A 144,179-nucleotide genomic window follows, 5' to 3' on the forward strand; every position below is an offset into this window, starting at 1 on the left:
GTTGCCCTTTGTTGTCTTCATATGTTTGTTTTTTTTTACCATAGCTTCTTATTATAAAAGCTCGCCTTTTGTTTTTCCACCTGCTTGCTTTGGTGTTTTTGCATTTGGGTCCTTTTTGCTCCAAAGCCCAACACATCTGACTACAACACAGCAAAATCAGTGTCTCCCACTTGGTGCAAGCAACTATGTAAATAGAGAAATAAGGCAGTGTTCTTCACCGGAAAAATACCTTCTGTGATTGTTGGTCAACCAGTAAGCAGAATAAGAAGTAATTTAAAGGTATATTATGAAATACGTCTACTAAAATCTATCAGGACATAAACAACAGGTCATTAAGCTCTTTCCAAAATATCTCTGTGTTGGAAAATGTTCTCTTCTTTTTGCTGTACTGTTTCAAAGTGATAATTGTATTTGCCAACCAGGAGCTGCCATGGAAACAGCCCTCACTGTGAGCTCTTACTGAAGACACTACAACAATGTGAATCATGTTTTATATTATATCAATGCCAAACCATGTCAGGTTTCGGGGGAATTATCATTTCAGCTCAGACGACTGCCTGAGCAGGCTTTCAAAATAATATGACGGCGTTAATGTGAGACTGTTTTTTAGCATCTAAAGCGTTTGTCGGTGGACTCAGAGTGCTGACATTTCATTTTGTGGCTGAGTTATCTCCCTAGTCTGGCCCCTGAAATACACCCAAGCTGTAGGCAAAAAAAAAAAATGCCTGCCTCTAAGCGAGGACGACCTTGAGAGGAAAGCCAAAACCCTCAGCCAGCCAGTGCCAAGCTCATTTTATCCCTGATGAAAAGAGGTTTCTGAATCTTTCAACCAGCAAAGGACTGATAGAGGATTTCTGCAGTTTCACAGAGTTTCAAACTTGGGTAATAAGAGGAAGTTAGGCTTCATTGTACGACACACACGCACTTTCAACACATTTCAATGATGCTGATAAACTGCTGCCAGCAGCTGGGACACTCTGGACGCTGTGTCTTGATGTCCTGATGTAGACAAGAGTTCTCTGTGTGTGTTACGCTTTATGTGAATGTGCTGACGGCTGGTCACTCTGAGTGAAATCTTTGTGTTGCACAGATATGACTGGTTTGTTTCCAGTCCCGCTGCTGAGAGATCCATTTAGGACACAGGAAGTTATATTGATCCAAATCCAGACACCAGTGCCAACTGACATAACTCCCTGCTGCCTGTTGGTATCTAAAAAATGCATTATAGTCACCACATCCACCGAACAAGGCCGAACACTGGTTCTACTTCACCACTGTTTTAAGAATCTTAAAACTGGGTCAATACTACAACTGTAATCCGAAAGGCTGTTAGCCTCAAGGATATCTGTGCTGATGTTATCCTCTAACTGATAGTGTGATGGCTGCGAAAGGAGGGAGATTTTCTGAGGTACTGATAAAAGACCCAACATCACAGCCCAGTTGCTGGGATATATTGTTAGTAGTAACTGTTTCTGCAAACCACAGACACGTCTCAGAGGCTACATGTTGACATTTGTACAAAATGTGTCATAGCACGTTCGCGCCACATGTTTATCACCTGACTTTCCTATTAGTAGATGAAAAGGGGATGGTGGTGGAGTTACAGGTGACTACTGGATATTCTGACAAGGGTTTGTTGCGACCAAAACCGCTATTTTACTCCCGACCATGGTGTTTTTCTAACCTTACCCAAGTGGTTTTCGTGTCTAAACCTAACCAGAGCTTAACCACAGTGTTGTGACAAGAGAGAAATAGACAATTGAACCATAAAGGACCTAAAGTTGTAACAAAACAAAACGTAAAGCTTTAAACTCATTTGTGATTTTGCAGAAATGCACTTCACCAACATTTACAGTATTCTGGCATATGGGTTGACCCTCAATGCCCACATGTAAGGATGTGAAAGTAAAATGTTAAATAAATTAAATTAAATATCTTAAATTCATAGCTCACAGTAAAATTAATCAAAAAACACACCTTCTTCCTGGGACATGTTTCATCCATTTTCAGTGGCAAACTGAGCACAGCAGAGGGTCTGCTGGAAAGAAATCAAGCATGTTTAGCAGATTCAATAGCAATTTGCATTACCCATTTTTAAAAACATGTATTAAAACAAGTTCCTTTACAATAAGTCTTGCTTGACTTTAGAAATGTTGATTTAGAGGTGACAAAGGTGGCAGAACAAAGGCAAAGATGGGATATACATATTTTCACTTTCACCGCAAATTATCCAATTAAATATCTGCAGTGTGTTTACTTTTCTTAGGTACAAAGTCACAGAGGACAATCTTTCTAAAGATTTCCCCTGAAGTTGCACTCAAAGTTATGCTTTCCATACAGTTCATGTCCTTGAGGGACTCGGTCTGTTGGTCCAGCGTAGGCAGGCGAGGGTTAAGAGTTTATTGTTTACTATGCATTAGAAATGCATTATGGATTTCATAAACTGTAGTGTATGCCCACCTGAGGCAAAAAAGGCTAAGATGTTGTGAGCATAGATGATTTTTATATTTGAATTCATATTTCAATAAATTGCAATCGTGTTGTCAGAACATCTCCTATTTCCTTTAACTCACCTCAGTCCTCGGTACATTTTACCCTGATGGTGGAACCAGAGCAAAGGTCAGAGAATTAGAGAATAAAGACCATAAATACAAAGTGGCTGTCTGGCCAGTCTTAAGTCTTAAGTGCTGGATAAAATGTACTAATTGACCAGTTGACATTTCCATCCTTGACACGGGTCTGTCACAAAGAGTACACACATTTTTAAAATGAAGGCAGAAGAGGACACATTAGGAAGAGCTGATCTGAAACAACAAAAAATAAAATAATCTGCTTCATACTTCAAGATGGCAAAGTGCCCTTTGTGTAAGACCGCAGCTTATATTACTGCAACATATGTATGCACAGTATATTTCACCACAAAGAAACATATTAAACAGATGACTCAAATTCGAGGCTATGGATTCATTCATTCATTCATTCATTCATTCATTAATTCATTCATACAGTAGCAGCATGTCCAGTTCTAGTAGATGTCCACAAGGTGGCAATACATACAAATCATATCCAGTGGTAAAAGGGAAGGTTTAAGTATTCAGTTACTTCAGAGAGAAAGATACTGTCTTTAAGATGATCCATGTTTTTCTCTGCTCTCATTCTTTTAAGAAACTCACTCTGAACATGAACTTCAGTGATGAGAAAATGTTCAGAGTTTCCTCCAGAGATGATCTCAGTTTAGACAAAACCCCGAGATCTACAAACTGCCATTCACTTGTTCTCAAAAGCAGCTGTCAAATCAAATGTTTAGCAAGACTGCATTAATGAAGAAACCCATTTCAATAAAATAGTCAAATGTTCTTTGATTCAACTCAATCTTGATTTCTTCAGCTCTACAGTCATGTGATGGACCAGTTGTGGCTGGATAGTAACTTTCATTTACTATTACGCAGTGGGTGCACAATGTTTTTATATATTCAGTATAAATACTTTATTTTCCTTATTGGTGGAGATGAGATGAGACTGTGGAGATGGACGTCATGAGACATTTAAAATATTTATTTGAAAGAACGTGTTAAATAATATGTGAGGTTCACACATCATGATATCAGATACTGACTTGAGATGGAGACCAGTCCTGCTGCAGGACTGTTTGTAAAAGAGTGCAGGTTTTCTATCGATCCACATGGTGATGCTACCAGTCTCTGTTTGAATGCCATTCATTCATTCAAAGAAATACATTTCAATACACTTTTTTGATAAAATTATAAATGTCAAAGGGCAGGAGTATATACATACAAATTAATTTAATCATTCTAATAAATCAGAGTTTTATTTTTTCATAGAAAACAAGCACAAAAAAACAGGCAAAAAGTGTATTACTTCCTCTAAAACTCCAAAACTCACAGGCAAGATAATTGTCAAAGGGAACAGACAAGACAAAACAAGAAAAACAAAAAGCTGCAATACATAAAAACATTTTGTCTTAGTTCCTGTCAACAATTGAGTCTGAAATAATTTGCCATTTAATGTTATAAATTGCTTGACAGAAGAAGGAATGAAGGACTTAGAGTGGTGGTTTGTTCTGCTAAGAGGCACATTAATATGTGACAAACATGGCTTTGAAAATCAAAATGTTTTTTCTTCCACGCTTTATTATTGCCAGTAACTGTTTATGTAACTATTTAATAAATCATGAATGCAAATTGACTTGATGATTTGTTGCCACAGCCTCGTTTGTCAGCGCTCTGTTTTATATTTGTTTGATATGATAGTAATCGTAAGCTCATATTTGATGTGTGTGTGACAGTTTGTATCTGTAATCCCAGTATCGTATTAAATCTTTGAAAAAAATCTAAAAAGATGGAAATTTATTAGATAATATAATTATTTGCAGGCCCTCACAGAGTGAGATCCCATTTTAAGCTGGTAGTTTGGTGCATAAATATTAATAATGAAACGAGCTTGTGGGCTACAGTCCATCTAGAAAAGCCACAGTGTGGACTTGATTTGCATTCACGGCCCTGCTTGACCCTGGGCTTTAGTGGCCCGGTAATCAGACTGAAGTGCAATTTCGTTTAACTTTGCTGAATAAATCTGAGATGTGGGTGGTGATCTCAAGTCTGGTTAGAAGTTATATTGAGCTCTTTAGAACCAAATTATGGTGACAGTATTTGTTAGAGGGCAGCAGCAGTTGCAGGTGGAATAACAACACCAAAAAATCAATTTGCCCACCAGGGTTTGATTAACAAAAACAAGCTGCTGGGTCCCCTTTTAACCTGCCGTTTCTCTTCCTCTCTTTGCAGTGTGTCTGCTGGAATAATACATATTTTTTTTAACACAAACAAATAAAATATAAATGCACATATCAGCTGAAATAATGAAGCTCTAAAAGCTGGAAAAGACCTCAGGTTCGGGTAATGAAGCGGCACCTCAAGGCCACTTGGTTGTCATGTAAATAAGATTGATTGATTAGGGTTACAGCAGAATATCATGCACACAGTTATGTGATTGTCATACTAATGGGATGTCATGCAATTTTAAATGGTAGCCTGCAGTTCCCAAAACCACATCCACAAATTTTGTCATTATGTAATCTCTGTTTCTGTTTTGTCCTACAGTTGAATGATGAATGATTCTCTAAAGATTGGAAAGTTATTATAAATGTATGAAGCTGCTATGAGTTGCAAATGAGTCATCATAGGCGACTGCCACCGGATAAGATATTGCAAGAACTCACATAACATCTTGATGGCATCTGAGCCATCGTAATTTCATTAAATAAACACCTGGGAAGCACATACATAAATGGGTTTGGGTAAATTTCCAACTATATACAGAAAATAAAAAATAGGTTGCCCTACATCAATTTTACATGGGTCAGTGCAGCAGCTATAAGCACAAAGGCAGAAAGGGAAAGATGCATGAAGACATAACCAATGTTATAGTATCCATTGGTTAGACTTGAGTAAAAGTGAAGATATTGTGTGTAAATAATACTCTGATAAATGTGAAAGTCACCCATTTATTATTATATAGAGTTGTTTTTTTGTTTTTTGTTTTTCAAATCTGATTGCCCATAAAATAAATAAATGTAAAATGTTCTACTTTGGCTCTGATGTAGCACGTAATCTGCAAATTAACTTGTAACTACCCACAGAGCAAAAACACATCCAAAAGACGTCAATTCAACGTCTTTGCCGACGATGAAAAGACTTCCACTGGAGAGCCAGAGTTAAAGTTTTTTTAACCTCTTTTTTAGACGTCTTTTCGATGTTCATTATTGATGTCCAAGTGTCATCAGCTCACCAGATGAAGTTCATTCTTCATGCAGGCTACTGAAGGCCACAGTTCAAATGTACCCTATGGTTTTTGCTGGATGGAGTAGCCATCATAAAAACTTTAATTTTGAACAACATTAAGTTCTTTAGACATCTGTTGCTGAAGTTGAAAATATGTCTAAAATTATATGGTGATATCTTTCATTTTGAAACCTGGATGTCACTTGGACATCAATAATGAACATTGAACAGACGTCTGCTACTGTGTCGTCCGGAGTTTTATTTTGACAGAACTAACCGGACGTTTTATTTTGTAGTCTGTCTGCTAACCGGAAATTGGACTAAATTGAGTCGTTAACTCGCTTTTTGTGAGTTTATAAACAAAGTTTCGGCACTCTGACAATATTCAGGTCGCAGTATGTCAGATAAAGCGGAGATTAATCTAACTGGAGTCAAACAAAGTCAAGGCGTGTGGCTTGTTAAGGTTTGTCCACGGAAAGAGTCTTAAATTATCAAATCACACATTTGTTTTACGTGCTAACAGCAGGTAAATCAACCCAGCGGCTGTCACAGGTGTCTTCCGGTCATGATACGTCACTAGAGATTGCACTTTTATTTCAATTTTAAAGTATGTTGCTTTTAAAAAACTGTTAAATGATGATTAATGAGCAAATAAGTATTTTTTTGTAACATTCAATGACACCGGAAGTAACTGGCTAATTAAGCTAGCGAGCTTTATCGGTTCAGCTAACGTTAGCTAGTAAAATGACTTATCAATGTGAAAATGTACTATCTGATCAAAGTTCATCCTTAAAGCTCTGGTGGAGTAACATGCTAAGTTAGTATGTGTGTGTATAAACTTTAGTGGCCCTCTTAATAATGTAAGTGCCATCTTTCGTCGCCAGGTTCCCAAGTATTTATCTCAGCAATGGGCCAAGGCCACAGAAAAAGGAGAAGTTGGAAAGATAAGCATTGCAAAGTATGTTATTAACATCTTCATTTATAAGGCTTTAAAATATGTGTGTGTGTGTGTATGTTTAAATCCTGTCCTGATTATCATTATTGTTCTCATCCACCTGACAGGAAGCAAGGCAAAACAGAGGTAAGACAGCTTGTACAGTAGGCAAAATTTCATGTCACGATTATCCCGTCCAACATTACTGCAATTAGCAGTATTATCCTTAAAAACTCAAATTAAAAACTCCAATTGCAGTAAAACATGCTGAAATCATTTTAAAGGGGCTCTATGTAACAAGTTGTAGGAATTTACATGTATTAATCAGTTTTTTTATTGGCTGTAATGTGAGCAGATTGTAACATGACTTGAAAAATGAGACCTTCCTCGTATGTGTCTCTTGCCTGTACGAGCCTGTGGACAATTTAAGTTGTTTTATGCTGCTGGACTGTGGATTTCCTTTGTGAAGGACCTGGGTTTACTTTACTTTACTTAAAATTCCCACAGAGCTCCTTTCAACCCGACGTTTTGTTAGGAAACAAATATTTTTATGACATCATAGATAGCACACATTTATTGTAAACAAAACAATCAATCAATCTTAAATAAGTCTTCACAAATCATAAGATCTTGCACAATTAAGGAATAAATAAATGATGGTCATGGTCATTCTTTCGTTAGGAATCTGTAGTATTTCTACACATTTTAATGTAATATAGGGATATAATGTGTAAGCTATGCCTTCAGCCACAGTGGCAAGCTTAGGAAATTCAAAATAGATCAGAAAACGAGTATAGGACTGTATGTCAGCGAGCTAGGCTTTTTCCAGTCATTCATATAAAGGATTAGGATATTCATGCTTATCTAGATTCACTGTTATCCCAATAATGAAAAGTCACCATGATCAACTTATTGTGAGTGTTTTTATTGCAATCTGCGATAAAATCTTTTATCGTCCCATCCCTATTGTACCCTAAACCTGTAGTACAACTTGTCTAGGCGTTACATGACAGACACGTTTGTTTTTAATTAGTGCTGCACAATTAATTGCAATGTAATCAAAATTGCAATATGGCAAAGTGCAATATCCAAATCAGAAGAAGCTGATAAAAGCAAAATGTGTGACAAACAGCATTATAATGAAGTACTTTAGTGCTGAAGAGATGTCCTGGCCTACAAATCTCCAGATGTAAGAAAACATGTTTGTTTAGGACAGACTCAAACAAATGTCACATCGTCAGGATTATTATTTTTTTACAATGAAAATTGTGATGCAGAAATGATCATTCTCATATTGCCTATTTTGCGGCTTATTTGCCATATTTTTCCTCTTCCTTTCTTCTCTTGTTTTCTTATTCCTTCTGGTATCCCATCACTATTTGCTGCTGTACTGACTCAACTTCCTCACTGCAATCGATACATTTTAACATATGTTTGACCCTGTCTGATGAATCAGACAATTGGCTGTTAATATGACTAGTCAGCAGGGCCTTGACTCAGCTGTGTTTCTCAGGTAAGTTTCAGCCTGAGTGAGGAGCTGACTGCCCTGGGTGCCGTGGGGGAGAAGGATGCATCACTGCAGGTCCCAAGGGATCATCCCTTCACTATGCACACAGTGGGTGGACAGACCATGGCTGTCTTCAGCCAGGGTGACACAGGTCAGTCTCCAACTCAGATGCTTGTCGCTCTGTTTCTTTATTATTTTCTGAGTAACTTCATCTGAAACACGTTTGATAGTGGCTAAAGGGTTCAAACTGAAATAGATCTGGCAGTGTATGTGAGTCATTTGACGGACCACGGGGAAGTGTGGTTTGTGAGCTAAACAAAAGTCTACATTCCAGACAGATACAATCTAAGACTCATGCTGTAGGGTTTAGAAGCTCAGCGGAAAATGAGGCTTTACACAAATGTCTGAAACTGGATTTTAAAGACTGAAAAGAGAGAAGTGAGAGAGAGAAAAGAGATGGGCCAAAATTTAAAAAAGGCATTTTAGATTCGAGACAGAGTTTAGAATTTGGGTATTTCTCTTCACATTTTAATATAACGTATTAGCTGTGCCTTAGAAAATACAGTGGTCTTGTGTTTTGCTTAAACCGACAAAAAGCTTTAAAATGTCTCATAAAGAATGTTTTGTTAACTGCTGACAAAATGTTTTGATTAAGCTTGATTAAGGAACAAATCCTGGAGCTGTTACGTTGACAACTAAAAGAGAAAACCAGCACTCACTCATGATAGTGTCGCATGACATTACAGACTTAATCGTCCCTAGTTCTTGTAGTTTTCTTGCTTTAATAAATGGCTGGTGTTGATGGATCCTACACTGATTGCACTGTAAAATTAATGAGGATATTCTTAGTGGGTTCTGGAGGACGACTGCTGCCAGGCATGATGTGTCATACATATACATAAGCCAGAGGGATTTGCAGGGATTTGCATCAGACCCAGAGATTAAAAATAGCTGTAACTGTATGGTCGGGTGTCTATGAACTGGTGTTCATAGTTTGACTGTAACTTTCTCGTATAGTACCTATAAATGCATGTCATAATGACGTACCTGATATTCTTTTGAGACAATAGAAAGAGTAATTAGAGAAAATTTTAAATCATTGTTAGCTGTCAGTGAAAATGTATTAATGAAACAAGATGAGAAAAAAAGTTCTTCTAATTCAGCCAAAACTTTAATTAAGTGCAACGGTAAAGGTGTGCACAATTTTTGAATCAGTAAAATGTCAAAAGCACTTCTGTTCCTCCCAGGGTGCCGGTGCTCAGTAACACTGAAATAACAGCTTCTCTTAGTATTTTCAGTCACTGCTAAGGGTGTGTGTAATTGGGTGTTTTTGGTATAAAAACATAAGCATGTCGGAGCAGACCCAAATCATGGCCAAATTAGTTTGATGCACAAATTTAAACTGGGTGGCAAGTTACCAAAACTCTATCCAAAGTGGAAAGTGAAAAACTAAATGGAGCAAGAGTGACAGGATGGTGTGTGTATATAGAGTAGAGCTTTATACAGCCGAGAGCTCAGAGTAATTCATAAAGATAAAATGTACATCTTGGATCTGAAACCAAAGTGGTTAAATAGACAAATCTAAACTGCTCAGTTCGTCTGAAATATGCTTTGAGTTCTGTGCTAGAAATGGTGCATGTGGATGACAGTGACAATAGATTTTTTTTTGCTCAGGATAATGAGCTGTTTTTCTGCCTCAAGTGTTTTAAATATCGATCTGGCTGATGTGGTTTACAAGGTTCAGATGCCAGTGCAGTCATTTGTTAAAATTAATTTATTTCAAAGTCTGAAGTCATGTCTGAAGTAAATGTTGATTGCAGGCATTTTGTTGTATTTAAGTGCATCTTCGGACAACTTTGGCGGTTCAGATCTTTAGCGAATCTAGAGTCCATTTCATACAATAATCATTGTGTTTTCACTTTTTATTCTCTATGATGCAAGCAGGGTCTTGTCTAGGATGCTCGTTGCCTGGTGTTGAAGAGGATCACAAAGTCAGCCCAGTGTGTGAATAGGTTTCAATCCAGTAGGGAATCCTTGATTGGTGTGGTGTGTGAACTTTGGCCTACTTCTACAAATGAGAGTATTGTACAAGGAGCAATGGGAAATCATTGTGAATCAGCTACCTCGTTGATTAGAATTATGAGAAACAGGAAATCATCAGAATAATTTCCCAATTAAGCAGCTGAGCAGAGGGTACAACAAGGTACAGGCAAACCTAGGACACATGAACTAGATTATCTCTGTTCGCAGCAGAGCACGTAGCAAGAGAAACATCACAATAATGACATTCGCTAAGGTTGAGTTTCTGAACTACTTTTACTGTGGATGTACTGAAATTAAAACAAATAGACAAAACTATTTAAAAGTGAACCTTCAACCTCTCTTTTCAGTTATTTTTTTCCCAGCCCACAGAAACAAATCAGTTCCCAGTTCGTGCACAGCTTTACTCGCCCATAATGGATAAAAATATCCTCCAGCATTTTGAATCAGAGAATATAATGCAGTCCTTTTTAAAAATGCTGAATGAACCTTGTGTTGAACTGTGTAGGAATGAAAATTGAATTGGAGTAAAGAAATAGTTGTGAAGTAGATTTACTAATGACACTTCAGGAGAGTAAAAAGAGTCATTTTAAATATATATGATTATAATAAATCTTCCCTTCTCCTCTCTCGCTGTCTGCCTTTGACAGTCTAGCATTAGATAAGATGCGCTTTCTCTACGTTTGCCGACCAATCAATGAGACGGTGACGACAATGTGACTGGAACAAAACTAACAAAATTTGTTTAGTTTTACATGTGTTGCCATTTTGATTATTTTGTATATGTTTGACAGGATATTCTGTCCATCCTTTTTATATTAATCAGGTTAGGCTAAATAACAGAACAGCTTAAACCCCTATCAAACTGAACAAAACATCCACTCGCATCTGTCTTTAATCTGAAAGGGTACAATCGACGTTCACTTCAACGTCAGTGACTCTGCAGTGGTCAATGGGGTTTATCGGCTCCATCTCTGATTGGCTGTGATGAAAACACTACACCTGGGTGTGCACGCTAATTTTCACCCCTTTTCAGGCTTGATGCAATGATATTTGTTGAAGTAAAGGACGCTGGCTGGTTAATACTTTTCCACACACATCTGTTCAGTCAGAGCTTGACATTCATTTAGTCATGCCCAATCCTTGCCAGCTGCCTGATCAGTGCTGTGCATGTGCAACTCACGACAGAGATGAGAAAGAAGCTAGATGTCTCACTCCTTAGCTACTTCCATCATCGGCTCCAGAAAAAACGATGTGTCTAATTTAACATTTTACTGATTAGGACTTTTTAAAAACAAGTGTTCGTGATGACAAAAAAACAAAACAAACAAAGCCAAAACTGTCTATGAGCAGTGGGAAAGGGGTTAATCGTCTACATTTAGCAGGTCATCCTGTGTTTAGTAAATTGCATTTACAGGCCATTTTTGATGTAAAAATTACATTTATGTCAGTTTAATGGAACATAGTCCAACAGCAACACAAACTACACCCTCCAAAATGGCCATACAGTCGAATCAGTACTGCTAGAAAACAGTTTAAACAAAAACTGAACACTATAACCTTCATTAATGTAGCATCCTTGCAGGACTGTTGTATTTAACGGAATTAATGTTAGCCAGGCTTACCTAAAAAAACTGGCAACTGAGTGTATAACTGCAGCCAAAACGAAAAGGAAATTCGAGTTTTGAATTTCTGTATGTCAGTGCCAGGACAACAGATGATTTCTCATCAGCTACATTTCGTGTCTTTGTCAGCAAACTGTGCCTCAGTAAGTAATGCAAATTGAAACGAAGCATTCTCTTCATCAAGGTGCATCTACAGCCACAAGTTTATTCTATCACCGCCCTCGTGCTCTTTAGCTTCACCCACACTTGCATGTGCATTAATACCTCCTACATGTGATAATGGATTTTTCTGCCTCTCTTTTTCAAGTTATTTTTTTCAATTACCCTCAGGTTTTTTTACCTGCAAAAAACAGCTACACTTCAAAAGCCACTGCACTGATAAATCGTGCCAAAATTATGTTTATAAAGGGTGAGAAATAAATTCTTACTGTCAGAGAGCATCACCTGTATAATATTCTTGTATTTGAGAACATGGAAACATGGCATTCAGGAGGCGTAAAAAAAAAAAAAACCTCCTGTTCTTTTTCTTAAAGCTGACAGTGCTCCAGATGGCCCGCTGGACTGTGAAAGTGCACTGGAAACAAGAAGTAGGATAATGTCCTCTGAGATGTGGTGGTGTAGTCTCTATTTACCTGACCGACGCTGAGCTCCACCCCCACTCGCCCACATGAAGGTGTATTGTATGACACCGGTCTCCCACTCACTTTCCCACAGTCTCGCTCTTTTATACAAACACACACGCACACACACAGAGCAGCCTCCCAACACCACTGTACGTGCACACACACACTTGCATCGGTTTGATCTGCACTTGCACTTTCACACTTTCGCCTCACACCTACTCAGATTTTCACTGGTTCTTGACACCTCGGACAGAGCAGAGCTTTTAAAAGAATTGGATTTATAAGTGAGAAATCTGTTGGAATAGATGATTATGTAATTGCTTTATCACCAAATATACTGAAAAGCGATGTTATCCCATATATATTTTAGATTTATTTTAATAATCAATGTAGGAATCAATGTTAACAGTTAAATGTTAAATATATAACCACTATTTGCTCCTTTTTTACATACAGAGTCTTACATATAAATACTACAGTGTTAGTAAAATAACACTGTGGTAGATATAAGTAATAAATAGTTCTGCTGTTATTACATTCTTATTGCTACTATTCTACTGCAGTACCACGACCACATAATGGGCAAATAAACACATTCTCTACTTCTCTGCTTTGGATTTTTGCAGAATAATGAAGAACTAAATGATTTTTGAAGATACACCCTGAATTTCCAGATGTCATTTTAGTTTTGAGTTGAGAAGATAACTTATGTAATGAAATCAAACCACCATAAGGCCAATTGGGATCTTTTTTTTCAAAACAAAACAAAAACCTGTCTTTGGAGACGTTTATGGTCCAAGGTGCTTTATGTAGAGCACATTCAGACATACAGTGAGGGACATATCTTCTCTAAAATTGCATTTTTTTGGGCCTTTATTACAACGTCACTATCTGTCCAGTTGGGCCCATGTTTCTTGGAAAGCACTTGCATATCTTTTATAGGGATATATATACCCTAAAAATATTGTTTCTCTGATGAAATGTTAACTGGTTTGTTGTATTGCTTTTGAGTTAACTACATTCATAATGGCAGTGAAAGTCTGTTAAAATAGCACACTATCAATATAAAAACAATTAAAAAAAAAAAACTTGGACTTGAATTGTTTTGTGACCAAACAAAGCAGAAGCATTTTTTCCCTACTGAACAGCCAAATTGGGCTGGACCAACTCCATCTATGTCCATTTGTTAGGAAATAAGTAATCCAGCCAGTCACACAGTGTCTAATCCTTATAATCCAAACATTTCAGACTCTGTATAATTCATTCCTCCACTGCTCTTATACAAATATTCAATGAGCCAACAATAGCAGAGGTTGCTAATGGTGACCATCAGTGATTGATACCTACACGAATGGTGTCTGACATGGCTTTTGTACTGTAAGGCTGCTAGCTAAATGTTCCTCCATTATTTCCTCTCTCGTTGTTCTGCTTTGTTCCGGCGAGGACCAGGTATTGATTAAGAGGTTGCTAAGCAACAGGCTTAGTTGCCACAGAAGCGTGCAGGCGAGAACAGACAGCCAGATGTAATGTACTACTCTGTTGCAGTATGACTTTTCCTTCAGCTGCCTCTGTAAAGCTTTTCACTTAAACTTTGCAGTCCTTCAGTCCTTTGAAATAACTCAAAAGCACAGTGTTTGCATTCATTTTGAATAGCTTTGAAAGGTTTTAACCTCTAACCCCTACATCTTTATAAAAATGTTCAACTTCATCTTTCTAAAGTCAAAGACTGACTATCAAGATATTATTCTGCCTGACATCAAATGTGATGTTCACTGTTGATGCTTTAGACATCTCAAACTTGTCAAACAATGACTTTTCTTTTAGATATTTTAGATTTTTAGACTAGACAAGATGCCAATACTAGAATTTTATTTGAAACCAATCTAGTCACTGAAATAAACCCCAACCTAAACCTGTAGTGGCCTCAGCTACTACAGTATACAGTAATTTTATAGTTATTTACCTTGTTAGTGTCTATGCCTTAGCGGCTGATCAAACCGAGACGCATCACTGGAGACGTGTCACCAGCAAAAAGTTTCGGTAGCAAAACCATTGTTTTCCTATGGTATGGCGCGCTTGGCGTGTGCTCCTTTGTTGCACCATGTGTCATGTTTCTCTAGAGATTTTTAGAGGTTAAAATACTTGAAATTTTTCAGTGCAAGGGCCACAGTAACACTGCTTTTTCCATTAATCACATTTGATTGCTTGGTCACACACTCAACCCCAAGAGGCTGTGCCTTTAGCGACAAGTCTTGGTGCGATCAGTGCCTTAGGTGTTAGAGCTTAACACTCAAAACCTTCCTAGTCTGCTTCACTAGGACTGTGTGGTCTGATCAAAGTGAAACAACACTGTACTGTAAGCAAACTACTCTTTTACTGCTCTACTTTGATTAGTGCATGAACAGATGTGACATTACATTTTCCCTGCTAATGACTTCATACCACTAAAACACAAGCTCTGGCTGGAAATTAAGTTTTTATGTAAGACTGAATTGCTCAAAGTATTGATTTTTTTTTATTCATTATTAATAGATAAAAAAAAGTTTTAAGCGCCTTTAAAAGATTACACAGGTGTCTGTCTGTAGCCTAAATACATGAACTTTCTGATTCTGGGTCAAATCTGGATAAATTTGGCAAATGGCACTGTTTTTTTTTTTTGTATTGCAGTGAAATTGCTAAGGCTCTGACTGGCATCTTCTCCATACAAATGGCAAACAAGGCTCTTGGGTATTGTATTATTTTAAATCCATCCATCCCGCAAAATTGACGAGAAAACTCAACTTCCTCAGAAAGTTGAGATAATTAAAAATCGATGGCCATAACAAGTAGCGTTGTTACATCATCCAGCAGACTCCTGTGTTTCAGTCTTGAGATGTTTGGGAATATCAGACCATTTTCAACAACCTATTTATATGCAAATGTTGCATATTTGCGTGTAACAAATACAGCGTATGAACACCAGACTCGTTAAAAAAGGCCAAATATCGCAGAAAGGTTTCTTTGTTTTGCAGAGGTGGAAACATTTCAGAATTGATAAAAATAAATAAACAGTGCAGTGAAAACAGATGATTGAAAAAAAAACAGCAGATCAAAACATAAAATTTTTGTGAACCTATTTGAAACTGACTGGCGCTCTTCTAACTAGGTCACCTCTTGCGCAGTTAACGCCACCAACTCTTCTTCTTGTTATAGCAACTCCTTATATTTACATCGCGAATGGACACTCACGATAATTAGCATTTTCCGTGGAAGATTTCCAAAAAATCCGATTTTTGGGTATGTAATTTGCAGTACATTTGGATGGAAACCAAACTTTGAATACCTGGAAAATATTTCAAGAACACAACTCTATGCTAGGGGTCGGCCGATATGGCTTTTTCAGGGCCAATACTGATTGTTAGAAATTAAGAAGACTGAAAACCAATATCTGGGACCAATATTTATTTGCAGTAAATATGAAACTCTTTCTGTCAAAATTTAGATTTACCAGTGTTGAATAAACCTAGGCACAATTTACGCAAGCACTGCTCTTGAGTACAGTTCTCAGGTACTTCACTTGAGTAAAGTTCCATTTTCAGCTACTTTATACCTCCTCTCTACTACATTTATATGATAACTTTAGTTACTAGCTGCATATTCAGATAATTCAGTGATTGGAGGCTATTAATTGTGAAGTGTTACTAATCAGATATTGTTGTGGGTGGTACAGTGTGTGTGAGAGGATGGAGAGCACATTTTTAAATTAGATCATTTTATCAGCAATCTGACAGAAAACTCACCAATAACAGTAAATGGAAAAATGCTGAATATCAGCCTCTACCCCTACTCTGTAATTAAGATGTGGCTCCATCACACAGCTTGATAGAGTCACCAACTGTTCAGGCCCGCTGACGAATACTCAGCTGTTGTTCAAACCAGGGACCAGCCCCTCACAAGAACTGCAATGTAGAGGTCTGGAATCAGGCTAAATACAAGAAGCAGATATTTAGTAATATTTGTACAGTTTGTTTGAAATGGAAAACTGCTGTTGTCCTGATGTGTTATCATTTCAAATCCCTGTTCTGTAGTAACATCATGTACAAAACCATTGGAACTGTGCTTCCTGTTGGATCCTGGGCAGACTGTCGTAGGTGTTTTATTGAAGGAGTGTGGCTGGCTTAGCTTTGTAGGTTCATTCCAAAAGTGTGGCTCATGAATTGCTGAGGGTTTAAAGAGGAATATCTCTTGACTGGGTACCTCTTGAAAAGCACGACTTTGTAGTCAGACGACACTAACAACACATGCTTTCAGGACTATATCCGACTTCATTCACAAAGACTCAGGCCTACAGTATGAATTGTTGGCGTTCATCTCCAGCTTTCAGCAGATCCTCTCGCTGTACCGGTAGCTGAGCACTCAAAGCTTTACGGTTGGACTGCTTCCACTGCAGACGTCAAGGAGAGCAGTTTTGGTGTTTTTTTTAGTGGAGTTAAGGCTGTGTTCTCCCTTCTTTAATCCAATGGGAGGCTTCAGAGTTCCTGCTGTCGGAGAGCTCAAGCCTCTCGGGCAAACTTGTTGTCAGAGCTGGTTGAAGCTGTCAGCTCTCTCCTGATGCTCTGCTCTCTTTCATGGAAAAAATAACATTCTCTCACACTATAAGTATCATAGGTACTGTTTCAATTTCTTGCCACCCTGACATTTGTTTTGCAGCGTGTGTTATCCATGGAAATTAGCTCTGCGCTCTTTTCCAACAACTCCTCTTCTCATGTTTATACAGTTCTTCACATTCACACTGGCAACAACACATCAAGAGTGTAAGAATGCATTGTTTCTTATTATTTCATCAATGCAAAAAGCCCTGATGTATTAATCCATTGTACAGATTATTAGCTGTATTATTCAACTCAATGAACTATGTTAGAAGGAAAATATTGAACATATAGTGCCTGTTTAAAAGATGATGAGAGAATGGCTTCATCTCCTCTTCCTGCCTTTAAGTTGCACCTAATGCACCCCAATGAAACAGTCTTGTGATCAATCTGGACACTTTAATTTGTGGTGCTCTTGAATTGTTATGCTGACAAGCAGTGATTGTGATAATGCTACATTGCGAACAACAAACCCGTATTGAAATAATTATAAAAGGAAGCTCGCCGCTGAGACACCATCTGTGCACTGTGTGCATATCTCAGTCATCATGACAAGATATTTTCTGGTGCAACAAAGACCAATCCTTGACACACAGATTCCAACAATCAAAGCTACAAACTGGGTATCTGGTGAAGGAACTAACTGTCAAGAATATTCAGCTGTGATCGACTTTGTGTTCTCTCGTGACGATGCTCTGTGGTTCAGGAGACTATATTTTGTAGACAAGTGTATCAGGATGATGTGATGGGGCTGTAGGCTTACCCTGCTCGTAGCTCGTAGTTTAGTTATAGAATCCCAACGCACCACGGAGCGTTTCTCCCGTCGGGCTCCTGACAGCGCTGGGGCTACACATTTTGGGGCCCTAGGCCAGATTAGGATTTGAAGCCCCCCAATTGCATCTTCTCTCATCAGTATATAAGTATATTCATGGTTCCCTTTCTATATAACTCCTCTTTGAGATGTTATCCCTGTACATTTTTGTAATGTTTTCCGATTTTTATTTGTTTTTTATTTGTTTAAGTTTCAGATACATTTTTACCATACATGAATATAAGCATGATTATAACCACATAACATCAAGCACGAGTTAAACTACAATTAGTCAGAAATCACAAATTTGACCCCTACATTTTCGAATACCTATCGAAAACCTAGCAACGTCACAGGTGTTTTTATTATTTAGGATTTAGTGCAGGTCTGTTGTATGAGACTGCATTAGTGTTAGGGCAGGTTGATCATTTTTGTTTTTTTAGGGCTTTTTATATCATTCTGTAGTCTCCCAGTACGGTTCATTATGTATCCAAAAATAAAAATTCAGAAGAAGTAAGTTGCCCCTAGCCCGTTGAATGTTCCTCTCCTCTTCATGACTAAGAGTTGCAGGTCTGTGTGCCTGTTTGTCCAGTTGTGGGGCTGAAGTAAGCGCACACACTAAGCGGAGAGCAAGCCACAGTGGACAGGATGAAGAGTCTGCTTTAGTTGAATCCACAGAAAAATAGGCACCTTCCCGCAGGGTTGTTTTTGTGCTGGAGAACGTTGCCGCCATGAAACAATCTGAAAATAAAGTTTTAATTATCGGCTTCACTGCTGTGTTCGAACAAATGCCATTTCCTCTCTTCATTATTCATCACGAGGTGCTACTTTGAATTACTTTTTTTTTTTCAGATGGTAACCAACAGATTCTGCATAGTGTGCTCTTAAATGAAACGTAGCATGATTTTCCAGCTCCAAGCTCGAATCTTCCAAGCTAACGTTTTCATCTCTCTTTTTGAGAACAGTTGAGTGGGAGTTTCCATTTTAAAAACCTGGAAAAGAACGCAAATGGAGTCAGCCTTTAACCAGGTGTACCCAATAAACTGAATGAATTTAGTATTGTATTTTATTGTGCAATAAAATAGAAACTGTACATAGTTTTGCTGGATATATTGATCATATTAACTTTAAATTACTAGGATAAAAATGTATTCAGCTGTGGTAAAGCTTTAGACTTACACCTCTACTTTCCATCAAAACAGCAGCCTTTTACTATCTGAAAAACTCTTATTTGTACATCTTGTTCAAAGGTGGCTCGATGAAGAGTTGAGGAAGGGAAGCTGTCACTTGTGTTTTCACCACATGGAGAAAACTGTCACCTGTCGCCTAGAAAAAGGATAAAGGAAATATGATTGTTGAGTTTTCCAGTACCCACCATGATTGAGCATGATTGTCCATCCAAATAGGGCAGGGAGATGGCTTGTTACTGCTCACTGGATATATAAACCCATCTCTCAGTGCATGTAAAATCTGCTTTTGCCTGATCACATAAGTCTAAAAATGTGGATTCAAAAATGCAAATGTCACATTTGTTTTTTCCATTTAGTCACGGTATAGCATGGCTGAATCACCATGACTCAAGGCCCTTCTATTCTTCTCAGAGATTCATGTTTGTTGTTTCGCAAGGTGAAAATAAGAGCGTGAGCCAGCAATTGTTTAGCTAGAGAGACATCATCTGCGTTCTCATTTCTGTTTTCCTTCTTGAAAATGAAGGTTTGTCTAACCCCTGCTGTGCTCCCACACAAGAGCCACGTGACACCCGGAGTAATGACGGAGAGCGAAAACGTGATGCTTTGTCGCCAGTAGACATAATGTCAGATCTGGCAGTAGGTTGTTGAAAGGCTGAAAGGTTATGGTAAAGCACAGTGTGAGAAAATGTGGGGGAAGTAACCTCTTTCAGTCGTGGTTTATTGCAGATGGAAAGTGTTGAGGTGTTTGTCTAACCCTTGCAGCTTTGTCTCCACAGACCATTATGTTAAACTACAATAGATTACACAAGTATTTGTCCCAGTTTAATGTATTTTTGTTGTTGTCAGGTGCATTTAAATCCCTTCCTCCCATTAGACTTAAAACAAGGCAACATTTAATCAAATTAGCTGTGGAAAGACAACTATAGATCTTAAAATTTCATCTGAATCTCTTCATTTGCAATTCCATAAGGGCAAAACTGTTCTTACCGCTGACATTTCAGCAATCTTTTTGGGTCAGACAGAGTTGTACGGCTTGTTCTCTGTTGTGTTTTCCTGCCATAACTGCTGCATTTCAAATGACGAATCCAATTTACTCTAACAGCCCATTTCTGTATTTAACACCCTGAAGCTCAGCTGACCTACACCAGTGGGTTTTTAGTGGTAGATTAGAGTCGGCTCTTGCCTCTGTGGGGAGTCATGGACGCTGACACATGAATAAAAAAGGATCACATTATTGTTAGACCAGCGCATGAGCTGGCTGGATGTTAGCTCTTTATTAAAAATGCAATAATAGCCAGTCAGTGTTGTCCACATCTGATATGATGGCGGTTCCTCCACACACAGGTCACACAGTCCATATGTTTGTATTACTTTTGTGTGAGATGTCTGAGCAAGAAAATCATTTTGTGTTGCGTGGGAGTATTTTACTCAACAGTAACAAAACTCGCCTTAGTCGGCAATAAAAAATTAAAGCAGAAACGTTGCTCACCCACCATTAGTCTGGCTTTCAGTCGATGGTTTTGCATTGTCAAAATCAAGCCTGAGCTGAGTATGTCATGCTCATATTCAGCTGTGTGCCCTGGAGGCAAGCCCCTAAATCCCCAAATGGAGCAGGAAAAAACTGACAGGCTGTATGATTTAATGTTACGTACTGTATGTCGAGTTGTGGGTAGGTGGGAGACTTACAGGAGCTTCCAGTGAGTTATTATCCAAGTTTGACGGGAGACATGATTTAAAGAAGAAAATGCAGAATTTATGTCATAACAGGGATAATGTCCTCTTGAGAAACAGTCACAGTGGTAAAGACTGTGCTGGTAATTACTTGAACTTACTAGAGATTGCCTGGCCGATTATCAGGGCCTATATTCAGCATTTTTTATTTCAATTATCGGTATTGGTGTTTTTTGTGATTGCTGATAAATTGCTGTAAATTCATTTTAAGATCCCTGACTTTGGCTCTGATGTACCAGTCCTCTCTCTGTCCGTCACTTCTTTGGGGTCTCACATACCCGACCAAAACACTATCTGATTTGTTACACATCATGAGTAATAGCCTAGCAACACTGAATATTCTGAATCTGCAAAGTAACTTTTAACTAATGTTATCAAATGAATGTAGTGGAGTGGAAGTATAAAGTGGCAGAAAATTGAAATACAGAAATAAAGTCCCTCAAAACTGTACTGAAATTGCTACTAAATTTTGATACTAAGATCTTTATTTTTGCTGCAAATGTATATCGGCTCCTTGATAACTAACAATTTATATCTTTATCGGCCCTGAACAAAACATATCAGTAGCTCTCTAGTACTTACTATATCTTGTCTTCCTTATAAAATACATAAAATTCAGCCACATACTCTTAAACATCCACTCACTACTTGGCAGGATCAGCCTCTTAGAGAGCTGTAGGGTAAATGTTTGCTATATATATTGACCTCCCACTTCCTCTCACACATCTTTGCCGTGTGTATGTAGCCTGTGGCCCATTAAGTACAGTGCACAGAAAGCACAGCTACACATGGCAGCTCCATTGTTCGCCCAGAGAAACAGAAATCAACCAGACCTCCTACATGATAACTCAGTGGCCTCAGGTTTTCTGTCAGCCAGGTTGTCATAATCTTGATGGAAATAAAAAATATTTCAGATTCCTACCGGCAGTGTGATAGCTTGCTATTCCTGAAACTTAGAAACTGAGACTACTAAAAAATAATTTACTTTTACATTTATAATAGTAGCAACATATTTTCAATTTTAGATATTTGATTTTTAGCATGAATTCAAAAGCTTAACTCCATCTAACTCGTCGCAAACTGGTCAGGAAATGATCTTGCGTATATATATCTGTGTAAGCACTGTGTATTTTATGTAAATCGTTTGGTAACCATGGTTACATGTATGCACATCACCACTTTAGAGACACTGATACATTTATTTCTTCATGAGCTCTCTGTGACTGACTCTGCTGTCAGATTTCCCCACTGCTGGTCCATGTAGTGCTGCTGCTGATGATACAGGGTGATATTTTGTTGAGGTACATACTCACATTATCCCAAATGTTTCCAACATTAACCCAGAGAAATCCACAAGTTTACTCAAAGTAATGGGGCATTACATTTTGTCGCCTGTTGCTATAACTTACGGGATAAAGTCAGAGAGCGCAGAAGGAAGTCGGCGAATGAGTGGAAACTTAACGTGAATAAAACTTTAAAACATTACGTGTTTGAACATTTATGCCTAAGTCACACAGATAGTTTTTCATCAGCAATGGTTGTCGTTTGATGGTGTTTTCATCAGCCAAACGAGTTTGATCGCAGGATCAGTTGTGTTTATTTACGTAACTCAAACAGCAAGATTATAACTGTACATTAAGCATTAAAATAGCAAGCAACAGCATGCCCCAAGGTTGTGTCTGTGTGTCTGAGTTCAACTCTCACTAAACTCACGATCGCCAGAGATTCTGGGTGTTTATTCCTCTAGAAGGTTTCTCTTTGCACCCGACTCTTGTCTTCAAAACGAGCTGGGACTGAGCAGCTGCAGCGGCAAAAAACAAACAATGTCATTTGTTTTGATAGAAAGACTCCCAGCAGCAGATATTGAATACAGTGCATTTGAAAATTATGATAATAGATTATACATTTTTAGTTTGACATAGGGGTCTCTTTTTTCCTTTCTCTGTTTGTATGGCCATTTGTTTGTTTATTGGATTTTTTCTAAGTTATTCACAGTACAAACAGGCCCCATGTTAGCACTAATAAACTAAAGAAAATGACACATACCCATCGTACAAGCAGGGCCTAGAGACTAAAGTAACCAAGAATCTGTCTTAGTTGATATTGTTTTCGCATCAAAATACCAAAAATCCACTGATACTTGGTGATCTTGGGACTTTTTGGGAGCTGTTGCCTGGTTGATTATTCATACCGGGGAATGAGTGTATGTGTGACAAAATGGCAGAACATGCTTGCACATATTAATGCTAAATAAATGCTGCAGATGCACAGTGTGCCCAGAGAATCTGTACTGCTGTCAGATCTAAAGAAATAAACCTGATCTGCTGTTGAACATTGCATTTTGAGTTATTTTACACCCTCCAAGACAGAAACTAAAAGATGAGAGCATTCAAATCACTTTCAAGGCTGTTGGTATTGGCATTGATTTTTATAAATAAATTCACTTCACTTTCACACCATCACATGTACACACATACACGTTGTGGTGGTGTGTCAAATGGTGCCGATTGTAATTCCACACATACTGTACAGTAGGAAGGTGGAGGGCAGGTTGTCTCTGATTTCCTCCTCCGCCTCATTCTGTGTCTCTGCCTCTGCTCTGCTGGAGATCCTCCTCACATCTTTGTCTTCTGATCAGCCTGCTTCTGTTGTTCCTGTTTCTTTCTGTTTTCAATGACTTTCTTGAAGAGCAAGATGTTTTAAGATGCTACAACAAGTGTAATTTTAGGGGGTATAAGTATAGCGAATAGCCTTTTTCTTTCCAATTTGAAAATGCCATAAGATTAGGTAATTGTTTCTAGAAAATGCCTGAAACACTTCACTGGGAACCAGTGGATCTATCTCAGTTCATTGGTAGAAGACTGTTTTGAATAAAAAGAAATGCTTGAATCTGAAACCAAGTGATTCCCAAGACACAAGATTGTTTTAAAGTGTAAATGCTATTTCAGAGGCTTTCACACCCTGAGGAAAAAAAGTACAGTTCTCATGGAAAACACTTTGATAATTTAATATGAAGAAGTTCAGATTTCAAGTTCAACAGCTTTTGGCAGCTTCAGTCTGAAAATAGCTAAATATATTATTGCATTTAAAAGAAAAATCTCTGTATTTCTTTGTGCCCTGCCAGCCTCTCTGCATCTGCTTCTCATCTCTTTTTTTGTGTTTGAATAATGGTTGCTGATGCATCTTTTGTCTGAGCTGAGAGTAGAAGTGGAAGGGGTCTGACCTTCCCCTCCTTCTCCTCTTCATCACCATGTCTCTCTCCCCTCCTCCTCCTCCTTCTCCTCCTCTTCCACTGCCTCTCTGTCTGAAGTTTAAAGATAAAAATCTGAGGTATGTTAGTCATTTTCTGGCCGAGCGGCACCACACGACCAGAAAGGGTGTGTGTCAGAGATAGAGAGCAGCTTGAGAGCATATGATGTAGGAGTTGAGTTTGCCTGGCAACAGGTGAAAAGACTAAGATGAGACGGTTGATGATAGTAGCATGATTTGAGCTTTTCTCTCTGCTGTAACCACCTCTGTCTTTCTCTACCTCCCTCATCAATCCGAAGCTGTCTTTTGATGAGGTGTGGATCACTTTGACAGCGCGACTAATAAGTAAAAGCAGTCATCGTCATAAAAAATGCATGGTGCTGCTCTGCAATTAAAAAAGGCCTCAGATTTGATGTTGTTGACAGATTCAAGGTGGCGAACTGCACCGGTTCACTGAGTTTCCTCTCGAAGGTGTTCACATTTAATGTATCGCACGTGGTGGTATGTGCGTCGCATGTTTGTTGTGTGTGTGAGAGAGGAGTGGGCTGTGGATGAGGTCCGCCTGATGTCAGAGGTTGGTGTTGATGTATGAGTCATGACGGGGGTGGTGGCGGCTGGTCCGACCATTTCACGACAGATGGTGTCAGTCACCACGGAGGGGGGGAGGTAAAATGAGAGATGCTGCTCATTCAAAGGTGGCTGATTGTCGGTGTTCACTGTAATGAAAAGGTGGTCAGGCAACTCTTCAGTAAGATGCAATTTAACTTGTTTTTCAAAGACGTGCCACTTTTCTACTCTAGCAAGAATGCACTCTGCAGGGATGAAAACTTCTCAGTGTTTGGAATGATTTAAATTTAAACATTTCCATAAATGGATCTTGACAAATCCCTACTTCACATTTGCTTTGGCACCGGCAGCATCATGTACTGCCAAAGCAGCTTATTTGTACTTGCGCAGCCATTGCACACTAGTGTTAGCCTTTTTTGTGACCCAGTATAATCAGTCTATTGACTTGTGGTAGGCTGAATATATTATTCAGTTTGCATTGCTCCAAAGAGCTTAATAGACCTGAACCTAAATGTTGTGAGTGTGTTGATATATCACAGGAGCACGCCTTTAATTATGTCATTATCTCCCTGATAATTTATTTTAGGGAGAGATTGAGATGCATTGATTAATTGGCCGACATAGGAATTGGCTTAGATTTGCCATGTTGATGCCATCCGCCTATTGGCAAATAAGATGACATTCACCGATAGCAGTGGCCGATGTCTATCTGTTGTGGCACATTCATGAGCTACTAGCTCGTAACATCCCTGCCATCAGTTTGTGAGGACATGGAAGCACTGAAAATGTTTTACTTTTCAGAAGCTTGTTGTGTAGCAAGCGTGAAAGCTTTGGAAGCTTTTTTAAAGGTTATATTAAAGGTTGTTTCTTCAATGTGTAGGATTGTATTTAATTTTTATAATGAAGATTTCTTTGTTTCCTGGCAAATTCACAGAGTAAAACTTTTGCACACCTGTGGATCGAGAGATGCGTAGAAGAAGACTAAGGGCCGACAAAATCAGGACAAAAATAACTTTATGAAGGTCTTCGTACCGAAACGCTATGAAAATGTATTCTTGATTGCAAGTGAGATGAACAGAGTGCGGGAGTTTTTGTCCTGATTTTGTTTCCTGGCAAAAAAAGGGGTCATAAATAGGAAGAAAAAAATTGTTATTTCAAACATCAGTATCCTCGCAGAATTCGTGCAGCCTTAGGAAAGAATTATACTGCAATTAAAATGAACACTATTTGCAGTATCAAATGATTTTCTCACATTTGGTCAACCATACTTATTTTTTACTCGTTAAAATCAAAGCAGCAGCAGCAGCAGCAGCAGCAGCATCTAAGTCATCTTGTCAATCATTTCACATCGCAGTGGGGGGAAAACACTTCCACCCACAGAAAGTCAACTTTGTTCTCATTTTCTTTCATCTGAACTAGTTCACTGAGGTTGTCATAAGCTCAGGGCATTCCTGCATCACCTTAACAAGGGAGACTAATTATGATAAAGTCAAATAAATTCAGAAAAATGTGTGAATGTTATACTCATGCATTAATGTAAAAGTTGTAATTGATTTGAGGTTGAGCTCATTTTTAGCTAATCATTTTCTTTATGGATAAATCTGCTGATTTCTTTTCTTTATTAAAAATTCTGAAACTAGTGAGAAATGCTGTCACCCTCAGTGTTTTTTTGTCAGACCGGGTGTACAGAGCTCAAAATTATTACAAATAAATTAAAGTAATTAAAAAGAAAAATATAACATTTTGGAACCATGAAATCTCAAATGAATGAACTGGAGAAATGTAGTAGAGCTGAAGTAGAAAGTGACACGACAAGAAAACACTTGAGAAGGTGTTCTTGATGATGACGCACATCAAAGTGCAATGCGGCAAGTTAAAAAGAGGTCCTCCTTGAGGGAAAAGTGCAGAATTTATCTCACAGGCTGGCCTACTTTTAACACACCAAATATCCTTGCTGGAACTTGGAGGTTTGAAGGGGGGCTCCCCAAAGGCTTCTGCAGGTGGAGTTGCTGCGCTGTGGTGGCAGCGAGCCAGTACAGCTTACTGTCATTATGTTACAGGTGAGAGGAGAGCTGAACAGAGCCGTTTTACTAAAATTGTTATGTTACAATAGAGATGCAGCCGTGGGAAAATATAAGATTTTTTTGCGGATCATGATAAAAAAAACACACCCAAGATCAGTAGATCGTGGTGAATTTCCACTGTTGGACTATAGTGAGTATCCTCACATGCGGGACTTGTAAAAGCTGTCTAGCTCCGTAATGTACAGTCCTATCTTAATTGTCTAACTTTATTTTGTATTGTCACAAGGGTGAACCCACATCTTCCAGTTATTCCAATATCCTTTCCCTTTCAGTACCATGGCTGAAGACTTGGCTTCCCCATTTATCCCCGCCCAAAAAAATTTAAATTATAAATACTGTGGATTCCAAACTAAAGATGTTTGTCCTATCTGTAATTCATTAAAAATATTTGTTTTTAAACAAAGTGATTTCAGTGTGCCATTTTAAGAGTTAGAAGCTTATTTTGATGATTATCAGGATAATTGGGACATTCATTTTTTTTATATCATCCAAATCCCATGTGCAACAGATTACAAAACTCACGGTTAAATGTATTCATTTAAAATGGCGCTACTTTTGCTCAAAAGTAGCTGTCTCTTTTTCTCTCTCCCCTTGTTATCTCAACCGCTATGTGCAATTATTATTAATATATGATGACATTTTGACAGTTTTGGATTTTGTTTATCAAATCAATAATGACTGTCATCAAATGCTGTCAATAAGCTGTGTACTGTCACCGAACACAGTCCAGTTCTGAGGCTGCTTGTAAAGCTGGTTACCTGTAAGGATCCCTATTACACCTGAACTTACCCAGACGTTACCCGTCAGAATGCAAATGCCCGAATCAGCTGGGCTGCATGTTAAACAGTCTTTCCCTGCTAACTCCCAGATTGAGGCCATATGTGAATAGCGCAGGTCTTTGTCCGGAGAATTCACAGCAAGCAAGTGGATGTGTTGATGATATTTTCTATCATAAGGCTTGCGTGAAACCAGAAGGATACAGACATCCAAAGGTGAAGAAGAACGATCACGAAAGTCACGAAAACGGCAATGAAAATGTGTGATTATTGGAGACGACAAGATTTGGGAATTTCTCTCAGTAGGGGTTGATGCTGAAACTGTCAGACAAATTTTCCACAGCGTACTTTTTGTCCGCTTTTTAATCTTGCTTTCTGCATGCTCCACCCTACAGGTCAAATAAATTGTTTTGGAGTGCACATACTGTATATTTTTTGCTCCTTTAATAAGAAGTGTACTACAGCCCTGTGTACTGTAACCTTACACATCAGTATTGGTATCTGTAGATATCTAAATTCAGGTATCGGAATCAGATCACAACACACCTGTTGTGTTTAATTTGTGTGAAAGGGCCAGCCTGATTTTCGGGACATTGTCTTGAGTTCATATGAAGAAACAGCTGAAGAATACCACACAGTGTCTTAGGGCACAGGATGTGAAAACCAAGTCCGTTGTAAGTGGACTGTATGCCACAGTTGTTTCAGGTTAGGAGTCTTTGCTCGAGATAAATTAAGAAAATCAGTGCCCTGTATCACAAATGTGAGCCGGATTAGAAGAATTTCAGTGTAGTTTAAAAACGAACTCAACACCAGGCGAAATATTGTTTCACCAAGTTTAAGTCTGAGTGCAGAACACAACCTGAGTACACTTCTGCATCACTGCAGCGAAGTAAGAACTTGCGGTGCTAGGGGTTGACAAAGAGAACATTTACAGCTGATGTTAAAGTGGTCTCTAACATTTGGAAAGGTTGATAACTATGTTTGTGCTTCTTCAAGTTGTAGTCACTGATGAGATAATAATTACTTTAGCACAGGATCAGTAACAGAAAAAGTCAAATGGACCATGCAAAACGGAAAGTAGTTTTCACTTTGGTGTCACCGCCTAGTTTGGTTCTACTTCAACCTATACATAAGCTTTTCCTTTCTATTGTTAACCCAAAATATAGCCAGGCATTATATTCAAAATAGACTTTTTGCCATTTAATCCCATTGGTAAGTCTCAAAAATTTAGGAGCTATACAGTATGTTGCATATACCAGTTTATTTTCTTAATTTATGTCCTCGATTGAAATGTTTATTCTTTTTAGAGGCCACCAGAAATATCACCTTTTGGGGACGCCCAAATGCGAATGTTTTAAAACCTTTTGTATAATGTTGCTAGTTAGCATCTTGTAAGCCCAGCAAAATAGAGACAGATAAATCGCACATCAAGATTTTTTGTGAAATGAGAATCATGAGGTTAAAATGATAAAATCAAACAGCCCGTAAGTGGTTCTTCCTTCAGTGGCATTGATGAATTAAGGCCAGTTTTAAAATTAGTCATCGAAAGTGGGTTTTGACGTGATGTCTTCATTCAGGGAGAGGAAACCCAGGAACATTACACCTTTATAATGTTCTGACACCTCATATGTGCAACGGCACAGAATATGCTGCACATAGTGTTAATTTTGTCTCTGTGATCCTTGTATTCTTTGCACACCTTCTAGATCGTTCCAGACATGAAATTAGCGTTTAACACATGCAGAGAAATGGAACAGTGGTAATTTTATGCAAGGAAAATGTTCTGGTTTGATAAAGCTGACAGTGAGAGACCGTTCAGTGTGTCTCTACCATTTATTTGTATCAGGATGTTCTGGAAACTTAACAGTAATAATGCTCCCGTCTGGCTCAGTGTGTACAGTTGCACACTGTACGTCCATGTGGGGGATGTTGATGTTGTCATTGGTGCATAATAACTTCTCAACACTAAATGTTACTACAAGCAGCAATGACTCAGGCATTTAACTGTACGACTTTTGCAGACACACTTCAAACCCTGCCAGTAGTTTCAGTGTCACTTTTATTTGTAAAATATTCACATTGAAAAGTAATAGGCATTGTTAGGGCACTGACTTCACAGAGGCTCACAGCACTAGCAAACACACAGTTTATTTAGTGCACATGCATCATGCTAGATTCAAAGCCCTTACAATAATCACGTTTCTTTGCACTTAAAACTCAACTTGTCATCTTGGCATGATCTGAGGAAGAGTTTATTTTTCTTCGGTCTAATTTGGATGTGGAGTTTGCTAATCCGTACGACACAACAATGAATGCGCTGTGGTTTTTCCTTCAGGCTCCAGAGAGGCTAATAAACTTAAACACAAGCTATTAAACCAACTTAGCACAACACACACAGTGTATAGCAACACACACACACGCGCACACACACACGCACAGATTGTAGTAAAAGCTGGATGGTGCATGTCACGGCTTGTTTTGAAGGCTATTGCAGCCGACAAAGCAGCAGAAGCAGTTCTTGTGCAGAGACAAATCCACTGATAAAGCTGTTGATGTTCAGAATCTCAGTTTGTTCCCTTCGTCTTCTCGATGGAAGGATTTACTGTTGGCTTGCCCTCCATGTTACAGAGTGGTGTGATAATTAATCAGATGCAGTTAAGACATCATAAATACTAAGTTGTTCTGGATCATTCTGAATTGTATAAATACTAGCTGACAAAGCAGTGTAAAGGTTGATGCCAAAATGCCTCTCTACTGATAATTGTAGGATAACCCAGTCTTACCCAATAATGATCAAATCCTGTGTTCGTAAGCCAGCATTGTGCAGTAAAGATATAAACACCGTGAGACAATCTAACCCACCCGTTCTCCTCCTCCTACCCACTGACACATTACAGCTCAGCACATGTTACAAGATCTCCAAACCAATACCTTACATTAGGTGGATATAGACTCAGGCACTACTCCTTTCCCTTTCTGCCTCCCCCTCTCCTCCTCATCTGTTACCCATACCATCCTACTTGACAAAGTGCAGGGCCTCAGCCACCACCACAGAGCCTTTGCTGCTGTCGAGGCTGGTGACCAGCTTGAAGCCGGATCTCAGTGCTAGCATCACTGTCTCTAGTTTCAGACAATCAAGTGTGCACAAGAATGTGCTGTCCTCCTTCAGTACGAGCCGCGAACCCGGCTCCGACTTGATGAAGTGTCGGAATTGGATCACGTTGGACGACACCACGAATTCTTCCGGAAAGCCGTCCAAGCGACTCTTGGAGATCTGCACCAGCCGCGCTTTGATCTTTTCGAGGAAGATGGAGTCGCTGCAGTACACCTTGAGGCCCTGCGACCTCTCGTGGCTATCCGTCACCTCTAAAAATGCGGCCTCCCGCAGGGCCGCCCTCTGGCTTTCAAACTCGACCACGGCCTCCACCAGTTCAGTCAGACGGTAAAAATCAGCCTCTCGTCGCAGGAGCCCTGCCTCCCGGAAGTCATCAGGCAGCTGGAGCTCTCCGGTTCGGAGGTAGTTGAGCACATGGCGAAAAACTGGACCATCTCTATCGATGAAGGGGTTGCCCATGGAATCGGTGTGCTGTACCGGCTTCTTACCGTTTGCCAGCTCTTCCAGAAAGGAACCCTGGTGCTTGGCAAGGGTTGTCCGGTGAGCAGTGTACAGGAACCCCCCTACGTTGATGGTGATGGTGCCTGAAGAGGGCTTCTTGAAGCTCTTGCTGGGCTGCAGCAGGTCCGGGTTGATGTGCCTCAGTTCACTTTCCATCCTTCTGAGGTTCCATTCCATTCTCCAGTCACCCTCTCCAGCCTCGACCCAGCTTCCTCAGAGCTGGTGTGTGTCTGCAGCACAAATCGGGTCTGTCTTTCTTTCTCTTCTCTTCTGATCTGGCTGTGTGAGTGTGTGGTGCTGCTGAAAAAATGAAAAGGTGTTGTCAGCTGTCGTATAGTGAGAGTGAATGTGTTTGAGAGTGTGTGATGGTGGATGGCTGAGTGCTGTCTGGCAGAGCAGTTATAGTGAACTGGGAGCTGAAAACAGACTGGCTCTCTGTGCTGCTCGCTGTCCCTCCTCTCTCTGTCTCTCCCTGTCTCTCTCTCTCTCTCTCTCTCTCTTTAGGGGAGTGGGTGGGTAGACAGCGTCACACTCAGGGAGGAGAGAGAGGGAATATCAGAGCAAACAACAGAAGAGTACGGACTCCAGGAGCTCGCTCTTTCTTTCTCTTGCTCTCTTTCCCTAATTATCTTTGATAAAAAAAGGTACAGAGCGGAGATCTAGCAATTAGCACTAGCTGAGCTCTAGCAATTAACACGCACACACAGATCCAGCCACACACATACACTCACACACACACACACACACACACACACACACACACACACACACCCTCCTCTCACCAGATGGAGGAGGGGGTTGCTTCTATAATTTCTGTGGTGTGAAACTGTCTCGGTTCGTGTAAGTCTGAATATGAAACTCCTTTTGCAGCCAAATCCATCTGTTTACCACACAGCACTAGATGTGAACTGGAATCTGTTTGAAAAGGAATCCAGTTTGACTCATGGGTTTACTGGCAAGCTTTCTCTGTCTTGTCTCTGGTTATGACAGTGAGAAGACGACTGCTAGTCTTATGTAAATGAATGCACCAGGGAACGCATTTATGGAAATATCTTGTTTTCTTTCTTACAAGATAGCAAGCAGTCCCCTGTCTTGGCGAATGTTGCTTTTGCATTGATCGTGTGTGTTTTGTCGCACTGGTGTGTGTTTGTGTGTGTGTCTTGAGTGTGCGCTGGCTTCGTGTCCTGTGGAGGAAATGGACCAATTACAGTGAATGGTGGTCTGGTCATGAAGGACAGGTTTTGAATTGGCTAATCCTTTGGCCTGCAGCCCCCCTCAAGAGAACTGCACGAGTCTTGTGTGTGTGTGTGTGTGTGTGTGTGTGGGTGTGGGTGTGTGTGGGTGTGTGTGCAATGTTTTTGGTTTCTGGCTGGTTACAGTGTGTGATTGACGCTTCGGTGCTCCATGCTAACACTTCAGCTACTGGACACTGTGCTAAGTGAATGTTATTCTAGGAAAGCAGTAACTAACTGCTTATCGTATTAACCCTCAAAGACCTAGACAGGCGCCGTTGGCTGAAAATGTCTGTTCTAAAATGTTTACTAACTTTTGAACAGCTAATCCTATTCATATACTTTGATATGCAGACTTTCTCAGCTTTTTAGCTACTTTTGTTGTTCATGTTCAATGGATAATATGCTTCTCTGAAGAAGTCACTTTTGCTTTACCTTCCTCTTTTCTGATTTAATTGCCTTTCAATTTACTCTCTGAACTTTTTTGGACACATCTACACGGTCAGTAGGTGAAATATAGGATTGCACCTGTTTTCACTGAATAAACGGCAGTGATAATATAATATATTGAGTGTAACTTGCGTAGGAAAGGTCAGATATAGACAAAAATTCAAGTACATTTAAATTAAAAATAAACCTTCTGAGGTTCTGTCTGAGTTAACAGTAAAACTCAAAAATTCTAGTTAATTCACCCATTCTCAGACAAACCAAATATAAAATTGGGACTTTAAATGAGCTTGACTGAAACTTAAGGTTCTCCTGAATCAAATTATGTATGGCACTTGGTGCTGACTACTAGAATAGCAAAATAAACAAACAACAAAATAAAAACAGGAGAATCGGGCGCCCCAAATATTGTTCTAGGTCTGTAAGGGGTTAAATTATAAGTGGCACAGTCTGTTAGTTTTGTGTTAGAGAAGTGTATTAACTTCTTGGGGAAACCTTTTATGTATCCAGGGGGAAGTGTGACTGCTGCTCATTAGAGACTTTACACTGAAAAATGAATGCGTACTGAACACATGGTCGAGTTACTACAGCTACCACATGGTGAGTTAATGATTTTTTAAAAATGTATCGATGTCTGCCTACCTTTGATCATATAAATCACCTATTAACCGCCAATTTTCTTGTGTTTCTTTAAGCATCATTTCATGGGAAAGTACAGAACGGTGTGGGAAATGAGTAGAAAATGGCTCAAACCAAATGCTATGTTTAACTCACTGTAGAAAACATACAGCCACTCAGGCAGACTGCCTGACAGCACATTAATTTATGTTTATGCTTAATTCTGACCCCGACAACGATTCTGTTGCAGAATTATTTCAGTCCAGATGGTTTGTAACCTACTTTAGATGTTTTTTTACACCGGAGAGGCAATGCCAGTCAATTTGCATAATTTATCAGCACTTGCACAGAAGTCTGGCATTGACAAAATACCTGGATTGTGGCAGTATTTGTCACTGCAGGGCAGCACACACAGTGGGCTGCCTTTGCAGGGATGTTTACATTTCAGTGGCAAAATATTGTTGTATATAGACGGATAATAACTTGGATGTGAGTCACAGGGTACTAGGATGATGGATGAGATTAGATTTCGGTCTGCAACTGATGATTATTTTCATTATTAATCTGCAGATTATTAGTTTAATTCATCATTAAATTATATGGTCTATAAAACATCAATGAAATCTGAAAAACGTCCATATTCAGTTTTCCACTGTCCAAGGTGTCATCTTCAAAGCTCTTGTTTTGTCCAACCATCTTTACAAAACCTGAAGCGTCCCGTTTATTACCACGAAAGACTTAATTAACCAGGAAATATTCCATTTGAGATGCTGCAATCAGTGACTTTTTGCTTAAAATGTAACTTATGCAACACTTCCACATTAAAATGTCTTGAAAAAACTAAATAAAAAGAGAACTTAAAAAAATAAAATGTCTTTATGTGCATCGTGAAAAGACAGTTCAAAGAGAATGGTTTTAAGAATAACCTCTTGAAAAAAAAGTGACCTTTGATCAGTGTGTTCACTCATAGTTCAGTTACTGTTTGATTACTTCTTATTGTGTGCTTCAAGCCACCAGTGTTTGATGTCGATCCAGCCTCTTGGCACCCACGTTCCAGCCTTTTTCAAAGTCTGTTGGATTACACTTGAGGACTCTTCTCAGCAGACCGCTCACATACTAAGTAGATGTAGAAATAAATGCACCTGTTTATTTAGCAACAACAAATGAAAACAGAAGGAAGATTTGTACTCAGCCAGTATTTATAAAAGTTACCAGAAATACACTTCAAAATGCTCCAAAGAGATTTGTAAGAAGTAGATGAAATGTGTGTTTGGAGGTTAAAAAGTAGCAGCTGTTGATAGTACAGCAGGATAACACTACCCTGTTATGAATTATTTATATATTCCTTTTTTTTCTTTAGTTTTTTCTGTGTTGCACCAATCCAGGAGACCTCCTGAGCTCTCATGAATGAGCATTTTAAAGTCAAAAGAAATGTGATGAATAACTTTTTCTCTTAAGTTGGTGAGTAGGATGAAGTGAAGGGTTTTTACTTTTATCTATCATTTGATAAAATTTTTACTTAAATCTGTTTGATTAACTGTGGTCCAAATCACTAAATGTGCATGTATCTATGCTTGTCTGTGCACTTGACCATGAAAACTGTAAATGTAAAATTTAATTTGCGATATGACACAATCATAATAATCGCCCCCGTACTTTCCCCCAGCAAACACAAAAAATGAATTAAGGACACATTGTAGATTTCTTGTTAAAAGCAACAGCAAGTAACAGGTGTTTTACATTTGTGCAACAGGTTGTTAACAACCAGTTGCACTCCGAGCTGGTGCTGTAAATGGAGGTGTGTAGCAAAGGCAATGACAGAAGATCCATTTGAACTGAAAACACTTGATTTGAACTGCAGCGATGAATGATGTGGAGTACTGAAATGCTGCTTTTCTTTCTGTGTATGTGTGTTTATCTGGGAGAAGATCCCAGAGTGACAGCTCTCTGTCTCTCTCTGTGGAGATTTTCTAATCATAACTGATTAGTGGTATCATCATCAACAACACTCAATTGGAATTGCAAACGAGGCCAAGATGCAGCGGAGAGGATTGTGGGAGGTTTGACCTGCTTTCTGCCTCCTGTTCATTAAAATTGGCTCATCGAGGACGATCATTATCTTCAAAGTCGGTGAGAATCTGTTTGTCACAGCTGTTGTGTCTCTCTATCAAACTAACAGCTTAGGACGTTTGAATATAAATTTCCCAAAAATGCTGGTAGCAGCTACTCTCCTTCCCTATCAAAGGGGATGAATTATTCATAGAGCTGCTCTAAGAGCTTATGGTGTAACATGGAGTCACTGACTGCTGTGAAGCTGGCATGGCAACCACTTAAAATAGGGTCTTGTACAAATCAGAGCTGTCAATCTCTTGCTTTATTCATTATGGAAGTCTGTCTACTATATGGAGTGTGTGGGGGGTAAAGTTAATCAAATTGGATCAAGCTAATCAGATATCATCATTTTATTTTTGACATTCAGACATTTCACCTTGGGTTTCAGTGGATCATCAATGTCACACAGTCTACATGATGTTTTATGAACTTTTTTAAAATGTTAAAACTGACATGAATCATTAATGTTGGTGCAAAATATGAGAGTTAGGAAGTTCAATACAAAACTTTTAAAGCACCTTAGATACAGTAGTAAAATCTAAAGTGGTCTACAATCAATCCAGTGTTTCCCACACATAGACTTTACTTGGGTGGGCCGCCCAGGTATTTTTGGTAACAAATTTTAGAATAGCATCGATAGCAAACTATTGCTTCTAAGTGAAGCTGCACTTAGTCAAACCAAAAAACAGCATATGCAATGTAGGCATTCTCTAGGAAACACGGCAATCAATACAAACCAAGGAAATTAAGCAACTTGACCAGTGACAAAGGATAAACACTCTTGTGATGCCTTTTTAAATTTAGCCTTTCTATAACCAGAAACATAAAAGCAGAGAAGAGATCTGTCTATTCTAACCTTAGCTAATTTTGTTAGCATGGCTAATCTGTTGGTTTAGTTTATTTGACATTATAAAACATAATTTTTCGACAGCAAATGTGTCTGCATCCAGGCAATATCAGAGACCAACGAACCAACTTAAAATATACCCCGTTTTCTGTTTACCTTTTTTAAACCCCATAAATCACCATTTTAAAAACCTGCAAACAGCCAGTCCAGCTCAGCCCACTAATAATTAAATTTCCCACCAGACTTCTCTGTGTTAGTAGCACTTTGAAGCTTGTTTGTTGCATATTGTTGGCGCTAGTCCATGTTAAAATAAAAAACGAGTGGGCTGAATGCAGTTACAGACATCGGAAAATCACTTCAAAGTTAATGAATGGAATCATTAAATTTCCTTAATGAAGCAGCCTCTGGGCCTGGTAGAGATGAGCTCTAATGGAAAATTATATTTGGAGATCCAATCAGTGACTTCTCCCCCTTCCTACCATTGCTTCCTTGTTGTCAACATGTATAGATAAGGGTCTGTCACTTCTGTGTGTGCGTGTGAAGGAGAAAAATGATGAAAGAGAGTATATTTGACCTTTTCTGTGTATTTTATACCTGATGGAGTAAGGTGCAGTCGCATGCATACAGTAGATGACACATTTTTAGGCAGATTGACATATTCAGACTGAGTTATGCTAATGTTGATGGGCCAAATGCATAAATCTGTGTGTAGGTTCCAAATATTGGTTATCAATGTCCTTGTTTTCTAATAATCGGTTTCAGTATTGGCCCTGAAAAAAAACATATCGGTCGACCCGTATTATCAAACTGGATACATGTGCACAACTGTTATGGTTAACCACAGATAGATGTAGGCACGCCCAGTTTGCATACCTGTCATTAGACCTGTCAGTGGTTCTCCAACAAGGCCAGAGCAGCTGTCATGTTTTTTATAGCACCTGTATCATTAACTCATCACGTGTACCTGTGAACCATCATCAGCAGGGATGTCAGAAAGGTAATGATGTACTTTGCTCATATTTAAAACTTTAGAAGGGATGATAAAAATCATCAAACAAGCAAAACCAAGTTGTGGTATTCATATCAGTGTCTCCAAACAGTATATTTGATTGCAGTCCAGTCGTCTTGTGTTGGAGAGATTTCCTGTAGCCACTTACGTGTGATGTTTTCTTGCTAGCAGCCAAAAATATTTTAAGGAGATATTCATTCTGTGTATGTCTGGATTTTGCCCAGGTATAATGTAACAAAACATCAATAAACGTCATTGCCAAATATTCTCAGTATCTCTTAGATAATCTCTTGCCAGTCTGACAAACAGGAAAAGAACAAGCCAAGAAAACCCTTTTTTGTATCATTTTCAATGTTGGCGTTAAAGTGGCCACTTCAAGTACTGCTGCAAAAAACTCCCCTGCAGCCCATTTTCCTCATATACCACCAGTACAAAAGGAAACTTGAACTACAAACAAGGTCAATTATGACTCTTTCTCTTATCAATCTTTGATCCATGGAGGTTTTATAATTGCAAAACTTTCCTTGAGCCGAGAAAAGTGTTTTAAAAACCTGGCTAGGCAATTTTCATTGGATGGAATGGGCACAGTCTTTGTGTTTGTTTTCTAGTACTTCTTATAAATCTATGCACACAACTATCTGCAACCCATTGCTCTTTTGTGGAGCAGTTTTTACTCGGACAGAAGACGATGAACATATTTGAATGGTGCCACACAGCTAATAAGCTATGATAGCTTCTTCGATTTTGGATTTTCTGGCTCTCCATCCCCTCAGATGACAGCACTATCTGAAATGTTGAGGGAATCCACTTAATTCAAATCGAAGTACATTTTTTCCCCTGATATATTAATCCAGTCATCCTTAGTCAAGTAGGAAGAGTTTTGTATTTACAGTATGCTTTTTTTATGGGCACTGTCTGCCAGTTTTATTGTTTGAGTTCATGGGCAAACAACCTAAACAATGTTATTTATTCGATTCCAACTATCACTTTATTTTTCCATTTCAACCTCATCATATCACATGCAGCTGACTCAAGAATACCATGTTTACATTTGGTCTGAAGTATGTGTGAGGTGTGCTTGAAAAAAGAAAACCTGTTTAAGTGAGGGAAATGGCTTAATGCGTGGTAAAGCACATGGCCCCATGTCTTTCTAAAGATTTTTTTGAACTGACTCCTGAGAGCTCAAACCACCTCAAACTCACAGAATCATATTTGGCATTGCAGTCAGGAGGTCACCAGGCTTCAATCAGATCTGAGTCAAGATCAGAGGCAAGAGGGTGTTGTTTTGGGAAAGCAATGAACCCTTCCAAAAAAGTCTTATTGGAGAGTGATCTCAGAGCAGAGAGAAGCAGGGTCACATGGGTAGCCTGAGGCACAGGAACAGAAGCTGCTTATACAATGGGTCGGACCATGTGTTTGTAAGAAATAAATTCTTTTTTCGGACACTCAATGACCCTTAAAGCTACTAAACCTTAAAAAGAAAAATCTGTTAAGCTGTAATGGTTTTACAATACAGAAGAGGAGCATTCATGTTGCATACTGATAAAGGTCTATGACTGATATATTTGTATTCATTGCTCTCACTTCAGTACAGTTTGTGTAGGCTTGCTGTATTTGTGGATGATGTATAAGGTGAAGCACAGATGAGAAGAGATAGTTCATCCAGAGACGGTGATGGTAGATGGAGGCCTGGTGGGTGGCGAGCTGTTTGTTGTGTTTAACATTAGGAAGGTCAGAGCTTCGAGGAAAGGGCCTCGGAGCAGATGGAGAGAAAGAAAAGAGCGTGGGGGGGTGGACGAGTGACCTCCTCACCCTCGCATCCGTCTCTCTCTTCATCTACCTTCGCCATTTTTCAAATTTAATTTCTTTAAATGTATTTACATGTCTTAAATACAGCTAAGACAAGTCTAACTATTTATGTTTTACTGATTTTCCTTCTGTTATACTGCCTATTAATAGATTCCAACAAAACTCAGGAATAAGATTAGCATATCTTGGATTAAATGTTGTAGTTTTATCTTGATCTCAATGTATAAATATTGCAAACTTTAATCAGCTGCTTGGTTTTGGTGTTAACATTGTAAATGTGCAGTCAATTTCCAGAGTTTGTAGAGAAAATTTGCGGCATTACCGTGAAATCACCGGGGTACCATCAAAAAAAATTTTGGGCTCACTGCAGCATCTTCTGTTCTGTTTTATACAGTCATTTCATAATGGTGTACAAACATAAGGAAATAGGCCTCCATGACGCAAAAGCATAATTTATGCTCATATCATTGTTGCCCAAAAGAAAACAAGCAGAGTTAACGTTTGGGATTGAAAAGTGGATTTATATTCACTCCTGTTTATCAACCTGACTGCAGCAGCAATCTGCGGAGGTGACCTCAGTTGTCGGGTGTTTATGTACTGTGATACTGACTGCTGCCTGAAACTGAGGGGAAAGGTACTGAACATCATGAATGTAACATAACAGAGAGGAGAGGGGTAAGGGAAGACAAAGAACCAGAGTCTCTGGTGAGTGCTGAGTTTATCTGATCGGTTGACCTGAATTCAAACACACAAACACACACCGTTGGTGCATGCTTTTGCTCGCTTGCTTATAGGAAATGGCTAACAGTAAAGTTGTTAAACACTTTACTTTTAAAGTAGTGGGTCTTTAAGGTGAAATAAAGCTTTTTTTAATTAATGTCCAATTAAAGTGCAAAAGAAAGAAAAACAAAAACACTAAAATGATGGCAAAATAATCAACACAGAAAACAGAGCATCTTGAATTGAGTAGACACTTTGTTGGAACAGAAGAAAACAAGGAAAAAAACACAGTGACACGAGATGATGAATACATCCACTCCACACTAAATGTCTTATGGTGCATTTTGGATAGATCCTCACGTTCTTGATGAACCTACTACTCTCAGAGGTAGAAATCCAGTGTTTGATGTAGTGCAGACATTGCTGAACAGTTGCCTTATTCTTACTGTGGATAATTACCCAGTAAACTCTAGAGTCAGTATATAGTTGCATGTGTCTGCACTGGTTTGCTGCTGTTTTGACATGATTTGTGTTAAATTCAGACCTCTATAATTTAGAGTTTGACATGATTGGCAGGCAGAGAGCAAGTGTGTGTGTGTGTGTCTGAGTGATTACAGTAAAACCAAGAGTGAACCGCATATAGGCTGTTACTTCTCTGCCACAGTGTTGGACATCATGCCACATACATCCAAACATCTTTTGGTGGGGAGCTTCGCAACTAGCAGCTGGTGCTCAACACCATCACGTCAAAATTTTCACATTTGCTCAAGAAATGTTTGAAAGGTGTTAATGAAGGATGTCAGTCTGGACCAGGACCTGCAGCTGTTAGTGTGAGACTTTTCCTCATAACTGGGCCTCCAAATTGTTTTACCTAAGCTATCATGTCGAAATACTTACAGCAGTTGATTTTAAAAAGAAGCTGTTCAACATTCCAGTAAATTGGAAAGCAATTGTGCATTTAGCACTGCTTTACTATTCTGAGAAACATGCTTATTCGCTTGTATGCACAATGTCTCAGCTGGTTGCCTGGCAACCTCATGGTGACAATAGGATTGTGGATTGGTGCATAACCCCCCATGTAACCATTTTTACTCTTATTCTTTTGTACAGATTAAACAAGCAAGATATGAATTGCTAATCAGTGAGGTGAAGAGCTGCTGTTCGGAGGATTATTTTTACACTTTGGACAAAACCAGACTAGCCGTTTCCCCTGTGTTCAGTCAAGTTAAAGGACAGACATGAGCATGGTATCAATCTTCTCAACTCAAGAATGTGAATAATTGTATTTCCCAAAATTGAAAACTATCCCTTTAATTCAAACAAGGAATTTCAGCCTGTGGAGTCGTACATTTGTTCATACTTCAAGAGAAAAATAGTGGATGTGAGACTCTCTTAAATCACTCAAGAATGAAAGAGTAGGATTGTTTTTTGCATGACGCCCATCGTGTCTGTAGCATCTCACATATCCATATATGAAAGCAAGAATAGCTGCTCAACTGGGTAGAAATCGGCCATGTGGCTTCATCGATAAAGTTTTTGCGATCTGATGTTACATTTCAGCCTCCGCTTTTCATCATCCGGTAGAGAAGTGATCGTCAACTGGCGACCCACGGGCCACAATCTGGTCCACCAAAGCTTCCCATCTGTCCTGCAGAATTATAATAAATTTAGAAGATGGGTGCATGTAGCACACCGACCTGAGAGTGATTGTGGATTAGCTTGCCACCCACAATGAGCCAAAGAGTCTATATTTCCTACTTCACATGTTCAACAGAATCAGATTATTCTCCAACTCCATCATCTCTACTCCGTGGACCCACTGTCAAACCGCTCCAAGGCATCATATTGACTGTTACATTCAGTCTTAACATGAGTATTATTGTTTGTTTCCTTGGATCCGAAAGAGGTTTTTTATGTTCAGATAAGGACTTGGTAATTAGTAGGTTTTGTAGTTAGCACTGACTGTCTCCTTGGCGGAGGTGTTCTGATAACGTGTACAGTTATAACCCTTTTTCTAGAAATCTGTTCACACTGATATGGGCTAATAAGAATAACATTGATGTTGTAAGAAAGTGAAAATATCCAGCCTAAATATTTTTTTTGACAGTCTGACCATCACAGTGTCTACTTGGATTCTGGCCCTTGGATAAATGTAGTTTCTGACCCCTGCAGTGGAGAGTAATAAGGTCTTCTACAGCTCAGAGTGATGGGCGCGTAGGAGAATTAGGATACTGAATGTCTGCTGAAGGTGTGGACCCAAACATTGATCTCGCATTTAGGAGTTTTTATAGTGAAGCCAACATGCAGGAGTCTACTATTTATCTCAAGTGTTCCTCCCACACACAGAAGCCTTGAGCTACACATGCCGTGGTCAATCAACATCCCATGCTGCTCCTCTCTTCTTCTATCATCTGTATGTGTCTTTCCATGTTCAGGGAGAGATTTTTTTTCGTCTGAATCCTGGAGAGAGCAGCTTATTTCTGTATGGCCTTGACCCCGTTTGACCATGACTTCTGCACAACAGGGATGTTGGTGTTGGATAGTCAGTAGTCTTGCGCATGCATGTACACATGTTTCTTGTGTGTGGGTGTGTTTTTAGACGTGTTGCTGGCAAGTGCTCCGGCACTCAACAGCCAATAATTGCACATAATTGCATCCATTTGTTGGAAAGGCAAAGATGAACATTAGTGAGATCTGTGACACGTACTGCAAGGCGTTTGTTGGCTCAAGATTAAAGACGGACTCTAGATGGGATGGTGCGTGACACGTGATGTCAGGTGGCATGTGATGGTTACTATGGTGACTGTGAAAGTTGCACCTGCATTTCTTCAGCTTTGGCTAACACTGCATACACCAAGGCTGTTGAAGATCTATTAAAGATGAAGCTGGTGACGTTTTATAGCTTTGTTTCCAACCAATTCCATTTTTCATAAAAAAACAACAACAACAATTAATTGATCCTACTGACTTGACTATTGCCTCTGTAGCTTATGCAACCCAACCAAAATGCAACCTAGGCTTTTTTTGTGAATGCACCTGAGTCAAACCTTCGTACATTCATAATTACGACGAAAAAGCCACTTTTAAGATATACCGTATTTTCGTTTTCGGGTCAAAATCATTTTCAATGGCGTGCTCGGGGCAACTTTACTGTAGCATCAAAATCGCTATTTTTAAAACACTAAGAAGACTCAACACAACATGAAACTTGCTCGCAGTATCACCAGGGTCCCTACACATGAACACGAGCATTGAGAACATCGTTTTTGTACACAGTTTACTAAAAAAAGGTTTTTGAACAACTCACATTAGCAGTGGCTTGTGCTGCTCGCCGCCGTCCTGCCAGTCGAGAAGCGTTTAATGTTTGATTTAAAAAAAATGCAGATTTAATGTATCATCCTTGCCTGCTATAAACATAATGTGGATTAATCTGCAGTTGGAAATAGTCCCAAACATGTAGCCAATTAACTTCAGTTGGAATAATGTTGAGTCTCGACTATTAGGGATGTCAACAGTTGACCGCCGCCAAAATACACCTGATTTAAAAAAAAAATCAAGATCCATGCATTGGATGCAAATGTCAAAATCTCACAATGTTAAAGAAAGTGAAAATAAATTACTCTATTCCTCCCTTTATCTGGATGGCACCAAAAATTAATGGGGTCTATTTTCTGGCTGAGACCCGTCCTCCGTTCAGTGGTGTTTGTGTAATCCTGCTGACAAACCAGCCAACATACAAATGAACCCACGTGAACACATAACCTCCTCGGTGGAGGTAAAAATGCTTTGCTCTTGAAAAGGGCTCATGTGCGTGCAGCATCTGATCAGTGAAACAGCTTTAACTTTATTTGTGGTTTAATCTGTTCACAGTCTGAACAACATGTTTGTGTACATGTACGGTTGCTTTTAAGGGACAAAATGTAGAGACAAATATTTTTTACTTTCTGAGTTGTCTCGTATAGAAGACTTTAAATAAAAGCATGAGCAGTGGGATTATGCACGTGTTATTATCTGGACAGCGCATCACATAATCTGTAGAGACAGATTAGGGAACTGAAGACACCACAGAGCAGCTGATGCCGACTGACAGGTGATCCTGCTGTGTCAGCGTCATCAGAAACTGACGTCGCTTCGGATGACGTGTGAGAGGGAGAGACGTGTTTTCTTGTATCCTTTCTTCACATTTCTCCCCCACAGTTGAAGTGGGAGAGACAAAAAGGGAAAGACGTTTGTGACGGAAGTGTGAGGACGAGGGAGAGAATTTGGCATCTGTACCGAGAGGATTTACTAACTCTGATTCTGCAGGATTTCACACCTGAGGATCCTCAACTGTTTATGGAAATTGTAAGAGAACGTAAAAATACGTTTGACAGCCTCTCTCCCTCCTCCACATGTCATCTGGGCCCGTCAGTCTGTTCAGTATCTATCCATCGCAGTCTGTTGACATCTCCAGCTCTCTGTAGACATTCTCTCTCTGTTTGCCCTTTGAGTGTCTCTCTCTGCTGCTTCTGGTAACCAATGGGTGGGAAATGTAGCGGCTTGTCAGACCTCTTCATGTGCCCAGATACAAACAATACCAAATCATACAACAATGCACAATAGACTGAGCTCCTGCCAAAATAACGCCAACGCTCACCAACTGGATGCCACCATTTCCTGTACCGTCGATTCAAGATTTGAAAAGAGAAAGCACACAATGAAAGCAGCTTCCAGTACTGATTGGAGAGCAGTAGAATAGGCATCAAATGGTTTTTGGAAAAAGGTTGTGTGTTGGACAGATGAATAATTGGCTGAAGCCCCTTGTGAGAGAACAGCTTGAAAAATAAATGCAACAATTAGAAATCAGAAATAGCTGAAAATGTCACGGTGAGAGGAGAGTTGTGAATGGTTTATGGAAGGCTGGCTGGCAGGGGTGGAGGAAGTATTCAGATCCGTTACTCAAAGAAAAATACCAGTACCACCGTATTAAAATATTTAGTTAATGGTCCTGTATATAAATATCATACTTGAGTACAATTTTAGATGTATTACAAGCTAAATGTGCTTAAAGTATCAGATTTAAAGCACTCAATCTGCAGAGAAATGACATGATTGTAACATAAACTGTTAATACTGCTGCATCAGTGTGCAAGTAGCATTTTACTATTGGCGCTAGTCAAGGCACTAACTTTATACACAGTAAGTTTAGTCCAGTTGTTCTCCACTGAGGGGTAGGGCCCCTCCCAAGGGTCTCAAGGTAATCTGAATTTCTGCCGCTTTTTTAAATATTGGATAAATTTACCTCTTTTAAGGACTAAAATTTAAAACATCTGAGAAGTTTAGAGGGGAAATGTTTTTATGGTTGAACAAATAACAACTCTAACAAGTGCAAGCAAGTTGATGAATGGTTAGATAAAGGTAATAGGTAACACCATCCAGCTTCTTCTATTCTTCCATGCAGTGTTTTTCATTGAGCGCTGAACGTCGCCCATCCTTGCTTTTGAATGACTGAGCCTTTCGATGATGCCTCTCTTATACCCAATCATGATACAGTCACCTGTTACCTGTGGAGCGTTCCCAACAGGTGTTTTTGGAGCAGTTTCCTGGTCTTTTGTTGCTGCTGTCCCAACTTGTTTGAAACATGTTGCTTGCATCAAATTCATCTGGATGTCCCTGGAAGAGCAGGGTGTCTGTTGGTGTTGATGGCAAAAGTTATTTAAATAAATATTCTTTCTATTCTAAATCTTTCTTTCTTTCTTTCTTTCTTTCTTTCTTTCTTTCTTTCTTGTTTTTCCGTGTGTTTTCCGTGCATGTGTCTGAATCATGATTGAGCGGCTGAGTCACTGTCTTTGTTGTAGATGAAATCAGTCTGGAGGGGATGGTGGTGCACAGAGCTGAATGCAGACCGGTCGTCAATGACAACTACATGAAGCTGAAGAAGTGAGTGAACTTTTGTTGAGCTCAGAAACCTTGAATATACAATGTCATTGTGTCTCATTGTTGGGTTGCTTAAGACGTGTCAAACAAAGATACAAACACTTGGACTTATTTAGAAAATACAGTGTATATAGCTTTATAGTATGTTATTTTATAGTAAATATAGTATAGAAAAAACTGTATTACATTCGAAAGCAAGAAGAGTTGAAGAGTTTACTTTGCCGTTTATAGATATCGGCTAGGTGTACAGGACGCTGCTGGGAAGTAGCAGGAACCACCGATTCCAGCATTTAGGCAGTCTTGGAGGCTAGGGGTCGACCGATATGGCTTTTCGGGGCCGATACCGATGATTAGAAATCGAGGAGACTGAAAACCGATATTCATTTGCAGTAAAATTAAACTCTTTGTGTCAATTTTGAGGAACTTCACTTGAGTATTTCCATTTTCTGTTACTTTATAGTTCCTCTCAACTACATTTGATACATTTAGTTCCTAGTTGCAGTTTCAGATTATTCGGTGTTTATAGGCTATTAAATGTGACGTGTTAACAATCGGATATTGTTGTGGGCAGGACAGTGTGTGAGAGGATGTTGCCGATGCCCTGATAATCGGCCAGGGCTGATAATCGGTCCAACCCTATCGGAGGCATTTCTATTACTGGTACTGGCACAACCCTAAAAAACAAACGAACAAAAAAAAAAAAACCCTGCAAACTGGATAACAACATAATAATCATAACATATCATCATAACTGCAATTTTCCATTCAACTTGCACCCCCTCAAAAAAATCTACACACAAATGCATCAAACACTCAATCTGCATTTGAATTAGTTTTTTTTTTAACCCTGGACAACACAAACTCTGTTCAAGTGTTGTGAATTAATTCACGAGCACCGCGTATTAAAACAGGAGCAGAGACGTTGCGACGTGTTGACAGGGCCATCGCTGCAACTGTTAATTTGCGTACACTAAACACTCGAGTCCACTCTGCCTTTTCAAATGGTTTCTGTCTCCTCTTCATTGTAATCCGTTATTCCAGCTAGTTAGTGGATGGTATTGCTATAGCAACTGCATCACTGTGGCAGATGCACTGCTACAATATAACCCAAGGCAAACATGCCACAACACACTTTGCTTTAGCGTGTGAGGCCGTTTCTGTGTCAGCCATCAAATCGGTGAAACACAAACAGGAACATCACCGTATCACCGTAACGACTGACATGAAGGACACTTTTCTGTCGCCGTCGTCATCATCATCTTTTTCAGATTTCTGGTTGATCGTCTTGGCTGAGATTCTCCGTGGACGTTACAGGGTGGTGCTGTGGAGTACATACTGAACTCAGTCCAATTGTATTAGAAAAGCTTCACTCTTCGCTCCAGTTTTATAATCGCCCATTTGGATGGCAGCTGACAAATGTCTCTCCATCATGGCAGGCTACAGGATGTGTAGGACATTATGTTGTCATGGAGGCGTGTGTCTGTGTGTGGACACAACTCAACAGTTTTGGTAGAAGCTTCACCACAGGGTCCTTTTGTGTGGATAAAGTGATTATATGTAGCACTCTGACACATGACAGATTTAAAAAAATCATCCACCCATCTTTAAATATAATTCAAATCATGTATTTTATTAAGAGCGAGTTATGTGTGTTTTGTTTCTTCATTAAGTCTCATTATTCATTCTGTTTTGTATTAATTTGTGACGCAATCAGTTGTGTTTTTGTGTTTATTAACATGGAGGATGAAATGTGACTCATCAACAAAGAAATGTAAAAAGAAAAGTATGCAGAGAGAAATAGCGTTGAATGCATCTGCAAGCTTTGCTCGTTTCATCATTAGAATACATCATGCTAATTATGGCAGCGCCTAATATCTGCTGTTTCTGTGGCCATCAGTCTGACTAAACGTGTCAAGAATGAATGATGAGCAACAAGAAATAAATGGAAAGCAGAATAAATATGTTGGGACGCGGCAGCTGCCATTACTTGTTTGGTTCGTTTAACTTTAGGTGCTGACAGTTGTCGCCACGCCAACAGGCACGTCTGTCAGCAGGCATCAAGTTAGATCAGAAAACACAAAGCAAACTTTCTCTCTTTGTGTGTGTGTGTGTGTGTGTGTGTGTGTGTGTGTGTGTGTGTGTGTGTGTGTGTGTGTGTGTGTGTGTGTGTGTGTGTGTGTGTGTGTGTGTGTGTGTGTGCGTGTGCGTGTGTGTCAGGCTGCAGATTAAAGAGTCCACCAAGTCTCCACGTTTGTCACAGCAGCTGGAGAGAGCCATCACCACCGTCTTCAAGCCTGTGGCCAACCACGATTTCAATGTGAGGACTTATAAAACAAAAAGGCTATGTGTGTGTGTGTGTGTGTGTGTGTGTGTGTGTGCGCGCGCATTTCATTTAAAAACACAGTGTGACCCGTCTTGTGACAGAAAGATTTCAAGCTGAGGTAAAGGCAGCGTTGACCTGCTGCAAATTTTGCCAATAGACAGCAGAGATGTGGACTTGAGTCCCTGTTTTTGTGACATTTGACTTGACAGAAAATAAATGGCTTGAGACTCGACTTGGACCTGGAAGTTAAAGACTCGTGACAGGACTTAAGACGTGATGACACAATGACTTTTTAGGCTCTGCACTGGCGACAGACGTAGCCGGAAAGCATTATGTTTTTGGGTTGTCCGTACGTCAGTCCCATTCCTGTGAAAGCGAAATCTCAAGAATGCATTGAGGGAATTTCTTCAAATTGGGTCCAAGTTTGCACCATAAATCAAGGATGAACGGATTAGATTTTGGTGGTTAGAGGTCACTGTGACTTCACAAAACACATTTTTGGCCATTACTCAGCAATTGATATGATAATTACAGCAACAGTTTACAAAGAGGTCTCACAGAATAAAATTAAGTGATGACATTTAATATCCATAAAATCATAATATTCTACTAGTTATTCAACAGCATAGCTCAGGAACAGCAACTTGACTGGTGCCTGGAGGCTCAGCAGAACCGGGAGGCAGTAATTCTAGTTTCACTGAATATCAATAATTATAATACAAATTCAATTCAGTGTGTTGTGATTTTTTAACTGACTTAAGACTTGACTTGCCTCCACTAAGGACTTGACTTGAAACAAACTGTGACTTGAACTTGAAATACCCAGAAAATTGACTTTGGACTTGCTTGAGACTTGAATCGAAATAAAGGTACACTAGATATGATAAGAAATGAGCAGGGGGGTCATTACTTTAGTAATTAGTATTAGTATTGATATTGGTAGTAGTAGTTGTATTAGTAGTACTTGAAGTAATATTCCATTTGATTCTCAGGTGCTGCATGAGAAGAAGAAGAAGTCCGAGGGGAAGATGGTGAGGGCCGAACGGCAGGTCGTGTTGGACATGCTCTTCTCTGCCTTTGAGAAGCACCAGTATTACAACATTAAAGACTTGGTGGACATTACCAAACAACCTGTGGTGAGCAGCATGCACACACAAACACACACACACACATGCACATGCACGTAAAACAAACACGTAACAATATAGCTGGAAAAACCAAAAAAAAAAACAATACACCTGCCCACCATCCACCTTTCTTTGTTAAATTTGAACAAATCGCCCACGGCATGACGTTCGTGCCTATTCACACTATCTTTTGTGGCGGAAATTTGGGGCCTGCACGCACACACACACACTCACACAGACACACACAAACATGGGATGAATCGATACAGTGCAGTGGATTCGTTCCAGCTCGCAGAGAACAGCAATGTGTAGGTGCTGATGAGACCTTGAGGTCCTTCTCTCCCTCTGATTGCAACTGATTGCATAACCATCGGCTGAGTAGGAGTCAAACGCCGCAATACACTCCACACCATCATTTCTCTCCTAAAGCACTTGGCTAACACTCAAATTAACTGAACTAAAGTAACCGAAATGCCCATTATGAAAAGTCTTGAAACACATCGCTGTTATTCATCTGGTGGAGTGGGCACGCCTGTACAAGCTCGACAGAGACACCCAGTGGTGGTTTAGCAGTACTGAGGGTCACAGCCCCTGCTCAGTGTTAGAAATCAGGTCCAACATACTATCTAACTTGCTGAATTAAATTTATTTGCGACATTTCAATACGAGACATTCATCAAGCAATAATAATTTTTTTTTATGCATCCCTCCCCTGTGCACCTGGCCTTTTCTGTTTAGATAATACTTATATAAAAAACATACACATCGGTCTAAATCCAGTCATTTGGCACAATCTGTTCATTCCAACCTGTTTCTTCAGACCTACCTGAAAGAAATCATGAAGGAAATTGGCACGTACAACAACAAGGGAACTCACAAAAGCACCTGGGAACTGAGGCCAGAGTACCGACACTACCAGTCTGCTGAGGAAGAGGAGGAGATGCAGACTGCGTAGCTCCAGCAGGTTCCTGTTCAGTGATGTTACGTCTTTCACACAGGAAGAGCAGAGCTACGATATTTATTGTCTTCCTGTGTATAAATGTCACAACGGAAATGCAGTTTGTCACACATGCAGGTAGTGTGTGATGTTTTTGAGTTCGTCATTTTTTGAGTTAATGTTGTCAGATGGTGGGAAAACTCTTTGTATTTGTTACCTTAATCACACCTTCACAGCTATTTCCTGGTTGGTGGAAGGAAGTCAGAGATATAAGAGCACATAGGTGAATGTTTTTGTGTGTGTGTCCTATTTGTGGCCAGACAGGCAGCTGTGTGTCTGTCAAGTCAATTGTTTGGCATAATTCATATTCATACATTTGTTTCTCTGTATGTTCTTTAACCAAACTTTACTTTCAACAAGTTTATGTTTCGACACACAAGACATGAAGCTCTCCTGCCTGATAATGAACTCGAGCAAGACAGTCTTCTTCATATTGATGCAGATGAATTAGTTTTCCTTGTGTTCTGTCAAGTTTGTCCATGTTGAACTTCCTCACTGAATAAATCTTGTGAACCTTGACGGCCACCCTGGCATCAGAGCCCTTTTGTTGCATCCTTCCCCAAACTGTAAAATTTCAGTCCGATAAATCTTTTCCACAGCAGATGTGTCCGTGTAAAGGTGAGAAAAGTTGATCGGTGTTTCCTAAAAAGCCCAAGATGACCTCAAATGTCTTGACCAGAACCAAAAGAAATACAGTTTACCCTCATAAAGGAGTAAAGAAACCAAAAAATATTAAAATTTTAGAAGCTGAAATCATAATTTTTTTACATGTTCCCCCTTTAAAAAATGAAGAATCAATCATTAAAATGGTCGGCAATTAATTTTATAGTTGACAACTCATTGAGTAATCGTTGCAGCTTTATGTACGTGCCAGTTTGGGATCCTCTGATTTACACAAGTCTTCAAAAATTGATTGTAGTCAGAAAGAGTATCTGCAGTTTAATCAGCCAAAAACTGCTTAATGTTGATATAGTGGTGTTACAGCAGCTGTAGCTAATAACTAAAACATGTCCAGTTTAATCCAGGCCCACTGAAATATGAATGAATGTCAATGTGGACCATGACATCATAAGTTAACACTATAGAGTGGTGTAGTGATGACGTATTTTTGTAGGCTAACCTGGAAGTTAGCATCTCTCCGGTTCCCTCGACCAAAAACAAAAGCAACTCCCGTTTTAAAGACACGTAAGCACATTATAATTAAACTGTCAGACATTTAATGATGTATAACAAAACCTGAATATCTCAAGCCTACAGTAACCACAGACCTTAATTCAGGCATTTAACCAAAAACCAATTAAAAAAACTCACTGACTTTAAGAAGAGTGACCTGGATGTGTAATAACGCTAACTGATTTCTGGCTTTCAGGACTAAAAACTACACCACTCTCAGGAACGATCAGACTTGAATTTCCTTAATGGATTTTTAAGTGCTGGACTCCTACCATGTTACATAACATTTTTAAATAGCCTGTATTTAGTAACTTGTAACCTAATGCCGACAAAATCCTGGTTTAAGCAACTGAAGATGAAAATATGGATCAGACAGATGAGATAGTTTAGTTTTGAACGTGTGATTGAAAGTCACAGTCCAACTCGGTGAAAGTGATTTTGGTTATTTGCAGTAAAAGACTATGTTCAAACTGACTTTACATTTTCAACCTGTTTTACGTTTAAAAATCAGCACTTAAAGGGCAATTCCACCACCTTTGCAAAAAAAGGAAGAATGTATGGACTAAAAAGGGTCCGTCTTGTTTTATATGTATTTTTGATCATTTGTCCACGATGAGTCCAAGAGTGCAATGCTTGACCATTAGACTGCTGCAAAGATTTCTTGCCTATATTTCCCACAATGCACCATCAGTAAAAGCAATCTATTTGATTAAATGCAGCTTCCTCTGGAGCCACAAAAGGCTTTATACTACTTTTTCCACGTGTAGTAGTACTCCCCAAAACCTGTGAACACGCCGTTATGGTGCGTTATTGGTGGAATTACCCTTTAAATACCAGATTTCAACACGTCAATGAAATGCAGCGACAAGTCTGCAACAGCGCATTAATGAAAGGGACTGTGCTTCATCCACTGAAGTCAGTTCACCTTCCTGTGTGGCAATATGCATGATGGCAGAGGCCGAACATAAAGTGACACGACAGTTTTAAGTGTGGACATGCTCAACATCCAATAAACAAACAGCACATGTGGTGGTACTAGATTTTATTCTGAAATCAAACCATAAGTCTTTTCATTGCAGATGGAATCTCACTGAACCATAAACACAAAGAGGTCTGAAGAGGTCAACGTGTATGGATCATTGCTAAAAACTGTTCGCGGACAGAAGAAAAACCATGTCTCAGTCAGAGCTTCACTCGCTGTCCTGCCTTTTAATTTGCAATCACAAAAACAAGGCCAATCCTGGGGGGGGGGGGGAACAATCAAACACTGCAAAAGCCAAAAAGAAAAAAAGTTAAAAACTGTATTCAGTGACCAATCATGTTTGATTCACCCAGCCTCGGGAGTGGTGCTGTGGGGCCGTAATGTGATAAGAAATTGTACAAGAATGTTTCCGTTCAGGCATGATGCAAAATAATGCTCCCTCAGTCTGCTCTTGGGGCCATTTGGGAAGCAGCAGCCAAATGAAAAGCAGATGTAGTTTCCAGGTTGTTACTGCAAGAGAGAATAATACACATTAAAATACATCTACTAACCATCTTTTCAGTTTCAACCTCCTGTGCACTCCACATTTCTCTCAAGAGCTTAGTTTTTAAGTGAGGAGTGTTCACATTTTATACACTCTTATCGTTAGCGGTCATTACATGAAAACTGCTGTATGGTTTGAGGCAGGACGGTCGAGGAAGGGGTCAGATGGTTAAGATTAAATTGACGCTTTCAGTCTCCTCTTCGGCTGCTGAGCCAACATTGAATTGCACAGACTGGACAAGCTGCTGCTCAGTCCTGCACGTCTTAAACTGGAGTTTATTAAGGTGATGTATGTAGTTTCCACATCACAACTATAAAGCACACCAACACACCAAAGTAGGAAGATACGCTTCCCAACTTGTGCACATCAACACAGTTCTTCACTAGCTAGGGGTGGGGGCGTAGGAAGGAAGACTACTGAATTGCATTCTGGGAAGTGTAGTATCCAGTGTTTTTGGTGATTTTTCTTCCGTTTATACTGCTTTAATTTTTACTTGTTTTTTGAAAGATTGTTGTTTTTAGGCATGAACGGCCATGACTGGATTCTGTGCTGGTCAGATAAATACACGTGACGTCATTGACGGGCTTTCCCACGCCTTTCTCTTCTCCGTTGTCCATTTTACCATGCGAGGCCAGACACGGAGCAGAGACGGGGACGTTTACTTGAGTTGACGAGACAAGGCGGGCTTGTAGATCAATCTGCTGCAAAATGTTAACTAAAGCTGCCCTTTTTCCTTTTAATATCAACACGTGTGCTTTCCCTACAGTGACATGTCAAAAAAGTCTACAGCTGCATCACACACACAAATATCTTCTCGCTTCATGGCACTGACTCAGCCGAGTACTTACACATTTCTCAACCGCCAGACCGTCTTTGTAGAAAAGCATGTATGGTGTGACGCCGTCCTCGCGGTAGTTAAGCAGTCCCACCATGCCGTCAGGGTTCATGCTCTCGCCTGTGTAAAACTGTCGGGAGACAAAGACGACATGTCAGATCACGTGTTTTTCCACAGAGGCTGGTCAAGATAACCGACCGTGAACTATTAGAGCCGTCATTGGCTGGTTTACATTACAGGTTTGTACACAGCTCAACTGCCGTCAATCAGTTTGTAGTATCACCATTTGCAAATGCGCAAAAGCCACTTAAAATCTCGAAGAGGTGCTCTGTGCAATTCTGTTTCATGAACCAGCTTCAACATGTTGGTTGACAGTCAAGGGACCAATCCATATGAAAGAACTGAAATGTTTATCAAGATAAGTAGAAGAGTGTGTGTGCGTTTTGAATACTTTATTACTCAAGAGCTTTTATATGAGGCGAGAAACTGTCCCCCAGCTTCTGTTTAGCTACCTGGAGATCCTTGATTTGACCGAGAACTGTCTTAAGAGCTCCTGGGGCGGCGGCCACGAATCCTGCCACTCTGTCTGGCTCGTGCTCCTCCAGGTATGCCTTAACACTGAACAAGCAAAGAGAGTGATATTGTTAAATACTCATTTCTGTGTTAGATCCGACACACCAGAGGTATTGTTTGGATATGTACCAGTCCAACTTTCTCTCCTGGTGCCCAAACTGTCAATACGCCAAGTACTAAATGAATACCTGTGATTTATCCTCCCTCGTTTTTAAAATCTGAACATACAGTGAACCTCCAGCACTGATACTCACGCCTTCATGTAGGTTTTCATGTAGGCCGTGTACCCCTTCTTGTCAAAGCTCGTCTCCTGCAGTTTGTGGTTGAGGATGATGTCAATACCAGAGACACAGTTGTCCTCGCAGCCCTCGGACGCTTCCTCTGCAGAGGCGTTGGCCCCGAGTAAAGAGTCATCGATCTTATCTGTTCTGGTCACCCTCTAGATGAATTCGAAAATGACAGCAGAGAGGACAGAACGTCAATTTATGGTGCATTACAGTGAGAATAGAAAACATGGTTGACAGGTGAGGATCATCATCTACCCATTGAACATAATCGCATAAAAAAAAAAACCACATAAAAGTGTAAATAATTGTGAGTAGTAAAGTGCAGTTAAATTTACCTTAAGCTGACCAACACACATAAAACATGGCTTAACAGTTAAGAGTAAGGACACAGAACAGTTGTTTTATGCTATTCACCATTCACCTATTGTTAGCTGGGCTAAAGTTTATAGCTGTGTAAGCTTAACAAAGTCACAAGCTTCATTCATACTTTTCTTGGTCACTGCTGGTCACTGATTTGACAATGTCAGGCTGAAAAGGCAGAGCAGCTTATTATATTGTCAAATAGATGTTGACCCATCTTCTATAGATGTAAGAGTGAAACATGCCCCTTTCAGTTCTGCTCACAGGTGAGAGTGATGGCTCGAGAATACAAAAGTTAATTTGATCATCTTACATTTTATTTCATGACTGGTGGGCTGTGTTCTGCGTGAGTAGACAGGATGCTCTAAAGAAAAGTGTTCTCGATTCCAGCAGCCCTAAAAGCAACTGGTTGGCATTTGATGCCATCTTTACACCTTTCTGGGGGAGATTCATTTACTACTTTAAAATGGGCAATTGTATCAAGCAAGTCTTTAAAGATTACAGATATGGACAGACAAGACGACAGAGGGAATTTCAGGCGCATCTTTAAAATCATATGGATTGATACGTTCCCTTTGCATTCATAATATTGGATCGTTGATCATCTGATCAATATATCTACCCGAATTGATGAACATTTAGTGATTAAGGAAGCTAAAGCAAGAACAAATCAAATATCTGTCCAATAATTACAGTCCAAAAAAATATGAATGAGGGATCTTTGACCGTCTTTACCATCAGATGTTTTAACGAGTTCGCACAGAAAAGATCAATATTCATATTTGTTATACTGAAAAACACAAAATATCTCAAGTAGGACTTCGTTTCATTGAATTTCCACTTGATCTCCAAAAACTCAGTCAACTTGTGCTTCTTTACCTTTGCGGTTTAATTTAGGTCAAATTACATATGAAATAAGCTGCCATCTGTGATCAATGATGAAATCAAACATCTAAAGCGACTGACGGGGCCGGATAAAAACACGTACAACATCGAACCAGACCTGGTAATTGCCAGTGCGTTGGTGAAAGTCAGGTTATGCGTTTACACATTTCACTAGTTTACATTCCTGTGTGTGTGTAGGACACATCTATCCTCTCTGACTGCTCTGAATGGCATGTAAAGACAACGCCTTTTACATCACGACAGGCAGAGTTGGTCATGAAAAGAGCACTGACCTCAGGACTCATCACACGTACGTTTGAAAAGTTTTGTGATAATGAACTGGGGTAAATGTAACTTTGCTGAGAGTCAGTGGACTCTTGTCTCAAGACAGAAGTTAGTTTGGTGGTCTTATGATCTCATCCCACACTTTTTTTGGGGGGAGATTTGTCATTTTATTGCTTCATGAGCAATTATATCATCAAGTGATTGCTTTTACTCGTGAGTAGCTTTGCTGTGTGTCAACATCTTCCTCTGGCACGTGTTAACTTCTACACCTTGTGGCTTTTTCACAATCACATACGCCTTTTTATTTAAGAGCAGAGGGTTGTGAACAAACAGCTGTTTGAACAGAGTCTTGAACCTTCAGTTGTGACTTCGCATTAATTAATCAGGCCGAACATGTGGAAAGAAAAACCCTCCCTAGTTGTGACCACACAATCCCACCAACTCACCCTTCCTTCAACTTCATAAAACATCCCATCTTCGGTCAATTTGACTTTGAATGTGTCCGAGAACATCTCATCTTCTGTTGGGAGGAAAAAAAAAAAAGGTATCAGTTATTGGACACAAAGCAAATCTGAGGCCTACCCTGTTGTTGCGCCATGAAGTACAACTTACAAAAACACACCGGGCTGAAGGCTTAGTTTCCTCCCTAGACGTGATTGAAAGGTTCCCATCTTGTCTGCACTGTTTGACTACACGACACGGTCGAAGCCGCGCCACATTTTCTACGTAGCGATGCTAAATGCTAATTCTAGAAAATTCACGCCAGTCAGACATCCGCTATAAATACAGCTAGCAGCTACATGATGCCGACAGGCCACGTATACCGCGTTACTTTATCACGACCAACGCTACAGTTTTTAAATCAACCACCGCCACCTATCGTGTACCTGAAGCTAACAGCGTCTCGTTATTCGGTTAAAAGGGGGACACGGGAGTCGCTCTTTCCTACTTTTAACAACTTACCGGCAGACGAGACCAAATACAGAAGCTAACCGGCCAATTAGCGCTCACTCCCGTGTCTTTTATCGCCAGGCTAGCGCTAGCTTCCGGAGTTAGCCATCACGAGTTAGCTAGCTAGCGTCAATGTAACGGTCCCGTTATCTCAACCACAACGGCTAAAATTACCGCCGCGGCGGTGACCACAATGGACACGAACGAGGACACGAAGCGGAGTCACTTACGGGTGATGATGCACTTGTAGATGATCATTTTGCCGGTTGGGTGTCAGATCTTCCAGAGACAGAGCAGAGGCCTACCGCCCTAACAGCACATGAGAGGAAAAAGAGCGATGCGGCCGCGAGGCACTGCATTTACGTCCTGCTGACGTCACTGTGGCTCTGATTATATTTGCTGCCACCACTGACGTAGTGGCCGGAAGTGGTACTACACCTCTCTCTCTCTCTCTCTCTCTATCTGTCTATCTATCTATCTATCTCTCTATCTATCTATCTATCTATCTCTCTCTCTCTCTCTCTATCTATCTATCTATCTACTCTTTTCAACAGTCAGTAGTTATGCCCATTGTTTTTAATTATCTTTCTATACACACAACCACCTTTTTTTTACCTAAACGTGTCTGTCTTTACTTATCTTTGTTTAGCTTTGTTGTTCCTGTTGTCCTTGTTTTTAGTTATATGTCTATTTTTTTTTATTTCTTTCCTGTAAATTGTTCTTGGAGCTGTGTGAAAGTGTAGAGAGCAACTTAAAACCAGAGTCACATACTTTATATTTGTACACATACTCTACCAATTCTGACTGCCTAATTTTTGATTTAATCACATTGAACTTTTCATCATATAACATGGGGTCTAAAAGTCTGAGACCACATTGGAAAGTAAATAAAAAGTGTCAAGAAGTCCAATTGTTCAAAGCAAAAAGGGGCTTTCTCAGCGTCAAATCGTGGCTATCGAGGTGTCTAATGCTCAAAACTGGATCTTCAGAAACTGGATCAGTAGCATCCAAAGCATGATCGGGCAGACCCAAAGTGACCACACCATCAGAAGATCAAAACATCAAGCTCAGTTCTCTGAGAGATAATAGTAAGAAATTCTGAAATTCAGGTACATTTTTCAAGATTCAGCTGAACCCTACTGTATCCATAATCTCCAACTCTAGGGTGCAACAACCTGGCTCCCAGTATTAGAAAGAAATACTGAAGTTATAACTTCACTTGAAAACTTGATAATATATAATGTTCAGTTATATTTTCTTTAAAATATATTCCCCAATATTTTCCCAACATGAAGGCACTAAATCCAAGTATTTATTTTACTTTAAAGTAATCAAGATTAAATATATTGAGCTAAAAACTGCTGCAATCATCTTAAAAAAATCAAATGTTAAACAAATTCTTCGAAATTAATCAGTTTATTAATAAACAATACTCTGGATGAACTGCATGTTTAAAGATTATAAGTAGACTTTAAGATTGTGACCAAAAACTGAAGTAAAATAAAGATGGCAGATGTTTCTACAATAGTCTGTAAGAACAAAATGAAATAATTAAAAGAAAACCTTTCAAACAAACAGTGCTTACTTGTAAAGCAACTTTATTTCTCTTTCATCAGCATTTAATTTGGTACAATAAGCACCATTTCAACTCGGTGATAATCTCAAACTATAATCGAACGTCTTTGTAAAATCCAAACCAGTTGTGTCGTCGTCATCGAGCCACCCTCTGTCCACGGTGAGATGACTCAATTTTTATGTGGTCGAGTAGGAAATCCAATTATCTGCACATTGTGAAATTCACCAACACAAAGAAAAATCCCTAGAGGAGCCCTGCAGTGAAAAGTACACAGAGGCGGCATTTGGAGAAAAGGCAGGGGCGCAGTTATAAACCAATAGGTGCAATTCAATTAATGACCTTTCAATTATAGTTAAGACTTCTTCAAAAAGAAAAAAAGAAAAGGGGGGAAAATACCCGAGTGGAGCTTATGAAGAGGGACAGCACATTCAAATTGAGCACATGCAAGACAAAAGAACAAACATTGACATTAAAAAAGTAGTCCATGTACAATTATACACACAAAATAAACAAATGAGGAGAATTTATTGACAGACGAGGATCAAGATCCAAGTGCAACCACGTGTGCCTCCTCCCACGTTCTACACCACGCTTCCCAGTTGTGACTGTGTTATAAAACAGCAAAGTAACTTCTAATCCCAGATTATTGGAGCCAGGTTTCTATGAGGAGTGGTATTGATCAATAGTCCTGTGATCAGAGTTTGACTCTCAGACGCCTAATGTGACTATGGATTCAGGGTTTACACTGCACAGGGAACGCATTATCCAAAGTCATTAAACTTTAGAAGCTAAACTAAGCTCTCAATCTCGATCTTAACATTTAAAAAGCTAGAGCTGTCCACAGTCTGTGATGACGAGCTTCTTTGTGGGCGGGCCTCCCTTTGTGCCCAGCTCTCCCATCTGTAACACCACATCCATGCCGTCCCGAACCCAGCCGAAAGCCACGTGTTTGAAGTCCAGGTGTTCGGCTTTCTTCAGCGTGATGAAGAACTGCGAGTTGTTGGTGTCGCGCCCGCGGTTGGCCATCGACAGGATGCCCGGTCCCGTGTGCCGAACATCAAAGTTCTCATCCTCAAATTTGCTGCCGTAGATCGACTTGCCTCCTGTGCCGTCACTCTTGGTGATGTCACCGCCCTAAAAGATGAATGGGGAGCTTGTTAGTATTGTACATGGAAATACATCCCTCCCCATGTGAGACACAGTCATTATTAGGGCTGTAACGATACACCAACTTGCTGTGATACTATCGTGGGACTGTGACAATATCTACCAACCTATGTGGATATATTGCTCGTAAAGTTCATGACTCTAACAAGGGAAATCAGTATGAACGCTTCTACGATCGCTCCTTGTCATTGTATTAGTCTGTTCGAACAGCAGAGGGCGCAATCATACTGCTCAAGAAGACAGACTAGTTCTCACAAGACCCGCCCTACTTCGCCTCTGATTGGTTGGCTTTGTTGGTTTTGTTCTCAAATGCTTGACTCAAACTGTTAGCTCACACAGATGCTCCGGTAATGTCGGTTTTCGGCGGCGTTTGAGCTGTAGTAACGCTCCGATCCTCTTTACTCATTCTCCGGAGCCACTTTTTCGTTGCCAGAGTGTCTCTCGGCTCATTAGTTTGCTCATTGCTTCTAGCTGTTTGTTTTTACAAAGCAACCGCAAGGAAAACGCAATGCCATTAACACTCGACAAACACTGAACATACAGTTAAGAAGTAATAAAGCTGACAGAGATGCTGACAGATTTTCATGGCTCTGGTCCTCCACTGGACAACCAGAAGCACCCCACGATATTTCCCTGTGGTATCGAATATCAACATTTTTCAAAGCACTGTATAGAAGTTAGAAGTTCCAGCTTTGTGACAACACTACCGCAACATTAGCATCAATCAAATTAGGGCTTTGGTGACTAATCACGGCACAGATTACGTAAACATGTTGATTTGCATGGTGTACGTCGTATTATTTGCCTTGGAGAACCAGCTGCAGCTAAAAATCTTCACCCACTAACATCTTAAGTGTGGAGTATTTTTGGACAGAGACTCAACAATGTGGTGCTCTGTTGTTTTGTGATTTGGAAATTGCTTATCACATCAGTACAACTGTGATGCAAAAACACTAGGAGCTTTTTAAAGCACCATCCTGTTTAGTTTCTGTCCACACCCAAGTGTGATAAATCACAATTATCCGCACAGAGAACATGTTTCTGGAAAAACTATTGAGCTGAACAGAACACATTTATAACAACAAACCAGCTGAGAAGTTATGTGAGGAAGCAGGAGTCAACAACATAGATGAAAAAAAATCATAGTGTGGCAGTGGAGATGCACCATGATGAAATGAGTGGTACAATGTGAAGTCTAGACTGTGTAGATCCTTCAAAATAAATGTGTTACCACCACCAATTCAAGTGTTACCACTTTGTTCAGAGTAGATTTTCTGTGAATGAGTGCAGAATGCTTGCGCAGTCAACAAAACCAGGGCAAACTCAGGGAGCAGTTTTCCATTGCCCTCCCACAATTTCACTTTTTTTTCCTTTTTAGTTATCGTAACCTTTTCCTGGCACTGTAAAGCATGCAGTCTGCTGTACTGTTGCGCCTCGTCCTCCTCATTGAGTGAGAGAAGGACAGAGAAATGGAGGAGCGAAAGAATAGTCAAACAAATTTCAGATGCCCTGGAGAGAAGAATTCCTGTTTAAAGTTTTTAAAAGGGGCTGTAAAATCTGCTATGTTGCAATCAGGAGGGTTGCACTGTGTCAGTCCCCATCGAAAGGCTGACAAACAGGGCCGTGGCATGCACAGAGTCTCTAAGGGGCAAAAAATGAATGAAGGAATGAAAAGTGATAAATATTACTTTATGCCACAGTGAGTGACTTATTCTGCGCTGTTTTCTGAGGATTAAAATGGGGTTAGGACTCCCAGAACCCCACTTTGGTTTCAAAATCCTCCCTATTTTTGAGGTCTCAAAGTTTTTATATGGCAGATGATGATCATGACAGATTTCAGGACACGACATGCAATATTCAAACTATCAGCCCAACCTTGCGAATAAGTCAGCGGTACCGAAACAGAAATATCTTATTTGTTTTGTTACATTTAGATCGAGCTTTGTTGTCACAAACGCATCAGTGCTTTAATAACAGCGTGTCACATCTTGATCTCCTCACCTGACACATGAATGATGGTATGACCCTGTGGAAGATGGAGTCCCGCAGTCCGAAGCCTTTCTCGCCGGTACAGAGAGCCCTGAAGTTTTCCGCGGTCTTGGGGACGATATGGGAGAAAAGCTCGATGGTGATGGTGCCTAGTGTTTCACCGTCGGCTGTCACTTTGAGGAACACCCGGGGGTTAGTGTCTCTTGAGTGCTCTTGAACTCTTGACATCTGTGGTGAGGACGCACACGATGATTCGCTATCACTTTGGCCCATGCGACTCTGACACCCGCAGAACGTCTTCTTGAAGGATTCGGCGATCTCTGCGGTTTTGAACTTAGCCGCCAGTTGCTCCACTACACCTTCGCCATCTGGAAAAAGAGAGGGAAAGACGAGGGAGTATCAGCAAGAGGACGGATAAAAAGTATCAGTATCAAGTATCAGCTTATCACAAAGTAATCCGTTTTAATGTAACTGGCTAATGTCTGCCCTCAAAAAATACTTCTGTGTACCTGAGTAGTCGGTGGCCGTCCAGATCAGCGCATTGGCCGAGACGTCCATGGGTTTGAGTTCCATCGCCTGTGAGATCGTGTGATTGGCACAAACTCTCAGCACCTGCTCTCTTCTCATCAGGATTCGGTAGAAATGTTTGGTTGGGTGGAACATGATCTTGATGTCACCGATGCCTCGCTCCTTCCACTGGCCCAGGTCCCGGTCCCATCGGTACAGCTTGGTGCGCTCCTTGAACAGGATTTCTTCATCCTCCTCTCCGGACTTCGTTTCCACCTGAGAGATGGAAAAATTACACAAAGATGAGGTTCTGTTCGCCAATTACCAAACTTCACTCTAATGTCTAAAAAGCATTTTAAATGTACCTCTGGTAGTGACACTATTGGCTCAAAGTGAATGTCCACATTATTAGCGGCATCCTCTTCATCACTGCCCTCCTCATCGCCATTGTTTTTTGGAGCTGGGGTCACCGCCGCCCCGAATACTGCCGCTCCAGCATTGGCCCACGAGAAGTTAGAGTCTTAATAACAGAGGAAAACAATAAATATGCAGTGAAATGTTATTTTGTTGTAGTAATGTGTTGCTAACGATGGTTGTCAAAAAGCCCATTTCAAAGAAAACGTCCAAACCATTTGTTCCAAATGCATATCCGTCTGTGGTTTTGGCCAAGTCAGCAAACGAGAAGCCTCCCAATGTGTTGAAGCCAAAGCCGGAGGAGTCTGTGGTGGGAGGAACAAAGTTATCATTAAATACTTGAAAGAATGTAGTGTTTCTTATTCCTCTCATTTCTATATGCAGGACTACAGCAGACAACAACATGAACACTGTATAAATTCATGTGAGGCAACAGAAAAAAGCGCTCTGATCCTTTACTTAAGTAAAAGTAGGTAAAAGTATATAAAACAATGAAACCGACAATTCATTAAAAACATTCAAAATCTTAAGTATAAATCAGCAAATATGTATTTAAAGCATAAAAAAAGCTGTCAGGAACATTTGAATAAAGAAGTCTTTTTCTCAAATGCAACATTTCACTGCTGACCCACACAACTGTAGCAACGAACAGGAAGTGGTGTATACCTTGACCAGCGGTTGTAGCAGTAGGAACAGCAGCTGCAGTCCAAGTGGTGGACTCTGGCTCTGGGGTCTTCTTAGTGGACAGATCAATGGGAGAGCTGCTGCCCTGAGCTTCAGTCTTAGTCTCTGTCGGCTGGTCTGAGGTCTGCTCCTCGGCTGCAGGTGGCACGCCTGCAGCTTCTACGATGCTGGATGACGGCTCCGACGACGGCTCCTCGAGGGCTACAGGAGGGCTGCTAGAGACCTCTTCAGCTTGGTTTAACTGGGCGTCCTGAAAGAAGTTAGGAATTAAACTTCAGTAAAACTGATGGACTCTTGATATAAATCTACATCTGGTTAAACTAACTCAGTTACGCCAAATATACTGCCTGCTTAAGCCAAAACAAGTCAAATTAAAAGAACAACATAATATGATAATGCACTCTGAGGTATGCCACCAGCAGGAATAAACAGACTGACAGTAACTTAAATGAGCGTGCCAGGAGACTATCTACAAACTGTGTCCATTACCAGGTCTTGCTGTGCCTTGCGGACTTCTGTCTCAAAGTCTTCGGGCTTGTCGTGGTCTGTGTCGCTGTCTGTGGTGCTCAGGCCGCAGAAGAAGGTGGGTGGAAGCTGGAGGCTTTTAGCCTTTTCCTCTTCCTCTGGTGTCGGCTTCTTTTCCCACACCACCTGGCAGTCTGGCTCTGAATACAATTACTGTTGATTAAGTCCGCGTACTTGTCATCACATGGTGGAGAAGATCATTATTTATCCCAACAGCCATAAAAATGTATGTGAAATAAAATAACATACCTTCACCACAGGCTGCAGCCTTCCTCTCAGGAGGATCCGCGTAGAGCTTTCCATTCAAGGCTCTTACTGCCGACTCAAAGTCCTCGTCTGGAAAATAAAAAAAAACTTTTTTAAAAAACCCTTAAAATCACATTTTGTCTTGTTCTTTTGCTATGAACAAGATGTTCATTCCAGTTCCCTTCACGTGGAACAGAGACAGTTGTTTATTTGTTCTACTTCAGCTTGTTGACTTCATCGTGTCATTCATCTGGATTTAATTTTTATTTTATACCCTAATATACTTTCAAACCATTGTTTTTAAACACTTTGTCATTTTTTGGGGAGTTACTTATTTTTTCATGCAGTCGCATTTCCCTGTTTTTTTCCTTTTTGTCTCATTTTTTTTTGTCTTCATCATATTTTGTTTTCATTGGTTTGGTTAAAAAGTGACTAAATAAAAAATAAATCAAAATAATCTTGATGTTTTGTTGCTTTCTCTAACCACTGTATTTGTTTGAATGAAACCTATTTTACGTACTTATTTTCCATACATTCAAATTCAGGATGGTTTTGTCAAATGTACATACAGCAATCATGCAGGCAGCAGGCAACGACCGCTTTAATAAAATGGTGCACTAAAAAAAGCACTTTAGAGCCTTTTCAGCCTTCTACGGGGATGCATTTGGTCATATTCTGGTTTTATTAAATGAGCTGATTGTGAATTAATAAAAAAACAAAACAAACTATCAATGAAAAAAAGAACATTTTCAAGATGAAACAGAAATGAATATGTACTGTGTTGTCCGAGTTACCATGTTTACTTAAAGCCCACAAACTTTTCCACCCTTGTTTCTGATCTTTTGGTCTCACCATCAGTTTGGTCGTCGCTGGCGTAGCCTGGTTCATTCTGGTAGCAGAAGAAGGTGAGAGGCAGCTGGAGTTTCCTGGCTAAAGCTGCCTGTTCAGCAGTGGGTTCCCTGACATACACAACCTCCACCTCCGAGTCCTCGTCCGACCCTGCGCTGCCTCCTTCTGCCTGAGGGGGCCCTGCGACAGACATGATGGGAGAACAATACAGTCAGGCTGGTGAGGAAGGGAAGCAGAAATTAAGCTGCTTTAATCCCTTTATAAACTCAGGTGTTAGTTCCACACACACAAACAAGTCATGCACAGCAGAATGAATAGCATGCATCTGATTTACAAACATGTGAGACATGTTGTATTAAGAGAGTATTTCTGTATGCAAACATCTGTGTTTCTCATTTTATTTGACCGACTCTGCACTTACTCTTTGTAACATGGTACTGTAGCATTAAACAGCATTAAATACCTGAGCTTTAACTCTAATTAGCCATTGCTGAGGTGCACATCGCTGGCAGATGCCAGAATAGCCGGGGAATTCCACTTCATGCTGTTGCTACACATCCTGCACTAAAAATGGCACGTGTGACGTTCGCACAGTTGAACGCTCTCTGTGGAATCTGCTCAGCTCACCTTCCAAAAGACATCAGGCTTTCACTGATGTGTCTCCTGTTGCAGTACAAAACTCTAGTTTGATATGTCCGTTGATTCAAAACGTGCTACTGTAACTGCTCACTACAACATTCACATATTCCAATTTTAACTTCCCGACATCGGTGAATGTGGAATCTCTCAAAAGATTCTGCAGAAATATAGCAAAAATGTTTAGCAACTATGGATTGTGAAAACAGCACGAGATCTTCTGATTGTCCTTCAGTCTAGAACAAACTGAAGGACATTTGCTCTTTATTAGGGTGGAGAAATAAAGTTTAGACTTAAGCCCGACCGACACTGATTTTTGGGGCTGATGCCGATATTGGTTCAGTAACCCTCAAATGTGGTTATCAAACACTTGTGACAAAGATGTGTCATTTTAGCAGGATATTTACAGTTTAACAATAAACTTTACCGACTAAAATGACCTTAAACTTCACTGGGAATGTAATAATTATAAATTACCTTAAGCATCTTATTGAATTATAATCTTGGAAACAAACAAAACAAACATAAATAAATCAATAAATGTTTCATATCGCTGCATATCGTGCAACATGTATGCCAATATGATACATCTGTGAAAGGCCAATATTGTCCATCCGGGCTCTAGTTTAGACAAAATTAACCGTTAAGGGCTAAAACTAACAACTAAACTTTGTTTACCGTGTTTGACCTCTTATTTTAGCAAATGAATTACTCTCAAGAGAGTAAACAAACAAAACTGTAAAGAAAGTGCACAAAAGGAACAATTAAAAGGTAACCCGATGAACTTGTTTGATTATTTACATGATATTATCATATATGTATTTTTTACACAATATCAATAGTTAATTTTTTAAATATCACGGTTGTTGTAAATATTGGGATATTGTGACACCCCTAATATCAACATGAGAATTTTATCATGACATAATTATATGGAAAGACAAAGGAAATAAAAGGGATCCTTGTTTTTTTAGCTAAATCTACTCAAGAAACTCAACTAGATAAATCTATTTTATCTATCTTTAAAATAACAACTTTTAGGAAATTGCATTTTCCTTATTTAACAGCATTACGCACCATTTTCCCTCCTGTGTGTGTCACTTAAATCTTGAGACATAGGTACTGTTTAAAAATATACTATGTAACATTCATACATTAAATTCATTCCACGAAGGTGACTGAACATAACGTGAATTAAACTTCTGTGAACCTTTCTGCCCGAGTAGCGTAGATACATTTTCATCAGCAATGGTAGTTTAACAATGAAGACTCCCATTATCCCACTCTGCTCATGTCTTTTGTTTGATCTTGAGTCAAAGACCCCTAGTGGCAGAAAACACATACTATGTGTTTAAGTGTTACTATAAATACTAAAATTATTTGTACAATAAAAACTGCATCTCCACACACTGGACATGCAACACGTTAGCTTCAATGTTTTTTTCCACTCCGTGCATCCAGGTTATTTCTTTCTAGTAGTAAGGGCCAGCCAGGTGACAGCTGAGAAGTGTTAACACACACTGCAGTGATTAGAGTACCTGGGGGTTCAAATTGGGTGGTTGATGTGCTGGTCCAAAAAGCCATTGGGTTATCTTTGAAAAGCCTAAAATCCAGCCCTAAAGGATGATGGGTTGTTGAGCGAAGAGAAACTAATTGTGAGGCTGGTAACATAATCAGAAAACAAGGCCAAAATGTGAAATACTCTGTTTGTGAATGAACTGTGTTTAAACTCTGAGGGTATGCACCACATGTGTATATTGTAAAACAGTTTTACTGAAGGCACAGAATACCAGAATATAACATGACGTATATAAAGTGGCTACATGGGGAGATTCTGTCCTAGAAATTTTTGAGAAGGGTCTCGGCTCAGTCAGCTAAGATGAAGGAGCAATGAGATGCAGATGAAACAAGACGATGGAGTAAAACTCAAATGAACAAAAACAGTCATGATACTCATTCAAAAACAGAAAATCAGACATATATGGCACTTATATTCAGATATTTCTTTACCTTTCTCTGGGATTTTGAAGGCTGGTGCTGCAGGTGAAGCCTTGGAAGGAAGTCCAGAATCTTTGGCTTTTGAACTGGATGCAGACTCCTCAGATTGAAATTTAGGAGAGCCAAAAAACCTCTGAAGGCTATCGGTGCCAAAGACAAACTTAGGGGGTGACACCACCGTCTTTGAGGGGTTGACTGGACCCGGAGAACCAGCTGCACACGGCTTACCATCGGGGGAAAGCTCTGTACGTTCCTTTGTGGTCTCTTCCAGGACAGCGATGGCTGCCTTCCCACATACAGTTGGTGCTGTCTGTGGAGACGCTGTGGCTCCGCCGTCTTGAGGTGTGGTGACCCTGGATGTCACTGGAGTCATGAGTTCCTGTTTTTCTTGTGCAAACCTGGCCTCCTCAAAGACCTGTTTGAATGTGTTTGCAGTGTCCTGCAGCTTGAATCTCACAGCCAGCTGCTCTATATTACCCTCTCCTTCTTCAGCAAAGTCCAAGGCGCTCCAGACCCAGGCCTTCTCGGCACCCTTCATAGGCTCCAGCTTCATGGCTGATGAGATCCAGTGGTTGGCACAAATCTTAAGCACCTGGTCTCTCCTCATTATCAACCTCACTCGTTTGGTGTCGTAATTTTGCAAAAGCTTGAGGTCTCCAATACCCCTTTCCTTCCACTGACCCAGTTCTTTATCATAGCGGTACAGCTTGGCCCTGTGAGTAAAGACCACCTGTTCATTCTCCTCGCCTGTAGAAATCTCCACCAGGTCAGGCAATGGCACGACAGGTTCAAAGTACTGGCCATCCCTCTCCTCATCCTGGGTTACATCCTGCTCATCATCGGTGCCCACTGACGCTCTGCTCTGGTTCAGCTTAGCAGGAGACTTGGAGGGGCTGATGCCAGGTTGGAAGCTGAAGTTGAACCCACCAGTGGACTCTCCGAAGCGGAAAAGGTTCTTTCGCAGGGGGCTGCTGGCGAGGGGAGAGGCATAGACTGAGGAGTCGGCGGTATCATCTAAAGCCTCTTCTCTGAGGTCGTAGTTATCCCACTCCAAGGTGGGTCCAGTTGTCTCACCAAGAGGCTTGATTGCAAGGCTTGAAACATTGCCGGATGCTGTGATGTCTCCTTGGTTGTCGTCATCTTTGATCTTTGTTTTCTCGTCTGTTAAAAAGGATTTAAGGTCTTTCAAACCAGACTTCATTTCCTCTGCTTTCTGAATGAGGTGTGCTGTTCTGCCCGAGTCGACAAGCTTGTGGGGGGTTTGTAGGGGGATGTCCAGGAGAAGTCTTTGACACTCTTCAAACTTCTCCTTAAACTCCTCAGCGAGCTCTGAGGTTTTGAACTTTGCAGCCAACTGTTCAAGTTTAGCATCTCCATCAGAGAAGTCATTGGCCAACCAAATCCATGCTTTGTCTGAGCCTGCCAGGGGCTTCAGATTCATGGTGGTGGTGATCCAGTGGTTGGCACACACCTTTAGAACTTGCTCTCGTCTCATCAGCACCCTCAGCCTGCCATTACTGCTGTTCTTCAGGAATTTAAGGACTCCTACGCCACGCTCTTTCCACTGACTGCTGCCAGCGTCAAATCTGAACAGTTTGACACGCTGAGAATAAAGAACTTGTTCATCCTCCTCCCCCGTCACCAGGTCCACCTTATCAGGCATCTGGACCACTGGCTCAAACTGGATGTCATCATTTTCTTCTGTTTTATACATGCCATCGTCCTCCAGCTCATTTGTTGCATCGGTCTTGGTGGGGGTTGCCTGTAATGATGTGAACAGCTGTTCACCAGCCCCGGAGAAACCTTGGAAATTGGGATCTTTCTGGCCAAACTGGAAATCTCCTCCAGAGGATTTTGCCAAGTCTGCAAAGCTGAATTCACTGCCTTTACCAGCAATTAATGGATTTTGATCTTCCTCAGCTTGCTCCACTGAGGGTATTGACACATTTTCATTCTCCTTGTGTTTGTCAGCTATACTTTTCAGAAAACTAGAGGCTGACCCTGATGGAGGTTCATTATCAGTTGAGGGGGTCTCTTTTTCGGGTTCCTGAATGCCAAACTTGAAGCCACTAGCCGGAGTGGGCATTGAGAACGAGAAGGCTGAAGAACTTGTGGTACTAGATCCAGACTGAGGAGCTTCAAACTTAAAAGAAGCAGCTGAGCTTGTATCTTTGCTTTGACCAAACTGAAAGGTTTTGGCAGTGTCAAAAGGCATTGTAAATCCAGTTGCAGCAGGCTGGCTTGATGAATTCTTGGTGCCAAAGCTAAAACTGAAGGTGGAGGCTGAAGGAGCAGCGCTGGTTGTGCTTTTAGCATTCGGATTTGGTGTCAGACAGGCCACACACTTACTGGCAGAGCCATCGTTTCTCACCAGACAAGCGTCACAGTCCCATTCTCCATCCTTCTTGCCGAACATGGCTGCTAAAGAGGAGGGTTCATGTGGGGCGTGGCAGGAAACACATTCAACAGCTGATGCATCATTTCTGACCAGGCAGTTATTGCAGTCCCACGTCCCGTCCTTTTTTACAAAATCAGCCCCAAAATCTGACACTGCTGGCAGATTTGATGCTACTGGAGCCCCCTCTGTTGATTTAGCAGCAGGGTTGGGGGTTTGACAGGCGACACATTTGTTAGAAGAGGCTTCATTTCTGACTGCACATATATCACAGTCCCACTGCCCGGGCTGCTTCATAAACTGGGCGCCAAACCCTGAGCCAACAGCAGATATTGAGGGCTGCACTGCAGCATCTACATTTGGTGGCACTGCAGTCGTTTTAGGTGAGGCTTTAAGAGCGTTACAAGAAACACAACTGTCAGCAGAGGCCTCATTTCTTGTAGAACATGACTCACAGTCCCACTGACCTGGCTTCTTGCCAAAGCCAGCCCCAAAGCCAGCACCAAACGCACTGGTTACAGTGTCAGCAGGTTTTGAGGTGCCAAATGTGAAAGAGGAGGGTACAGAAGCTCCAAAAGCACCAAATCCAGTAAATGTAGAGCCAGAGCTACTTGGTTTGGATGAATCAATGCCAAATTTGAAAGTAAAGGGACTTGCTTTGGTTTCAACAACAGGCTGAATGTCGGGCTTGGATGAGGCATTGGGATTTGCAGTTTGACAAGCAGCACATCGCACATCTGTGGGTTTATTTCTCACACAGCATATAGAGCAGTCCCATTCTCCTTCTTTGGCTGCGAACTGGGCTGCGAGTGAGTCAGAAACGTTTAGGGTTTCCTCTTTCTTCTCAGGTTGATCATGGCTTTCTGGTGATTTGAGCACAATTTTCTGGGCTTCCTCAAACTTGGCTTTGAAAAGCGATGCCTCATCTACTGTTTTGAAGCGGATGGCCAGCTGTTCCGGCTTAGGCTCTTCATCCGCATAATCAATGGCATTCCAGACCCAGGATTTGTCAGAGCCAGCATTCGGTTTCAGTAGCATGTCAGCAGTGATGTAGTGGTTTGCACAGATCTTAAGGACCTGTTCCCTTCTCATTAGGAGGCGGACCTTCCCTTTAGTGCTGTGTTGTAGGATTTTAACATTTCCAATTCCCCGCTCCTTCCATTCTTTTGTCTCTGTGTCGAATCGATACAGCTTTGCCCTGTTGCAAAAGATTTCCTCTTCCTCCTCCTCACCTGTTTTCACATCTACTTTATCAGGTAGAGGTACAATGGGTTCAAAGTGTGGACCATCCTCATCCTCCTCAACATGAGTGCTGTCATTATCGCTCTCCGCTGCCCTTTCCTCTTCTGCAGTCTTGCCAAGCCCAAACACTGGCTTTGTAACATCACCAAATTTAAATGGCTGCTCCACCTTTCCAAACAGACTTCCAGTGCCTGTGCTCTGTGTGGAATCAACAAAAGAGAAGGGAGTGGCATTTTTAGTGCCAAAGGTGAAGATGCCTGTTTGGCTGGGAAGCTGCTCCTTGGCTGGAGACCTCTCTAGAACAGGATCTGTTTTAGTGGGAATGTCTGATGTAAGAAGACCAAGCAGACTTTCACTGTGCTTGGCCTGTGAAGGTGGGAAAGTAAAATCTCCATCGTTGGATTTAAAGTTGGAGTTGAATTTAAAAGCAGCTGAGGGTGTTGACTGTGCGACTGCCGGCGCTCCAAAACTAGGCACTTTGGGGACTTCAGCAGGTGCCTGCTGGCTGAAGGAGAGCTTCCCAAAGTCCACGGGCTTCCCCTCGATGCTCTTTGGAGGCTGAACAGGGACTACGGACGGCTTGGTGAAGTAGCCAGGTTCAGGCAGGGGAGGGTTAGTGGTTTGTTGGGTTACACTCTGGCCATAATATTCCTCACTATATGGGGAAAGAAGGCTCGTGGCTGGTGATTCAAATCGAAGAGGGGCACCAAAGACTGGTTCTTGGGGAGGGTAAATGCAGGGTGGGGCTGTCTGCAATGGAGGAGTATGAGTGGGCGGCTGGTAGGCGTACATATGCGGCTGAGGTGGCATACGGTTCATACCATACATTGGGCCCTTTGTGAAAAGAAAAAAAAAAAAAATCATGACACTCAGTATACTCTGAACAAGTTTATTTCTGTGAATACGTGTTAAAACAGTGATAGTTACCTTGGTGGGGGTTACATTTGCTGCTGTGCGCAGGAGATACTGAGAGTTATAAGCTGGAGACTGGTTGTAGTACACAGACGGGCCTGTGGTGGCAACTACAAAAAGATTAAAAAAAAATAAAGGTTATAAACTATTCCAATAGTTGTAGATAAAAATATGGAGCTATTAATCTGCTTTGGTTTTATGTAGTGTGCAGACCTGTTAGCGGGGCCCCATGATAGGGTTGGACCGGGGTAAAAGGCTCCTGCAGGCCCTCGGCCCCATAGCTCTCCCCATACATCTTGTGATGAGGTGAGCCTGCGTTTCCTGAAGCGTTGTGTCTCAGATCATGGACCTCATTCTGTAAAACAAGGAGCTTAATGAGAAGTGATTTGACATCTACACAGAATATATAATGAATCCTTGTCATTACCTCCACCAAAGAGGTTATTGTAATTTTCCTATTTTCTTAATATGTTTCATCGTATTTGAGTAAATCTGCTGAAAACCAAAACACCTCCTCCATATTTTACTTATTTCAATGTAATGTACCAATACATTTCCATTAGTAGGAAACCATACTTAGTTCCTCTTTTAAAATACCTGTTATTTATTCATTTTTTAATGTCATTTCTTATATAATATGTGTTGCTGTTGGTGGCCTGTAAAACCAGTATTGTGTTTACTGTTTGCTAATGCTTTTCACCAATCAAAACTATTTACAAAAGTGGAAGCAGTGTGAAATTAATAATAATAAAAAAACTGAATTAATTAAAACAAAATCACTATTTTAAGCGCTCATAATTTGCAATAACTGCACTAACTGTTCTTAATCAAAAAAAGATATTAAAAAAACAAAAATAGAAAATGAATAATAACAAAGTTTTTAATTATATTTTTCATCTCTTATCCTGACCTTGAGAGCTTCAACTTGCTGACACAGCATCTGTAGGAGACTTTTCTGGTCCTCCACCCAATGAGGTGGCGTCTTGGAAGACATCTTGACGACAGGGGAGAGAAATGATAAAAAGTCACTGATTTGTGTTCATCTCTGAGATCTATACAAGGAAACACTGAATATTTAGATGACATTAAGAAATCTCAGATGGCAAATAACCTGAACCCACCAAGTGTCTTTTGGAAGGAGAGATGCTTTTGTTTGGAGAGGGAGTGGAAAACTTAATATGGGATATGTTGGCAGACGTTTCTGTGGGATGAGCAGGGCTGGAGTGAGTGGGTCCTAGTCGACCGTCCTCCTCCTTCTCCTCCTCTTCATCCATGGCCTCCCCACTCTCCCCCAGCTGCTGGTTCACATCGTTCAAGAGATCCACAACTTCCTCCATGGAAACAGGCAGCTGGGAAACAATAGTAAATAAATGGTTACACAGCTGCAGAACTCGTTCTGTAAAGAAATCTATCACAATTGATATATTTGAAGGTTCACTTTGCTTGGAGCTACAAGAAATGTAACTTACCTTGTCAATGTCATCTGCATTAGCGCTATAGATCTTTGATAAATACGTCCTGAACTTTCTCAGAAAAGTGATGCATCTGTCTTGGGTCTCCTCAACCCCGTTGGTGGCCTCCTCAGATAACCGCTGGTAGATCTGCCGAGGGAAGCAGCACAAATGTTGAGGTTAAATGAAGTTTGATCAAGATTATCTTGTTTTTTTGTTTTGTTTTTTTAGGGAGTTGCCCAATATAGCAGCTCAGATAATGCCTGTAACAAGGCAGCAGACAGAGAGATAGAGCAGAAGTGAATGAGTACCTTAACTGGTACGAACAATGAAAACGTTTTAATTTGCACTTTCTTTTGGTAATCTGAGATCGTCTTGCATTACTTAAAAACAGCGATGTCCCTTTCCAGAAATCAAAATCAAAATACTCGTTCTCATGAATATAATGGAACGAGATGAGACTCTGTTACCGCTGGTTGCTCACCCAGTTACTCAAGATAATCCACAGACCTTGTTGTGAGCAGTTTCTTTGTCATACGTATTTTCTCTCCAGCCAAACATATCACTGAGAAGAAGCTAGCTTGAATCTACTCATGGACAAGAGGCTAGCTAACTTAGCTAACTAAGCTAGCTGATGTAAGGGGGAGGAGGAAGCCACCTAGAAGGAAGGTTCCTTCTGTGTGGTGATATGGTTGGTGGGTGTAGTTTGGTAGAAAGAAAATAGTTCCTACATGAAACTGCTGACAACAAGGTCTGTATTTATCTTGAGTAACTGTGTGAGCAACCAGCGGTAACAGAGTCTCATCTCGTTCCATTATATTCACGAGAACGCAGACATCTCTACGGCCGATATCTCCAAAACACTGCAACTTTGAATTTGAGGTGAAGTGTCCCTTTAACTGATTTGACTCCCAAAACCGAAGGCAAATGCATTCGTAGGAAACCTAACCTTCCACAATGTTCATTGTATTTTCTGAACAAGACATTCATTAATAATTACTGACACCATTCGTTTATAAGAAACTGTTGGACCACTAGCTGCGATTAATGGGAGGGGGGAATAAACCGGTTCTCGAATACCTTCACAAAAAATCATCTTTGGTGCAGATCTATGCCAAAAGGCTTACCTGTGCCAAATGCCAGATGGATGACATGTTGTTGATGGTTTCCAAGGCAGCGATGGCCTCCTCAGTCTTGCCTTCAATGTCGAGGAGAGCTGCATATGCTATCTTAGCTTCTTCTTCATAGCCCCTCACAGAAGAAATCTGAGAAGGAAAACAGACATGCATAAATACAATTTGTAAGCCAACATTGTACAGCTTGTTAAATTCTTCATTCTTAACACATAATAGTATCACAGGTGCATAGATTGGCCCAAACCCTAAGATCTACCATGTCAACCATTTGAGCTAGAGAACCGCTTAATGATTTAAAAATCTCAAAAACCTGGAACCTGTGGCCTTTAAACTAATAAAAGCCACAAGGTGTAAACATGACAACGTAAAGCACATTAAAGCACAAAACATAAATGGCTAAGGGAGGGTCCATAAAGCTCTTTAAGACCAGAAGCCAAGAGCACTTTCCAGGTTCAATATCCAGACTTTAAAGCCTTTATTATCATATTTAATTTTTTATGATAAATGCAATTTTACCAGCTGATTAATAACAAACAAATATGACTACAGGATCGTTTCATTTCAAATACTAAAAAATATCATAATATCACATAATAAAAGCAAACCATGACAAAAGTATTAACCTGAATGTCTTTGGAGGGGAAGTGTATGAAGAGCGGGTCAAGTGGTTCTGGTATACTGCGTCTGTTTTTGATCCTTTCCAACAGTGGAAGTACAACTTTCCAGTAGTGGACACTGCGGCCGATGTACTCCTTCTGGTCGTAGTAAGAGTTCACGCCATCACCCTGGGTTATTAAACATGCATCAAGGAGAAAAGATCAGCCTGCCACACTAGCTTAATGCAGTCAGACAACATAAACGTGGTCAGACAGCTACAAATTCTACCAGGAAACAAACAGACACATATTCAGAGAGCCAACACATGTGGCCATTTGGACCTCTCAATCTTATCACATTTAATAGTCGTAGAGTTAATGACAGAAGGGAGCAGGTGGAAAGGCATGTGTATCTGTGCAGGATCTGGCAAGGTGCTGAGATATGCAAGTGCTATTTTACTGTCCGTGCTGAATGTCTGCGTGTGCACGACTGCCACCCACAACTGATCTGGCCCCGTTATCTAACCATCTTAATAATGTTTTAAATGAGGGAAGTTGATATTCATGCATCACATACTGTACAGCTCTCCACCTCTACACCTTGTTGTCCTTTGTCTTTATGCTATGACGCTTTCATAAGGTTGCACATAGCACTCATACTGCATAATATATCAAAGCAAGAACTTGTGAACTGTAACTTGATGCTTCAGTTGTTGATTACAATTTTAGCTTGTGTTCTGTGTGAATTTGAGTTTGGCATACTGTCCACCTGAGGACTGAAAACAACACCTTTCTTGTGTCTAGCTGGCCACATGCTGAGCTTGTGGAAACAGTGCATGTCTGTGTGTGCACTGTACATGTGTGTGTGTGTGTGTGTACCGTCTGGCTGAGACACTGAGCCCAGTAGATGGCCAGCGCTGGTTGAAGCCCATTTTTCTCTCCAGCCCTCAGAGTGTTCAGTCCATGCTGCACAATCATCCGTAGCTTGGCTGACATACCAGGCCTAAAAGGAGACAAACAATAGTGAATAAAATGGCATAATGAGTATTTACACTAAAATGAACCAGTAATCTCTTTAGACACCCAACTCCTCTTGGGAAAATGTCAAGTTTGTGGCCACACCTGCACCGTCTTAACATTAACAAGGAGGTTAAATCCTGTTGTCAGAACAGTTCTTTCTTGTTTTTAATGCTTTTGTTGAAGCAAAAGTACTTTTATTGGGTTTATGAGAGACGTAGCCTGACAGCAGACAGTCATAATGACATTTTTTAAGCAAAGTTAACAGTCAATGCTACATTATTATAATTAACGTTAAACCAAATGTTCCCCAAATTACAATGCCCTCACTTTTAATTAACAGGGTTGACAATGTTCATGTGAGCAAAACAAGATGTTTATATGTATCTGCAGATTGTATGACTATTGCTAAGCAAATAACACATTTGTAAGCATGTATTCTCATGCGGTTACTATAGTTACTATCAGTGACTGGCTACTCAGCGTGAGACCTACGAAAAATATGACGAGTTTTCGCACTTTCCAACATTTGATCGGCATTCAATGTTCCCAGTAATATTGTAATCTTTCAGAACATATTTGACAGTTTCCAGTTTTGTCACAGACAGTGAAAACTAACTAACTCCAGTTTTACTCACGCTGCTTGTTTGTGAATGAGGCTGTAGATGGCGTCCCACCACTCCCTCTGTCTGACGGTGGTCAAGAGGCGAAGGAGAGGAAGCGGGAGGCAGCGAGGCTCATAGAGCTGCTGTTGTTGCTGCTGGTTCACTCCACTGCTAATCTTCGCCGTCTCCTGGAGTTGGCAGTGGCTGCAGAACACCACACCTTGTAAAAACACCTGGATGGAGTAAAGTGACAGAGTTTGACATTTGGAAGACATGCAAAATTTCAGAAATAATATGAGAATTAAGTAGCAAAAGTACCGTTTATCAAATGAGAGAACTGCAGGTATTATGCACTTGAATTTAATGCTGTTCAAGACCAAATGCAAGACTGATTTTTGGAGAAATCCTCTTATTCAAGCATTGCAGGTGATTAAAAAGGAGTGCGTGTGTGTGGTCCTGTGCAGATGTAGGTTTTATGTAGAAATACGATTATTGGAGAGGGTTAGGTTGAAAGATCTGTAACATCACAAATGTGGACTTTCAACCAGAAGAGTTTTACAATATGGAAAAATGAAATTAAATCAAATGTTTGTGGAAATTAAGTCCTCACAGAGTCAAATTTAAGACTATTTTTAAGACTTTAAAGACCATATATTTTTAAAAATAAATTAGTGTGTTGTAGTGTAGTGTTGGCCTATCAAACACAGATTCAAGGACATGTTTAAACATTTATTTATTATTATCACATCTTCTTTTACCAAATCTGTGTCAATCAAAGTTAACTGAATGTTTATTGCACATTTCACATTGTGTATTTTAATGCCATAAATGCATTGGTCTGTTATTTCACACCTTCAAAAGCATCATTTAATATTCTTGCATATATTTTATAACACTCTTGAGATGTGCTGACCATTTGAGATTTAATGAAACACTCTCTGTAAGCTTAACTGAACCGGCCCACGTGATTCCACCTACCTCCAGGTCCAGCAGGCAGATGGACTCCGGTGCATTGGTGTCCAGTTTGGAAGTTTCCAGAGTAAGTCTAGGGAAAAGCTGCTGCAGCCAGTCCCGCAGGGCCGCTCTCTGGGCCAGGAGGGTCCACTGTAGGCCCAGCCAGCTCAGATGTTGCAGGTCACCACCGTGCAGCAGGATGGAGCCTGTGGAGGAGGAAACAAAGTTACTACAATGTAGGAGTAGTTAAAATGTCACAACAGTTTTTTTTGTTATTTACAAATAGTATTACTTCTTCAAAGTAAACAGTACCAGAGCTGCCAACTGTTTTGATAATGGATTAATCATTTCACTAACATTTGCTGGTTGTAGCTACTTAAAAATGTGAGGATTTGCTGCTTTTCATTTATGAAAGTAAATGGAGAGTTTTGGGGTTTTGCGCTGTTCGTTGGACAAAAGAAGCAAATTTAAGACGTCACTTTTGGCTTTGGGAAATTGTGAAAAGCATTTTTCACATTTTTTGACATCTGATCTACTAAATGATTAATCCTGAAAACAATGTGCAGCCCTTAACAGTACATTCGATGCCTTTAGACATCAGCTTGTGTAGACCACAACACCTTTATCAGAGACTGATGATTTATGGGCTGCAACTATGTCACGGCCTAAAAGACTTCTGGGACCTACACCCTCATTAAATATACAGAAACTGTTTTTCAAGGACCCCATGTTAGTTATTAAGTTTATAATTTATTTACATTTGATTGCTGATGAAACAATAATATATACAGATGGAAACAAGTGCTAATCTAATTCCAAATGTAAGTGTCAAAAATAAAAGTTGACCTTAAAAACAAACTGAAGAGCTCTTCATGCTACTGCAGCACTCAGGCAGATTTTTTGTTTTGTACCTGCGTCCCATTTGGCCAGTTGAGAGAGCTCTGGCGCTGTGGTGTTAATGGAATGGATGTCATCATTGGCGATAAAGGACGATCCAGTGGAGGCCTGTGGTCCAAACAGGAGCTCAAACAGAGAGTCCTGACCGCTACGGTTCCCAAACGCCTCCACCACCTACACACAGATGACGTCAAATTATTATGTTTGTTCCTGAACATATAAATTAAACATCAGTTTGTCATTGCTGACTATGTCTGATACTGTATGATGGATGTGCACTTTTCACTCCAGGTTTTAACACTATAACCTTCAAACAAACTGAATCAGAACACGTGGACCAACCTCTCTGATCAAGGTGGATGAATCAGTGCTCAGGTTCAGCAACATGTGGCCGGCCTGACTCTGTCTGTCGTTGGCCAGCAGCTCCAGAAGCTGTGGGGCTGCCGGGTCTCTTTTGGTCACTTTAGCCTTTGGTCTGGGGACCTTGTGGAAAGGCAAACAAAACACACTGTAATCAAAAGGCTTCTGGCCGTGGCTCCCAAAATAGTCTAAGAAATGAAGAAGAATAGAATGAATGAATGAATACTTCATTACAAGTCCTCCAAGGCAACTGTCAAGACTTTGTAAGTGAAAAGTTCTGCTTCTATTATTCATCTGTAGACCATAGCATTACTTGGTCCTGAGTAGGTTTGTAGCAATGCAAAGGTTGAGGGGAAGTCAAGCAAAAGTGTATTTTTTTTCAAATAAAAGACTGATAATAGGACTTTTGCAAGTTCTGCACTTAGAGAATCCTTTTTTTAAGAAAAGTAATGGCTTGAATAAAACAAGGTAACATCATCCATCACATACTTTAAATATAAGATTTCATTTATATAAAAAGGAAAGAAAATTTTTGAAGACAAAAGAAGACGATCGGCTGCTTGGTGAGTAATTACTTGGTACGCCAGCAGGTAGCAGAGTGCAGCCAGGTCAATGACGGCCCTCCAGGTCTGTTGGCGATCCTGAGCCAGCTTCAACAGCAGTGTGGCAGCATGCAGATAAAGGTGACCTCTCATCTCTACAAACATCTCACAAAGATCATCTGTGTGGCGGCCAGCGACGCTGCTCAGCGTCTGCATAGCTTCATCAAAACTACACAGGACACACACACACACAAAAGAAGCTGAAGCTTGAACAAAATTACTCCAAAATCAAAAAATGGACATGAGACAGTGGACTTTAGGGCTCCATTTGATTTCTTGGATACAGCCCGTCTATAGTGTATGTATACAAACACAGTAGGAGCTCAGCATGACCTACCCTCTCAGGGCATCGAGGCTGGGCTGCACGCTGCTGTCAGACAGTGTGATTCTCAGCAGGCTGCAGTGGGCCAATAGCAGCTCCCTCTGCAGACGTCGACACAGCTTCTCATTACTGGAGACGCTGGGCTGAGCTAGATACTCCTGCAACAAAGATAATCCAATGTTTAAGGATTAATTTAAAGAGTTAGCTTTAAAGCTCCCAAAATGCATCCTTGTCTAGCTTTGTAATATCTACTCTGCACTACCGCCCGTCCCTGCTGACCTGCAGCGTGTGCAGCACCACTTTGTACCAGTCCAGACTGCGGCTCAGCAGGCCCCTCTTCTCAGCAGCCAGACAGTGCTTAACGGCTTCATCCAGCCGTCCGTCCTGACAGAACAGCTGAACCAACTTCACGTTCACATGAGCGTCAGCTGGCCTCGCTGCCAGCTCGGCCTGGAGGAGGTCGAACAACCGGTTCCATCCCTGCTGACCCTGACGACTCAACAAACATTCCTGCACAGAGAGGAACAGATAAACCAAAGAGAGTCAGTTTGGCATAACTACCTCCTTTGATTAATATTCACCTGCTTCCTCGCTCCTTAGTGAAATGTTAGGGAGGGACATAAACCGCGATCTAGGCAGCTGTTGGTTAAATATGAGCCTCACCTTCAGGTTGAAGACAGCAGGGTTTCCTGGCAGCAGCTTGGCAGCTTTGTCCACCCAAAACTCTGCTCTGCTGTCACATTCCTCTTTACTGACCAGCAACTCAGCCACCTTCAGCACCAGGTCCCTCTGGGCTGGGTTCAAGTCCACTGACCGCTGCATTCACACAGAGAAGTGCAGACATACCAGTGTCAGACATGTGATCTATCCAAAAGGGCAAGACTGCTCCAAAAACAACACCAAAAACATAAAAGAAGAAAGACGAGTAGAATGGAAACTTTATTTAGACCCTAGTGAAATCATGCGTCGGAGAGTCCAATGAGGTTATTGAATAAACATGAGGAGTCTAAGGCAAGTCCAGAGATGTGGCAGACTTTTTAAAACACATAAAAGAGAGCTTTGATTTCAAGAAACGTGTGTGTTCTTCCTACCTTGTAACATCCTACTGCCTTGTTGATGTCTCCCTCTCTTTCAAAGAGCTGGCCAAGGAATTTGTGTGCTTTGGGATCCCTCTCCTGGACTTTGAGATACTCTGATACATGTCTAGGAATAGCATGAAAAATGCAAGATTGCTATCAGTACAACTGAGACCTCATGAGGAGCAGTAGCACATCCAGTCAACAAAGGGGAAGTTTGTGTGCTTACCTTTTTGCAAGTTCATATTCTTTCGCTTCAAAGTACAATTTAGCGAATAAAAACCCTTTGACTGGCTTCTGCGGAATGAAAACATTGAGGATGATTATTTGCAAATCAACCACATTTTGAACATTTTTTTTATCTTGCTTGTTATGTTAGCTAGCAGGCACAGGTATACCATCATTTCAAGTTAATTTATTAGATGTCTTATTTGGAAGTATTATGCCAGACAGTCCTGATATGATAAAAGTGAACATGTTAGCCAACATGGTTAATGGATTATCTCCACTTATGATTTATTTTTAGACTAAAGCTAGTGTTTCCAACTTGTTTGCTGAGGTTTATTTCCTACATGGCTACTTGTTCTTAGGGCTGCACCTATTTTTTTATTGCAGCCCAGTTGCCCAGATATAATGTCAGTAGTTAATGTTTCTGCAAACCACAGGTTGACATTTGTCCTCAACATGGCATATCACATTTGCATTATGTGCTTATTAGCTGACTTTCATATTGGGAGACAAAGGGGAGGGTGGTGGTGTTATTACAAGCCACAAGGCTGCCAAGCGGGTGACCTGTAGGGAGATTTCCAGCTGTTTTGGTGGCGACTAAAGCCTTCCATTTTTTCACGGGAAGGCGGACCATCTCCAACTGTTTTTGTAGCGACCAAAACAAGTAAGTTATTCTAAGCCAAACCGTGACGTTTTCCAAACCTACCCAAGTGTTTTTAGTGCCTAAAACTAAAGCAGGCCAGCACAGTGTTGTGACAAGAGAGAAATATAAATTTGAATCTACACAAATGTAAAGTAGCGACATAAAGAAACGTTCAGTTTTAACTTGTCTGTGGTTTTGCATAAACGTACTTAGCTAACTTTAATTTATTCTGGAGATTGGGTCGTTAATGTTGATTAATCTGTCAATTATTTGCCTTATTTTGACAACAAATCAAATATACTCAGTTTCCTGTCACAAAGGAGTTAAGAAACTAGAAAACTTTCCAATATTTTAACTTTTATTTCTTTAAAAAAAATGACTCAAACCTATTGATTGGTCATCAAAATAGTTGGCGATTAATCATAATAGCTGACAACTGATCGATTAACCGTTTCAGCTCTAGTTGTCGGCTCCTTTACATTATGTGTCTGTTTCGATTCCCAGGAATTGAAACAAGTTACCTCAGCACATTAAGATCAGCATTTACAGATGTTTGACTTTGAGTTACTTTACTGGTGACAGTATAGATATACATAGCGTCTTGTGGCCCAGTCACCATGACTTTTGCACCCTTGCTATCCTTACATCGAGAAACACGATGGCGAAACAGATAGTCTGGCACTTTTCTTCAAATCTTCATAGTTTAATGGTCTCTTTCTCATCGACTTATCAAATCAACTAAACTACACATTTGTGAGATTGTTGTTGCCCTCCGTTAGCACAGTCATCGACGCAGAAAGTGTTTAGTGCCACTTTAACGTTGAATCAGCGATGGGATTTCTGTTTACAGATAAGTCTGGTCGGCAATTAAGCTAAATTGCTTCATTTCTCAGTGAGGTTTGGTGGCAGCTACTACACATGAGTTTACCGGGACGTATTCCGGTTGAAAGGGGGATTTGAAGCTACGTTGTTCCACGCATATGTGTTAGCAGTAATAGCTGTAGCTAAAGAGTAGTCGAAATAGTTGAGTGAACGCTAGCTAGCATGGCTAACTGGCTAGCCATTGGCCGTAACAACCCATGCCGCGCATTTTCTTAACATAAAGGGGAGGACACGGCGAGGCGTCATCATGCCGGCTAGCTAACGTTGGCGCTGCTAGCCAGGGGCTGGTTTATAACACAGGTTACACACACCACAAAATTCAAGATAGCCGATTACAGGACAGCTTCAGAAAATCGACTACAACAGGCGCTCACTCGATCCCGGTGTTTAGGTCGTCTCCGCGGACCGGCTGGACTGACACATGCTGGACTGACATGATGGCAGCGGCATGCTAACATTAGCCGCCGGCTTAACTTACCTCTTTGAGTGAGGGAGAGGAAGTCTGTACTGAGGAAACGTAGCGGTCCACTTCGGCCTTGCTCCGTCGCATGGCTCCCGAAAACTAATACTTCTGAAACGACTGACTATGGCGCTGTTGAATACCAGGAAATCACAATATATATAAAAACTGACGCTTCGACTGTCACTCCTTAACGTTAACTCCCCATGACGCTACTGCGCAGTCTCACGGCCGTCAAATGGCAGAGGGTCACGTGGGTGGTGTTCGTTCTTGAATCAGGCGCCTCAGCCAATGAGAAGCGAGTATTGCGTTTGACGCACGCTGACGCACTTTATTTTGAAGGATTGGTGGGTTGGCTGGGGTGAACCCTCTGGACCACACACTCTTTGTAATGGTGTAATGATATAATTCAAATACTCTGCGATACCAGTACTGATATGATTATTTTATATAACACTTATACACAATCGCAACCTTATTTGGTTATATTTTTTATGAATACATGTGTATTAATTGACAATAGTGAAAGAGAAAGATGAAAATCCCATCAGGGTCAGTTTAAGTTGTACCACAACATCTACCAAACCCATTATTAGTATACACTGCTCAAAATGAGTTAGGGGTGTAGCACATAGGGATGGCGAACAACTTCAGTTGTTTAGGACAATGCTGCGATGCTGTTTTCCCATGATGCTCAAGGAATGTTTTGTTGACTACAAAACTTCACCCAACTTCCCATTGGCATAGGGGTCAGCAGATAATGACTGAATTTTCATTTTTCACAAAATAAAAATTCAGATATGTCACAGAATAAACAATCAAGTGAAACACTAAAATATCACAATGGGGCGGCCGTAGCTCAGAAGTCAGAGCGGGTCGTCTAGTAATCGGAGTCGCTGGTTCAAATCCCCAGCTGCACATTGAAGTGACCTTGAGCAAGATACTGAACTGAACCAAATTGCTCCTGATGAGCAGTTGGCACCTGTCATCAGTGTATGAATGTGTGTGTGTGAATGGGTGAATGTGACAAGTGTTGTAAAGTGCTTTGACGGTCAGTAGACTGGAAAAGCGCTATAAAAATGCAAGTTCATTTACCATTTCCATTCCACAATATCCCTAACTAATTCTGAGTAGTGCATTTATACTATATATATACTTTATTTGCACACATAAAATTACATAAAATCAGATTTGCTAGTAACTGTGCAGTTAGCACTCCTATTGGCTGATTCTGCCGGGACTGGGAGCTTCACTCACCGGGGGAGTGTTTGTTTACTACTGGAACAAACAGCTCGGAGCTAACTACTTCGCATTCAATCTTCAGAAGCTATTTCGGCAACACAATACAAAGACATCTCTGACATGTCAACAATGTTTCTTCACATTCTGTTGCTCATTTTTGTTCCTTTCTTAACGAACCCTAAACCTGCGACTGATGTCATGTCACAGTGGAGGAGGTGAAAACAAAGATGACTACATGCACACTGGTGGCATTGACATACATGTTTATTCAGATGAGTTTGCAGACTTATCTTTGATATAATGACAAAAAAAACTCTCCATTCAAGTCTAGAACATGCACTTTGGTGTGTTTACATGAATAAATATCGTCTCTTGACAAGCATTGTGAAGATAAAATACAGTATAAGAGCAATGTCTGTCTGTGTGGAGTCATTTCAGTCTCCCAGGTAGTAAGATCTCAAGTAAAACTCTCCACTGGACTATTTTTAGTTGAGCTGAAGTTCTGTTTCACAGCAAACAGTCTGGTGGATAGTTTTACGTCTAAGTGACACGAGAAATGTTGTGGCACGAGTGGCGAAATTCACACCAGTAACATACGCTTTGTATTTCCAAGAAATAGTGGAATGTGTTTTTCTATTAAACTACTATGTCAAAGATAAGCGTTCTACAATAAAATACTGCTTGAGTGAAACATTTTCTCATTCCCAACAGTTGGCTTTCTTTCCTAATAGGGTCTGAGCCCTGAGGAAGTCGGTACACCTCTCTAAGAGGATCACTTTCTCTGGATTACAAACAGCAGAGACACATGTTCCACCATCTAACATTACTCCCACATCCGGTCTGTGCACATGCCACGAGCCGTCATGTTGTAACGCACAGAGTTACCAGTCGCCATGCAATAAATCCTGTTGCTGTGAAGCTTATTTTGTTCAGTGAGAGAGGTGTTGCTTCATCTTTACAGTCATCTTTAAGGTGTACTGTGGTTATGGAGTAGATAAAACAATATAAACTTGGGATTTATTGATCCTAATAAGCTGGTAACTCTGCAAAAAACAGTTCACATAGAGATTGTTTCACACATAAAATGCATAGCACATAACAAGGCAGTTCAACATATAACAGGACAGGTGACGGTTGAGTCCATCACTGTAGCTTTAAAGAGGTGACAGTATGATGTCAATAAAGCAACTAAGCAACTTATTTTGCATAATATTAAAGGAAATACACATTAATAAAACAAAGACATGTTGATGGAAACAGGAAGTATAAGAGATATTACCTACACATTCAATCAAACTTCCTTTTGGTTTACTCCATTATTATACGAGAGTATCAGTAACATGAGTCACAGGACAAATGGTCTGGCATCATGAGAAAGTTAAACAGCCTGTCACAAGTTTCATTATTCTCTTGAAGCTCGTCGTGTCATTTTGAAACACTGGACCATCATCATCTGTGTTTAAGTTTAATAGTGAAAGTGAAATAAGGCAAGCATGTGAGAAATATGCAGTGCAGTATTTGTACCAAAAGGCACTGAACAGGTTAATGTTAAACCTACTGACTGACTGACCATCTGTCAGTGTCAGGCACCATGAAAGGCTCCTCCGTGGCTGAAATGATGACCTAAATTTAAAATACCAATCTTATGAAACACACAATTGCTATCTTATACGATTGTTAATGATTCTGGAAATGTGACTTGCTGGGCCACCTTAGCATCTCATCTATTTTTGTGTGTGTTTACTTCCGTGCGACAGTTTCAGACAGCTTCTTCAGCCTCTTCTTCAGCTCCAGAGGGAACTTCTCGTAGCACTTCTTACACACTGGCTTCATGTCAAACTCCACGAACTTGTTCCTGCGGAAGAAAGAGTTGCGGTTGGAAATTAGACGTCATCTTTCTCAGTATGTATCTGCGTCCATGCTACGTTTACTAGCATGAGAAAGGGTTTAGCAGTTACACTTTAGAACAATGATAACAAACTAGTAACAGAATAAATGTCGAAATGCTGACATACAGGTTAAAAAAAGTGGTCATGAGTCAAGATTGTACATGGGGATTTTAAATAATTTATCAACAGGAAAGGAGCCTTTATCTACCAGATTTTATTTGCAATGCTTGGGAGAGAAAGCAGAATATTTAGTTTCAGACCAAGCTGCAAAATAACCTGTACTTTTGTGATTGACCATTGCAACTTTACTTTGGTGTCTTGTAAACCCATGGGGGGGGTGGGGGCACTTTGTGCGCATGACACAAAAATGAAAGAAAATCAATCAATCAATATTATTTTCATCACAAACTGAGCGGAGTTGAACTTTTAGCAACACCTAACATCATCCGTAACATCTGTCAGTGCCTTCTTTATACACGGAGAGGAAAAAATCATTCAAAACAAAGTGTTTTATTCCTTTGTCATTTTATAGTTCTAGTGTTTTAGATTACTTATTGATCTTTTAGCTCGATAACAACAAAACAAAAAGACAGAAAGGACACAGGGGAAAAACAAGGTGGAGAAATGGACAACCTGCAACAAATGTTCTCTGCTAGAACCAAATCAGGGCCCATATTTCAGGGACAATTGGTGAAAAGTGATTTGTGTTTGTGCGGACCTAGGAGCAGGTGTTCGGGGGATTTTTAGCATTCTTAACATTTTTCAAATTAACTACTCCACTTGCTTGAATGACAACATTCATGTATAATAACACCTTTGAGAGTTGCGAAGCCTTGTCAGTGGTAAAACTTCCTCCATGAGTTTTTCAGTGGTTATTTTCTGTATTAAATGCCTTTAATTCCACTAACACTGGCAAGCTCCCTAACCCCCCCCAGCTGTCCCGGACGACATTTCCTCCCAAAGCAGATAATCGCTGGCAGGACCAGAGCACGTGTGAAACCCAGTGGGACCTCTGCACTTCCACTGCTGCAGCCAGAAAGCTGCCGGAAGTGATTAAGGCTTTACCCTCTATGTCCAGACAGGCTCGGAGACCCAGGAAACAACGCATTCACTTCACCAGGTGACTGATCTGATTTTCCTGTTTGCATAGCAGAAGTTACCAGAGTACCAGCCTTAATCCTGATGAGTGTTTTCAGGCTGAGAAGTATTCCAGTGTTAGGTCACTTAAAGGGACACATTATGGCAACAAACAGCTGACTGAACTCTGCAACTCACACCAAAATAAAGAGCACTACAGGTAAGAGGTAAAATATATATATGTTTGATTTTGGGTTGAACTGTACCTTTAAATATGTTAAGTCTGTGCGTCTCCCCCCTCATAAATGTCTGCCTTTATCCTTTGGCTCATATAATATAACAGTGACATGCGGGATAAAGGTTGCGTGGGGCATGTTTGAAATACAATGACAATGAAAAAGCAAAAGAACAGAAACAGAAAGGAAAGAAGATGAAAACTGACCAAAGGAAGAACAGTGGAAGTGAGGAGAAAGGAGAAAGAGAGGATCACAGACACATGGGTATCAATTTCTTCTTCTTCTCTTTCGAGTCGCGTTCGCGCTTGGCCAGCCGGCGCTTCATGTCGTCCGGCAGGCGATCGTAGCAGTGCTTACACACCGGCTTCAGATCCACCTCCACAAACTTTTCCCTGACAGAGCAGGGAGGAGGGAGAGATGGTGAGGGGTGTGAAAGAACAGGGAAGAGAAGAGGAAGGGCGAGGAGAGGAGGCAAGAAATAGAAGGATGAGAAGGAAAGCGAAAAGGTAGGAGGAGGAGGAGAGAAGAAAGTTCGAGAGAGGTCAGGAAAAGTGGAGCAAGAGGAGGACAAGGAAGAGGGATGATGAAAAGGAGGAGAGAGGGAGAAACAGGCCCACAGAGATTATAAGAGAAAGGTGAACATGAACAGGACTGAAAAACAGACAGGCAAATAGTCACAGACACAAGGTAGTTGTGAAGGAGAAAAATGAGGAGCAGAGAGAGAAATTGGCCCATTCGCATGTGAATTTCTGAATATAATTAACACCAAATGAGTACATAATCTAGGTCAAAATGTATGGACTGATCCAACTCCACACTTGTGTGTTACTTACTTGAGGGTGAGCTTGGTGTTGCAGGTAGAGCAGGCAAAACAGTTGACACACCAAGCCTTGTTGAGGGCAGACACCACTGACAAAAACAGAAGAAAACACAGTCACATGAGGTGCTGATGATCATCACATGATTAGATCTAATAACATTTGGTTGAGTCAGAAATTCAGAATCTCATTTTCATGGCAGTGCCAAGAAAATCTACACAGAATGTATAGATCAAACTACAGTACACTGATGTAAGGAGGGCTGCCGATGAGTGACAGATGACGACTCCACCCATAAGCCATAAAAATAAGTTTCCTCACCATCTCCTTCGATGACACGATTGCAGTGGTAGCAAACATCTCCAAACAGCTGACGAGGGAGAGGAGATAAACAGAGAGTGAGCAACACAGTGACACGTCCTATGAGTTACGAAATTATACAACACAATGCAGCACAGACGGTCTTTATCTGGGCTCATATAACATGCCTTGTTCAAATAACATGCACACGAGCATCGGCTACAGAGGCATTTTGTAGAGTACAACACTAGGTGGAGTCATTACATTAAGTTTCTGATCCAGCAGAGTTTACACTGAGAATGTTAAGTTACAGAAATAATGTATTTGTTCTAATAGTTAGAGTTTCTTAAAACTTTCTTTTTAAAAGAATCGGTGCCAACTGTAAAGAGTCTTTTCTGTAGGTGTATGTTCTGTATTTGGAGGGGGATCTGAGGGTCCCTCCGGATTTTGCAACGAGAAATATGCAATTTCACATTATTGTCCATTATTATGACCTTATCGGTACAAAAAACTGGGAAAGCTAGATCTGGGAAAAGTCATTTAGTCAGTACTGGTGCTCTCAATATTGATTCTACATTAATCATCAGTCTGGGTGGTGCCCAAAACAGCCCAGGTGCTGCGTCTAGGCATTATAGTGATAAGGGAAACCCTTGAGAGTGTAATTTTGCTGATACTACTGTAGTGTATGCAGTCTATACAACTGCACAGGAAAACAGGAAAATATCTCCCAGGAGTATCTTATATACAGCAGAACAATCTCTGTGTGTGGTTTACCTAAAAAGATAGTTTTATATTTTGATTTTGTATTTTTGTATTCAAATGTCTGCCTGCATTTGCAAATCAAAGTGAGGATTGATTAAAATTTACATATTATCAGGCTGACTAACGGACCTTTTCAGAATATTTTTTTAACTAAATTGAATTTGAATATTTTTTTCATTTTCTTTTCAAGCATCTTACATAAATATAAAGGTACTTGGTATATGTGGTCCCATGCAGAGGTAGGTTGTATGTAGGACTAGTTATCACAGTGAGTTAGGTTCAAGTATAATACATAGTTTCTCTATATTGTGTATTCATAACCGTTACCAACACTGTTGAGTGTTACCTGGTTGTAGTGTGTTTCACAGTAGGCCAGGCCCTTGCGCTCGTAGTGACGGTGTCCCAGGAAGGGTTTCTCACACTTAGCACACACAAAATGCTGCAAACAAAACCCACAGCCAAGCGCACATGGTTAGCACCAGCCTGCAGTCAGTAACATTATCATAGTCAGGCAGCAGCAGCACAATCTGACTCAAGATATTATCAGGTGGGACCAGACCAGTCAAGATGTCCTGTTACTGCGTCCAAACAGAATACAGAGTAGAGACGGTGGACAGAAGAGGGAGCACCAATCCTCCAGACATACAGACAGACATGTCAGGAATTAATGGGAGGGAATCACCATTAATGTTTGATAATGCTCACTTAAGAAATAAATAAATGAGGATTCCTCTTGTGCGAGGACGTCATGGATGAGTTTGACAGGGCAGGGTTACACCAATATGAGGTTTTAAAAGCCAAAACAAATAGGTGGTTATGCTAGCCAGTTTATCAGCCAATACTCTTTTAATTTAACAACTTTTATGCTCAATATAAAGGATGATTTTCCCCATAACGGTATTCTTGTAGTGTAAAAAAAAGAGCCTCTGGCAGAGCATTAAATTACATCAGACAATAAAACTCCTCACAGACCCCAATCGACTTTTTAATCCCAAATTGTTTGCTGCTGTGTGAGTACATGAATTTGACCTACAATGTACTTTTTGTCTATTCTTTTCTTTTCTTTTCTTTTCTTTTCTTTTCTTTTCTTTTCCTTTCCTACCTATTCCTTTCCCCTCCTTTCTTGTCTTTCCTTTTCTGTCCTTTCCCTCCTTCTTTTCTTTTACTTCCTTTTCTGTCTCTTCCTTAACTTGTCCTCTTTTCTTTTCTTTTTGTCTCCTGTCCTGTCCTGTCCTTTCTTTGTCGTATCCTTAATTTTCCTTTACTTTCTTTCACTTCCTTTACCTTGAGTTAGGAAAAGGTACCTGGGATGAAACTATAAAAATGAAATATGAGTTTACTTTGTGGTAAACTGGCTAATACAATATAAAGATATCATACTAACTGGTGAACTTATATTAGTGTAACCCTTGTATGGAGGCAGGGAGGAGTGAGACATGGGGCAGCAATCAACGCCAGGCCGAACCTTAATGCCCTCACCATGTCAAAGTGTCTCTCACAATAGGCGTGACCACCTCGCTCATAAAACGGGTGGCCCTGAAATGGCCGCTCGCATACAGTGCACACATGATGCTATGTGTGGAGGAGGGAAGACAGGGAAGAAATATGAAGAGACAGAAGAAAAGATGGAAGGTAGGTGGTGGAGTGACTCGAGAGAGAAAAAAACAAAGAGGCAGACAGAAACCGAAGGAACGGTGTACACAGGGAGGAGATGAACGCAACTGTGGAGATAAAGCTGGTAAAAGTATGAGTCACACATATGGCACATATTAAAATGAAGTCATCAGAATGAAATGAATAAATAAAAGAACAGAGAATCAAAGGTCATACACATACTCTTGAATGAGCGGTTACTTCCAGTTTCTCAAATATCTACAATCTCATGTACATTTCATTTCAGCAGGAAATCCATAAATTCATTATTGTAAATATTGGGAACTATATATATAGAAAGTAGAGTAAAAATCATGTCAAACAGAACACACAGTGAACACTATCATTTAAAATGTAAACACACTTGGAACCAATCTGGTAGACAATACTAAACAAATGAACAGTGATCTCCTTAATGTGGGTTTGAATGCAACGTAGACATAAAGTTGTGTCTGAAGTTGCACAATTTAACAACGCACCTCCACATGCCACTGCTTGCCCATGGCATTGACCACACGGCCCTCGATGGGTCTCCTACAGGCCCCGCAGATGGGGACGCCCATCTTGTCGTGGCAGGGCAGACAGTAGAGCTCCCCCTTCAGCTCCCTGGCGTCAGCTGTCAGCTCCTTACTGCAGAGACAGAGGTGAAGAAAACTAGATCAGCCCAAAATACATGAAAACACATTCCTTAGTACTCTCTACATGGTAAGTTGTTGCAAAATGATCACATTCTGTTTTATTTATGTTTTACACAGCGGCCTAACTTTTTTGAATCAGGTTGTCATGTAATTGGACACCTGATACCTCATATGTGTACTTACAACTGCGCCACTACATGGTTCATCCACCAGAGAGCAGCCTTTGGTCCATCACTCACTTGTGGCAGATTGAAAGTGCTACATGTGTTGTTATAAATCTGCATAGACTATGCACTTGTTTTCATGATATTAACATTTTATTGCTGTATTAGAACTGCAACAAATGTTTATGTCATGGATGGTCTGTGTCATCTCAATATATTCAAGTCACTGGATCCTGACATCAAAGTGTGCACAAACCTGGCAGCATCATGATTGCCTAACACATGAAGTGTGAGTCGGGCATGGCACTGGAAAGACCTCTATCTTTTCAAAATCTGACGTGGGACTAAAAACACAGCTGTCCAGGTTTGAGTGTGCGCATGTTTACCCGCAGTTGTTGCAGTTGAAGTGATCAGGGTGGTATGGGTCGTTCTTGAACAGCAGAGGCTGCTCCTCAATAATGGCGTGGCACTTCTGGCAGATGTACTTGCCAAGGCCCCGGGCTTTCTCTCTATTGTGACATGGACGACACAGGTGCCTGATGGGAGAGAATGAGAAGAAAACGACATTAAAAGACAAATAGAGGGATGCATGATCAGATAACATGTTCTTCAAGGATCCTTCCACCTGCACAGCCCGATTACAGAGCGCTTTTTGTCCTGTGTAATACGACTGATGTAGAGAAAATCAATGAGTGCATGACATGGGTGCATAAAAGTTTGTAGAAACATCAATGCCAGATAAAACAGCATCATAGAAATGATCATCCTTCCTAGTGGTAGACTTAAACTGAATGATGATGGTGGAATGATGGTTGTAGAGGAACTGACCTTCCAGCATTCTTCACAAATCCAACATCAGCGAGCACAGCCTGGCAGATATCACAGCAGAAACAGTCTGGATGCCAACTGTTGTTCATAGCCTTGATCACACGGCCAATGATGAACTCACCTTGGGGAAGAACAGGGGAGAACTCGTTTAAACAGTGGCGTGGACATTTATTGTTTGAATGTCATAAACCTGGTTGGATGGTATTTACTGTCTGTTACTGCAGTTCCTGTACTCACCACACTGGTGGCAGCAGGGAGCAAACAGCATCTGGAAGTCATGTTCACAGTATTTCCTGCCTTCAAACTGTCAACAGAAGTCAAACAGTTAATTAAAGCATGCAGCTTTACAATCACACAATATAATCATAATAACATCAGGTTTTCTCATGAAAAAGTGAATCTAAATGCAGAACTGCCTGCTGTCACACAGTAAAAAGTGTTGTTGGGAGTTTTATTATTTTGTGAATGCAAGTGGTGAAACTTTAGGCAAAACTGCTTGGAGTTAAATTTATTTGTTAGTTACAATTAATTATAATTAAATATCAGACAGCAGATTGAAGTGGTCAAAGTAGATTGAAGAAAGTGTTGCAGTTAGGGGAGGGATCTTGCAGAGATCTGGCTATTATTAACAGATGTGCTAAATTTCAACCACAACAATGCGTGCCTCACATTGTTCAATTATTAGTTCTTAGTCATCTGGATTACTGTCCAGTAGTGTGGTCAAGTGCGTCAAATAAAGACTTGGAACAACTTAAGTCAGTCCAGAATAGAGCTGCGTGACTCACTCTGAACTGTAACATCATCACACTGCATGTAACCTTACGTTGGTCACTATTGAGGGACAGGACAGTTATTCCTCTGCTCTGTTGTATGAGAAGTATTTCATTGTATAAAGGATGTACTCCACCATCAGTATTTATATTACAGTAGCTATGCAAGAGGTTGTTTTTCACTTCCTGTCTCAAAAATGAACGTAAGGCAACATTTAACGTTGTGTAAAGAGAAATCAGAAATGATACATTTAACTAGTAAAACTGTTGTAAGAAATGCCTATTGGCAGAGAACACCAGCCCTTCTTTTACTGACTATTTAGATATAATGTGGGTACTTTTATTCAGAGTTGTGATTATCTTCATTAGTAGTTTTATTGTTGTTGTTTCATTGTTTTTTTGTAGCTTGCTGTCATTTTTTCTTTCCTTTTGCCTTGGATTTTGAATTACATAATTGTTTGACATGATGTAATGTTTACCTTTGTAGATGGCTAATTGAGAACTGTTATATGTTACGAATCAAATTAGTGCAGAAAACAGTTGAGGAACGGGTTGTTTGAGAGTTGCTTCTTGAAATTCAGTGATTACACAGCATACAGAACATTTTGGAGTAGCAGGCTCGGACCAATGCAAAGAGTCAAACCTTGAAAGATGGATGACCTACATGGTATCATACTGTATAACAAGAAATTATTAGATTTTTCTTTATCTTATCTTTCTCTGATTGTGCAGCACAAAATGCAGATATGAGGTTAAATTTTTAAATCACATGTCCCTTGTCACAAGCCCTCATGTAATACCAGTTTGTAAAGGCTTGGCTATTTACTATACTATGCTATGTACTGCATAAACACTGTGGTTATCCAAACAGCCATCAGCGCCCGACAGCCTCACATCCTCTGTACAAAAGCATTGCATAATACACTACAGCTATTGAGGAAATCAGAAACCATCTCTTTAGAATTTCTTCTAGTGAAAACGATTATAAATACTTCCTGCATTTTAATGTTACATAACTTCTTTACATGACATCATCAGTGGTTTCTTTTCCTTTAAATCACCTCCTATTGTTTCTCTAACAACCATTTCATTATAATTCAAATGTAGGTGATTCAATGGAACAGTATTTATTTATTTTTTGGCCTTTTCATGACTTTATTTGATAGAACAGCTTGAGATATGACAGGAAATGAGATGAGAGAAAGGGGGGCCGAGGGTTGGACTCGAGCCTTTGTACATGGAGCGTGCTCTAACCAACCCGCCCCAATGGAACAGTATTTTTTGCAGCATTAATGTCTCAATAATAAATCAGCGATGCTAAAAACATCAACAAGCCATAAATATATAAAAAGAAAGAAGAAAATGTATCCGCTGAGACTCTCTTAAACTAAAACACTCTTTTTAAAAGGAAAATGGTAAAACTCAGTTGACTGTTTATTTATGGCAACAAGTTCTTCACAGGGACTCAAAGGTTAATGTAATGCCCTTGATGTTTATATTGATCGCAGCATTATAGACATCTTCTCTTTGATAAACTGACTGAACCGAGGCTCTCTCGGGCCTGCCGGAGAGACATCTGGCCTTGCGTCAAGGCTGCTGAGCAAACAGCTTACTGGAAGCGGGCTTCTGCTAAGTCGATGTTGCATTAAGGTTGTGCTCACTCCTCTTTATTTACCTCAACAGGGCCATGTGTTTAGATTCTTTGTCCGAGGAATGTGCGCTAACAACAGCCTTGCACGAAACAGTGATCTAACTGCCTGTAAAGACAGAGCTGGTCATTGACCCATCGGCGCCATTTGGAATGTGTTTTAAGCTAAAAAGACGTGTTACCATGGTTACATTTATCAAGAGTGCATGTCAGATAGGAGCTGCATGCTCAGGTGTTTTTTCAAGCATGCCTAAACCAATCAGGGTCTTTTTTCACTGAGTCATATCGGCTATAAAAGTGCAGTGATCATGTTTATTGAAATCCACCCTCCAGGTGTGTTTAAACCTGTCAGTTACGGCATCATGCACCTTTATTGGCTGATGAACGTCACACTGAAAATACAAAGGTGAGGACAAAGTTTTACCTCGTAGAAGAGTCCCTCGGGGAACTGTTGGAAACACTGGGCGCACACAAAGCACTGCTCGTGGTAAAGTTCCCCGTTACTGTTCACTATCTTCTCAGCCGGGGCAAAACCGCTCTTGCAGCGCTCACACATGGCGTTGGCCAGAGCGTTGGCCATATTGCTGAAAAGAAAAACATATCAGAGTCAGGATCAGAGTCAGGCATGAGACGCTTGAAAAAGAATTTGTATAATAAGTGAGCAGAAATGCAGAACAAAATGAATAATGTTGCAACTAATGAAACAGAGCATATATTTACTGTCAGAGGATTTGCCAGAAGAGTTATAGTTTTCTGCTTTATTGTAGTTTTCTAATCATTTTTGTTTTATACTTTAATGGAAAGGACTGTATGCATCTTGATATTTTCAACTTAATTAAAAACACAGTGTATCTGTTTTAAATTCCTTCATACATTGGTAATTTGTTTCTGTGAGTCATATATCTTTAATAATATCAATGAACAACAGACAGACAGATAATAGAAACTACCAGGGTTGTGTCGGGATGCACCAACACCATTATTTTAACATCTATTACATGTTTCTCCTGTCATGAAAACAGCTGGAAGATGTAATCAGTACAAGCAGAAAGGAGAGGAGAGATGGGAAAATGTGATGCAAGACGTTATCAGCCCATGAAAACACACGCAGGCACACACATAATGTCTTGGTTCGAGGTGTATTTTGGCTCTCTGTATCAGGGTGTGGGGATCAATGAGGTTTGGAACCTCCGTGTTGTCTTTTGAGAGACATGCTGAAGTTACGTTTATTCATCTGCACTGTTTCTGCAGTTTTTTTGAAGACGCAGTACTACATATGAAGCCAATCCTGCCCTTTATTAAACAATCAGGATTGTTTTACTGCCTCTCTGCAAAATCTGTGATATATCAGTGGGGCAGGGCCCCAGGCTAATTATTTTTTCCATTGGAGGCACTGGTGCCAGAACCTGGAACAAGTATGTGGTCACACCCAAAAACCTGCCACCCACTATCAATCTTACGGTTATTATTTACCTAAATACTGCTATCCCTGTACTTATGACAGACGTGTGTAATGACACGTGAGGACAGGAGGGTAGACATCTGGCATTGTCCTCGCCTCCGAAATCTCAAAAGTCAACTCTGACGAGGGAGTGTTCATTTGCACACGGAGCAGAAACGCTCCCACGCTGGGTTTGATGCATTCAGGTTTTGAGACTGCTGAGTTTCCTTCCTTTAAAAACTGATTCAAACAGTAATTACCATGGCAACGGCAGACGCTTCAAGTAGTGTTGTCACGATAATGGAATTTCTAACTTCGATACAACACCTTAAAATATACCCATATTTTGATACCACAGGGGCATACAATTTCAGATTTTCATTATAAGATAAATATAACGAGGCTTGTGTTCAGTGTGTTAAGCACAAAAGTATCTAAGTCAATTTACTTCTGTAAAAGGAGGGACTATGTGGGCACTACAGCGTTCATGTGTCAACTTGCTTTAGGAGAGGAGAGCAAAAAAAAACGCAGCAAGTACTGGAGTATCCATGCTCGCAAAAATGAGTATTGAAACCATTTAAAATAATCAGTATTGATATTTTCATTCATTTGACAACCCTACTTACTACTCAAAACATTTACAGTATTTACACCCTTTTTCTGCTCACTGTCACATTTGTGAGTCACAGCACATGGATGCTAAAAAACATTAAATTCACTCATGTTAGAGGTGACAACTAGAAAAAAATCTTATTGACACTTTTGACTAATGATTATTGACATTTTTATCTTTCACTAATACAACAAGAAACCTTCATACCGCTGATAAACATGAGTGTGATGGATGAATGCGGCAGGGGAGAATCTGTAACAGTGGACATTTCTCTTGGTACATTTCGTCACATCGCCCAACCCTACTTCTATTACACATTAAGGCTTAGGCTGAACTTTGGACTACATCCATGATTATAACAAGGAAAAACCAACTGTAAAACTAAATGATCTAACTGATTCGAACCAAGCATAAGCAGCCGATGTACAAAACTGTACCTGTAACAAAAGTACCAGTGCTGATACACACAGTATAAGAGTGCTTGGTGGCTAAAATAAAGTGGACGTTAATGACAACATGTTGGAAAAAGAGAAAAGGAAAAGGAAGAGAGAATGGTGGGACCATCCTGGCTTCTCTGCTTCGTTTGAAAGGTCAGAATACCAAAGTGTATCCAGGCAACACACACACACACACACACACACACACACACGACAAAACCATGTAGGTTTTTAATGGAGTGATGCCATCTGTTCATATTAACTTAGTCAGATCTATTTGGGAATTAAAAGGAATTACAAAAACTCGCAGACACACGGTTCATCACTTCTCATTTTTAGTGGCATACCTCTAAACTGCTCATCATTCTAACAAATCACATCTCAGTTCTACCAACGGACCTGTACTACACAAAAAGAGAAACTGGCATACACTTTAACACATTGACTACATTGAAACCAGCTTCCATCTGGGTCCACTCCTCACAAGCTTATCAAACACATATTGTTCTATAAAACACCCTGTCAGGCCTGATATCACACACACTGACAGCCCTGCCCTGTCCGAAGGATTTACGAGAGGATGTGATACATCCCTTAGGCATTTCCACCCTCCTATCTGCCTCTTGCACCCTGCGTGAGTGAGAGGCAAGCCTAAAAGCAGTTGGACAACTGAAACAAAATAGGTTTATTTGATTAAAAAACCCAATGCAATGCCAAACTCTCACAGCTCTTATTGCTGTTACACCCACTCTTATAGAGGTTTTGGACGGACCAGTTACTCTGAGGGAGTTGCCTGTGTTGGAAGATGGACATGATCCCTCACCAGGTTCCCACCGACTGTCAGTTGTGTTCTGTGTGGTCAAGCCAAAGGTAATGTTTCCAAACACTGGTCCAGGCTCCCCAAACAGTGTGCTAAATTGACTTGGTTAAGCAACAGTAGTTTTAGGCTGAATTGGTAACATTTTTTACCTTAAATTATATACAAATATAATAAATAAAACTAAACATGTATTTTGGATTTAACATATGTTTTGGCAAAGGTTTGAGGCACAAACAGGCATTGTAACCAGACACACAGGTTGGGAGCAGGTTTCCTAAGAAAAAGAAATCCACATATGACTCTCCTTCCAGCCCTGTTAACCCCACCATGCTGGCCTGTGACTATAAATGGAGGCTGGTTGTCAGCAAAGGGAAAGGATGCAGTCTGTCACTTCTGTTATGGATACCTTCTGTTGCCTCCACCCTCCCTCCTCTGGTCTCCACTTTCTTTCTTTTGCATCTTCTCTACTTCTTTCGCCTCTGTTCTCAGTACACATCTGCAGGTACTGACTCTCTCTTATGTCAATATTATGGAAACCTGAGCCCGGATATTGCACTCACTCATAGAAACCAGCCACCCAAATACGCCATATTATTTTCATCAAGATCCACAACACCCTATCTCACAATGTTTAAGAAAATGAGAAAATTCCTGCTTTATCCAGATCCACACCAAAAGTTAATGGGGTCTATTCTGGGCTAAGACACATCCTCCGATTTCATGGAAATTTGTTCAGGAGTTTTTGTGTAATCCTGCTGACAAATCAACCACCAAACAAATGGACACGGGTGAAAACAAAATTTCCTTGGCGAAGGAATTAATCCTGAAAATAAACGGCACATTAATCAATAATTAAAATGATTGTTAGTTGTAGCCCTTATATCTGAATTTATCAGCTGCCAAAGACAAAATGTGTCCGTGGTGACACTAGCTTTTTTATGCAATACCACTAGAAGTCACAAAAGTCAAACATTTTTAAATACCAAACATTTTTAATGGGGGGTTTTAATGCCTCCATGACACTAATATCTTCACCCATATCTTCTTTATTTTTTTGTGTCCAACACTGAGAAAGAAAACTCAAAATGTCCCTGTGGACAAACCTGTAGGTGACCCTATGTCCATGTCCCCTTGCAGCCTACGATGAGGCCAGATCAGTCACAAATAAAGCATTTATATTTAGCCTTTCTGTCCCTCATGTGCACATACTTGGGATGCCAGTTGACATATTCTATTTTGCATAACAACTCCCCCCTTGGCACCAAAATAGCCCTTCTTGTGTACCCCCTGCGGTAGCGCTCGGAGCTATCCCTGCACAAACATGGCACCTAAGGCAGCTTAAGCAAATCAAACTGGCTGGTAGAGCCAGCTCCTACAATATCAGAATTCTTCACATTCTGTAACACTACAGTAAGCTCAGAGCCTACAGACCGAATTCCTTAACATACACGTCCTCGACCTGACAGCATTTTTTCTGGCACCGTCATCAGTTGTATTGGCACGTCAATTACCAGAATGTATTATTCTTAATCTGTGATGGTAATCCAGTGATCATCCACCAATCACACACAAGTATCACATAAACAAATCAAAACCAAATCAAACCACAGCTCCTGTCCCAGTCTATGCTCCGTACGTGCTCAGAGATACTACACTTAAGCTTTAATGATTATGGGTAGACCTGTCATGATATTTTGTCATTGATTTATCGATTTACAGTATATTGCCTGTTAAGGAATGTGCCAAATGTTATAATATTTATTTAGGTTTTGTTAACAACGGTCTTACAATGACATAAATATAGCTTATTAAGTATTTCTGGCCAATAAATCATGAGTATGTTTTTTTGAAGGAGGATGATGACTGAAAGTGGAGGTGTGTCCCAGAGAGTGAAGCAGCCTCTGACAGAAAACTTCAACCATCAAGTTAAAGGCTTTAAACTGGCTGCTAAGTAAAGTCTTTTTACGCCACATAAGTAGGAACATCTCATCCATATAAGCAAGAATAATGACAATAATAATAATCACTAGGTATGGTCTAAGGACCAACAATCTGATTCCTCTTCTTTTCAAGATAACCCTTGTTTTCTAAACTGTGTACTTACAACCGAGCATAAAAATCACAGAACTCCTTATAGACTTTGACATCGCTCTTTCGTCTTTGGGACTTGGATACCGGGACCTCTGCCTCTCCGCCATCACCGCCCTGAAGCCTCTGATGGTAACCGTTCATCTCCCCATGAGTAACATGGTCCGGGGCTTCACCGTCCTCAGGTATTGAGGGCGGCAGGACACGACCGTTCACCTCCATACTCATCTACAACGGCCCAAATTAGCTACTAAAGTCCATCAAACTGCTGAATCAAAACTCAAACCACTCCGACAGAAATCCCCTGTGTTTGTTCAACGCAAGTTTCCAGTATCCAGTAAGTGGTGCGAGCTGTAATCCACATGGAAAGGACATCGAAACATTGGTCAGACTGCGCTGGGAGTACTCTACCTCTCTCTCTCTCACACACACTCCCACTTTCCCTCACTCCCACATCAACTCTTTTTCTTTTTTTTCTCTCTCTCTCTCTCACACACACACACACACACACACACTCTTAGTCTCCCCTCCTATCACACTCGCTGTCTATTCCTGGGTAGGGTACTGAAAATAAAAGAGCCCACCCTGACGCCTGTCCAGAGGTCACTGTGCCATCACACACACAAACACAAACCTTAGTGGGGTTTTTTTTGGACATCAATATAAATATCTACCCATGCTATTAATCTACATGTGTGTGTTTGTGTTTAACAGCTGGAGCTCTCAGCTTTCTGGAAGATATAACAACGTGGCTCCAACTCAGTATTGCGCAAAGTAGGAATGTCACACAGGAAAGCAGAAAATCTAAAGTGTTGAGATGCCAAATGACAGGAGCAGAACACATTGCTGTTTGTTCCAGTCATTGTATAAATACACTGGAAGAAGAAATCCCTCAGCAGTGTGTTAACAGAGGCATACAGGGCTGAAATTAGAGCCAAATATTGTCTCAGGGATGCAGATCAACACTACAAGGGTTGTGATCTGAATCTGAACCGATTAAATGGTGAAATCTTGGTCGCTCTTTGCACATAGTCACCATTTCCTTTGTCATGTGATTGTTTATGGACTGCTTATTTTGGGCAGTAAAGGTACCTAACAGGATTAAAAATCAGGCCCTACTGGAAACATGCTATGCGAGCCAACAGAATGGCTTGAATATCCTCCTGAAGCTATCTAGAGCTGTAATTACAAGATATGTTAATCGTCCATAAATCCCATGTTGGTCTCAGCCTCAGATTTCCTTTAAACCCACGAATCTGTGTCCCCTCTGGTTAAGTGATAGCTCTTTATGTGGCTAAACTTAACTGGCATCTCAAATTAATGACCGCTTCCCAAACCATCAAAACAACATAAAGCCAGATCTGGAAATACACTCCAGTGAGACAAACATGTGAGACACTCCATTAGAGAACAGCTGCTGTGTGTTCATCCTGCAAAACTGAGAGATTTACAATAAATAATAAATGAAGAGTTAAACATTGCTCTAGCAATGCGTGTGTGTGTGTGTGTGGGTGTGTGTGTGTTTGTGTCCGTCCAGCTGAAACATGTCTGAGTCCTTCAGGATAACGGTCCTCTACATTACTCCATCATTCTACAAATAGACACCTAGTGGAGCCTCAACTCCAAACTAGGTGCTGGCAGCTGCCGTTTTGTGTCTGTGTGTTTGTGAGAGTGTATATGTGTGTGTGAGAGGGTTTGAATACACAGTAGCGACCACTAAAATGTGCTGTCAAACTGCATATAACATCCAAAGTCATTCATTTGATTTTTTTTTTCTGTTTTTGTTTTAAATTCTGGCGTTAATTTCATCTCTAAATGTTCCCCCTTTTTAATTTGTTTCAAAACAAGCAGTGGTGTATTGTTGCGACGTGTATTCAGCCTCACTTTTAAACCCTATCTAAACTATTCAGTCTCTTTCAAGGGGCTGTCTGGGTTGTGAAATGAATGACATAATGAGCCAAACATTTCACCAGGCACCATCCGAAACAGAACAAAGACTACGGAAAAGTCACCTGTCCTTAGCTGGAGCACTGCTGGGATTTTCAATGGGTACAGTGTTGAGTGACTGGGGTACAATGGACACAGGGTGGGTACTTAACAGGAAACACTTGCATTTTTTCCTGCTGATTACAGACATTGCCATGATGCAGGGTGTTCCGCCCTAAAATGAAAGCTCAAAAACTATTCAGCCCTCTTGTGTCCAGATTAATATATTTACATGTGAATTATTCCTATTTGATTTAAAACAGATTCAACTTCAGCACTGAACATTATTAAAAATTTAAATATACTATAAATATATATATATTTAACTATATTAAGAGTCAAATGAATCAGATCGAGGCCACCAATGGCACTGCAGCTCATCAACAATGTCCAGCACACCCATCTCTCTCACTCAATGATACATCTAACAAAAAGCAGAGACACAGTAATAAACTGAAAATTGCACAACATGGAAGGTTTCTTCCATTTAAATGGAAGGAAGACGAAACAAAGCAAAACATCTGCTTGGACAGCGAATACTGCTGTGTTAGTAGTTTCCAGTTTGCAGTGTTGTTATGACAGTGCTGGACGGACTCAGACTAACTGCCACTGACCTCAAATGTTAACCATCATAGAAAAGAGAGTGAAAAATCACATTAAATGATAAAATAATATGAAAAATAATGATATGTAAAATTAAAATCATAAAACAGTGGAATCAATCTGCCCTGGCCTACTCCAGGTTTCGAGCTTGTTTTTCAGAGAAGACTCAATAACTGTCTTGGTCTTTACTTGGTATCATTACCATTTAAACTGGTGACTTCACCCTTAATACTTGGTCATTACGCCAGGGCAAGGATTGAAGCAGTATACTAGTTTTAAGATATACCTTTTATGAAAACATTTGCTTATCTGAGGTACTGAATTCTATTATTAGTGTTATTAAAATATACATACATCAAGTTAATCACAAGTTTCACGTCTGTCAGGAAATAATAGTTTGTGAAATTATACTAAAGCATTTGTTTAAGCAAAACACCCTTCTGTTTTCATTCCTTTAAGGGTCATTTTAACTGATAATAATAATAGTAATTCTGTGATGCCATGCTATCGCACTTTGACTTTCTGATACCCTTGCAATGTTTTAATTAATTATTAAGCCCCATCTATGTCATATTAAAGGCAGGAAGGGGCTTCTTTGTCTTGTGTGTTGGACATCGTTGATGTTTCAATGATGTTTCGTTGATGTGACATTCTAGTCTTTGATTCATGGGCTACCGAGGCATCCTTGACACACTGGATTTGTAGTGTTGTGACACTGTTTTGTCCTCTGGTAGATCAATATTAAAATTCTCACAGTCAAGACTAAAGCATAATTGGATATTTTAGCAAAAGGAGCAGAGGTTTTCAACGCATGATAGAGACAGAGCGAGAGAGAGAGAGAGAGAGAGAGAGAGAGAGGGAATGTGAGTGAAGATATAAATGCCAACCTGAACTTAAAAATGGCTACAGCAACTGTCAGCAGTCGACAAAGTGTCACTGGAGTGTTCCCTCTGCAGGATAGGATTTTGAGACTTCCTCACCAGGTCATTAAAGATCACTGGCGAGGTTACAGGTCAGGTCACCCATGCCAAAGCCTTGGAAACTGAAGTAGGAAATAAACTGTCCCACTGAACTGACCTCTGTAGCTATTATGGAGATGGAGCCATTAATTTTCTAACAGAGGGGGTTTTGTGACTATAATCTACTGCAGTGGTTCTCAACAGTCCATGTGGGCTTGGCTCCCACAGTCACAAATATTTATCCCAATAACACTGACAAGTATTTGTCTATGACATTTTCCATCTGCCATTCTTCAATCTCTCATTACAAAAGGCTCAAAACAACATGGAACCTGTTTTGCCTTGACATTTTAAATATGTAAACAAATAAAAGCTAATTACATAAAAAGATTTTTCCTATGAACATTTTATGTAGTGTCTCAAAATGTGATGCTACACCTCCTGAACTCCTGAAAGGGATGATAGACAAGGAAATACACGGTTGTTATCATGGCCAAAATGATCCACACAAAAATAAAATATAGGTTCAATTATTGTTCTGTCATAATCGTTTCATGAAACATTTCTGTTCTTGTCTTTGGTTTGGCTGATTAGATTTGTGTCTGCAGACTACATGTGAAAATGTTCAGACCCCGACTCTCGACCGGTGCAAGACAAACAGATTCAGGCCAAAGAAACAGATCAAACACACCCTGTTCACACACCCACACTCCCCCTTGCGCACTGTGTCAACAGCAACCATGGCAACACAGACATAAGGGCTGCTGGCAAGGCACAGGTACACACACACACACACACACACACACACACACACACACACACACACACACACACACACACACACACACACACACGTAGTGACACACACGTAATGACACACATTGATTCAGTGCAAACATAATTTATGACAAACATTTCCTTTGTTATGCACTTTCTGTTCCAGACGCCCAGTTTGACCTGAACAATCAAGGGTCCAGTTCCACTCTTGACTCTACAGGACTGACTAGGACAATAATAGGAGAATAACAGTAACATGCTATACGTTCTTTCTCCATCCTTTAAAGTGAGCAGCAATTTCTTATTCCAATGCTACCAAGCTAATTTACAGGCTCATTTAAGACCCCAGATGTACTGTAACCCTGCACTGCTGATTAACATCATTCATTTTGTCAAATTATGCCAGTGAAAGACATGCTGGACATGATTTGGTCTGCTTTTGCATACAAACAACTATGGCTCATTTCACTGTAAGTCAGAGAAAGTTCTGAATGAAGTTTAAAAAAAAAAAATCAGGTATGGCAATGGACTGTATATCCTGCTGGTGTTCTTGGTTTCCATCAATGCTGTATTTTGTACTGACTTTACAGGTGGATATTTGGCCTTTTCTTTGTTTTTTTGACAGGACAGGTGAACAGTGACGGTAAATGAGGAGAGAGAGAAATGGGGACAACATGCAGCAAAGGACCATAGGTTGGAATTAACCCGGGCCGCTACAGCAATGACACAACTTCTGTACATGGGGTGCAGGCTTTATCAACTGAGCTACTGGGGCGCCCCACAAAGAACACACTTTTGACTGTAACAGATTTTTATCTGAAAAAGTTCCTATAACCAGAATTGTAAAATGTATTTTCTCTTTCTTACCACTCATGGGGTTTCACTTGGTTCTGACTCTTTTCCTACTCATTTTTGTTGATCCCCTAAAGCTTTTTCCCACTGTGTCACTGTTTTGTTTCTCTCTCACATGCCGTGCTTCTGCTCCATCTGTGGTTTAATAGAGTCTTGTTATTTACTGACGCTACTCTTTGCAGAAAGAAATTACAAAACGCTGGGCTTGATGGAGAAAATCTCTTAGCTCTTGCCAATACTGCAGTCATAATCTACATGAAATCATTTTATTGAGGTATGAATCAAATCTGATTCACTCATGATATTTCTTACAGTATACTGCGATGTATACTTACTGCAGGTAAGCGGTTTTTCTCAACTAAAAGTTTGTGATGCTGATACATTTCTGAGTCTTGTGCTTTGCTTGCCCCACATGGCGACCCTGAACAGTCAGATGTTATGTATTCTTAAAAGTTATTTTCATGAAATGATACATAGTGCAATGATTGTGCTAATAACAAACTGCGTGGTGTGTAACCAATATAAATCAACCCATCTGACACCAAATTATTGTTGCGGTGCATGAGTGGGAGGGAGGCTGGGGACTGGGGACACCTCTAATGAGAGAGCTCCCTCTTTCTGTCTACATTCCTCGCATTACTACATTCCTCTAATCACTTCAGGATCACACACACACACACACACACACACACACACACAAAGAGAGAGATTGACGGAGGGAGGGAGAGACCGGGAGAGACAGAGAGGTATTTGTAAAAGACAGAAAAAGAACATCCAAAAGTGACTGAAGTTATCGAACAAGTTGGTGAAGTCATGAACTTGTTGCCTATCACTGCCGGTCACACGACTCAGAGGAATTCAGCCATCAGCTGCAGTATTTACTGATCAAATACTCAACCACATCTCACCTTATCTATCCCTGTCAACACAGAAAATAGGCCTTTCTTCAAATGTACTTTGGTAATCTTCAAAACAAACAAACCCTCCCTAAATTCATTACATGATGCAAGAAAGTGTCAGCACCGGCTAATGACAACAAAACTGATAACCTCTGGCTAATGGTAACAAAACCAACACAAACCAGACCTTTAATAATCAACAATCTTCATACACGAATAAGCCCTCTTTCAACAGAAACTAACAATAATAATAAGGGCATTGGAAATGGAGAATTAATCATATTTTAGCCGGAAATTGAGGATGACTTACATAAAAGGTGGTGGGCAGAATATCCGTGAAACAATGCACGTAAATCCCCAGCATTAGTAGATGTTATCGTAGGGTTGAATCAACATTTCTTGGTGAAGTCTCATTGATAATTTAACATTTGCCAGAAGATTAAAAGCTTCACAAAGACAAACTCACCTGAGGCTGTCCCCTGCCAGACTTCCATAGCTGTCTGGTCTCTCCTGTCTTCGTCTGTACAAGTCTGAGTTTGACAACTCTTTCAGCCTCAAAGAGTTCATCTCCCCTTCGCCTCTCACTCTCCCTCCCTTCCTTCCTTCCTACCCCTTGTCTGCTGAGAACACTCAGTCCACAGAAATAATACTCTAATGAAAGTGTGTGTGTTAAGTCTAGCTGTCGTTCTCTCTCTCCAAAATAACACACCTCCAGGGCTCACACCCTTGAGGAAGGACACATATAGAGGTGTGGTTTCACAGCCTGCACACCTATCAAATACTTCTTGCGCCTCCTCCTCCCCCTCCTGCCAGCAGGTAGAGGGAGAACGCCTCAGAGGCAAGGAGAAAGAGCTGCAGAAGAAGAGAGAGGCATTTTTCCCTCTCTGGCCTTTACTCCCACTGTCTCCTTTACCTCCTACTTCTTTCTGGTTCATTTCTCTGTTCAGAAAAGCCTGAGATAGACAATAGAGTACAAACGATAGATAGATAAGATAAGAAGAAAGGCTATTTTCCACACAAATACAATGGAAGTGTGTTGGTAATGATAACTGGTTATGTGGAAAAGAGGCGCACGTATCACTCTCATGAGGTCATCTGAGGTCAGCATCAGAGCCAGAATGATACCGGCTGTTTAAGGCTTAAAGCAAAATCTATATTTTACTACCTACACTTATGGATGATATTCTGTCAGGGATAATTGTGATAAATGATATCACTACTATTTTAAGACCATTGTATGCCACTGATATGATAATAATATTACAACATAGCATAGAATATTCAGACATTGAAATTGGAACTTGAAATAACTTTTAAAATATCCTAAAAATAAAACATCAATAAAATAAACCAAACCAAATAACACAACCAAAACAATAGATAAAATGGACTCTCGGGCTGTGTTAAGAAAAACTGCATGTAAATGCAACAAGGCAATATCGAGGTCAGCAAAAATGATCAAAAGGATATGTATGATACGATTAAATAATATATTTACGATAAGGTGATAACGTCAATATCGAGACAGGTCTAGTGAAAAAGACTAAGGCAGGACAGTTTACAGTTAAACAATAGACTTTGTATGACAGATTCAGAGTAGATACAATAGGATAATAGTAAATATTAAAGATAATAGTAAATATTAACCAGCAGACTAAACTGAAAATAAGTTTAGTCTGAATAACTATGTGCAAAAACAAATACAACAAAAATGTATTATACATTTATAGAATGATGTGTCCTTTTTACGTATGCATGAAAATATATAAAGACACAACATGACACAATTATTACAGTTATTTTTATTATTGACTGATTATTGAAAAATCACATTATAGAGCACAAAGGGACATCTTCAAATTGCTTCTATTGTCCAACCAAAAGTCCAAAGACTCCTTTTTTTATCAGAAATAAAAAAAGTAGCAAACCCGGATATTTAAGAAGCTGCAACCAGCAAAAGTTTGACACCTTTTTCTTGAAAAATGATTGAAATGTTTATCAAAATAGTTCGCTGATCGACTAATCGTTGCAGCTCTAGCCAGTGTTCGCAGCTAAAATCTTTATCCAAAGTGCAGGTCACACTAAAGTTGGTATAGCATGTCATGTAATTGAAGTGTAACATACAATTTCAATTACTGTGCTCAGCCTCATGGAAAACTGGCCATATCAAGCACTGAGTAACCTGATGTCTCATCAGGCATCAGTCAGTCTTATCCAGGCCTAATAACAGCACAGGGGTAAAAAAAAAAAAAAAAACTCTAGTCGACACATTTCAGTCCCAACAGCAGCATGTTTGGGAGGCTGGGAAAATAGAGACTGAGTAAAGATGCACTCTTTTGAACAATGCCACCCACTATGGAGTCATATTTTCAAGCAGGCGCACTTGAGCTCCATCGTTGTAAACTGTGAGATTATTTCCCAGCAGAAACAACAAACTATTGAAAAGGGGGAAAATGTCAATCTATGAATTATTCATCACAGTGTTACGTGGGAACAAGCGATCCTCCTCGACACAAAACATAGCAGATGCACATTTTCAGATGGAGCTGAAAATTGCTTCTCTGTGACATTATTAAAGCAGAGAAAACATTAGCCAGAGGCCAAACAAAAAAAGTCAACAATCGTCCAAAGAAGAAACAGATGTAAATGGAGCTCAGACTGCAGACTGATAGGCAAGTTAATTCTGACACTGTTCGTTTATAGTTCACCTGTGTACCTGTCATTACAGAAATCACGAAGCTGTGAAGGTTCGGTGTTAAATAGCTGAGTAAAACCCCTGAGAGAAATCATGTCTCTTGTTAACATCGACTGACAGTTAAGTGCCTTATAAACAGCTCACACTCTGCAGATTCACCCTCAGCAGCTTGCCTTGACCTGTTCAGCATTCCACATGTGGTTTGATGAACACAGAAGCGTAAAATCTGAATGCTGAACTTCAATATCAGATCCTGCAGCAGCTGCAGCTGGGTCACAGAGGGCTGACGTGTCTGAGTATGCCAGAACATTCATGATGAGTCACAGTTTTAGGCTTTATATCTGCATTCAGCATACCTCGCAAATCAGTCCATCTGAGATGTGCATTTCAGTCAAATTTGGTTAATTTCATACAATTGAAATATAAATGAGAATGGTGATCCACTGGATAACACTGTTTAAAGTGTTTAAAGGTACATTAACCACAGTCGGATTTAAAAGCTATATTATAAGGTATATTATGCACGATTCTCCTAAAAAAAGATCTCAGTGTTTCCCACAGAATGGTATGTATAATGTACAGTGACCTGAGAATGAGACTCTATATCTTCTTCAGACTTGCTTTAAAAGTTTGCCTACATAGTCTTGCTTTAATTCTCCAGTTTGTATCTGCTCTGTTGACTTTCTTCGTCAGCAGTGTGTTTTATGAGGTCGCCCAAAAAAAAAACAACTTTCGTTGCAACAGCAGGTGAGGCACGTGTGGAGGAAGCTTGTCGTTATTTATGTAGCCTATCGAAACCTTCCAAACCAACATGGTAATGAATGACATCGCAACAACCAGGTGCACTTGGTTCAAGCTTGTAAGGGTACCTTCAAATAGCAGAGGGAAGTGCACAATCAGTGTGTTTTATCTCTCTCTCTGTTTCCTCGGACAGACAAAAAAACAAAAGTAAAAAGTGCTAAAATGTGCCCTAAAAGATACCTGCCACAAGTAAAGCCTGTGTGTGTGAAACACTGACTCTTACAAAAATAAATCCTCTCAATCACCACTCATGACCCACCAGAAGTATGTTTCTTTCTCCAGAAATGCCTACTGCTCCTTTTAATAGTTTAGTGTTTACAAAGAGCAACACATCCTGCAACAAAACAAGTGACTAATCCTTTATGATATGCCTTTAAGATGCATGCAGCAAAAGTTCTGTACTGGTATAGATGTGCTGAGAGAGCTGTCTTTTTACAACCAATGAAAATGACTCATCACACACACACACACACACACACACACACACACACACACACACACACACACATTAAAAAAGAGCAGACATTTCCTACCAGCCCCATGAAACTTCACAACTGACCTCTCTGCCATGAGTGCACTGCCACCGTGTGGACAACATTGGTACGACAGCTGCCCTATTCATTTATCTGGTGCACAGCTAAGACACTGTAATGATTCAAATGTATTTCACACTGTATATGTACAGTTGATGGTGGGATGACTGTTTTTTTGCTCCTGAAATCAGAGAAGTATCCAGCATTCTCCATACTGACACAACGAAAAATTATCATTTTCTAAATATGCTCTGAGCGTGATAGATTTAGTTAAACATTGTATCTATTCTTTTCATCTACTTAAGTATCTTATTTTGCATAGGATCTATGTATCATCAAATTAATAGGAATCTTGGCATCACACATATGAGGAAGTATACAAACAAGCCCAAATATGGAGCTAATACTACGGTGCTAATATTTTTGCAATAAAACATCGCTGATATCAAGCTAACTTGCTTTTAAAATATTCAAAGGTACACTGATGTGTTACGATCATGCACAGCTCTGTAAACAACGCATACCATCGCTTGCACGACAACATTAAGTAAGTGATGGCACATAGCTGCTTTACAAAAAGTTATGAGAGTAATATTAATTCATCTTACCGACGTCTCGTGTCAAACTGCAGTGAGGATATTTCAGTTGTTGCTGAAGTCCCTTTGCTGTCACTGCAAACACTTCTACTGCTGTTATCTCAGTCTGCATGGCCACATCACTTCCTGTTTGTAGTGGTGTGTGTGTGTCTGTGTGTGAATGTTTGTGTCCACTTGTGCCTATGTGCCAGTATGTGTTTACGAGGGCTGGGTAGATGTAAAGCTAGCACACACACGTACTTATAGCACTGTGTGTGTGTGGTTTAGGCCTTTGGCTGCCTGACTGGTGGTCAGGATGGAGTTGGGGTGAGACTGAGGGAGATCAAAGGTGGTGCAGAGAAGAGGAGGGAGGAGGAGGTGCGAGGAGGTGCAGGAAGCCTTCGGTGACCAGACTGAATGGATAATCAAGGCGTTCTCATAGACCTGCCATGTAAAGGTTGTCACTCTAGCTGCCATAAAGGAAGTGAAAGGCCAAACCTACTGACCACAATGACTTACTGACACATTATATTGGCTGTGTGGATGATCCACCATAATTGTGGGTGTGCCTTGAACTATGCAACACCACTCTGTCTTAATGCAACTCTCTGACTGTTGTGCAACTGGGCTGTTAACAAAATATGATACATAATGTTAGAGTAACTGGCTGATGCAAAAAAGACTGTATGTTAATAAGAATACAGCGAACTGCAAAGTGGTCACAGCTTAGGAAGCAGTATAAACATTTAAATAAAAAAGTACTAAGTATCTGCAGTATAAAAAGAATCAAGTGCATATTTTCTTTTATTAAACTGACATGACAGACTGTGGATGATTTTATGCAAGTCCAGAATTGCGCAGAATTGTCGGTTTTTCTTTTTTTCTTACAGCTTCACTGTTTACTGGAAGGGTGAGGCAACTTTTCCAGATAGCTGAGTCAGTAAAATCCTCCTACAACACAGCAGACAGACTGTTCTGGTCATATAACTGGGAGAAAGATAATATAGGTGTCTTAAAATGGATATAAAAGTGTGCCTTTACACACACAGACACACACACATGCACACACACAGCAATGGAGGAACTGCTGTACGCATGAGAGGACCATTGCACAGCCTGTTGTCCCATACTTCCTTCTGCATCAGTGAGGCATTTGTCTGTCATTAGTGTACTACTATCAGAGCGACTGTGGCTCAAGAGCTGGTTTGATCCCCGGCCCCTGCAGCCTACATCTTGAGGTGTCCCAGGGCAAAGATACTGAACTCCTAATTTCTCCTGGTGGTGCATATGGATGGTTATGGTAGCCTCTGCCATCAGTGTGTGAATGGGTGAATGCTGACTTGTATCCATTCACGATTTAAACACACGCTGTGTATAGGCTACATTCACACTAGAACAAAAAGCTTTTGCTATGTTTACACCTGGCATCCACCCTACTCCAGCGTTTTAGGAACCCTAAAAAGGAAACTTTTGGAAACGCTGCTGACCCTGTTTTAGTTTGAAAACTCCACGGTTGCGCTTTAAAGTGGATGGGCAGAAACTTTTGGAGACGATGATGCAGACGACTACGTCAGTCATGACGTGTCCTTCCCTGATTTGTCACAGCAGTGTGGGCCAGTGCAAAGGTTAGAACGCACACTGCTGTTTCAGGTCATTACCGACATTAAGCAGTGTACTGGTCATAAAGCCGTCTTTAGCATCGACTCATAGAAAAAAAAAATACACGTGAAAAAGATAGCAAGTGAACATTATGACTTAGTATCTCATATGAATGAATAGGAAGTCACATTTTCCAAACCTGTGATACCAACGCATGCATATGAGGCACTTCCTTGTGCAAAAAGATGACCTTATTTATCAATGAAAGCAGTAATTAGGCCTGTCACGATAATCAATAAATCAATTAATCATACGATAAATTAAAATGAGCTCGATAATTTTGCCGGCCTCGATAATTTCCATTTGCATGCTTGTTTGTTTTCCTCGTGTCTCTCACTAGAACCCTCTTGTCAGTCACTAGCCCCATTCACGCAGCCGTTTGCATGCGGGGATACTGCGCCAATTCTCCGCATCCGCCCTTGTGTGAACGTTTCAGATGCGGTGAGGGGTGAAATTTCGCTGCGCCTCCGGAGGTAGTATCAGAGGCGAACCGAGCCGGCGGCGCGGAGCGAGGGCGTGTCGATCTGATGGTGTTGGTGTCTGATAACTCTACAGATCCTTCACTCAACAAAATAAAAATAAATGTCCCACACAACAGTAACGTAGTAACTGGTCGTGTCTTTGGCAACTTATGTGAGGAAAAAAATACCGCAGTTATTCGTGGAGAAGCGTCTGTCAGCCTGCCGGTCCGACCGACTCTTCGTCACATTTCTGCCCGAAAAACAGCGTCTGTCCCCGGCAAAAAACTTTAACTCACCAAGTGTCTGTCAGCCTGTCGGTCTGACCGACTCTTCGTCACATTTCTGCCCGAAAAACAGCGTCTGTCCCCGGCAAAAAACTTTAACTCACCAAGTGTTAGTCGCGCGACGGTCAGTTACTGTTGTCATGGTGACGGTCAGCCCTCCCGACAAGACTCAGTGAACTTAGTGAACCCCGCGAGTGAAATAGTCAGACAGCGTCCAGTTTACTGATGGCGATTATGTAATTATGTAAATGATAGAAAAACGTAACTTTGTCACTTTCCAGGATGTTTGGTGTGTCAGGATCTCAATTACAACACATTATAACAGCATCCATATGATTATAAACAGACAGCTGGTACATGTTTAGATTAACAGGAGGACACCGGGGAAACACCTTGAAAAAAACACATACGTCATCATCATCACGTGTACCGTCACGCCTCCGCATCACTACAGACAATGGTGCTAACATTGTTGCTGCAGTAAGGAACCGTGGCTGGCCATGGCTCAATTGCTTTGGCCACAGCCTCCATCTTTATTTATTTTGGATATTTAAAATGTCTTCTTCACATTCCAATGTTAAATATTCTTTAGAAATAAAGGTTTATTGATCTTTGAAAGGGTGTACTTGCATTATTATGCCATTATCATTATATTAGTTGAAAAATGGTCTCAAAGCGACAATATTATCGTTTATCGCAATAATTTCTAGGACAATTTATCGTCCAGCAAAATTTGTTATCGTGACAGGCCTAGCAGTAATTATATCACTCACACAGCAATGTCACAGCCGGAAGCCTATTGTTTTCTGTTCTGCTCCTGCATTTGTTGCCGTAAGCAACAACAGCACGTTGACACACAGAGCTGCTACTGATGCCAACAAAAGACTTCCTGAGTCTGCCTCACAATAAACGCATTTCAGTGTGTAGACAGTAATAGGCCTTTATTGTGCTTCCAGAGCATAAGATCACACAACATCCACATCCTCAAATGAAACCTCAATAATTTCAACTACTATAGAAGCCCGGTGTTCCTCAAGTCAAAAGTCGGTGTAGCATCAGGTTACAGTATGTGTGAGATGCAATAAACACTTCACACTCACACTTCACTACATGCATCAAGTCAGCGCACAGACACACTCCCAGTCCTGCACCACACAAGCTCACCGCTCTTCCAAACAAGGACAAGTCCACACTGGAGACGGGGACATTCTTCTAAGCTCCAGTTGTATCAACACAGCGTGTAGTCAGATAAAAATGTAATGCGCTGGGAATGCAGCAATCCTCAGGCCTTTAAAAGACTCGCTCTCATATAGCTTTTAGCGTCCAGAGTGCTTTATAAAAGCCAGATTCATCCCAGGCCATAATTAACCGTGCAGTGCACACAGTAGCATTCACACTGGTGGAAAAAACACTGCTCTGAATAGCAGTCCCCGGGGAATGGATGGTCAGGAAGTGGGTTAGAAAGCAATAACTACTGTCCAGTGAGTTTGTGAGTTTGTGTGGACATTCCTCTGCAGGGAGGAGGCTAATCTGGAGAAAATGGAGGAACATCCTCTTTAAAAACTGTCATTCTCATGACTACTCTGCATTCTTTTACTTCTGTCTAATGTGTGAGTGTAGGTTGACACAAATACATCAAGTTGCCTTAAAGTTATTTTGGCTTTTATCATTAAAACTGTGCAATTACTGTGGTTAGCCCTCTGATACAATATTCAGTGCAGGATTCTCCCATCATAATATTTTTTAGGATTAATCTTTTTATGGAAATGATGCCAGAAAACCTGCTAAATCAATGTTTTATTTTGGTGGAAGTTATCAAAGCATGGAAATTTAAAGAAAGCAAATACTAGAGGTAAATTTGTTTATCTTAACTCTGAAATTAAATTAGCACACTGGTTAACAATTTAAGGCCCGACTGATAAAATGGGTATCAGGTATGCTGTATATGTTGTCCAAAATGCGGCAAATGAAACATTTTGTTTGTTAGATAAATGTGGGTAATTTATAATCATGAAATTCCCAGTGAAGTTTATTGTTTCAGTGTAGTGATGTCATTTTAGACAATAAAGTTTCTTGCTTAATCCTAAAATATCCTGCTGCCATTACATATCTTTGTCACAAGTGTTTGATAACCACACATGAGGGTGCATTATGAAAGATTTGTGTTTACTGGCCAATATTTCAATATCTGAAGTTTTTTATAGTTCCTAATATCAAGTATAATTCGGGCTCTATTAACAAATGTGTGAGGAAGAAGTAGAAGCATTAACTAAGAATCTCGTGACAGAGAACATTTTGCACATCCACATCTATCAACGCACAGAGGCTGAGTTTACTATATTTCTGGGTTATTTCATTTAATTTTCATGTACTTTACTTGAGTATTTCCATTTTCTGCTCCTTCATACTTCCCCTCCACAACAGTTATTTGATACATTTAGTTACTAGGTACTTTACAAATTCAGATTATTCAGTGTTTATAGGTTATTAATTGTGACTGCTACCAATCAGATATTGTTGTTGGTGGGACGTTGTGAGGATGTTGCATCAGAGCCAAAGCAGTGCATTTATAAAGTAGTTTATTTTAACAGCAATCTGACAGAAAAATCACTGATACCGATAATCGGAAAATGCTGCATATCGGCCCCGATAATTGGCCTGGTCCGATAATCATATCATATGAGAAGCTACCTACCAGGAGAGGAGGAATAATTAGATCGCAGTAGCAATAGTAAGAAAAATAATCAAATGAATCAGAGTATTGCTGAATTTGGGAAATACAACATGGCACCTACTGTAAATGAGAAACTCACTAATCTCAGATGAAGAATCAAAAGAAATCAGGTTTGCATACTGTAATAAATGTCATATTCCAAGATAATAATAATAATTATAACAAAAAGATGATAAATTCAGTTGAACTAAAGTATCCCCATCTTCCTGCTCTTTAAAACTAAGCTAGCTGTCAGTTGCTAACTAGCTAAATCTGACATTTTATGCTACAGCAATGATCCGTGAAACATCTGTTGCATATTCAGAAACAACAATAATAATAATTTATATTATATTCAGACCTGCAGTCCACGCTGTGAGGCACATGGGTACTTTATGAGCCCTGGTGATAATCACATACAATCAAGGAAACTGGTAACTTCAATATAGCTAAACTCCGCGGACCAGACCAAACTCCATTCAGCATTTCTGTCATTTTAACAAACGCTCATTGACAGGTCGGATAGCGTTAGGTACGTTTCACAAACAGCACAAAAAAACAAACAAATCAAGAAAATGTTGTTTTCCTCTGGAAATACATTAGTTTACCATCCAAAAGTCTCTGTTAATAACACGGTGGAGGGCGCTGGCGAGCAGCTAAAGTGACTAAGTTGAGATTGAAGCAGCATTAAAGTACGTTAGCTACACGAAGCTAATCAGTGCGTTAACTTTTCCTGATTAAAAGCCATTTTCTCGGTTGAGCTAGCTTCTGTAGATGAATGGCAGCATTAATGTGCTAGGTTTTTAAACGGGGTTTAGTCGTGACTGGGCTGAATAACCCCTGAGAGAATGGAACAAACCGGGGCTGCGTTTTTTTTTTTTTTTTTTCTTCTTTTTCTTCCAGCGAAAAAACTGTCAACTTCCCAACTCATCGGGAAAAAATGTCTCCATCAGACAAACACCTCAAAACTTCTCACTCACCCGTTTGTCATTTCCGTAATGCCGAGCATCGCGCCGCTCTCTCCCGGGCCGGGCTTGTGTTTTCTTGACTTCGGCTGCGGATGTCCAGATGTGGTACCGTCCGGGATGTGCGGCCGCCCCGGTGTTGGTCCTCACGCGGCAGCAGAATGGCGAAAGCGGGCCTCGCCTCGGCTCGAGCTCACCGACCGACAACACAGGCGACGGAAGAGACCACTTCCGCTTACTGCTTTCAAAGTAAAACCATTCAGCTGATTCTTTAAAGTTCAGATCAGCTGTGGGTTTTTATTAAGAAGAAAATAAAAATGAATTATGATGCTGACTAAATAAAATTAATTGAAACATCTACATAGTGCGCATGCAGCCTGTTTCCTTTTCCTACTTTTTAGCTTCTTATTCAATATATTGTTTTGACTCTTTTTGCTTACAAATAATGTGCAATAACCCATATTTCAACTGTAGCATTATTTATTACACTGTATTATATGGATATATTTCTAGTAGAATGTACATTTCTTATATTTTTATTCTATTTTTATTATCCTTGCTTGTATATAGTTTTTATTTTTCTGCATATTTCCAAGACTTTGAATGGGAGCAGCTGTAACGCAATCAATTTCCCCTCGGGGATCAATAAAGTGTTTTTGATTCTGATTCTGATATCGAGTGATACATCATGTTGTTACAACTTGATGGCAATATATTACAATAATTATATTTTTGCTGTTGTTGTTATTGTTATTGCTGCTATAATAACAAGGGGACAGCATTTTTCTGTCAGATTGAACACAAACTGATTTAAAAATGTGCTACTTTGACTCAAGTCACACAATGTCCTGCTCACAACACTATCCAATTGGTAACACCTCACAATTAAGAGCCTATAAACACTGAATAAAATGAATCTGCAAAGTAACTAAATGTATCAAATAAATGTGGTGGAGAAATTGGAAATACTCAAGTAAAGTACATGAAAATTGTACTTAATAACAGCATTGAGTAAATTGTATTTAGGTTTATTTCATCACTGGTTGTTCAAAATTCTGACACAGAGAGTTTCATTTTTACTGCAAATGAATATCGGTCCCGAGTATCTGTTTTTATTCTCCCTGTCTTCTAATAATCGGTGTCGGCCCTGAAAAAGTCATATTAGTCTAACCCTAATAATAACAGTAATGATACTTTGCTACGGTTGCTATTGTTTTTGTCAGATCCAATATTCAGCATTTAAGTTTTCTTTTATCTGATTTTTAACAAAATAAATCAATTGAAAAATACACTTAATTTGCTCTAATGCAGCAGGCGATCTGAAAAGTAATCAAATTAATGTTGTGAGTAAAAAAGTACAGTACTTAAGTAAACGTATTTAGTTACATACCATCACTGATGTTTACAAATATATCCAAAATATATATAAAATAGAAAGAATATAGACATAGTATTTTAAATATACTAAAAACATTTTTAGAAAGTAAAGTGAAGGTGGAAATCTGTGCCTGTGCACAAACTGTTGAAGTGCATATATACTTATTTGCACATATATTGTGTATATATGTGTGTAGGTCTATGTATACACACATTACTGTACCGTCCTTGTAAATATAATTTTTGTTTCTTTTTATTCCTTGCTTTTGTGCTACTCTTAAATACTTTGTTCTCTTCGCTTGCTCATTTCTAATGCTTTGTTTTATTTCTCCTGATTCTGACCCTTGAATCTCCAACCTTTAACCTCCTACCAATTTATTGTTTTAATAGTAATATACAATGATTATGTTTTTTAACGTAATCTGTGTTTAACAAACCTTGACTTTGCATGATTTGCACACAACCTCCTTAATCTAATATACTGTACAGTACAACGTATGTATACTGTATCTGCGAAAGTCAGTTTTGAACAATAACACATAAGTGACTTGAACAATAGGCTTTTTCCACAAAAGACATTTCAACACAAATCTAAAACATTTTTTATCCAGGCTTACAACATAAAAACATACAACTGTTTTCCTGCTGTCTAATGCCACTCATTTCATTTTGTTTGTTTCACTGTATAAAACAAGTCTGTGCTTTTATTTTGAAGGTCGTAGCGCTTGTTTACTGTTGTTGTGTGAGTCTGTGGCAGCTTCTCGTTCAGTGTGTGTGTGTGTGTGTGTGCCGCTGGAGGATTACAACTTCGGTTTTACAGGCAGAAAACTGCAAAGACCCGCCCTGCGAGCTCAGAGTGAGACGTGTTTGTATCAACAGCTTATTTGTGATTAAAGTGATGCAGGAGGCTGCTGCTGCATCCTGTGGACGCTCCTCTTTACTTACCAGTTCACAATTCATGGAAAATCTGACTTTTTTTATTTTATTTTCTAGTCGCCGGAAACTATACAGATGTTCAACATGGCGAATGGGTGACGTGAAGAAACCTCACCCACATCAGTAACTTCATAAAAACTATCCACAGGTTAAAACAGACACACTGAAGGAAAGAATATTTACCTGTGACGACTACTCTGCAAAATAGGCAGATCAGAATAGATGATTAAAATTAATAGCAATAATGACAGCAGGAAGAAACACATCATAATACAGCGAGGTGTTAATGATAGTGCTGCTCCACACTCCCTGTGGAAGTAGGAGCAGATAATAGCATGTTTACCTTTCCTTCAAGTAGCTATTATTTGTTGTTTCCTCCCCTGACTGCGTCATGCTACTGGAAACCACATATATCTCCTTAAAAGGAGAGCCCCTCTACCCCTTCCCCTTGAGGGCTTTCACAGGAGGGAAAGAAATGCACAACTGCACAGAAACTCTGGATGTGTCAGTGCACATTTCAAACAGATTGAGACTAGAAATGAGAAACTCTGATGTCAGAGAGATAAAACCAAGGACTGAAAAACTATTAACTGTGCTTGTGCATGTTTATCTTGACATCCTAATTCACTTAAAGGTCCAATTGTGAGGCTTATACTGACCTTTAGATGCAAAGATTCATGTCAAAAGGCATTATAATGAATGAATAAGCACGTAAAGTAATCGGAAACATTTTCATCCCTGTTGAGTTTATTTTAGTTTACAGGTGAAAATAACCAGAAAACAAACAAACAAAAAAAAAATCAAGAACTGAACTAAAATAAGTCAAACCAGTTAACAGAAGATTTTAAAGTTACAGTAATCTCTCACAGCTTCTCCTGACGTTAACCACCATAAATATAAAAGCCTTAGATACAAATACAATCACTCGCGCTGAAGGAATCAAAAAAAGCTGCCGCTGGAATGAGAAAATTAACGAGCGAGTTAGTCTTCATTGGTAGGATGTGAGCAAAAAAATGTGTGTAACGAGGATGGATGTGTTTTACAGGGAGAGGTCAGAGGTCATGGTCAGGCACCCATGGGTCTGATAGGGAGTCTTGCTCAAGGACACTTGGATGTGCTTGCCATCACGGGGACCGTCCTTCAAAAAGACAGCCAAGCAGATGAAGTTGCGACAAATCTTTCATATCCAGTGATTAAACAGCAGCACAACAGCTGATGGAACCAGAATGTATTCCCAAAACAGACATAGAAAGCATTAAAATAACAACTTTGTATTAAACAAGAACAACCACAACAAACAATGACAACAAATTACACAGCAACCGGAGCAGAATCACAATTCAACCATTGTTAGAGGATATGACGAATAAAAACTTAAAGAAACTGCTTCTGATTGCAGAATGTGAAGCATTAGTCAACAACTGCAAAATCAGTCAGAAAAAGTATAAATATGATAGTATGATGATGTTCTGTCAGTCATGTTGGTCAGGTGAACCTGAGAATGTAGAAATGCACTTCTTTGTACTTGGAGTAAGATAATGACAGACATACAGGAAACCCTTAAATGGACCACACCGGATGTTAAGCGTGTTTTAGACCATTATTCCCAGGGGAACTTGCATGTTTGTGTTTCGTGTTGCTCATTCGCACGGGGTAAGACATTACTTCCTGAATATGATGTCTAGGCTCCCTGTAGCATCAACATTTAGAAGCGAACTGCCTGTTCTGCAGAAGCCACATTACTAATATAGTTTAGAGTTGATTTTTCTGCACGTGTTTGCAGCTCTTAAGATCTGAAAAAAGATGCTTTGTGGCTGTATTTAAATATAACGTTTGGTTGCTCTTAACCTTAACAGTCATCACTTCTAAACGTCAATTCAGTCAATCTCAAAGCGCAGCTGTTAAAAGCTGTTAAACATGTTATGAACCACGATCAAATTTCATAAGTGTTCAGTTGTCTGACAATAGAAAACAGATGTTTAAAAATTAAATATAACTCCGAATCACTCCAAAACATGCCTATACGCACAGGACTAATATCATCACATGAAATATGGTGGGTAATACGTGGTGGAATTTTTACTTTACAAGATACAGACATGGCGGATTCGCACTGGATTAAGATCACAGAAGTCCTCCACAAGAATTCCCCAGGTTCCTAATGTCTTTTCTCTAACAAAAAATAAAGGCAGAGGTGATGTTTACTCTGATGCATTGATTGAGTTTCAAGTCGATTTTCATACTGCCGGGAACGGAAAAAAATGGCTGCCTCTAAGGAAGTAAAAACAATTGAAAATCTTGAAAACTGTTGAAAAAAATGCAAAGAATATGTGATTTGTACCCAAAGATCTAAAACTCTAGTATAGTCCTTGAAGTGTACTGTGCCACACAGTACAAGCCCATTAGAAGTAATCAGTCTGAAAGTGATATAATGCCACTGATTAAGCAGTTATTCCCTTGATTAAAACCTCCTCCCACAATTTTTGCACATTGTGTGCATTATACGGTGTGAATATAACACGATATACAAATGATGATTTCATAGTGCTAATGATGCCTTTCAATGGGCTCCACTTTAAGGAGGCATTACCCTCATGTCCAGTAAATGCTGTTATAAATACGTGTGTCGATAGTGAGAGTAAGGAAGACAGAAATTTGTCACAGTTTATATTAATTGTTAAGAGTCTTATCTAACTATTGCACTGCAAATTCAAAACAATATTCACGTCACATGTTTTGGTTTTATCTCCCACTTCTTATTTCCTTTCTGATACATTCCTTGGTCCCTTCAACTGTGTCCCAGAAAAAGTTTGTAAATGCCCCTTTTAACCTCGCACTTTTACCACTAATTTGAATGTGAAGCATCACTGCTTAGTACAGGTTTTCACAGAAAAAGGCCCAGTAACATCTTATCCTCCCCCTTCCTCCTCTGATTGTTTTGTTGGATTGGTCGACCATCAGGTCTATCTGATCCCAGACCAGCTGTGGAGATAAGAGGACCAGCCTGAGCTTCGAGTCCCAGACCCCTCTTCCTCACCTGCGCAAAGGAGACCAAAGAACACTTGGTTAGAAATTATGTAGATGTTATTGACAGTATATGGTGTGGCACCTCAATAACCTTGAGAGAGAAAAAATGAGATTTGTGTGGGAACAGAAAAAGACATACAGTGCTGTGTCGTTCGGTAAATAAAGTGAACTGCATTTACTCACAAATACATACAGACAATTGCGATATATCTTCAATATATAATGGTAGAACTAGAACTTCTATCACTACAACAATATTACTGTTACAAAACATGGGTTTATAAGCAGTTTGGTCAGTACTCAGATTGCTTTAAACCTGTATTGACATATTTTGTGCATGTATTTTAGTTTATAGCTATATAATAAACCTTTTTAACAATATTTGAGTACACTGCACAAGTTCTGTAGTGAGTCACAAACAACAATACCTTGCGCAATGGCAGCCAGTTTGCTCTTCTCTTCTGGACTGAGCTGCAGCATTGTGTGGATGACGGGCAGAAGCGCCTGCCTCTCGCTGCCAGATCGCAGGAAGATGAACTGCAGCAGGACGTTCTTCAGATACTCCAGGTTGGCCACGCTCTTCTCCCTCTCCTGGTTTCGCTCCAAACGGCGTATTTCACTCTTCAGCAACTACCAGGTAGAACGTATAATCAATTTAAATAAAAACCTGAAGATTTGTTACTGCATACACACACACACACACTAAATCTCTGTGACTACAGGACATAGGACACGATATAGGATTTGGTCAACAGGTAAGCAATAGACTAATGTCTGGAAAGGTGGAGGTAAAGAATGCCATAACAAGGAAAACTGATCATTTTATAAAGATAAAACATGGTCAGTTCGAGATCAAGGACATTTTTTTGTGTCCCTCAAGCACTGGGATAGAAAAAGACAATGTTTTCCTCACAGACTCTCAGTTAATAGGATGTACTTCGAACCATTTTGTAAATTTTAGTTTCTCTATAAAGCGAGATGAGTGTCAACCCTGTTGCTCCAACTCCTGTGTTCTTTTATAGTCAGTGATTATGTCTTATACAGAATGTTGATTACATTAAATATCTTTAGGATGAATTATTAAATTGATTATTACTGAACCAGTGTTTACTGTATTTAAAACTGTACAACATAATCAGTTTTAATTTGACTGCTATTTCATTATTATTTATTATCTATTAAGAAAGCTGGCTGTTATTGGTGATAGAAAAACCAGGACAGAATAATGATACAATCAAAATAATTAGTTTTGTTCGGTTTACAAGAGCAACGATTTATTTTGGTCAGCGCTGCTTTCCGTAACCGAACGCCTACGTCACACAAAACAATATGGCGGCGCCCTCTGTGGAGCAGCGCCCTGGAGTGTTGGGAGAGAAGCGTTAAAACCAGAGTTATGAAAACGATTTCCGCGGGTGTATTATCGTAGTTCTCTGGTCAGATAGCAGTGGTTATATTTAATACACTTCTCGTCGTGAAAACATGGGTTTACTGCGTGTGTTACGCGGGGCGCTGGAGTATTACTCCCGACAGGTCCGACTCGTGAATATTCAGCAGAAAGTCTTTCAAAATGCCTCTTCGCAGACTTCATCGAGCATGTTCAGCACTGTTAACCGGGTTACATGTGCGGCAGGTTTATACGGCAGGATATTCCTCCCGACAAGCCGCCTCGGTGCCGCTCACGCACAGCTGGCTGCCCGCCGCAGCCTCTGCACCGCCGCCCAGCCCTCCAGAGACGTCACCCTGTTCGAGCACGACAGGACCCGCTTCTTCCGGCTCCTCTCGGTCTTCTGCGGCGGCCAGTTTATCTTCTGGACATACATGAGCCACTTCGCCTTCACCGAGCTCAGAGACACAGGGGGCGCTACAGATAAAGGGAAAGCCAAGGTGTCCTCCTCTACCACCACCACCACCACCGGGCTGGCTGGGCTGTGGAGCTTTGAGATGAACCTGGGCTCCAACACCTGGAGGTACGGCTTCACGCTGGGATGCCTGGCGATAGGAGGAGGGATAGCCGGGCTCGGGGTGCTGTTTTGCCGGCGCTCTGTCAGCCAGGTGGTTCTACACAAAGGTGGGAGGATGGTGACAGTTTGCACACAGTCACCTTTGGGACCAGGCCGCGGCCGGAAATTAACAGTCCCGCTGTCCCAGGTAGCCTGTCACGCTCACAGACAGGAGTCCCCCTCGTACATCCCCCTCAGGGTCAAAGGACACAGGTTCTACTTTCTTCTGGACAAAGAGGGGACTGTGAACAACGCCAGGCTGTTTGATATCACTGTTGGGGCTTACCGACCAGTTTGAGTTATTTGCCAGAACTGTGTTGACGCCAAAGAACACTTGTTCACACATGTGATCAGGGCTGCAACTGTAAGGATTATTTTGTTGTCGAAAATGGTGAAAGATGTTGATTAATGTTTCACAAAGCCTGAGAAGATGTTCAGAAATGTATTGTTTTGTCCAAAACTCACAGATATTCTGTTTGCTGTCATAGAGGTGGGACGAACCCAGAAAATACTCACATTTAAGAAGCAAGACTCCGATAATTTTTACTTTTTTCCCTTAAAAAAATGACTCGCACTGATTAATCAGTCATCAAAGTAAGGGGAAATTAATTTAAGAGTTGACAACTAATGTATTAATTGATTAATCTTGTGCTTCTCTAGATGTGATTTTACATGACTGCCAAACAAATATCAGTTTCTGTTTGACTGTCTTCAATTAAAAAAATCTATCAGATCAAATATGGACTCATTTCAGTTCATTTATGTGTATAATCAAACATGGCATACCCCTGCTGTTGATACCGTCAGAATAAAATACAATGAGTTATATAAAGTATACAAGTATCAAATAACTGAATTAATTAACTTTGAAATTAAACTGGATGACATCTTTGTACTTTCTGCTTGGGTGTGTGTGTGCTTGTGTGCTTATACATACGGTAATCTGCTCCATGAGAACAGCATTGGTGGCCTCAGTTTCGTGCAGCAAGCTGTTCATGTGCTCCATACTGCGGGTGGCTGTGCTCAGCTTTTGACTCAGCTCTTCTTTGGTTGGCTCCACGGTCCACACAAATGGCTCTAGAGACCAAACCAAAGTTATAAGCCAGTTAAAAGATCATGGTATGTGAAAATCAGGGGGGAAGAGGTGGATTTGCCTCGATTTGAGGCTCAAGAAAATCATGTCTTGATCACACTGAGTCACAGTCAAAAATAAATAAACCTTGTTAAAAAACGTCTACTTTCCTGTTGCTACAACAATAGATAAGTTAATTGTGTATAGTAAAGTTGTATTCTGGCCTCCTTCTAAATTTCCACTCCTCGACCCAAACAAAAATGGCAACCGGATGAGTAACCAACATTCACTGTACATGCTGCTTTTATATACTGAATAACTGCTACATGGTGCACATTTTCCTTCTAACACACCTTGTTTGGGGTCTGGTGACATGAGAAGATGCTCCAGAGAGGGCAGGGGTGAAAGAACAGGAGAGGGACTCTCAGTCTCAGTGGTCTCCATACCCTCGCCTTCCTCCCTGGCCATAGACTGGAGGTCACTGAGGACCATTAGTCCCAGCCCCGCCGAGTTCTGATCTGTGTTTCTGCGCTGGGGGTCTGATGCCAGGGACTTACGGCCGGACTGGACCGTCACTGAACCTGAAAGAATAACAAAGATTAATGCAAACATATTTAAAAAAGGAGAGAATGAGGTTAAACACCAGAAAATTGTTTATTTAAGAGATAGATGTTTCCCTTATTGTTTATTTTTAACTTTTTTAATAGTCTTGCATCGATGTTGAGCCAAATATGTATCACTTTCGTTTTATATGTTTTTAAGAGAGAGCCCAATAAAAAGTAACTAACACAATAAAAAACATTTTAAAACTGGAGTGGCAATCAGTAGAGTGCGAGGTTCAAAAGCTAAATAAATAAAGATTACAAATCCACATACATTTTGTCAGCATCTCTGGACTGTCCATGCTGAAGCAGTGCAATCAATCCCTCACCACACTTTAACAGAATCTCAACATAATCTTACACTATTTCTTGAGTCAGTGTTCCTACTTCATTGTGACATGAGGGGGCACCAGACACACTGGTATTAACCAGTTCAGCTGGCAATAACAATGACAACAAGTGTAAAGGGTGAGGTGCTCGAGAGAGTGGGTGGACAAATGAAAATATTGTGATTAATGGACCTGAAACTGAAGCAAAGGACCAAACACTAAACCAATCCCCTCACCTTCCCACCTCCAGTCTGGTACTCTACCTCCTCTCCCCGTGCAAGAGCAAGACGCTGAATTCCTACTCAAGCATGTACATGTTTTTTTCCCCGTGTGTGACTGCATTCGAGTTTGATCAGATTTTATTAGCCTGATCAATTCAGAATAATTAACAATTAGGCCTATGGTTTCCTGAAGGCTCGAGGGCAGTAGGAAGCTTCTTATCCTTCTCCTGACACAACACTCCTGGTTATAGAGAGCTTTAGGATGTGCACAGATCGTATCTATCAAATCTGTTACAGGCTCACCACTCAGGAGGAGAGAGTCAGGATAAATCAAGCTGTAGTGGTTAAAGACAGCACCGATTCATAGACGAATGACTTTCCTGGACATTAAATGAGATAAACAGTAAGCACAGTCACAGAGCAAGAGAGTGAACAGCAGCCGGCTTCTTGTAAAAGGCTGTTTTCGGAATTAATATTTGTAGTTTGTGTTAATGTTCTGTTTGATTGTTTGGATTAAAGAGTAAATGGGCCAAAACATGTCAAAGAACATAGATCAATTTTACCGTTTGTTACAGTTAACTCATAAAAAACATATACGAGGCCAGTGAAGATTGTCCAGGGTCCAGCAGCTTTATGACCCACCTGCCCTATGGGGCCAGTCGACACACTGATGTTTAACTCTTCCTTCATTAAATTCAAATATTGTGGTGAAAATGCTCAAATGTGACTTTCAGTAATATTGGCTGAGTATATCGGGCGACTCCTGGTGTGCATGTGTGAGCCGCTAATGATGAGCCTCTCCAGATGCCACAGTGAGCTGTTTGCCCCACTGAGAGGCGGGAACGGAGCTGAGGAGCCTCGCCAACACCTGGCCATAATGAAGTGACAGAGAAGACACACACACACACACACACCCCACCAGACAGACAGACACACACATACACACTTTCCTTTCCTCGTCATTACTATGTGTGTATTTGCTGTTTGACTCCAGAGGACAGCTGTGTGGGAGGTGATGAAGGAGCTTCCAGTGCTGCTCTTCTGATAAACAAACCATCTCACCCATCATTCCTCTCAGAAAAACAGAGTTAACAAGATAGAAAACTTCAATGCTCTTTAACACTTGATGCTTTGACGGATCTCTTGATCACGATTACGTTTGCAGTTCGTCTCCATGCTTACTGTTCTGGCTCTGCAGGTTGAAGAGCTGCTCCTCGACGCGGGTCAGCTGGCTCTGCAGAGTCTCCACAGTGGCCCGGTGGTCATCCTGTAGCTTCCTCAGCTGCTCCCTGTAGGTCTGACGCTGGGTCTCCACCTGGGAGGACAGGTCAGCCTGAGCCTGAGACATGTCCGACCGCAGAGTCACGTTCTCCGACTGCACCGACAGCAGCCTGGAGGTGGAGACAAAGTTAGAGGAAGTTAGAGGAAGAATTTAGAGTGAAGCTGCAACGATAACTTGATTAATCAAAAATCAGTCAGCAAAGCATTTACAACATATTTCATGCAAAAATCTGATGGATGTAAGTCCAATTTTCTGCTTTTCATGGTCTTACATTATAGTAATGTAATAGTAATAAGAATATTTTGGGGTTCAGGATTGCTGGCGAGACAAAACAAGACTTTTAATGATGTCACTTTGTGCTCCAGGAAATTGCAAGGGGCATTTTCGTATGGTAAATTCTAAAGAAGACAGTGTCAAGCCAGCTCACCTCTCTCGGAGCTCGGCCTCCTTGCTGATGGTTTCCTGGAGGATCTTGTTGTGTCTCTCCAGCAGAGTGTCGTGTTCAGTCTGGAGCTGCTGCAGCTCGGCTGTGCTGCTCTGGAGGCTCTGATGGCTCTCTGCCAGCCTGGACCTCAGCTGGTCTACCTGAGAGGACAAGTGCTCCCTGCCACACACACACCACATATTCATTATATTCACATAACATTCTTACAGTGTTGACTGACACAAACTGTTAATTAGACTGCCTTTGTACCTTCACTTTGGATCACCCTCTGTGTATATATCTGTGATGTGTGATCCCAGCACTCATGTTCCATATATGTCATACAGGTGATGTCCTTACCTCTCTGATTTACCAGAGTCTCCATCACTCTGGGAGTTGGTTTTGCTCTTCTGCTGTTTGAGAACATTGTGGACTCGCACCTTGTAGCTCTCGAACTCACCAGCTGTTGCCATAAGCTCAGCCTGGAATCAGCACAAAGATTAAGCAGAAATACACAGTGAGTAACACAGCACCCATTTACTGTAGATTATAAACTTTTCTGCTCACTGAAAGGAGGAAATTAAACTGCAAAAGAGTTTGACAGTGAAAGGTGAGCAGGTTGTAGTCGTCACTTAATGAAGAATAGTGAGTGTAACCTTGTTTTGATGGTCTTCATTTTACTGATCTGTTTTTTTCCGCTGCTAATAATGTTTCAAATAGTGCATCATATAATCCTCACCCCTGTGAATCATATTCCCTTTTTTGTGTTTTCTCTTATTGTTCTCTTTCAGTCCACTGCTCACTGTACTCTCTCTGGACAAACAGTTTCAGGTAACTGCCTCATATAAATAAAGAGGTTTTGTAAATTTTAACATGAAATCTGCCTCTTTCACCCTTTTGTTTCAGCTTGTGTACAAATGCATTTCTTATTAAAACTGCTTGTGTCAGGTCTCTAATAAGAGACCTAGCTGAGCTGAGGGACTTCTTTTACAGACGTGTACATTTCTCATCTTTTGCACCATATATCCCTGATATTGATCTTCATGTGCTAGCCCCTTGGTAAAAACAGATGCACTCTTACATTCATGTGCTGATCAAAAATCTATAAAAAAAAATATCTGACACAGTAATGTTGACTAGCTCAAACAATGGGACAAGAGAAAATGAGAAGGATACATAAGGAAGATGAAAAACTGCAAAGCAAGGATAATGAGAGTGCTGATTGAAGAATATAGAAACTAAAAGAATCAGGGTGCAAGAGAAGATCGGGCAACAGACAGCAAATCACACAGCTCCTATAAATGGATTTTCAGTGATATAAATGAACCGCAGCTTTTTACTAATCTTGGATTTTTACGAGTAGTGAAGATGATATTCGAACTAAGTTATAAAAACTGTAACTGTAAAAGTTAATTACAACTATTTACATGAAAATGCATGCATGCAGGTCCAATTATTATTATTATTATTATTTTAATATATTTTTTGGCCTTTTCATGGCTTTATTGACAGGACAGCATCGAGAGGTGACAGGAAACAGGGTGAGAGAGAGGTGGGACGACACACAGCTAAGGGCCACAGGTCGGACTCGAACCCTGGGCCACTGCAGCTGATTGACTGTTTAACTCACTTATCAAGCTAAAACATTTGCTGGTTTCAGCTTCTCTGATAGGAGAATTAACAGGTTTATATTAAATCCCTTTGGATTTTTAACTGTTGGTCAAAGCACACAAGCAATTAAAAGTTGTAACCTTGGGCACTTGGAAGTTGAAAAAAGCTTTTTTCACATTTTTTGACATTGTGAAATTAAGTTATTAATCAAACATAATTAAGAGATGAATAATGAAAATAGCTGCAGCCCTATATAACGCTGCTCTCTCTCTTTAAGTTCTGAGCATGGGCTGGTGCAACCTTCAAGTAAATTCATCAAAGTTGAAAGTGTCTCCTGTAGTTTCAGCACCTCAAACACTACAGCGTATGTGCTCTTTAGCATTGCACTTTACTCTTGTCTCATTCTGGTTGAGCTGTTCAGTGTGTGAAAAATGTTTATAGGTGTGTGTGTGTGTGTGTACCTTAGCAGTGTCTCTCTCCTGCTGTAGACTGTTGATTCGCTGCTGCAGGGAGCTGCTGGTTCTTTGTTGCTGTTCCAACGCAGCCCTCAGCTGCTCCTGCAGACGATGCCGCTCTGCCGTCAGCTCGCACAGCTCGATCTGAATGCACAAGCACAATCACACACACTTTAATATGTCGAACTGTAATGTTGATTTTGTAAAACTACATATTTCATCAAAATAAGATTTTTCCTAGAAAGCTTTGGCTGCGTTACCTTTGAGCTTTCTAGCTGCTGCTGGTTACCCTCCAGCTCTCCTTTCAGAGAGGCCTGCAGCATCATGAGGGAGCTTTCCTGCACGCACGCACGCACGCGCACACACGCACACACGCACACACGCACACACACACACACAATGTAAATTGATATACCCATGTACTCAAACACAGCAACACAAACAAATTAAGATTAGCTATTCATGGCATCTACAAGGCCTCCCCTACAATCATGCCCACACATGGTTGCATAACACTATTTACATTCATCAGGCAGCTATGTTACACACAGTAATAGGAAATCCTGCGGGACGAGGTTACAAACACACACAAAGACACACAGAAACAGACCTGTTTCTTGGCATCGCCCAAGTCCTTTTTGGTCTTCACCAGCAGCTGTTTCATCTTGGAGGTCTTCTCCTCCCCCTGGTCCAGCTGCGACTTCAAAGACTCTGGACACACAAATACACACCCACACACACAAACAGGCAAATAAAATGGTTTAGGTGAAATACATACTGTAGGCTTTTAGTTTAAGGAGTTTTTTCAGCATTTTGCCTTAATTATAAAGCTTGAAACTAGAAACATGGAGAAAGACAGAAAATGCAACAGAGAGCCTTGTAGTTTCATGGCAGCAAATCATCAGGCTTGTAAAGAAATAATACATATTTACCATCAGTGAATGTGGACTATGTACATTGTACATGAATGTCTCATACGTACCAATCTCCTGTTTAAGCGTCTCCTCCTTCTGGCTCAGTGTGTTTATCTGGGCCTTTAACTCCTCAGCAGACTCGTCTCTCTCTACAAGTTTGGAGTTGAGTTCTTTGACCAGGCGTTCGTAGTCGGCCATCTCCATGTCCAGCAGAGAGCTCTGCTGCGCCTCCTACAGGCAGAGCAAATGCGCTTCATTATTACAGGTAACAAAGCTAAAACAAAGCTCATTTATCTAAAACATCTAGGCCAAAAAAAAACAAAAAAAAAAACTGACTTCATCTTGTCAACATTTATAGGCCCATTTTATCCTGCGTAAAATATTTTGTTAGAATTTTTGACACTTTACACAATAATACATGTACAGAGCCAAATTAGTTTGCAGTTAGCTGCTGCCCTACTTAAATATATATTTAACTAAGAGACATTAAAATTGTGACATATTTTTCAAACGATTTCGCCATTTGTGACTGCGTGTGTGACTGGTAAGGAAGGGGACTCTAGTGGTTTTCAAAGCAATTTAGGACCTGACCTTTAAAAGCGCCAAATTCTTAAACCATTAAATTACCACAATTCCAGACACATGATTTATTATTTTCCTCCCAAAGTGGTAGGAAAGTAAGGTGATATTTTTATTCTAGAGTTTCAAAAGGTTTTTATTGCACTTTACCTCATTCCAGTGAAGTTTACAGTTAAAAATGACCATTATCATGTATTTAATAATATTATTATGTTTGACAATAACCCAATAATCATGCTCATCTTCAATACATTTCTGAGTATATCTTTATCACTATTCTTTAATAACAACATTTCTGGGCTCTTTGCCAAAAAAGGAGAAGTGCCAAAGTGTCATTGCAGGTGTTTTTTTTTGTTCTTGCAAAAATTCCAAGATCAGCCTCAATAATACCACGTTTGAAGGGCTGTACTAACAATGTGGACACATGACAGGGTCAGACCTCCTGGCAGATCCCACGTACACTGCTGTACTCTGTAGGTCTCCACTAATGGAAAACAAACAGCAGCTCCTGTGCTGTGGGCTAGAACTGCTCTCTGTCTCAGTGAGAGGTGCTGCTGTAGCTGCAGGCCAGCCATCACCAGCCCAGCCGCTTGAGTGGACAGGCCCTCTGAGACACTAGAGTCTGAGAAGCTGTGTGTGTGTGTGTGTGTGTGTGTGTGTGTGTGTGTGTGTGTGTGTGTGTGTGCGGGTGTACCTTGCGTAGTTGCTCCAGCTCCTGGGCAGTCTGCTGAGACTGCTGCTGCTGCTTGCAGAGCTGGGCTGTCAGCTCTTCCACCTCCTTCATGGCAGATGACAAGTCCTGCAGAAGCAAGAAAACACACACACACACACACACACACACACAAAGGGGTTTTTAATATGTATATACTGTATTTTTCACATTATTTCATCAACCTTAAGAACGAAGAAAGGATACCTAAAGCATTTCTAAAAGAACCAGTTACACCTACTGTGTGTGGTTCAACTACAAGATCAGCTCTAAAATACAAAATAGAGAGCAGAGGCTGGTACGACCACCAATAAACACACAACAGTAATACAGAGTATCCACCTGTCGTTATTCCTACCTTGATCTTCTGCTCTTTCATAGATCTCTCGACCAGCAGGTCTCTCTCCAGACTGCCTGACTGCCGTTGCAGCTCCTGGTTTTGGGTTTCCAGCTGCCTCACTGTGTTCCTCACAGTTTCCATACCAGCCAGCAGGTCCTCCTTCTCACTTTTCACTGCCTCATTCTGCAAAAACAGAAATACGTCTCAGAAATGAGGTGTTTACCAATAGAGAGAAAATGGGATTTAATGATTATTGTGACAACCATACAGTGGCAAGGTTTTGACTCTTATATCTTTAAGTGATCAAGTGAAAAATTCTCTGCCTTTCCTGGGCAGGTGAGGGGTCCTATGAGCTCTTTAACTAAAAACTCTTCAAGTAAACTAAAATGAGCCTGTATCTTTGAAGCAAGTTACAAACTACAATCCAATGTGTAAGACAATTCTCTCCACCACTCCACCATCTCCATAACATTAAACATTAAATGACATAATTCAAATCTTGATGTCTGTGATGTTCTCTGATGCTTTATGTGCTTTTGTTATATAATGAGATTTTTCTTTAATTTGACACCCATCTGTAGGTATCATTGAGAATATTCAATGATCTTATAAAATCCCAAGAGAGAGCTGTTTTACTCATTTCAGATTCAAGGTTTTCACCTTAATATGCACATGTAGGCAACACACGTGGCATATTTGAAAGTCATTCATGCAAAACTGACAGCGTCAGCCTCTGAAGGCTTCCTCCATAAGGAACACTGAACCAGCAGCAGCAGCAGCAGCAGCAGCTTCGTCCCATCATCTGTCAGCCAAACACTGAAACTATGATTGGTAAACAGAGATATCCAGACGTACTCTGAGATTTCCGACTAGCTTTCTGTCTGCCTGTTCCCCCCTTGAGACCCATGATCGCACACAAGAATAAACCCCAGTCTCAGGAAAATGGTGTAGCACTAGCACGCAGCAGATGGAAGCTATACTGCGCTCCATTTACCTGCCTGTTGTTCTTTCATTGGAAAGAAGCAGTTATGAGCTCAGGGAGAGGAGTATATATAAACAAAATTTCTCCCCAGCTCACCCAGTCACATCTGATGGGCTATTTGTGGGAGCCGGGCTGTCAAGCATAGCTGGGTAAAGTGTCGCTGGCTGAAATGACTCACTGTAAATCAGAGGGAAACTGAGTTATGCGAGAAGTATTGGTGAGATGTATGGCCGAACAAAGTGGCACTACGTAGATTTACTGGAGGGCGAGAGTGGTGTGTGTGTTTGTTAGAGGTAATGTGTGGGTGTGTGTGATTGAGTGTGTATCTGTGTTACCTGTGTGACAGCACTGCTGAGTCGACTGGTCAGCTCAGCAATCTGTCTCTCCGCCGCCTCCACCTTCTCTCTTTCCTTATCCAGTTGCTCTATCTGCGTGTCGTAATCTATCTGCAGGTTCTACACAAATATACACACACACACAAACACATTCATTCATTACTGGAAGCCGGTTGAACAGCTCAGTGAAGGTAAACACTATGCATCTTAGATATTGGCTGCATTTACATTAGAGCGTGGGACAAAACTCTCATTAGGCACAACAGACTGGTTCCTTCTCTAATGGGGACACAGTCGTAAAGCACAGTGCAGTCTGGGGGCGGTTTATGGAGACCTCTGGGAGCCACATCATGCAAAGAGTCTGTTTCAGAGTGAGCAGTTTCCACTTGCAAATTAGCAACACATTAGGAATGTACACAATTAATCAGATGTATAACTATCAAAAGTCTCAGCTTATGTTGGGCTCCTCTTTTGAGGAAAATCTAATGTTTCAGTTCAGTCATGAAAGCAAAAATAAAACAATGCACTGTGTAAATATGCCGCGCGTTGTCTGAATTGTTTCATGTAAAAACACAAGGCAATATTGATTACATGACATATTTATTAGTGCTCTATCGTAAATATTATCAAGTACTTTTTAAAACCATCATTTGGTAAATTAGTTGAAATAATTATTAGAAAAATATACATCTTTCACATACATGATAAATAAAGAGGCTTTTACTTTGATGGTGATAATAAACAACTTACTACACAATAGAGCAGTGATAATAGCACCCTTCTTCACTCCACAGACAACTAGACGTCTTTGGGACTGTACCTTTAGTACGACTGGGTATTGTTAAAATGTTTTCGGTACCAGCACAGATACTGGCACCTTGACTTTAACACTGGTTCCTGAACGATACTTTTTTCAATTTTACCAATTTTATGAAATCCATTTTAACAAAGGATTACATTACACATAAATGGTGAGCCCCGTTCTCCTGCATGCATCAAGACAGCCAATCACCAGCAGTTTAGGTACTGAAATTTTTCACACAGGTCAATATCACCAAGTCTTACAATTCATACGATACAGAAAGATGCATGTGTGTAAAACTGAGTGTGCTAAAGCAGGTTTTACTCATTCAGTACACCTCCTCAAAATAAACAACTGCTTGACATAAAAGTTCTTATGAATTACATATATCACAGAACTTAACAGGACAATGTGTCTCTTACCTTGTAGCCTTCAGCCCCATGGATGATATCTTTCATAGAGCTGTTCACTTTCTCCCTCTCTGCTTTCAGTGTTTCTACTTCCTCCTTGAGGGTTGCAACCTGGAAGAAAACCAAATAAGTTAAACATTCATCTGTGCACAGTTGCTACTGTGACCACTGAAGAGATTCAACATTTGTTTCTTTTAGATTTACATCAGAGTTTTATGGTTTATTTCCCTGCTCCATGCTAATGGTTAAATCACTGTAACATATAAATCCCTGTGTATTAATATCATTATATTTTCATGTTGTTAAATAAAGGATAGCAAACTGACATTGTTAGTTAACTATTTACTCTACCTCTTTCTTGCTGATGTCCAGCTCCTTCTTTGCTTTGATGGCCACTGCCTTGATTTTGATCATCTTCTCATCCTTCTCTTTGTGTTCTTTCTCCAGTAGAGCTGAAGGGAGAAGCAGTTACATGGTCTGAATTTAGCAGCTATAATGTATCACCTGCTCCCAAGAGCATTCAAATTAAATTAGTTTTTGAAGGTCCATAGATTTAGCAAAATAACTTGTAGTTTGAAATTGACATAGACACGTGTCACCTCCATACCTATTTTGTTTGTGGTCTCACTGGCTGCATTTTCCTCAGAGGAAGCAGACTGGGCAGCAGACCCCTGTGAGAGTGAAAAAGAAAAAGTAGGACGAGGAAAAAACAGAAAACAAGAAAAAAGGCGACTTCTATTACATGTCAATCACCACTGTTTTTTAAATTGAGTGTTTTGTTGGTTTATTCAACATTTTCTTCATTTCCATGAGAAAAGCATTCTCCAAAAATATACAGGCACTTGTTTTTCTCCTCCAGAGTTTCATAGTCAATACGTAAAACCCTCCACTTGACAGAAAATAACAACTGCAATATCTTCAGAGCTGGAAAACACATTTAATTATCCGTCAATTAATCTACAGATTATTTTGTCAATAAACCGAGACAGAAGTTTAGTCGCTAAATGTAAAAAAAAAAAGTTATTTATATTATTCATTTATTTATAGTTATAAGTTATAGAAAATTATGGTCAGTCACAATTAATTGTTTAGAAGATGAAGTAGTAATTACGATCAGTGATTATAATCAGGATTAGGAATCGGCTTGGTCAATTACTGGATCCAATATTCAACATTTTTTTTAAATTTCGGAATTGGTGTGGGATTTTTTTTGTCTGATTGTTGATGAAATGAATGAATAATAAAGTTATCAAATAAATGTGGAGTTAAAAGTACAATACTTGGCTCCAAAATGTAGAGAGGGAAGAATTAAGTAGCTGAAAATCAGATATACTCTCATTCCAACACCAACATTTTCATTTTTATTGCAAATGTTTATTGGTTCCAACAATACTCATAATCACTATCGGCCCTGAAAAAACATATTGGCTAATCCCTCATCAGGACTACCTTAAATGTCAAATTCACAGAAGAAGAACCTGACACATCAGGAGCTCCACTCACCTGGAGGGCAGCCATCTCGCTCTTCATCTGAGATATGACTGACTCCTTCTCTGTCAGCTGTTCTTTGAGCTCTCTTCTCTCCTGCTCCATGTCACCCTCCATTTCCCCCTTCTGCTTCTCCTCTTTCTCCTCACTCACCAGAGAGATGTGAGCCTGCAGTTTCTTGTTCTCTTCATTAATCCTCTCATTGACTGCCTTCATATCCTCCAGGTCTTTCTGCAGCCCTTCGGTATCCTTCACCACCTCATCCAGGTTGTTTCTCAACATGTTCCTCTCCTGTTCCAGGTCTGCGATACGAGCCTGGAGCTCCGTCTGCACCTCCTCTAATGTTATTACCCCTTGAGCCTCCTCGAGACTACTCCTCAACAGGCTCCTTTCCTTTTCCAGCTCATCTACGCGTGCTTGGAGCTCCTTGACTTCTTCGCTGGAGTTTTTGAGTGCGTCAGACTGATTTTCCTCCAGAGCTCTGATGGTGGTGCGGGCCTGCTCTGCCTCCTCTGCCAATGAATTCAACTTCGCCTCAAGGTGATTTTTTTCAGATGTCTCCTGCTCTAGCTGAGCCTCCAATGCTGCCAGCTTGGAGCCCAAAAGCTCCCTCATTTCCTGCGCTTTGGAGAGCTCAGAGGATGCCTCTTGTAATTTCTGATGGAGGTCAGTCTTTTCTGTCGAGAGGTCTTTGATAGTCAGCTCTAAAGCAGAAAGCGACTCTTGCCTTCTGTCCACCTCCTCTTTTAGGTGCTCCTTCTCCTCTTTGAGATGTTGCACTTCATCCTCCAGGCTTTTCAACTCCTTCTCTTTCTCCTCTTTTAGCAACAGTGCCTCCTTTTCTTGCCTCTCAATCTCGTTCGCTCCCTCATTGCTCAGCTTCTGCATTTCCTCTTCTCGGAGCTGAAGCTGGGAAAGTGTTTTGTCTCGCTCTTCAGTCAGGGTGTTGACCATCTCTGTCAGGTCTTGAGTCACGTTTTCCTTCATCTGCAGTTGAGAGAGGATCTCCTCGTTCTGCCTGGTCAGTTCCTCCACAGATTGCTTCAGCTCACAGGCTAAAGTTGTTTGTTCCTCCACAGTGGATTGGAGTTTCTGGTCCTCACCAGCCAAAACTTCAAGCTTCAGCTTTAGATTGTTTTTCTCCTCTGTAACCTCTCTCATCCTCTCCAACAGTTCATCCCTCTCCTGGCTCAGTTGTTCCATCTTCTCTTGGAGCTCCTGTACATTATTAGCCCCCTGCTCCTTCATGGCTTCGTACTGATGAACAAAATCTTTTGTCTTCTCACCCAGTTCTGTCTCAAAACCTTGCAGGATGTCCCTCATGTGCTGACACTCATCCAGAGCAGAGTCTCTCTCTCTGGTCAAGGTCTCACACTGGGCCCTCAGCTCCTCTGGATTCAAGTGGTCCCCAGGACTGATTGCTGACTCTTTGGACTCACAAGGCAGGGTCTCTTCTGCATCTCTGTGTGCTTCCTGCTGGTCTGGGTCCAGGGTTACGGCTGCATCATTGGGAGCGCTTTCCCGGTTCATCTGCAATTCATTGATTTTGAACTCCAGCTCTTCTCTCTCCACCTGGAACTCCTCCTTGATCCTCTCCAGCTCTGCCTCAAGCTCACCCTTCACATTACTGAGCAGGGTGAGCTCGTCCTGCAACATGGTGGTCTGGGCTTGAAGTTCTTCAAAGGCTGCTCTCAGTCTTCCAGTCTCTGTCTCCTCTACATCACCATGGCTGGAGTCACCCTGGCTACAACCAGACAACTCCAGCATTTTGGCGATCCCAGACCCACGGAGAGGTTCCTCGTCTTCCTCCTGCACATCCTGCAGGTAGCTGTCTGGAAAAATACAGATGATGTTAGCTGAAAAAGTCATTTTAATTTCCATGTAATCGATGATGTAAATACATGCACACACCAGGCTTCACAAAAAGCTTTTTAAGAGTAACCATCAAGCACTTTTAAGATACCTAAACAAAACATTTCCAGACTCTCATGTTTACATGATTAAGTTTTACCTTTGAGTGCGAGCTGCTCGGTCAGTTCCTCATGGAGCAACAGGAGTCTGTCCCTCTCGATTTCACAGTCCTCCTCCAGAGCCCTCATTTCCTCCTCATGCTGGAGACTCTTGTGGGCCAGCTCCTCCTTCAGATTCTCCACCTCCTGCTGGGCCTCTGTCAACTTCCTTTGGTGGCTCTCCTGCAGCTCAACAATCTCCCGCGATTTTCCCTCTTGGATAGCTTCAAGTTCGGCTCGGAGGGTTTCCAGCTGAGCTTCTAAGCGACAGCGAACTCCTTCTGCGCCCTCTTCTGCACTCTCTCGTTCAGCCAGGTGCTCCCTCTCTCTTTCACTCTCCCTCTGCCTGTCACTTTCTTCTCGCTCTTTCAGTAATTTCTGGAAATTAGCCACTTCTTCTTGGTGTTTGTTGTTGGATTCCTCAATGCTGCTCTCCAGGCTCTTGATCTTCCTTTGGTGATCTTCCATTACACGGTCAAGGTCTCCTTGCAGTGCTGCCAGACCATCCTGCACAAAATAACAGTTAAGTGTGTTATGACAATTTGGCCATTCATCCAGTGTTACACCTCGTACAGTATATGTGATATATTTCACCTTGGCTTGCTGCTTAGTCCTCTCTAGATCTTTACGAGACAGTGCAAGACTTTGCTGAGTTTCAGCCTTCTCCAGCAGTAAGGCATCCATCCTTTCAGTCAGCTCCTATTACACACACACAAACACCCGCATGATTTGCATGATGCAGTATGGAAATGAAATACAGCATGTTAACAGAGGAATATTTACAGCTGAAATATAATGAGGTGCTGCCCTATAAACATACCTGTATCAGAGTGGAGTCATCTGAACTGCTGTTACCGTTTTTGGACTGCTGTCTGAGTGATGCAACTTCTTTTTCTAAATCTGTAAAGGGAAATAATGTTACATATGCTTACCCTATTGGCCCACAGAGCAAAAGAGTCAAATGCAAACATAAGCTTTTGTAGCATTTAAAGCTACCTGAACATTTGCTCTTCATTTTCTGCATGCCAGCCATCTGCTTCTTAGCAAACTTGATAAGGTCATCTTTGGACAGTGTGTCCAGCTGAGAATAAAATACAAAGGAAAAGGGAGGTACATTAATCTGTACCAAAACATATCTAACAATGTATCATGTTTATACAATTTTAGACACATATTATAGATTTTAATAGACTCTTTGAGTGCTTATAGATGTGCACTACCTTTGATTTGGCTGCACCCCCTGGTGACTGAGCCACAGACTCTGCTCCGGTTCCACCAGGGTCCTGTTTCAGTGAAAGGGAATAAGAAGAAATGACAAACCCAACAAGGTGCAGATTGTAACAAACAGATTTTGACCAGTGTGTCAAATGTGTTTTTAATGTTTGCATTTATGTTTTTCAAACACTGTAGGCCTATTGCAGCTATCTTTGCCAAGGTTCCCTTAAAAAAACAGATTTTGTAATTTGAATGGGACTTTAATAACCTAATTAAATTAAGGTTTGATCATAATTATAATTTAAAAACATTGTGATGGAGGCAATTTTTCGTGTTTAACAGCTTGACTTAAGCCTGATTAAAGTCATCAGTCGGCACAGAATTTCCTTTGAAAAACCACAAATTTAATGTTGCTCTGCTTACAAGCAAAAGTGCATTGTTGACAGGACACGTTTAAAACCATTTGTTGTTTTATTTGGAGCCACCCTTCAATTCGGCACATATAAACCAAGTGTAAGTACTTTAATTTAAATGTAGGCTTTAACAAAGTCAGTGTCAACATTACACGAGTGCACTGGATGGAGGAGACGAGCAGTGTTAATCAAATTCAGAAAGCTGTATTAACATGGTTGATATACGTGTGTTGTCCCGTAGAAATACAGCATTGTGTATTACCAAGTAACGTTAACGTATTGTGGACATTCAGAGCATTTAAATACCAGGGTTTGAAGTGAGTTTCGGTGATTAAACAGCGCATAATATGTAACCGGACCTGCTGCGGGCTGTTCGTGTTGCCAGCCCTCTTTCAAAGTCCACTTACAATTAAAACACGAGCAGCTTAGCGCCGAAATTACAAACAACGGAGCATTATATTACAGGCTAACTTGAGGATGCTATACACGTAGTACTAAGTTGTGGCAGACTAGCTAAAGCTAACTCCTCGACTCTGAACGTTTACCTCCATCTCAAGCGGAGTTCAGCTGCTCCTCAGTCGTCTGACAAACACAGTGAGATAACCGGTAAGTCGACCGGACAGAATCGAAGCGATATGTGAAATTATTTCCGATTTCTTTGCGATTTAAGACGAAAACATCCCCTCTGTTTTGGTTTTGAGGTAACAGGCTAATGCAGCGACCTGCTTCCGCAAACGTCAACCAAGTGACGTCGATGTGATTGACGTCACAACAGGATATATATATTTTTTTTCTCCCACGTTTTCCTTTTTTACACTTGTGAACTGTACTGTAAAACATTGAGCAGTCAGAAACAAATATATCATCTTTTTTTATTTTGGAAATGAAAAATAATATAATTGAACACCTTTTGGACACCTGGTTGTCCCCAGCAACCAACTAAAAAGCAAACGATATTAAACCACTATACTTGTGTCACATACCTGGCCATCTACAGTGTGGTGTTACCTGGAGGCAAACATGTTATTAACCACACGGTGCATGACCTGATGTCTGAGGGCCTCCAGCATGTGTCAGAACTGAGCGATGAAAAGGTCAAACTGCACCTTTAACCTGTTTCATGGGAGCTGGTCGAACAACATTATGTCTCGGCATCTAAATGTAGAAGAGTGAGGGATAAATAAATACTATGGCCCATTGCCACAGGGAATATTAGCTCAGATAATACATGAAATATGTTATGAATAGAAGTATTACACCGATGAGTAGGCCTAATATTTTATTGTTTTTATCTGACATTTTGGAGCCTTATGAAAGTAAGCCATATAACCTCTGACTCACAGGGAAGAGGGCTAACTCGTTGACAGTAAAAAGATATTGTAAGTGCTGTGACAGCATAGACACAGTTGATGTTGTCACATAATATGTTCTATATTAAAAAAAATATAAAAACAACTCATTCCAAGTTTTACGCCACACAAAGTTTTCCATTATCTACACTAAAATATTAGCATATATGTTAATTTTAATGGTGTTAATTGTAGCGTGATAATTTCCTTCCTTGAAACTTGAATATTTTAACCCTTAAACCAACGAATGAAACTGACACTTCCCGCTTCTCACATGTTATCTGAGAGAGGCAGAAGAGGTCAGTGTATTTACCCGAAGACACCCTTGCAGCGAAGAGTGGCTTGGGAGGAAGAGCAGACGACCGGGAGAGAGGCCGAAGAGGTCGGTGTGTTTACCTGAAAATCTACTCAAAAAAAAACGTAGAGGTTTGTTTATATGGTAAAAGGAGAAGGTGTAGCTTGGATAGAGTGTATGTGGAAGAGAGATCGTAGTGTGTCTTTCCTGTGAATTGTGCATGAACACATCAGAATTAGATAGTGACAGTGACATCATATATATGCGTTAAAGGGACAGTTCACCCTCAAATCAACTATTTTCTTTCTGTCTGTTCGGAAGGAAGCATCGACATCTTTTCATGTCGGTAGAGAGAAAATAGTTCCTACATGAAACTGCTCACAACAAGGTCTGTGGATTGTATGTTCATGAGAAGACAGACATCTCCACAGCCGAAAACTCTGCAACTCACTCCAAAGTAATCTACATAGACACTTTGATTTTGGTTGAACCGTCCCTTTAATGAAGATTAAACACATTTGATGACCCAGCACCGAAATAAAGTTTCATTCGGTGGCTGCAGACAGTACAGCTGAGAAAAACTAACTGACTGTTTTTTTTTTTTTTACTGTGTGTGAAGGCCATATGGGGCATAAAATCACCCCAAAGCTGTCTGATGCTAACATGATGTTGTTTTTGGGAGTGCTATTGGGAGGTGGGGAAGTATCTGCCCTCATGCTGACATCAGGCCTGTCACAAACTCAATTGATGGCCTGGCTGCGCTTCTGTATTCCCGTCACGTGAGGTCCAGTTTTATCTGTTGAATATGGAGAGCGTCTGTTTTGACACGAGTGATAGAAGCACTGACGGAGGCAGCTTAGCGAGATGCCTCTCATCCTGACAAGGCTGGGGTGCTCTGGGCAGAGGGGCAGGGGCTCTGCCGACTCCCTGTCTCTTCTGGAAGAGACCCATCTCTGCCTTCCGCCCCGCCTGGGTCAAACACACCCATCCATCACGGCCCCTCCCTTGTTTTCTCCCAGGGCATCGAGCAGTGTTTTGCAGCCATTTTTCTCCCCCCACTCGTGGCCGTCAGTCATGGACGGCTTTGCAGTAATATAACTGACACTGGCTGGCGTTCAGGGAGTAATGAATAGCCTAGCTGGGTCTATCAGGAGGAGACACTCTTTCATGCTTCTCTCTTTCTCTTTATTTCTGTCTCTCTCTCTCACTTTCTCCTGCTAGCTTTGGCTCAACAGTC

At 40.5% G+C, this 144,179-nt stretch overlaps 7 protein-coding genes across 10 annotated transcripts; 2 read left to right on the forward strand and 5 right to left on the reverse strand.

The window, feature by feature from the left end:
* Positions 1-6,114: 6,114 nt before the first annotated feature.
* LOC141002627 (general transcription factor IIF subunit 2-like) lies at positions 6,115-50,861 on the forward strand. The gene is made up of 8 exons (XM_073473991.1): positions 6,115-6,261; positions 6,683-6,756; positions 6,861-6,879; positions 8,246-8,390; positions 45,811-45,892; positions 48,107-48,206; positions 49,205-49,348; positions 50,160-50,861. Exons 1-8 carry the CDS (start codon positions 6,196-6,198, stop codon positions 50,292-50,294), a joined length of 765 nt encoding a protein of 254 aa, XP_073330092.1. The 5' UTR covers positions 6,115-6,195; the 3' UTR covers positions 50,295-50,861.
* Positions 30,580-31,356, reverse strand: kctd4 (potassium channel tetramerization domain containing 4). Its single transcript, XM_073473990.1, has one exon. It carries the CDS (start codon positions 31,354-31,356, stop codon positions 30,580-30,582), a length of 777 nt encoding a protein of 258 aa, XP_073330091.1.
* A 1,673-nt stretch (positions 50,862-52,534) lies between the features above and the next one.
* tpt1 (tumor protein, translationally-controlled 1) lies at positions 52,535-57,579 on the reverse strand. Its single transcript, XM_073473299.1, has 6 exons — positions 57,442-57,579; positions 56,707-56,780; positions 54,698-54,882; positions 54,383-54,488; positions 53,884-54,000; positions 52,535-53,001 (listed from the first exon to the last, which is right to left on the reverse strand). Exons 1-6 carry the CDS (start codon positions 57,467-57,469, stop codon positions 52,999-53,001), a joined length of 513 nt encoding a protein of 170 aa, XP_073329400.1. The 5' UTR covers positions 57,470-57,579; the 3' UTR covers positions 52,535-52,998.
* Positions 57,580-58,792: 1,213 nt separating this feature from the next.
* On the reverse strand, positions 58,793-83,806 carry ranbp2 (RAN binding protein 2). Of its 2 annotated transcripts, XM_073473248.1 has the most exons (30): positions 83,599-83,806; positions 81,597-81,664; positions 81,383-81,494; positions 80,955-81,107; positions 80,571-80,801; positions 80,307-80,449; positions 79,943-80,138; positions 79,350-79,490; positions 79,022-79,181; positions 78,135-78,316; positions 77,190-77,389; positions 76,414-76,537; positions 75,562-75,723; positions 74,930-75,067; positions 73,821-73,952; positions 73,473-73,700; positions 73,262-73,345; positions 72,565-72,706; positions 72,367-72,461; positions 67,815-72,273; positions 67,343-67,420; positions 65,172-65,348; positions 64,323-64,409; positions 64,038-64,213; positions 63,531-63,798; positions 63,080-63,169; positions 62,816-62,970; positions 62,453-62,726; positions 61,956-62,311; positions 58,793-59,921 (listed from the first exon to the last, which is right to left on the reverse strand). In XM_073473248.1, the coding sequence occupies exons 1-30, from the start codon at positions 83,668-83,670 to the stop codon at positions 59,616-59,618; spliced, it is 9,189 nt and encodes a 3,062-aa protein (XP_073329349.1). In that variant the 5' UTR covers positions 83,671-83,806; the 3' UTR covers positions 58,793-59,615. The 2 variants fall into 2 exon arrangements, with proteins under 2 accessions (XP_073329349.1, XP_073329348.1); XM_073473247.1 differs by lacking the exon at positions 67,343-67,420.
* Positions 83,807-85,068: 1,262 nt separating this feature from the next.
* LOC141002691 (LIM and senescent cell antigen-like-containing domain protein 1) lies at positions 85,069-117,971 on the reverse strand. 3 transcript variants are annotated; one of them, XM_073474069.1, is made up of 10 exons: positions 117,782-117,971; positions 96,030-96,189; positions 93,425-93,491; positions 93,188-93,308; positions 92,746-92,895; positions 92,037-92,187; positions 90,251-90,343; positions 89,164-89,212; positions 88,858-88,933; positions 85,069-86,677 (listed from the first exon to the last, which is right to left on the reverse strand). In XM_073474069.1, exons 1-10 carry the CDS (start codon positions 117,808-117,810, stop codon positions 86,563-86,565), a joined length of 1,011 nt encoding a protein of 336 aa, XP_073330170.1. In that variant the 5' UTR covers positions 117,811-117,971; the 3' UTR covers positions 85,069-86,562. The 3 variants fall into 3 exon arrangements, with proteins under 3 accessions (XP_073330170.1, XP_073330172.1, XP_073330173.1); XM_073474071.1 differs by lacking the exon at positions 117,782-117,971 and adding an exon at positions 107,547-107,607 and having other exon boundaries at positions 85,825-86,677; XM_073474072.1 differs by lacking the exon at positions 117,782-117,971 and adding an exon at positions 88,285-88,416 and having other exon boundaries at positions 86,474-86,677.
* A 2,833-nt stretch (positions 117,972-120,804) lies between these two features.
* Positions 120,805-141,983, reverse strand: LOC141002174 (GRIP and coiled-coil domain-containing protein 2). Its single transcript, XM_073473377.1, has 24 exons — positions 141,844-141,983; positions 140,891-140,953; positions 140,667-140,751; positions 140,491-140,570; positions 140,265-140,369; positions 139,673-140,177; positions 137,677-139,493; positions 136,781-136,844; positions 136,525-136,625; positions 136,186-136,284; positions 134,962-135,081; positions 133,663-133,827; positions 133,290-133,394; positions 132,085-132,247; positions 131,713-131,813; positions 131,363-131,440; positions 131,109-131,246; positions 129,397-129,518; positions 129,040-129,216; positions 128,513-128,721; positions 126,532-126,759; positions 126,044-126,183; positions 123,535-123,736; positions 120,805-123,116 (listed from the first exon to the last, which is right to left on the reverse strand). The coding sequence occupies exons 1-24, from the start codon at positions 141,847-141,849 to the stop codon at positions 123,043-123,045; spliced, it is 4,947 nt and encodes a 1,648-aa protein (XP_073329478.1). The 5' UTR covers positions 141,850-141,983; the 3' UTR covers positions 120,805-123,042.
* On the forward strand, positions 124,426-125,844 carry tmem223 (transmembrane protein 223). Its single transcript, XM_073473378.1, has one exon. The coding sequence runs from the start codon at positions 124,586-124,588 to the stop codon at positions 125,402-125,404; it is 819 nt and encodes a 272-aa protein (XP_073329479.1). The 5' UTR covers positions 124,426-124,585; the 3' UTR covers positions 125,405-125,844.
* Positions 141,984-144,179: the final 2,196 nt, after the last annotated feature.

Source organism: Pagrus major, chromosome 9 (assembly GCF_040436345.1).
Source record: "Pagrus major chromosome 9, Pma_NU_1.0".
Taxonomy (NCBI): Eukaryota; Metazoa; Chordata; class Actinopteri; order Spariformes; family Sparidae; genus Pagrus; species Pagrus major.

Bases quoted from the DNA above. Each gene is read 5' to 3' on its own strand.
- tmem223 (XM_073473378.1), top strand. From the start codon at position 124,586: ATGGGTTTACTGCGTGTGTTACGCGGGGCGCTGGAGTATTACTCCCGA.
- tpt1 (XM_073473299.1), bottom strand. From the start codon at position 57,469: ATGATCATCTACAAGTGCATCATCACCC. The intron at 54,883-56,706 runs GTGAGTTGGTGG...GAATTCATCTAG, and splicing joins TTTATGAAGTTGAAGGAAGG to AGGGTGACCAGAACAGATAA. The intron at 54,489-54,697 runs GTGAGTATCAGT...TTGCTTGTTCAG, and splicing joins ATGAAAACCTACATGAAGGC to TGTTAAGGCATACCTGGAGG.
- kctd4 (XM_073473990.1), bottom strand. From the start codon at position 31,356: ATGGAATGGAACCTCAGAAGGATGGAAAGTGAACTGAGGCACATCAAC.
- LOC141002691 (XM_073474072.1), bottom strand. From the start codon at position 96,185: ATGGCCAACGCTCTGGCCAACGCCATGTGTGAGCGCTGCAAGAGCGGT. The intron at 93,492-96,029 runs GTAAAACTTTGT...TTCTGTTGACAG, and splicing joins CCGAGGGACTCTTCTACGAG to TTTGAAGGCAGGAAATACTG. The intron at 92,188-92,745 runs GTAAACATGCGC...CTGTCTCTGCAG, and splicing joins TTCAACTGCAACAACTGCGG to TAAGGAGCTGACAGCTGACG.
- ranbp2 (XM_073473248.1), bottom strand. From the start codon at position 83,670: ATGCGACGGAGCAAGGCCGAAGTGGACCGCTACGTTTCCTCAGTACAG. The intron at 80,450-80,570 runs GTCAGCAGGGAC...TCTTTGTTGCAG, and splicing joins TGGTGCTGCACACGCTGCAG to GAGTATCTAGCTCAGCCCAG. The intron at 64,214-64,322 runs GTATGTTATTTT...AATTGTATTCAG, and splicing joins GGCTGCAGCCTGTGGTGAAG to AGCCAGACTGCCAGGTGGTG.
- LOC141002627 (XM_073473991.1), top strand. From the start codon at position 6,196: ATGTCAGATAAAGCGGAGATTAATCTAACTGGAGTCAAACAAAGTCAA. The intron at 48,207-49,204 runs GTGAGGACTTAT...TTTGATTCTCAG, and splicing joins TGGCCAACCACGATTTCAAT to GTGCTGCATGAGAAGAAGAA. The intron at 49,349-50,159 runs GTGAGCAGCATG...CTGTTTCTTCAG, and splicing joins ACATTACCAAACAACCTGTG to ACCTACCTGAAAGAAATCAT.
- LOC141002174 (XM_073473377.1), bottom strand. The intron at 133,395-133,662 runs GTAGGAATAACG...TTGCTTCTGCAG, and splicing joins TGAAAGAGCAGAAGATCAAG to GACTTGTCATCTGCCATGAA. The intron at 123,117-123,534 runs GTATTGTTGTTT...TCCTTTGCGCAG, and splicing joins ACTGGCTGCCATTGCGCAAG to GTGAGGAAGAGGGGTCTGGG.